The following is a 124,998-nucleotide window of genomic DNA, read 5'->3' on the forward strand; positions in this document are numbered from 1 at the left end:
CTACCTGTCAATGAATACTTCAGCTTCAACCATAACAACACAAGAGCACACAATAGATACAAACTCAAAGTTAACCGCACCAAACTTGATTGCAGGAAATACGACTTCAGCAATAGAGTGGTCAATGTCTGGAATACTCTACCCGACTCTGTAGTTTCTTCCCCAAACCCCAAAAACTTTAACCTTAGACTGTCTACTATTGACCTCACCCCTTTCCTAAGAGGCCTGTAGGGGGCGTGCATAAGCGCACCAACGTGCCTACCGTCCCTGTCCTATTGTTTCTCTTATTCTTTTATTTTTCTTATATGTACCCATTTCATGTATTCACAACTATGTATACATTTATACTTATTATCTTGTAAACAATTGGCAAATCAAAATAAATAAAATAAAAAATAAATAAATAAAGCTTAGGAGAAGAAAAGGCATTGTGTGATTGGGGGGGAGGGCTCTCACTCAAATTGGAAATGAACCAGTTCCAAACATCTATGAAAATCCTTTTGGAGGTCAGAAGAGGGAGTGATCTCTGCCTTTAATTGACAACAATTCTTCTCAACTTTTCACTGAATGGTGGTTAGTACTACATGGTGTAAGCAGACAGATGTGAGACCAGTGAATCCTCCAGCACAGCTCTTTGGCTGAACAGAAAATAGAAGAGTTCTGTTCTAGCCCCTGCATGTTCTGTCTCTCAATGATTCTACTCTCTCCACCTTCCCCCGCTGTTCATCTTGTCCCTACTGTCAGATTTTACTTGACGCAACAATCATGAATCATCCATGCAAATGTTAACCTGGAATTGAAACATCGTGCTGCACAAATTGCATAACTTGTAATTATCCAATGCAAGTCTGAAAATGCAGGGCAATAAGTTCTTCTTTCAGGAAAGAGGAAACAGCTTGATTTGAAAAACAGTGATGTACACAAGATCTACATTCAATTAAAGAGTCCAAAGGGGGATCCCGTTGCAATATTACTTTGCAGTCTTTTGCTGCAAGCAAACTGCTGCCTGTTTCTTTATTTTTAAGTCTCAAGCAATACAACAATAGGCCCCCTGATCAAATACTCAGGGTCTTGAAATAGAAGACAGTGCGATGATACATTTCATAATATCTAGCATTGTTGTGAATGCTAAGATGAACGCTTAAAGTTAAAATGTATGGATCAATGCATACATAAAATGAAATGGCGAAGGTCCTTTTGCAACCTACTGCCCTCCTCCTCCCCACCCCAATGCTCAGAATCTCCTTAGGCTTTTGTGTGTCAAATTATGGGTCCTGATAGAGCAATGTGGGCCCAGCCGTATACGGAGCTTCCACTAAGCATTGTTCTTATATCAGAGGTGATATTCAGCAGGTTTTGACCAGTTCTGGAGAGCCAGTAGCAGAAATTTTGAGTAGTTCAGGGAACCAGCAAATACCACCTCTGATTGGCCACACCCCTATCTATTCCCTGCCTCCTGAGTCCCAGCTGATTGGCTGGGTCTTTTTTTGTTGCCCTGCAAAGGAGAACGGAGCTGGAAAGCAGGTTAGTGGGGCGGGGAGGGAATGGGGTTTTGCAGTAACCTTCCCCCAGGAGTGGGGAGGGAATGGGGATTTAACAATATCCTTCCCCTATCATGCCCACCAAGCCATGCCATGCCCACCAAGCCACACCTACAGAACCAGTTGTAAAAAAAATTGAATCCCACCACTGTCTTATATGACTTCAAGTGCCAATTCAGAATGGCTGGAATTGCATTTCTGTATATGAAAAAAATGAAATGAGTTCTAATTTAATGAAATAGTTTAAAGTACCATATACACAGGAGTATTCACATCTGTCTGTGTTTGTGTTTCTAACTCTGACTCTGTTTGTGTCTACAAAGCAAAGCTAGACTTATTTCAAAACATGTGTTCAGTACTTTTGGGAGAGGTGACTAGACTTCTCTTTTGAGAAATCTCTTTCAAAACCAGAAGGAAGGAGGAAGAGTGCAAGATTGTTATGAAGATTGACAGCAAATCCACAACGATATACACCGCTGTGCCATTGTGTGCAGTCAGAACAGAAGTAGACACTGAACCCTTCATAGTGATTTTTCTGTTGATCCTTGTAGCAATCTGTCAAAATATGGCACATGGCTTTGGAAGCAAAGTGGGATAGTGCTCAACTGATATTTTCCCAATGTTTCCTCTTACATCATCCCATTGCTGTGTGTCCCTCATCTATAAATAATATTTCAGGATAGCATGTGTTTATTGCTCTCCCAAAATAATGTCAGACAGGTGTTTAGTGACAGACCACTAAACAATAACACACTGTCACTTGGGCAACTTGAACACTTGTTTTAATTTCAGAATTATTGTTAAATTGTCAACATGGCTATAGCCTATGCTAAATAAACACTGTCGAGTTTCTGATTCACAGGCTCCTGTCAAGCAAATCCAATCTACTACACTGTTAACGGCTGATTTATAGTTATTTTTCCTACTAAGTAGATAGAAGTTGTAATAATGGTGGAAGAAGAAATGGAGCCACCAACAGTTGCCTATATTTTGTCGCACATGAAAATTATTAGATCAATTCCACTTGTCAATCTCATTACTGAGGAACAATAGAAATCAACTGTTGGGAGAGAACAATTTTGTACCTCAAAGCAGCCAACTGGATGAGCGCTGAGAGCCAAGAGTTTCATTTGTTCATAAACAAAGTTATCTAATATGCGACACAGCAGTGAGAAAAAATAATCACCTCTTTTACATCACTAATGGGTTGCATCATCTTCAGTTGCAATAACAAATAAATGTTTCCTACAACTGGTGATCAACCTCTCAAATCACTGCGCAAGAATTTTGCTCATCGTACCTTGCATGCTACTTCAACTAAGTAACATTTGAGAGTTTTCTACCATTTCAAGGCACGCCACATTTCTAAGGAGTTTAAGCCTGGACTTTGAGATGGCTACTTCATGGCCATTTACACTGTGTTTCTAGACCAGGGGTGTCAAACTCAAGGCCTGGGGGCCAGATCCAGCCTGGGGGGTGCTTAGATCTGGCCCACGGGGCCACCCTGGAAACAGCAAAGGACTGACCTGTGGTGCCTCTGCCAGTGCAAATGGAGCTCATGAGGGCCGCGGGCAGGGCCCCCAAGCTCCATTTTCACTGGCAGAGGGTTGCAGGAAGCCACTGCAGCCCAAAACAGAGCTCGAGAGGGTCATGGGCAGCCATCCCGAGTGCCGTTTCACTGGCAGAGGGTTGCAGGAAGCTGTCACAGCTGAAAATGGAGCTTGGGAGCCCGTTTTGCTGGCAGAGTGCTTGGGCCACCACAGATGCCCTTGACATGAGTGAAGTCAAGCTGGCCATGCCTACCCTGGCCCCCCAAGGTCAAACACAACCCTGATGCAGCCCTCTAATGAAATCAAGTCTGACATGTTCTAGACCATGCTAGTTAGTCATAGTATCTGTTCTTTTTCCAGCTAATAGCACTTAGACTTATACACTGCTTCATAGTGCTTTATAGCCCTAAGCAGTTTACAGAGTCAGCATATTTCCCCCAACAATCTGGGACCTCATTTTACCGACCTCAGAAGGATGGAAGGCTGAGTCAACCTTGAGCCAGTGAGAATCGAACTGCTGGCAGATGGCAGAACTAGCCTGCAAAATTGCATTCTAACCACTGTGCCACCACAGCCCGTTTTAGCTAAGCCCAACTAAAATTTACAAAATATATCACATTATATTTTTCTAGGGTGATGGTGGTTCCAATGGTTGGAGACTTTGCGGTTCAGATCCCTACAAGGGCATGCCTATTTGATACTTTGGATTTCAGATTGTCTTCCATTAGGAGAACTGCTTGACCATTTTTGAAGCTTCTTTTATACCTATAGTTATCAAACAACAGCATCAGTAGTCACTCATAGGAAGCTGGGAGAGGAAGTACACAAAGCTGCTGTGGGGGTGGGGGAAGAAGGGGCAGCAAATGATGAACATGCCTTGCCACAGCATGTTGCAAACTCTCCCCCTTCCCATGTTGTGCTAAAACATCATATACAGAAGTAGAGGTTGTATCATGATATTGCAACACGTATTTTGTCCTTCGGATGAAATCTCTATTGGGAAATTACTGTGGATGATTTTCATTTTAATTTGTACTCATAGGCTTCTAGTCAATCCCTATATATTTACAGACCCCTCACATCCTGGCCATAAACTGTTTCAACTCCTTCCCTCAACACGACGCTATAGAGCACTGCACACCAGAACAACTAGACACAAGGACAGTTTTTCCCCAAACACCATCACTCTGCTAAATAAATAATTCCTTCAACACTGTCCAACTATTTACAAAGTCTGTACTACTATTACTATTAATCTTCTCATTACTCCTTATCACCCATCCCCTCCCACTTGTGACTGTATGACTGTAACTTTGTTGCTTGTATTCTTACAATTCATACTGACTGTTTCCTAGTATGATTTGATTGCTTATTGTACCCTATGACTATCATTAAGTGTTGTATCTTATGATTCTTGACTCTTGATGAATGTATCTTTTCTTTCATGTACACTGAGACCATTTGCACCAAGACAAATTCCTTGTGTGTCCAATCACACTTGGCCAATAAAGAATTCAATTCAATTCAATTCAATTCAGTTCAGTTCTGTTCTGTTCTGTTCTGTTCTATCCTATCCTATCCTATCCTATCCTATTCTATTCTATATCAAGATCAGAGGGAACACTGCACTCAGTGTGGCTGACCAAAATGTAGTTTTTATTTATTAAACATTAGCAAATAAACAACAGGAACAATTTACATTCATTATACCTCCTTCTTGAGTTACTAGAAACAGAACTGTGGGTCTCATGAGAAGGGACAGTCCCAAAGAAGAGCCTTTAGTTATACCAGCCTTAAGCCTTTTTTATGCAAAACAGTAGCAGAATATAAATGGAAAGTAGGACACCAGGTAATCCTTCCTGGATTCTGTACAAAGAATCTGGTGGATTGTCAATCACAGCTCATTGCAAAAGTCCCTGTTTCCACAGTTTAAAATTTTTGCTCTGAGTCATCCACTTACACACAATCAGATAGCAGTAAACAGTATAGCTGTTTGTGCTGGGGTGAATGTCTAACCAACCCCAAACATAAATGCACATGTTAAATCTGCTTTTGCATTAAGACCTTGCAAAGAAAGGGTAGAATTTGAACAGAGGAGATTTTAAAGTTGAATTCAGTTTAATTGTGTTCCCAAGTGCACTTTTAACTTAATGTAGATCTGCCTTTCAGATTCAAAGTTCCCATAAAGCTTCAGTCACAAGTGTCAAAGAGAAGATTATGCCTCAAGATTTATTCCTACATTTTCATCAACAATGATTTGTTTGTTCTTGAACTTCAAAAAATGCTAATCAGAGCATTTCAGGAAGATAAAAACATGACTTCACTTCCTTTGGACCTCCCATTGAACTCTATGCCTTCTCTCATGATCCTCAGGAAGCCAAGAAATCAAAGGTGTTTCAGATCCCTTTTGCAAAGCAACAATCAACTCATTAAATGTATGAGTAATTTAAATCAAGGCATTTCACATGTCAAAATAAAATGAATCACTCTACATGAAAATAGCTCCAGGGTACTTCCAATATAAAGACTACATTGTAAGCCTATAACAACACAAACTTCATATTTTTAGGTGTTACACATATAAAGAAAAAATCAAAAATCTGGAAGTTAATAATTTGGAAAAATAAAAATAGTTTCAAAGCAACATCACACAAGTTCCATAATGTGTAAAATATATGTTAACAGTACCAAATAAATTCATGGGAACCACAAAGCAATAGGAAAGATCATTAGATGTTTAGGATTTAATCAACTGCTACCAGTTACATTATTATATAATAGAGGTTGTTTTATCATTCATATTAAAATTACATGTATACATTTGCTAACAATAATTAGGGTACAAAATCTTAGTTGACTTTGTTACAGCATGATTTTGTTGAATTTAGCATCTTAAAATAATTTTGTATGATTCAATTCCTGTCAGATGGAAATTTGATTTATTCTTTGGAAGAACAGATTCTCACACACTAGAAGAAAGAGCAAGCCACAAAACCTAGTTAGATTCATGAAGGTTTTGGAACTCTTCTTCTGAAATACAAGGGACAGACTAATGAGAACTCATAAATTACAGAGCAGCAGATGGAATAGCTAAGGGCTATGGATCTTAATATGGAAAGCGGCTTTTTAACAACTCCATGTTTATTTTATTGTTTGCAGTTCACAGTTCCCTCAATTTACACCATGGTGTTAAATAATAGCAGGACCGGAAAAAATAAACTTCAGCTAGAGCACTGATTATCAGGTTTTATATTCTGAGAAGTAAATTTTTCTCCGAGTACTAGTCAAGGGTTAGAAATAAATGTTCTTTTTTAAAGCTTGGTCAGGCTATATAATATAATTAGTACTACAAGCAAGAAATTATCTCATAATTAAGTGTTAGGAATTTTAATAGGAACCCATTTTTATGGAAATGAAAATGAAAAAATATATTTTTCAATCTTCTAAGAAATCCACCTACATTGGCAAGTGAGTTTTGCTTTATTGTTAAAGCAAGAAGGTAATAGCAAGTTTTACTCTGAATATATATGATATCTTATCTATTATTGGGGACCTATTTCTATAAATCAGCAGGGCATTAATAGTCTAAACCACTGTTTCTCTTCCTTGACAACTTTAAGGTATGTAGACTTCAACTTCCAGAATTCCCCAGCCAGCATGCAAAATTCAGTTATGCAATCTCTAGATTAGAGCTGTCAAACTCGTGGCCCACAGGCTGCATGCATCACATGTTGGCCACACCCACACCCGGTTTAGCAAAGGGGGGAAAAGTCCCAATATGTCACATAACACCACTATGATGACACAAAGTTTGACACCCCTGCTCTAGATAGTTGCCTACTTTGACCAGCAGTTGAGAACAACAAGTGAACAAGACTTATCCTTGTTCTGTATATTTTCTTGTCATTGGATTCTTTCAGAGACAGGAAACCAGTTGATTCAGAAAGAGGTGGACTGTTAGTTCATGCCTTTTATTTCAATTCTAAATTGGGAGCGGAGTACATGTGAGAAGTAATATTTCACCCCTTACTTTGAAAGCTGTGTTAAATTGTACCAAATAAGAATGATCTTCCCTCTCCATTGTGAACTATTTTGTTTGGATTCTCCTCACTGAATACAATGAGAATGAAGAAAACAATCCTAGAATCTCAGATGGAAAACAAATAGTCTTGGATTTGATGAGCCTACCTTTTGGAACATACCCCTGAGAATGTTACTGGAGATGGTTGGGGAAAACTCAGAGTGCACGTTGATGTATGTCCCCTGAGGAGTTTTTTTTTCCAAGCATAGCTAAGGTGGATGGGTGTGGGGCAGATCTGTCTTCCTGCCCCTGGATTCAGATGATCTTAATTTCCTTGTGAGCCAACGAATCTGAGGGATTTCTATTTCACTTAAGAAATTTCCTCCATTCAATTAGTTAGCTATTATTGGAAATAAACCTTTAGGCCAATTCAACATAAAGTAGATGTTCACGCTTCCCCTGATTTATGACCAAAATTCAGATTCTGCTGCACTCATCAGAATAGTTCTCTTCTCCAATGTTACTTATAGTTATCTGGTTTTTCTGAACTTTATTATTACTTAGAGGAACTGGTAACAAATCATAAAAGGAAGAAAGCTGGTTCTTTGCTATCAATGCAGAAAACATAATGTAGAACAAATATTTATTTAATGCTTGAAATACAACACTATTGTGATACCTGCTTATTGGCAAGTATCCCTTACAGGAAATTCTTGAAGTTGAATAGAAATACTGTTCATTAGCCAATGTACAACATTTTAAGATCAGGACTTTAATATTATCAGTATTTCCAACATTTTCAGCTCTAGTCATAGAACTATCAGATTTGAGTTTTAAAAAATCTGAATTGCCACTAGGAAATAACAACAATAGATCTCTTGGCTGATGACTCAAATCTGATAACTCAAATGTCTCAAATCTGATAATGCTAATCTCAGGGTTAATCATGTGTGTTTGGAAAGATAGACAATCTGAAAAGATTTCTAATATAATTTAGAAAGAAATCTGTTAATGTTTCCCAGGACTCCAAGCACTATTTGCATTCCTCAAATATTCCAAGTTTCACAACTACTTTTATATACTTGTGTAATACTAGCTTCTTATTTGCTGGCAATATTCATGAAGAGTGTCATGTTAGCCAAGAAAAGGATTTGAAAAAAAAAAACTTGGTGCTTTTATGTTGATGTGCTGTTCTAACTAGCAAATAGTTGGCCTTTCCCTGCTTTGACATGCTTGCATTAAATTGAAATCAGTCTGTCTTGTATAAATAAAAGATGATAAATTATCAGTTGTTTCATTGGTCATTTCAGGGATTTACCCAGCACAATTTCTGTGTGAATTTTGGATTTCGTAATAACTTTCTTGGCGTGTTTGATTGAATTTGCTGCTAGACCACCGAATAAAAAGAACTCACTGAACAATGTGTAATCAATTTTTTTTTTTAAAGAAAAAAGAAAAATGATTCAAAACTGTAAAGTAATAAAAAAACCTATGCCAGTAACTGTAAAACTGGTTGAATTAAAAACACCAGGGAAATATCACACCTGAAAGGTCATAATGCAGGTGAATCGCTTTAATATGCTTTGTTATATTTTATATTACACTTTATACATGAATGTTATAAACATTTCTTATGTGATATCCTATTTCTAATAGCATTTCCACATATACACATTGTTTAAACTTAATTTTCTACTGCAGACAAGTTAGCAGAGAGCCTTTTGTCATTGGTCAAAACAATTTGGAGCAGCAAGAAGGGGAATGGTGAAAGTTCAGGCAATCCACTAAGCCTAAGCACAATATAGCTTAGTTTGATGTGTTAAAATATCACACAAGCCCAGTTGGTAGAGATGTGATAACAATTCTTCCTGTTTTATTGAATTACAGGGAAAGAATGACTAATTGCATCATCCAAAATCCCTAAGAAAACCTCCATATGTATAAAAAGTATGCAATAGAAAATTGTTTTATTCTAATTTTCTAAGTGCTCAAAACAATCATCTGACATCACTTGTTACAAACATTTCTATTTTAAAATGCCAAATCTGCATCTAGAAGATGATGAACCAGATGTTGCTAGAACCTTTCTGCCTGTTCTTTTATGGTTGTATATTGTTGTGTACAACTTTCAAGTCTTCTGTGTCCTGTAAATATTTGATATTGTAGAGGTTGTTTCACCTGGAGAAATATTGTAACAGAAATCTATTCCCCTCAGTTCATCAATTTGCTGCTCTATTCTGACACACTGAGAATATAAAGAATGAACTGAGAAAAGAAAATAGGGAATACTATCTAAATGTGATTTTCTTCATAATTTGATATGTTTCCGGTTGTCTTGATTTCTGGCATATCCATTTGCAAGAATCCATTTTTTTTACAATGACTTTTCCTGTGATAAATCCATGTGTATATATTTGTGTGCAATTACAGATCATCAAATATTTTTATTTCAGCTAAAACTAAATGTCACCATTCAAATCACTATACTAATTTATTCAAATCCACAAATGATAGAACAGGTGAATAGCTTTTTGCAAGCAAGGAAAATGCTTGGAAAGGCCCAACTTCAGATCCAAATTTCATTTCATTTCACTTTCTTCAAAATTAATTCAAGGTGATGGGATTCCTCTTTGGTCATGTATTTTAATACTTTTCATCTCCCTTGATATTAAAAAATCCAATGTTGGTGGTCTCTAGAGATCAAACCCAAGGCACTCAGGAGCAAACAGAGTGATAGGGCTTCAGGTTATGCATCTCTGGACTGTAACACCAAAAAAGGAAGAACAAAACTCTGAATCTCAGTCCACCCAGAAGACACTAGAAACAGAAGCCAAACCTATGAAAGTTTTGATAGTTTGCCTCAGAGCCTCTGAAATTAAACTTCGTAATTGGAATGTCTTGCTTAGCTTGTCCGTAGTTCAATTAACCTGCTAGTTTACATTGGGTTGTTTCAAAAGCACAGCTTGAATGAATCTACTATAAAAAAAAATAACAATAATCAAAGATCTGATTGAGTCAAAATACAGGTAGTCCTTGGCTTCATTCAACCATTTATTTAATGACCATTCAAGGTTACAATGTTACAGTTGTTTTTTTTTACTTATGGCCAGTTCTTTTACTTGTGACTGTTGCGGCATCCCCACAGTTATACGATCAAATTTCGGGTGCTTGGCAGCCAGCATGTATTTTCAATGGTTGTAGCATTCCTGGGTTCTGATTTTTTCGTTTGCAACCTTTCCTAGGAAGCGTCTGATGAGCAAAATCAACGGGGAAGCTGGATTTGCTTAATGACTGCATGATTTACTTAACAGCTGTTGGGATTTGCTTAAGAACCATGGTAAAAAGGTTGTAAGATGGGGGCATGACTCATTGAACAACTGCTTTGCTTAGCAATGGACATGTTGGCTCAATTGTGATTGTAAGTTGATCTATAAGAATGCAATGTACAATCAGGAAAACTTTCAAGCTTTTAAAAGAATGAAATACACAGAGATTATATCAGAGCCAGCTGATTTTTTTTTTTTTAGATTTACATCTATAAAAGATGAAATTATTATCCACCTGCTCCCTAAGCCCTTTAGATATATAGTCACACCTAAAATAGCATTTGGTTCCTATACATGTGTGTTTATACACAGATGTATTGCTTCTGTACAACGTTTATGTATCAAGGTAGCAATAGCTTCAATATTAGCTGTAGCAAGTGACTAGCAAGCACACAACTTTCATGAAGCTAAACAAGAGCATTTTAAGCCTAGATTATTTTAGTTTGTGTCCACAATCATACTTGTTTACATTTACAATTGTCTGTCATAAGTAGAAGGGCACAGTTGGCCATAGAGTCTAATGGACCAGAGTGCCTGAAGTAACAGACAAACCTATTGATTTCCCTGTGTATCTTCATAATGATGCTCTGTCATATCATCAATATAATGAACTCCAAAGTACCATTCTTTGATTGTGGTAGGCTGTTATGGTTTATGGTTGACTTTTCTCTAACAAGGCATGAGAATTATTGCTAAAATACGTATAACATCTCTGGCTTGCTCTAAATAGGTTGTTTGAGGTATTACACTCAAAATGTGTAGGCAGGAAAGTGAATGTTACCTTTAACGGAAAGATGAAATGACAAGATGATCCGTACCCATTTATCCGCAACTGGTCCACTGCATTTCTAATCCATGCATTCCTGGATGTTCGGTAACTAAATTGCAGGAAGAGACTTCTTCCCAATCACAGGATTCATAAACCAGGGATTATGTTTGTTGACTCACTTCCTGATTTCTCAAAATCCGTGTCACTGAATTATCCTTCCTATCTGCTACTTGTATAGTTCCATAAACGTTGTTATAGAGTTTTTCCTTGCACATGTGCTTGTATCCTTGATTACAGTTCATAAGAATGTCAAATTATATGTTTGAAGTGCACGGCCTTAAATCTGATCTCTATTCCCTCACTGGAAGTCACAGCTCTAAATTAAATGGTGCTTTAGAGCACCCAAAATAATATCTACATGAACATGATTTAAAGCAGTTGTTCCCTATTTTTGTCTTCATGTAAACCACTATAAAAGGCAACTAAAATTTGGATGACCTAAGTCAAGGTTATTACAGTTTATAGAAACATAGGAAGCTACTATTATGAAGCCAATACTGCCAATATAGACTAGTAGTTTATTTACAGTGCTTTAGGTAGATTTTTTTCCACCCTCGTGGGAAGATGCCAGAGATCTTTAGACATTGTATTATACCATGGGAGCTTTTGTCTTCCTGCTACTCATTTAATTAATCAAAATCTATACCCTATATTTCAATCTATCTGCCAACATGGGAAGTAGATAATAATTAGGGCCCCCTGAAACTAGTTTGAAAAAAGAGCTTTAGACCTTTTTGATTCAGATTTCTATGCAAGCTTTGAAAAAAGATGGCTACCTTGCTGCCTCCCAGCAATTTGCCTCCTTGCACCAAACAACAAACAACCTGGTCAACTTCAGCACAGCCTGATTTAGCACAAGCAGCTGATTGGCGGTTGGATCGGCCTCCTGGAATACTGCCCATCAGCTGTCCCAGGCTGAGGGGATCACTGCCACCCATCACCACCATTGCCGCCCATCACTGCCACCGCCTATCGCCGCTTCCTCACGCCCCATTTTTGGCCTCCGCATGTCCCATTTTTGGCCACTGTGCATCCCGTTTTTGGCCCGTTCCAATCAATGGGGATCGCTGCCACTGCTGCCTATCACCGCTGATCGTTGCTGCGGTGGTGATCCCTGCAGCCTGGAACAATTCTGGGAGGCAGATCCAACCGCCAATCAGCTCTTCATGCTAAATCAGGCTGTGCTGAAGCTGACCAGGTTGTTTGCTGTTTGCTGCAAGGAAGCAAATTGCTGGGAGGTAAAGGCAGATTTTTTCTTCTTCTTTTCCTCCTCTAAAGCTAATGTGTCTTATAGTCCAGAGCGTCTTATAGTCTGAAAAATACGGTATTTTACATCTCTCTCTCTCTCTCTCTCTCTCTCTTTCTCTCACCTGTACTGTACAGATAGCAGTCTGTCTATCCAACTGACAGACTTCAGAAAGAAAGAAACTTCTTGGTAAATTCCTATCAATATGTTTAAGGGAAAATATTGTAAGAATAAGATTCTAGGAGAATTATTCAAAAAGCTTATGTGTTATCTCGAAATCAAGTGAAAAGAAAATGAGTTCTTGGCTCTGAAAAGGAGGCGGCGGAGGAGACGAAGAGGAAGAAGAAGAGGAAGAGGAGGAGAATGAGGAGGAGTACATACATATAAACATATGTACACACACACACACACACACAAACATACATATTCTTATACACTATCTGCCAATATTTTGAATACTAAGTTGACTAATCACTTTAATGTTTTCATATTATCAAACATCTCTCCTAATTTAGCAATTAAGTTATACTTCAAGACAACATTTAGACAGCCTCTAAATTTTTCACCAATATTCCTCAAATGTTGTAAGTCACACATCCTTTCTCTATTCCCAAATGTTCGTTCAAAAAGAAAGCAAAAATATTTATGATGAAAAGGATTGTTTTTAAGGAAGAATAAGGGAATAGGGCTACAAATCTTACAACAAATGAAAAAGCAAGTTCTCTTTGGGATTTTTAAGAAAATAAAAAGTCAATAGCTTTTAAAATGAATTTTGTGAACAGGACAGAAGCCCAGATTGTGTTTGTTCAATTTCCTTGTCTAAAATGTAAATGGAAGTTTTTGTATTAATTGGCCATTAGTTGTGGTCAGATCTTATACTCTATAACAGTGATGGCTAACGTTTTCAGCACTGAGTGCCCAAAGCATGTGCATGCATGTGAATGTGCGCATGTGCACAACCCCCCAAAATGCAATGTGTGCGCATGCCACACAGGCGTGCCCATGCATGCACACACATCCCCGCACATGTACCACACCCTCTGTGCATGCACGCACAGTCACCCACATGCACGTGTGGCCCCATGAATGCACCCCGCTCCCACACATGCACGTGCAACCCTCACACATGCGCGGCAGAGACCTGAAGACCAACTCGCCAGTGGGAGGCGCATGCGCATGCATGGCAGAGCTGAGCTGGGGTGACGGCTCATGTGCCCACAGAGAGGGCTCTGCGTGCCACCTCTGGCACGCATGCCATACGTTCGCTACCACTGCTCTATAAGCAGGATGCTTTTCATATTTGAGAGACATTTTGGTCTAGTGGTAAGACACCAGACTAAAAGCAGGAGATGTGAGTTCAAATCCTGCCTTAGCCATGAAAGTTGGATGACTCTCTCAGCCCAATCCACTTCAGAGGGTTGTTTTTGTGGGGAAAGGAGGAGAAAGCAGGGGTGGGATTCAATTTTTTAAACAACTGGTTCTGTGGGCGTGGCTTAGTTGGTGAGCGTGGCTTGGTGGTCATGTGACTGGGTGGATGTAGCTTGGTGGTCATGTTATTGGCTGGGCGTGGCCAACTCAATATCACTCACATCGAGGCACGCATCTCCTCACCTGGCCTCTCATGACTGTGGGGATGCTGCAACAGTCGTAAGTGTGAAAAATGGTCATAAGTCACTTTTTTTAGTGCCATTGTAACTTTGAATGGTCACTCCACACAAGCAAAGTACCAGCAAAGGAGGGGAAAAGAACTCCAGAGACGTTCTTGAGACAGGAAGTCTAGTCCTGCCAAGATTGTAATAAGGGGTAATGGAGAGGCAGTTTGTGTAAGCAACACCAGAATGTTTCCTTCCTGCCTTCCTTACAGGATTAGGCCAGTAATTTCTTCTAACAACCGGTTCTCTGAACTGCTTAGAATGTTAACAACCAGTTCTAGTGAATAGGTGCGAACTGGTAGAATCCCACCCCTGGGAGGAAGGTATACTGTATATGTTTGCCACTTTGAGTTATTTGTAAAAATAATAAAGGCATGAAATAAATAAATATTCCCTTATTAAAATAAGCTTCAGATATACAATGTATATTAAGAAAATTTCAGCAACTGAAGATTTCCCAGTTTAGAACCAATTTGTCTGGAGGCAATTGTTTACATAACTGTCTCTGAATCCTTAATGAGCCCATGAACAATCATTATATTGCCTCTAATTTATCAACACTTATTCTGAGTCTTCTCTTGATAGCTCTTGATTAGCTCTTGATAGTTCTATCCAATGCAGAGTCTATTCATCTTTCTTGATATACCAATGGAAACTCCACTTTCCTCAGCCTTCTACCCTTCCAACTTTTTATGTGCATTCACGATTACCCATTTCACAGGCCCTATGCTTGCCTGATTTCTTTCCAAACAATGAAGCAAAATTAAACATTTTACTTTTAAAAAAAGATTTCTTGCTCTAAAGCCTTAATTATCTTCTTTACCAGCGGGTTGGCTACTGTATTTCATTAAATCTCTTTATGCACATTTTAATTCTGCTAGCAAAGGTGGTGCCTTAAATGACTCACTATGGAGGGAGACAAACAATGCATTTTAAAGATGATGAAACTTCTATAAGGCATCCCTGGGCCTTATTTTATACATATTTTTTTAAATCCTCATAATACGTTCAGTACAATGAAAGTGAAAAGTTCTCAACAACCAATGCACCTGAATTCTTTTCAACTCTCAAGTTGCAAGAAGTGCAATCCCAACAGATCACATGTGTTTGTGTGTTTGTGTGTCTGTGAATCTTTGTGTCCCTGATCCATTGGTTGTAAATATCCATCCATTCCTTCTTCTATCCTGTCAGACTTGGAGTTTTTAGAAGCTTTTGAAGTAATTCTTTGGGTATTCAAAAGTGAGTTTCTTTTTCCTCCATTCCCCACTACTTAATTTGCTTAAGGGCTAGTTAAAACCTTATCTTATCTCTAGTTTCTTTATCCTATTTTCATTATTTAACCAAATGTTTTAACTTTTTCCTGACTTGCATCACCTATAGTGAAACTGACTATACATGGACGATACAAAAAATGAATGATAAAAAACTTATAAAAAGCTTGAATTACAATTATGGATATGCTAGAATTTAAAAAAAATACCATTGAGAAATTAGATGAAGCAAAATCATTCCCATCTACATGTAGTGTGATAACAAAATAGTTTCCCATTAATCCACACAACCTTAATTCATAATTAGTTCTCCAAATATATATTTTTGTGAACAAATTCTCAGAAAAATGCATTTTAATAGTTGTATCTGCAGAAGGCTAGTTTGAAAGAGGAAACAATGGAAAAATCATGGTGTTGACATGTAGATTTAATCTGAACTTCCCCCAAGGACCTGGCAGGCATGGAGACCTTTAAAATATCAAATGTATGTTTTATTTTTCTTGCATATTTACCTTTACCATTGTACACAAAAGAAGTTCCATTCCCTTTTTGATTGTGTAAGTTATAGAATACAAGCACCAATTCTACATAAGTTTACAGAGACTCTATTGGAAAATACTGGGTAATTAAAATGGAAAGCTACCCAGCACCAAAGTAACACAGTAATCATACACAGCAAAATCTTCGAAATGTAAAGTACTTCTTTCCCTACTGGGATCTTTGCTAGAAATGATGCTGCAATTCCCTGAATGTGAATTTAAAATAATCAGTGACTATCGCTTTAATATGGGAGGAAAATGGATGTTTACTTAGGAAAGTATAGATTGCAATTGGGACTGGAATTACCATGACTAGACAATGCAGTCCTTAAGTGAGTCACATTTGATTTTACAATCTTTTTGCCATGGTCATTAAACAAATCATTCAGACATTAAAAAATCTTGTTTCTCACATTGATTTTGCTTGTCAGAAGGTGGCTGGGAAGGCCACAAATAAAAATCAGGTGACTTTATTATAAAGTCATCCTGGTTGCCAAGTGCCCAAATTTTGATCATGTGCCTTTTTCATTATAACAAACAATCATTATATGAATGGTTGTAAGTCAAGGACTACCTGTGGTCACAAAAATGAGCAACTTATTGATCCAAAAATAATGTTCCTGCTATTCTCTTTTCATTTCACCCCAGCCTAGAAAGGTGACTTGTTTCTTGTTAAGCTCAGCTGTTTGGCTACTGGCCATTAGGTAAACATAAAGACTTGATCTCATAGGCCTTATGACTGGGGGACAAGCCCAGTGGTGGGATTCACAGATTTTCACTGTTCTTTGGGCATGGCTTGGAGGGCATCATGTGACTTGGTGGGCAAGGCAGGGGAAGGATACTGCAAAATCCCATTCCCTCCCCACCCCACTAACCTGCTTTCCAGCTCTGTTCTCCTGTGCAGGGCAACAAAAGAAGACCCAGCCAATCAGCTGGGACTCGGGAGGCAGAGAAGAGATGATGGTGGGGCCAGTCAGAGGTGGTAGTTTCCGGTTCTCCGAACTACTCAAAATTTCCGTTACCGGTTCTCCAGAACTGGCCGGAATCTGCTGAATACCACTTCTGGACAAGCCCTAGGACGCTTATGGAGTTCCATCTCCTTTGACTAATCATGGAAACTACATGGATTATCATGTCCACAAAGACAACCAAAAAGTGCAAAAAAAGGTTGCAAAATTGGGTGTTATGGTAACCTGCTGAGTGACCACAAAAACTGCATTTCCGGGCTCAGTTACAGTGATATGTTGAAAACTACTGTAGTCACAGCTCAGAAGGATGCTTTTCATTCATGAATCTCAAATGTTGTTCCTAGTCTATTTAATTGCTATGCCATCCTTCAGCTATATGCCTTCTCCAATGACTGTCAGGTGTCGAAGATCAGGTCTACATACGAAGGTCCAATTAAACTGATTTATTGCTAATCATGCCTATGATGTACTCAAATAACTGTTAGATAAGGTTCATTGGAATTCATGGGAGATTGGACTTAGATTATTTGTGGCTACATAGAAGTTCTAGGCAGATCCCTCTTTTGACTCTACATCCAGATTCTGCTGACTCCTCTTACAATGACAGAAGAAATGTCTGTAAACCCTTTTAACTACTAGATGGACTTCATAACTATAAACTAAAGTGATGAATAAAAGAAATAAAATTTAAAAAACCATATGTGTGCTACTTCTGTTGAAACAAAAGAGAACATTTTTGGTTCTCTTTGATTGGTGTTAATGAACGTTTGCACAAGGTTGTTCATGATCCCACCAGAAGCTTGGCTCAATTCTGTTATTTTGTTAGCTTCTCATAAGGGGTCATTGATATAGAATCTTATTTTCAGCAGTGTTCTGCTGGCTCCACTTGTTGCCTTCATTTATAAACTTTTTACAAGAAAAAATTATTGGGATTTATGGTGATGCATTTTAGCGATTGCAAGTGGACTTCAATATTTGGGGCCTGGAAAATTTAAATATGATCTTACATTCGTTTTTTATTACAATTTTATTCCGCAGAATTCCACTACAGTTGACATTTGTTTAGGATGTTGCCTTAAGAAGACCTTACCTGTAAAAATGGCAAATACAGCCTTTTGTTATAAGTTTCATTTATTTATTCAACTACCAGGCTGCCCAATTGGCAAACAACTGAGGCAGCTTACAAGGACAGTTAAAAAGCACTATGACTAACCAAAATAATAAAAGAACTGTGCCAGAGGAAGACAAAAATCAACATGTGTAATACCCCCTATGGTCAATCACTCTGGTCCAGCATCTGCAGGAAAAATAGATTCTGAAGGTCTCCCTAAAATACAACAGAATCAGGGCCATAAGAAATAAAGGGGCAATGCTGTTCCAAACAACAGGCATGATGATTATGGTTATCTATATGCTCTCATGATCTTTAAGTGGCAGAAATGCTGCATCAGAGGGCAACAGTTTTGAACCAAGGTACCTCAAATGGACTAATTTACAGAATGCACCCCAAATCTGGGACCTGTGACTCCCAAAGGAATGAAATTTGGGGAAATTGTGGCTAATCCAGCGCTACTGGCTGATGCTATGCTGTTGGGCTGCTGCTGTGGGTCACGTGATCCTCCTTTTCAATGTTTCATGACAGTTTCCCAGCCAGCCTCACAATCCCTTACTCCCTCCATCATGTGGACGGGGGTTTCAAACTGGCGACCTGTAGGCCAGATACGTCACACACAGGCCACGGCCACTCCAACTTCGTAAATGGGGAAAATATTGCAAAATGTCATGTGATGCAGCGAGTTCACCCATAACCTAGAAACAGCCACTAAGTAGGGAGGGGAGGGGAGGGGAAGGAGGGGGAGAGAGACAGACGGACAGACGGACAGACAGAGAGACAGACATTTGGTAGGGAAACTGGAAGATATTCACAGCTCAGAAGGATGCTTTTCATTCATGAATCTGCCCTTGGTCATTCTGTTTCTCTCTTTAGGTAAGGAAATACTTCTTAAACAATGACTGAACATGACATGTTGCCTAGTAAATACAGTATATAAATACAACACTTTTCTCTCTCAGAATCCAGATATACAATAAATGCCTGGAATCATGAAGAAGGGCGATTTTAAATTCAGAAAATAAGAAGGAAAAGGTTTAAAGACCAAACCCTCAAAATTATTCCATACACATTCAGACAGTGCTGGATCCAGGGAGTATTATTTTGAGTTATGTAAGCCTGATATAAAACCAGCTCTAAGCTACTTGGATATCACACACATCAACTTTCAATGGAATACTCTAGCTTTCTGTACTGCTGCCTGTTTCACAGAATTGTGTGGTCAATGATTATAGAGAAAAATATGTTTTCTCTTGGGTGGGCTGAAACTCTCAACATATATAACAGAAAACCACCTAGCATTTCCATATGAATCTGACATATTTAGCTGAGTCTGGGCAACATGGGTGGGAAATACCATGTGTGAATAAATCAGGGTTTTCTTTTTTTAAGAAATGTTAATGCATTTACTCCCATCTGGAATCATTCTTAAATTTATATAATTACACTATACAATTATACTATTAAAGTTGTACAATGATCCTAAAAATGCCAGAGAGCTATTCATTTATATATAATTCATCTGTCAATTATATTCACACTTCTTTGCTTCTGAAATTGCATTCCCACAATATGTGCAATATTTATAACCTTGCTTCTGAGACATGTGTTCTAAAATATTTCTGGCTTCCTTTGAACAAATTTCTGGTTACTTTAAAAACTCCTGAAGATATTTAAATGAAATTGGCAAAAAGCCTGCAGTGTTGACAATGGTGAAAATCCATTTAGGATAGTTTTAAAATCTGTTGTAAGAATAATTGCTCAAAACAGCTGTGCTGCATTTTTAATTTGGAATAAATCCAAGCCACCTCCCACATTATTTTGTTTTCATGTAAAATACCCTAGAGTGGAATATAATGAAATTTCACTGAAAAAATACGATCGAAAATAGACTTCATTCCTAACAAAAAAGCAATGTTTAGTTTCAAATCTCTCTAGAAATATATTTTACTTTGAAACTCTTCTCTCAAAATTCTCAAAACTCTACTTCATATGAAAGCAGATGCCAAAATCGAAAAATGGATGAAACTCTTGTAAAAAATGACCTTCGAGACACAGCCCTCCTCCTCCTCCTTTTCAGTCCAGCTTCATCATCAGAATGCCTCTAAATCCAAACTGAACATGTATAAGCCATGTTACAATTTTTGCCTAAAAATGTCATTTTTATATGTCTTCCGTTATGCTATCAGTGCATTTTAATATATCTTACAAGCTGAGATATATTAAATATGTTGAAACAATACTCTGATGCTACAGAGAGTCACAAAAGAATAAAACTGAGCAGAAGGAAGTTGCATGGAGACAATACTAATTTAACACCAAAATGTCACTGTAAGAGAGTAAGTCAGCAACCCATTGAATAAAATCTTTGTGGTTGGAATTCACAAATAAGAAGGGTGTTCAAAGGAAAATCAACCAATGTTTCCACAGAATAGAGCGGATGATTAAAAGGGACATTTAGATAATTCCTGAATGCAGGAATCCAAATTATAGCACCCCTGACTAAGATTGTCCAATCTTTGCTTGAATATATTTAGTGAAAGGAAATGTAACGTTTTTATCAGTAATCGGTTCTTTTTTCAATTGGTTGTTCTTACTCTGATGAGATTTTCCTAACATTTAATCTGATCTCCCTTTTACAAGCTGAAAGGACATTATTTTGTGTCCTAACCCTGCAGGTATTTTAAAAGAACTTCCTTTCCAGCTTTTAAATGCATCCTATCCAAATTGCATTGTAGCACGTAAATGTAATTAACAGGCTGAGATAATTTTCACCATGCACCTCTTGCCTCTTTAAGTAAAACCATATCAGACAAATACAGTACAAAGAAGATGAGGTTCCCCCTACCTTAAATGGAATAATTCCCTGGGTTAAGATGAAATTTAATCTATTCTTCCTGTAATCTGTTAGAAAGTCTGAAAATCAAATCCTGCACTAATTTCCTGATGCTCAGTGTGCTGGACTGGCTGACTGGAATATGTAAAATCTTGAGTAGAATGTAGCAATAATAATGTATCATGATGGCAGACACAAATTAAATACATATGTACATACATACACATACAAATTTTTATTGAAAGTTTTAACAATAATTAGACTATTAAAAACTAAAGTACAACTAAAAAGAAAGAAAAAGAGTTAAGAGTGCAGAAAAAGCAGACACAAAGAAAATAGAAAAAGAATATATAAAATATATAAAGAATTGGCTTCCTATCTTCACAGAAGCTATAGGTACAATTATATTTAAACCTCTCTGTCTAAAGTTATACCCTGACTCTCTTCTTTCTATAATCTACCCCAGGGGTATCAAACTTGTGGCAACACATTGTCATCATGTGATGTATTCAGACTGTTTCCCCATTTGCTAAATCAAGATGGGCATGGCCAGTATATGATGCATCCGGCCCGTGGGCCATGAGTTTGACACCCCTGATCTATCCTATCTAATCATCAAAAACAAGAATTATAAATTCATTCTTTATTTTTTTTCCCCAAAAAGTCCATAAGGGATTTCTGGTCACCAATAAATGCAAATTAAATCCTTCTGAGATAAGCACTTGTCATTCACTGACAGAGGTCAGTGCTGTTTTGAGATCTTTGGGCATCTTCCAAGTGTGATGGATTGTTGTTTGGAAGGTGATAGGCAATAAGTGACCTGCTGTGTGATCTCTTTGAAATACTGCAGCACTAAAGCCTTTAAACACAATTGCATTTCAATTATCTGTTGAGTGCAATTTCCAAGTGTCAGAATTTAAGAAATTCAGTGTCAGTATAACCATGTACTATTGAAGCCTTATATGAATCATCTGAATATGGAGGACAGTTAGGCAGGTTATTCCAGGAAAGCTTTTTCTGATGATTTGTTTCAAGTAAATGCAACTGCTGAGCTACTGAGAGAGAAATGAAATGCAGGAAGCAGGAAGGCCCAACCCCGTTTTCTGTAGGCTATTTTGTTGTAAAAAATTCTTCAATGTGATTTCATTTCAGGTAAAGAACACATTTCCTTAAAAATTTAAACACAGTTTTCCTGGATACAGGAGGAAACAAAACCCTATACTATAGCCAACATATTTCCTTTCCTTCCTAGGATGACCAATGAAGGGGAATTATATAAAAGGATCTGGTGACTTTAGAAGAAAGGATGAAGTCCAATCCTATCTATCTGTTATTGAAAAAGTAAGAATTTTATCAAGTATTCATACTATCATAGGATGGGTTAACGCCATTTCAAACTTGGCTTGAAGAATCTGTCTTGTTTTGATGAATACCGTACCTCTATTTGTAGTCATTCGTTTTAACCCTATTGTCAGGGACAGATCACTGACTGGTCAGCTTTAAATTGGCATTGGCTACAAATCTCTGCAGGGATAGAAAACCTACCGTAATATCCTGACAAAGTTCTTGGATGGCCCTGAGTGATTTTTCTACAAAGTGCTTAGGAAATCACCCATCTTGTTTGTCAATGTTATTGTTGAAGTTTGGTCAAGCAATGGAAGACACAGATGGCCTAAGCTGTTGACACAATTGTTCCTAAGTATCCTCTCCCCTCCTGCAGATTAAATTGGCACTTTGGTTTCCCATAGTACTGAGCACAGTGAAACAGATACTTAGAGGGATAGAGCACAATGCAAATGAAGGTACATTTGAGAAGGATCAGATAAAAACCAAGTCAAGGTTTCTATTCTGTGGCGATCCATGCAAAGAAGAGCGGTGTGTTCTATGGCATCTCTCCCACAAAATATTGGAGGAGAACACATTATTTGGGAATAACTGGGAGCAATTTTCATAGATTGATTGGATTTATTCCAACTGTGACTTTAAAGTTGAACCAGACTCTTATCCTTACATATAGGTCCTTATTCCTTATAAAATGTATCAACCACCACAGTAGCCATCTGGACTAATTATTAATATAAATTTAGTTGGGTTTTCACAAAAACATAATACAAATAAAACATATTTTTTTGAGAATCGCATGATCCCGGGTTATCACTTCTTCATACAGACACAAACTCAATTTCATATTCATCTTTGTGTTCTGTTCCATATCTTATTACTATTTTAACATTTTCTCCATAATTTTTCCCCTCCCTTAGTTTTCTCAACTTTATTTTAATTATCTCATATCTAAGTTCAATTATATATCTTTTTCTAAGTTTCAATGTCTTTCCAATCATTATATTTATACTTTTGTCTGTCCTGTTTCAATTTCATATTATCTTTTCTCATTAAACAAATTTTCCCTGTAGTTACTAATTGGAGTATGACACCTTTATATCTTTTAATTTTATCCATTCAACTTTTATTTAAACTTCAATTTATGCCTTTAAAATTATAACATTCAATATAGTACATAACTTCCAATCGAATTCTGCTTGGTACATTCTTAAAATACACACTATGTTCTCTCTCTCTCTCTCTCTCTCTCATATATATATATATATATATATATATATATATATATATATATATATATATATATATATATATATATATATATATATACACATACATACATACACACACACACACACACACATGCATATGTATGTATGTATATATGTGTGTGTGTGTGTGTGTGTGTGTGTGTATGTATGTATGTATGTATGTATGGCCTTCAGCTTTGTTCGGGTATTTTCCCACGTCATAGTAGTGGTGCTTTTAAAGTTGTAGCAACGTTTCAGCAGAATCTCATCTGCCATCATCAGGCTTTTGTATTGTGTTCGTCTGTGAGTTAGACTTTTACAGTGGTTTCAGATTTAAATTTGGGGCAGCCTATTGCTGTGCCAGAATGGTTTTTTCTTCATCCTGATTGGTTGAGAGTCTTGGTCTGTGTTTATTGGTCTTGGAGTTTGCTGTGTTCTGCTTCTAATATCTTCTGTCTGTTTTTTGGCTCTTTTTGTATCTTGATTGGCTGGCAACATTGTGTTACTTTATTGGAGGCCTTTAGTGCAGCTTGGCTTCGGGTAAATGGACGGCTATCATTAGTTAGGAAGCTGGGTTTCATCTGGGTGCCTGGTTGGGGTGTGTTTGAGCTGGAGATATCAGGGGGATCTGTTTGTGCCCAGGTGTTTGCCTGGCTTGTGGTGTGGAGATTTTTGTTTGTGAGTGCAGGCTTCAAATGATTGACAGCCTGGTGGAATCATCTCTTCTGTTCATGCTTTCTGGTCTTTTTTCAATCTCTATGGCTCTCTGACGATTCTGTGGCTGGGATTTTCAGAATCTCATCTGCCATCATCAGGTTTTCTGTATTGTGTCCATGTGTTGGACTGTGAAGTTCCAGGACCCCACAGTTGTTTACATACCATATATATATATATATATATATATATACATATATATATATATATATATATATATATATATATATAAAACAATAGTAAATAAAACACTCATTCCATTCAAATTCAATTCTATCATTAATATTAGTTAGAATCTTAACATCTTTAACATTTCTTTCCAATTGAATATCATACTTCCTTGTGAACACTTATAAACTTTCCATAATTAATTCTTTTTTTCCCATATTTCTCTTCACTTATATTTTTATAAATCATTAATAATAATTAAAATGTTCCCATCCTTTCCTAATTTCATTCTCTCATTTATTTCATTTATTTATTAACAAACATTCCACTGCATTACAATAAGCATTTTATCCATCATTTTAATCATACATTGTTTCATATTTTCTAAAATTATTTCTATTTCTAATATAACAATACTATCTTATGTACCTTTGCAGAATCCCTTTTTCAATTAAATTTTCACCCATTATCTCTAAATAAGCTTATACTTTCAATCCTTATACATTTTCCCTATATCTTGTTTCTGTCTTTTATAACTTCTTTTCATTTCCTTCTTCCCCCTCTTCTTCTCCCTCCTCTGGTCTCTCTACTTCTAATTCTCTCTTCTGTTGCTTCCTAATATTGTAATTATTTTTCAAACTATTATTTTTTTGGTTCTTTTTTCAAATCTTAAACTTTTCACTCTCTTTTCCTCCTTTCCTTTTTTTCCCCACATAAAATTACTTGATCATTAAAGATAGCTTCTTCTTTGTCCCAACCTTCTTGTTCTACAAGCGTTTCTTGTTGTTTCTCATAGTTCCAGATCTCCATTTCTAAAAATTGAAATATGAAGCCAAAAGAAACTCTTCCTTCTTGTGCATCTTCTTTCTGTTTTTTAAGTTCCATTTTCAGTTCTTCCAAAAGTGATGCCATTTTAAACACTTTTAAACAACCATCCAATTGATTTTAGTCATTTAAGTCCAATAGCCAAAAATCCAAAAATCACCAAGTAATCCAAATAATCCAAAGCCATTTCTTCTTGCTTCTTTTTTCCACTTTCTCTTCCTGGGGGTTCTATTATTTTGTTACAAAGTTTCAATTAGAATTTATCTTTTAGGAATCTTGTAAGTTCCTTTTAGTTCCAGGCAGTCTCCTCCATTTTTTCCAGATCCCACCCTTTTATTCTTTCCTTTTCTCTCCTTTCCTGCTTTTAAAGGTTTTTGAGTATCCAAAAGTCTTTATTATCCCTTTGACATTTTATTTTCAGCTTAAATGCCTATTGATGTCAAAGTGGATTTTTGTCAATTTCTTACTTAAATCTCTTAGCTGTCAGTATAGGGAAGGGAAGAAAAAAAAAGCCAAATCCTTTCCCTTCCCTCTCTCCTTCACTGCTTCAAAGTCTTCTTTGGGAATAATGTTATTTTTTATAGTTCAAATTCCTGGGTACCTTACAATTGTTGGTTTTTCAGTTTAACCCAGTCAACCAAAACTTTCTCTTCTTATCTTCCTCCTGCACATTCTTTTCCAGTCGAGTTCTTCTTTGAGCTGGCCATTTCTGACCACCGCTGAAACCGCCTTTGGGAAAGGGAGTAATGGCCAGTTGAGGAGGAGAGCTGCAGCTCTCCTCAACCCTGCTGGCAGTCTCCCCCCTCTTCACCACCTCTACGGGATGGCTTAGCCCCGAATCCAGCTGGCTCAGAGCGCTCCGGTGGTGAGCACGGATCAAAACCATGCATGATCGCAGATTTCGGTCCGTTGCCGAAGAAGCTCAAATCGGAACTCACCATCTGGACTAATTGAGCATTCAGTGCACTATATTGCAATGGCTCTATGCCTTCTTGTCAAATGTGTCCAGAGGAAAATCCTAAAGAATCAGAGTCATTGACTTGTTATGCCTCACAAAGTTCCATTTTGTCCCCTTTATGAAAACAGCAAGGGGGACTATTTGGAATCTTAAAGTGGGATGCCAACCATGTGTAGATAATATAGAGTTCTAATGATCCTTATCATTTAACTCCAAAGTATTCAATTCTTTTTATTATGATGATGATGGTGATTAATCTTAATAATGGACTGAAGGATAGAAAGCATGGAGATGATGGTAAAACTCAACAAGTATTGAGATTAAAGTTCTTGAGATGTCACTGCACTCAAAGAAATATTAGATAAAACAAATAAAAGAAATAATAGACAGTTTGGGAGTGTTTCTTTATTTCCAGGCATTGTGGTGATGACTTTGTTTGCACAATTATGAGTAGACCACCAGATACAATCCTTCGTGACTTGGTCAGATTTGCCAACAATTTAAGCATGTCTTGGTCACAGCCTGTCTTAACTACAGAAGTGCAATGCTTTTCATGTGAATTTACCCTCAAAAGTATCCAGAAACTGTAATTGTTGCAACATATGGTGACCAGGATGCTAATGGGTACAAGGAATGGTGATCACATGATATCTGTTCGGAAAACCTTGCACTAGTTGTCAGCTTTCTAGTGGGCACAGCTGAAAGTGTTGGTGTTGCCTAATGATTGAAATCAGCAAGTGAGGCATATCTGAAGATCTCCTGAGCCTGTTTGAAGATGCCTTCTTCTGCACAGCTCCCAGGACATGGAAGATACTCTCTAAAAGACTTGTGTCTGACTCCCACTCTCCAGGACTGAAGGAAATGGTCAAAATTTCACAGAACTTTTAATTGATCTTAACTTTATCAACGTTAACGTCATACTTTGTAATTTGTCCTTTGGTTTTTAGGTATAAATTGCCTTGAACCTTACATAAGCAGAAAAGGAGAGTATATATTTTAATGTCAAACCAACAAAAAAAAGGAGAGAAATGCTAGTATTTTTCTAGAAAATGGTTAAATGTACTTTAACTATTCTGCATTTAGGGTAAATATATGATTTCTCAAACCTAAATTATTGCTGCAATACTGGACACAAAATTACAGAGGGGAACCATAACCCTTTGAGCTTTCACAGGTACTTTTAGGAAGCAGTACTGTCTCCCTTGTGAATGGATATGTTTCACCACCATTGCAAAAGCAGGAAGCAGCAACAGAGTGACCCATATTTCACACAAGGCAACAAGCACCTGCCTCTATTAGTCACTCAGCCTTCCAGAATTTTTGATTTATTTATTTATGAAGATCTCATGATCTTGGAAATTCCCCCTCTGTGTCTTTCTCTTTTGGTGAGGACGGGAAAAATTGGTCTATCAGTACAGCACAGTCCTTAGCTTCTCTCTGTTTTGCCTGATCTCTTAAATAAAAGCCAAGATTAATTTTCCCGATTTTCCTCAGCATTTGAGGTGATTTACGTAAAGGATATGTGTTATGGAGAGTACAAATTACACACCTCTGATAAATGTCACATATATTGATTCAATGTAACATCTCTGCACTGCGGTAATTACTTTAGTTAAAAAGCGATTTAACCATTCACAGCTTCCTTATTCTGCCAAATTCAAGCCACGTGCCAAGAATGTTGTACTTCTGCTTTTGAATATGCTTTAATGGGCCACTTTTCTAAAGAAGGTGAGGATCTAATGAGCGTTTACAAAGTGAAAAGTGCAGTACAGAATGAAAAGATTGTCCCAGTGTACTTAGAGGGGACAGAAATAAGAAGAAAATACATCTGTCAGCAATAGAGATACCTGTACTACAGTCGGCCTAGCATCCCAGAAACTGGACCAATTGCCCCATTGAAGCCCACATCTAAGTCCTTCTATCTTCCAAGCTCTCTGGCCATGTCACTGATACTAGCTAAAGGTACAGTGTTGCTTCTGGCATATGAAAAACAGCCCTAAGACAGCTAAACATCTCTTTTCTGTACAATATTTGAAAACACGGAAGGTCTGTGATAAGAGCAGTTCCTTTTAAAAAGTTTTTGCTTAAGTAGCGTGCTAAAAACAGGACTGCAGAAACAGAGAGCTGAAAAAGCTAAAATGTTGCAATTACCTCAGAAAAAAAGTGTGTATGTATATATGTATATGTATATATGTATGTATGTGTGTTTTCTTAAGTTTTCGCGGGTACTTACATGTATGGCATTCAGCTTTGTTCGGGTATTTTCCCACGTCATAGTAGTTGTGCTTTTAAAGTTGTAGCGACGTTTCGGCAGAATCTCATCTGCCATCATCAGGCTTCTGTATAGGCTTCTGTATACACACACACACATACACACAGGGAAGACAAGGAGGAATGTGAAAAGTGGTAATTTAAAGTAGCCTAAATGAAAGTGGTTTCCACCAAAGCAAAATCACCATTGGAGATAACTCTGTATTTATTCTGCAGTTACTGCATATATAAGGAATACAAAACAGTTTCCAGGGAGTATTTACTATGTGAACAAATACAAAAAATTAATAGAGTTTGACTGAATTTTAACAGATGAACCAGATAAGAAATACAGGAGGAATGGTAGGTTTTTCCAAGTTTGTTGTCAGGTTCCCAGACTGGAATTTGGCTGTAAATCTCTAGTCCTCCATTCTGCACAGTTTAACTTGATTGCTCAACAGAAATTTCTCAGAAGCTTGATACAGGCAGGTAGATTGGGATCTTTCCTGGAAACAAAACTGAAGCTACATTGGTTGATTACCATCTCTCAGCTTGAGGGTGCAATCCCCTCTTACAGTTTAGATCAGGGCTGTGAAACTCCTGGCCCATGGGCCAGATGCATCATGCACTGGCCACACCCATGCCTGGTTTAGCGAAAGGGGGAAAAAGTCTCGATACATCACACAATGCCACCATGACGACGTGAATTTGATACCCCTGATTTAGACCCAATGGTGTTTCTTCTCATATTTTCTAGGTTTTGAAAGACTCTGCTTTCTCTTTCATAGCCTAAAGTTGAACAGTTGTTGATTGTTGGCAGGAATGACATCTCTGCCCTGAGAACTTCTGGCTCTTGGTTTTTCTCTTACAATTATGTGTTCAGTTTTGGCAGGTGAAAAGGTTATCTCCTTAATAGTTGCTGATTGCAAGGTATACGTCCAGAAAGAGGCCGATTGTTCACTGGTTGAGCAATTGCTTCCTGCTGAAGTAGCAGAGACTGTAGGATGGATGGGGCAGCTAACTTACTGAGCAAGTGAAGAGGGAGAGAGCCAACCGTTGCTGAGGCAAAAAAGTGGGGAACAGAAAAAGAATGTATGTTTCCAAGAAATTTTCTTTTTAAGTCAGCAATATGCACTCAGGTAACCCATGCAGAGAACAAATAAACACTTTCTATGGCAGTGTGTTAAGAAACCAGACTGAAGATCTATGTGCAGAATTCTACAGCTGTAACTTACAGTGCTTGTAGCAGATGGCTTGGTAGAATCTGGTACATATTTACAGCAAGTGCCAAATTGTTGTGGGGCTTGATAGAAAAAAAAAATCAGAGGATTGTAAAAGCAAATAGTCAGACTTCAGCTGATGAGAGTGTATAAAGATTTATCAGGTCAAACAAACAAGGTTACAAAAAGGTACTATTACAGAAAACAACTCTCCCAAAAAGGTTGGTAAAACAAATTATAGTGATTTATAAATGTAACAACCAGAAGCAAGAGATATGTACGGAATACTGTGTACTAACAGAAGTCAGAAACAGCTTTTAGGATCTTTAGGATCTTAGAAATCATTGTGGATCAAAGGACAGGATGGTGATCTCCAAAGGATAGAAGAGCTGTGGTTGTGTCTTTCAAGATGACAGAGACATTTTATGATAATTTGTGGCTGCAATGAATGTTATTGCTATGGACTCTGAAAATCTAAAAAATTCTTCTCCCCCAGATGAAAACTGGAACACGAAAAAATGACTAGCTACACAAATGATGGTGGGAAGAATGATTTAATTTCAGATCATCCTAAATTTTAAATTGTAATACTACCAGAACAGGGTGAGTAGCATTTTATGGTAAAAAACAAAACAAAACATTTGGCCAAACCCTGATAAACGAGATTAAAAGGTTTTAAACTGAGTTGTGTGGGGGGTAACAGACAAAAAACTCTGAAGTCAGAACCTCGGATAAAGAGTTGTGATTTATAAAAGGAAGTAGAAATGTTGCTGCATTAGGGATCATTGATATCTGAATGTATGAAGATTAACAAAATACATTTGACTCATAGTACAGGAGTTGAGTAGGCATATTAAATGATTTAATGAGTATATCAAAGACTATATGGGGTTGATTGATGTAATGGTGTGCAGGCATGTCCTTGGGAAATGGAGGGATGGAGGGATGATCGGTTGGGAATCCCCCAGTTGCATAACAAGCAGAGAAAGAAATTCAGAAAGTATCTTCCCTAACTAATCAGGCTGTAAAAAGAGATGCTGGGGTATTTCTACTTTTAGACTGGCAAGATTCTGTTAGTGTAACCTTACAACAAGGTAGAATTAGCTCATCTGCTCTGTTTCCTACCTGACCTACTTGGGAAGGCCACCATCAATGACTGAAATAATCGTGGTAATACACCATTTGTTAAACCAATCAGAAAGAATCTGGCAACACTTTTCCTTACTCACTTCATCAGATGTATAGAATGGATTAACTGATATAGAATTTCCTACTTTGCATACATTTCATGAATTGAAGTCACACACACAAAATCTCTGGCTATTTCAAAAGGGGTCAACAAAACAAGAGTTGTCGACATATTATAGTTCTTAATTGATAAGGTAATCTCTTTCCCATGTAATCTGTACCTGCATAACCAGTCTGTTCCCCCTTCTGTCCACTCCCCACTTCATCCATATTTAAATATGGTATCAATCAAGCCATCTATGGATCTGATGGAGTGAGTTGCATCCTATGAAAGCTTATGCTGATGTTACACTTAGTAGAAACACAAATGAAATACAAATGACATTGTAAATTTCAGCAAGACATACAATGGTAGGGATTGGGGAGAGTCATGACTTTTGACTTCTCTTGGGAGACAAACTTTGTCAAGTATGTTCCTTCAGGGAAATTCCTGATTTATTCTGCTGACAACTTTCTCCTTCTGAGGATGGAGGAAACCACCAGAGAAGCAGCTATGTATCTTTGATTTGATATAGAACAATAGGGATAACTTAGCAGAGGAAGTAAAACTATCTTCGAAGGAAAGTGATCATATATTGCTACAATTCTAAAGGGAAATGAGTAGAATGAATTTTTGAACTGCAGGGAAATGTTTTAAAATAAACTCAGAGCAACAATTCTGAGGTTCCATAGCATCAGCAGCTAATGAAAAAAGGAGCTCAAGATGGATGATGATTCTTAAAAAAGGAGATATTGAAAGCACAATTGCAAACAATTCCAGTATAGTATGGGGGGAAATAGAAGACAGCAAAAGAAACCAATTTTGCTGCACAAAAAGCTTAGTGAAAACGCAAAATGTTACATATAAGATATATAAACAGACTGGAACAGTGGTGGTATTCAATTTTTTTTACTACCGGTTCCGTGGGCTTGGCTTGGTGGGCGTGGCAGGGGAAGGATACTGCAAAATCTCGTCAGAGGTGGTATTTGCTGGTTCTCCGAACTACTCAAAATTTCTGCTACCGGTTCTCCAGAACTGATCAGAACCTCCTGAATACCACCTCTGGACTGGAACCACCAAAGACTGTATATAGATAGCTTATAATTGTAAAGCAAGTGTCAGGAAAACTAAAACTCAGAAGGTTGAAGGATGATAAAAACAACAGCTGGTATACTAGCTGCTTAATGAAGATGATGAAATGTTAATAGATAACGAAGAAGAACAGAGCTATTCAGCTCCAAATTTAGCTTGATCCTTTTGCAGCAAGTAGTTAGGTGATCTACCATTCAATTGTGCATAACAAAATCTAGAGGTAAGACTAAAGTTTGAAACTGACACAAATAAAGAATGTGCAAAAAATACACATTTATTCTGAATTACTTTAAATTTCTAAAGTGAGAATAAAAATGAATTTAGGACTGCTACATTTATGACAGTCATAAATTCTGGGCTCCATTATGGTGATAAGACATAAATCAAGATCTGTAATCAGTTTGCAGATAGCACAGCATTGGACAGAATAGCTAATAATTTAAAATAAGGAAAGTACTTATGAAGATTTTGGTCAAACTGTTTTAGAGAAGGCTGACATGGAAAAATCATGGAAGCTATAAATTATTCTTTATGAAAACAGACTGGAGGAATTTGGACTCTTTAAGAACCATGGCGGCATAGTGGTTAGAATGCACTATTGCAGGCTAATTCTGCTGACTGCCAGCTGCCTGCAGTTCGGCTTTGATCCACACCAATTCAAGGTTGACTCAATCTTCCATCCTTCTAAGGTCAGTAAAATGAGGGCCCAGATTGTTGGGCGCCATATGATGACTGTAAACAGTTTAAAGAGGGTTGCAAAGCACTGTGAGTCCAAGTTCTATTGCCATTTATTCTTGAGAAAATGAGGAAAGACTTGATACCAGTCTTCAAATATCTGGAAGAATATCAAATCAAAAACAGATCCATCCAAGTGTGCAGGGTATGGAATTTAAGGAACGGAAAGATAGATTTTTCTTGATTGTTTAAAAAAAACATTTCTAATTGTAAGAGCAGTTTGAAAATAAAAACAATTACCCAGAAAAAATAATGGCTTGTGTTTAAGCAGAATCTAGGCAACAATCAGCTAGGGATACTATCTAAATGATTGCATACAATTCTATGGTTTATTTTATTCAAATAAAATATGTGTACAGAATACAGAATGCTTCTCCTAACCACACTGGAATGTGTGAAAATAAAAGTGGAACCGACAAATTTTCCATTCTCTGGGGCACAGATGAACAGATACATAATTGAATATAGTAAGAAGGTGAACAATAAAAAATAGATCCTACTAAGAAAATAAAAAACCTCAATATTTTTAGGAAGAAAAGCAGTGGCTTTGATGAGGAATATTTGTATGAATTCAAGCAAGGATATTATCAACAGAATGTTATTAGCTGTTTAATGAAGTGTTCATTTTCTCACTAACAGGAAAGTGAAAGATTTATTGCTATTTCCTGTTAAAATCCACAAGCTCTTCATGATGACAAAATAAAAATAGCGCAAAGAGCTGGGTTTCCCCCAGTCCCTAAGACAACCTTGTAGCATATGTAATTGATATCTGGCAGATGGACAAGCAAAAGTTCAAAAGTTCTTATGGATTTCCAACTACAGTAGGTTAATTTTCAGGATCAGTTAATCAGACACTTTATTTAATGAAGTTATGATTGCTATTCATTTTGTATAACTCAGTGTACCAATCAGGACTTACCCTAATGGGATAATTGAAATCAGCTTAATCTTACTACTAAATAATTTCAGAACAACAACAAAAACAGAAACATGAATATTGTGTTATGACAGTAAAGTGATATCCCAAACTTTTGGAAGCAAATAAAAGGGAAAATAAGTTTCCAAACATTTGTGGGCAGATGGTGGCCATATGAGAATTCCTATAGATACAGTTAATCCAAGTAGGAAGAAACCATTACTCCTGTCAGAAAAAGACATCAAAAATTTGTGGTTTAATGTTGATATGCTAAAAGAACAACCACATTTAAGCAATTTATAAAACAGCAAAAGGTATGAAACATTGTTACAAAAAGAGATGCACAATCATATTAAGCTACAGTGGTGGGAAAAGGCTGAAAGGGATGGACTAGACTTCTTAAATAAAACTTTAAGGGAAAACATCTAGGAATTAATTTTCCATCTTTTTCTGACACAGTTTTGGCCATGACTATATTCTTGCCTGCTTTATCAACAATGTAGTTGCTGATGTGGTCAAAGATAGGATTTACCCAGTTCTCATTAAACACTTTAGGCTGCTGAAGACATGTCCTCTTCTCTTTGGTCCCTGGAAGTTGTCTTCCACAACCATTTGGGTTAAATGGTGCAGAAACTGAAACAGGTTTCTGTAGAATCATGGACCTGGCCCAGTGGTTCCCAAAGTGCTTGTTGGATTGTGTGACCTGGGTTGAAAAACAGGATTGGTAATCTAAGAAAGTAGTAGTCTTGTACTGCATAGAAAGATAGATTTAAGCAAGAAAAGAGATCCAGCTTCTGCGAGATGTACTGTACATTGCTGATTCTGTGGTACAGGTTTTCTCCTGGCAAATGGGTTTTTTGAGAAAAGCTTTTATTACTTTGGAGGGAATATAATTCCATATTTTAACATAGTTGTTGAAACAACATACAGTTCACATTAGTCAATGTAACCCACATAAATTTATCCTTATTCTCAATTTTGAAATCAGTCTTTTTCATCAAAGTTGCTTGGTCTCCTGCAGTCTTAGTCTTAACCAATATCATGGTTTTTTGATTATTTGCTTTAAAACTGGTTAATGCACCAAAGTCCTTCAAGTTCTTCATTTTGGTGACACTATTAGCTCTTATATTAGATCATCAGCAGAAATCCTCAATTTATGCCTCTTTTTAAATTTTCCAACCCAATATTTCTAATGTCTAATAACTCAAGAGAAGCCCATGGTTTCTTGCATCCTTTTCTGACGGCTGGGGGATTTTAAAGCAAATACTTGGTTATACGCATGGTTGTTACAAGGCATATCTCACTTTTGGCAATATACATTGGATGCAGCTAATTCTATGCAGAGGTATAGAACAAGAAGTTCAACTAAGTACAATGAAGCATGGTTCCACAAAAGTGTGTAAGAGAGTGGTGGAGCTGAATCAGACAATGAATTGATTTATTTTACATTGGGAACACTAATGTGTGAGATTGTCTGTAAAGATTTCCATCCTTTGTCCTACCAAAGTTGGTCTTTTACAAACAAATAGAAGCAATTAAAAGAAATATATGGGGAGGAAAATTTTTGATAGCATCTTCCCCAGGCCTGTGAACAATCGTCTAATTTAATCTTTCTAGTTAGTTGTAGAGAAAAAGTCTTGTGGGAAAGTGTTCTATTTTATCCTGAGCAAAATAGATTTGCAGCCTTCCATGGGCCAACAAGCATCCCAATTTATTGTCTTCTTTTATCTGAAAAGCATGACGGATAAAAGTATTTGGCTCCATGGCATTCACACACACACACACACACACACACACACACCCCAAAATGAATAAGGAGAAAGTTTTTGGGCTCTACTATATGTTTCCAGAGTTTCATCTCTGTGCCAATAGAGAACTGGAAAGTGCATAAAAGGATTTTTCAGAGTATTCAAAATGGTGTTTAATTTGGGGTAGTACAGAATTGTGAATGGGATTTGGACAGAGGTCAACAAAGATTTGAGATTTCTTATTCTGTAACATAACTGTCTCTCACTTACTTTGGCCATGTCACATGGGGAAATTCACTGGAAAAAAGCAATTATGTTGGGAAGAGTTAGGAAATCAGGCCCCCAAAGAACACAATGGCTGGACATCATCAAAATTGACACCAGCCAGAGCATAGAAAATCTCAAAGAAATAGTGCAAGATCGGAAGATGTGGACAGACCTGGCCCATAGAATCACCAAGAGTCAGATACGACTGAGTGGATAACATCATCATCATCATCATAATCATGTAACAATAACAGTAATAAAATGATTTTCCCCCTTTAAGTTATAAACTGAAATGAAGGAAGCTTGACACAATAGTGCAGAGATTTTTTGTGTGGCAGATATGTGGTTATGTTTAATGTACTTGGTGGTTTTTTTTAAAATTCAAAACACTTGGTAAGCCAGGAATTCTTTCCTAGTATATTGTTGCTCAGACTTTGAGTTCATGCATCTCAGTGTTCTATTATGAAACAAAGTAGACTCCACGGTGCAGAAATAGACGTGAATGACTTTCAAGCCAGAATCTCTAATCCACTGTGCTTCAACTTGGCCTTTTCTAGCACTGGATTCATTTCAGACCTGGCCTGAGTATGGTAGCAGCTGTAGCTCCAATATGCAAAGGGACAACTTGGGGAAGGCTGAGTGAGAAGGGGAAAGGCAAGGCGCACAACCAGAGCTCTGGAGAAGTGTTTGTGAAGCTGACAGAACTAGAAGACAGGGAAGTCCAAGGAGTTGCCCTCCTGTTCACTCTTATTGTGGCTGCTATCCTGGGAATATCACTAGACAAATATACCATCCTTTGGTAGCTTGAGAATTCTTGAGCAGGAGAAATGTAGTAAACTCATGTTGATCTTGTACAAGAAACCCATTTGGATAATGGAACTGAGAAAGTCCTGAATATGTTGAGACTATGGTTTTTGAGAGAAGGGAAAGGCCTTTGCACATTGCACTTTGAAGTTCCTATGATGTTATTTTGGTTAAGATCAAGAATGGCGTATTTTGATTTATCATTTTGATTGATGGATTGTGTGTGTGTGCGCCATCAAGTTATTTTCAACTTCTAGATACTATATAGACAGATTTTTCTCCATGACAATCTATGATTGTAACTTTGTCACTTGTATCCTTACGATTTATATTGACTGTTTCCTAGTATGATTTGATTGCTTATCATACCCTATGAATATTAAGTGTCATACCTTATGATTCTTGACTCTTGATGAATGTATCTTTTCTTTTATGTACACTGAGAGCATTTGCACCAAGGCAAATTCCTTGTGTGTCCAATCACACTTGGCTAATAAAGAATTCTCTTCTCTTCTCTTCTCTTCTCTTCTCTTCTCTTCTCTTCTCTTCTCTTCTATCCCTAACCTGTTCTTTCAAGTCTCCCAAGGATGCATTCATTGCCATTATAACAGACCATCCACCTTGCTGCTGGCTCTTCTCTTCTCTTTCCTTCCATCTTTGCCAACATTAAAAAGGAGCTTCTTTCTTCTTCTTCCTCCTCCTCCTCCTTTTATTATTCTCTCAGGAAACCATCTATGAGTACAGCAGGGGATAAATGTGCCTAAGAAACGAAGAGCAAGTGTCATCCACGGGCTGAGCCTTGAAGGATCTGGTCCTCGTAAAAGCTTTGCAACAGGATGCATCAGATGCTCCGAACATTCCTGCAGCAACTGTAATGGTTTTATCAATAGTTCTGCTCCCTTCGTCGAACCACGTCCCTCACATCTTCAAATTCAGCTTTTTTTTTGGGGGGTGTATGTGTGTGTGAGAGAGAGAAAAAATACGGCGGTCCTTCCAGCTCGCTTTGTTGCTTCGGTTTGCTGCAGCCCTGGGGAGCAATAGACAGGGCGAGTCAGAGACAGCCCAGCACCCGGCGTCTTTCTCCCCTCGGCGGTACCGAGATGGCTCTCCTGGACGCCCGACCAGCCGGTATCTCCCCCCCCCCACCCCCCTTCCGCAAGCCCATCGCCTCGGGCGCTTCGGGCTCATTTCGCTTGCCCCCATCCCTTGCCCTGCTTTCTGCTCGAACACTCCGGCTCTCTAGGGCTCCGCATCCTCCCTCTGGAAGTCGCCCAGTCAACCTCTCTCTCTCTCTCTCCGCCTCTCCGGCCGCGCCGAATCACCTCAGGAGAGCCCGCCCGGAAACGCGACCGCGTCCAAGCGAGCCTCGTTTTCCTCAGTCGAGGAAGGCTCTTTCTGGGGTTGCGCAGCAGCCCGGGCGATGCGGATAGGGGGGTGCCGAGGATGTTTTAAGCGGGAGGTTGGGAGGACAAGAAGTCAAGGCAAGGCAAGGCTAGGCGGGAGAGGCTACTGGTGCAGAAGCAGGCTCAGCACAATGAAGGTGTGAGGGAGAAGCCGCCTGAGCAGAGGCTGCGCTGCCTCTCTGGTCCTCCTCCTCTTCCTCCTCCCCCACCCTCCTCCTCCTCCTCCTCCTCGTCGTCGGTCTTCAGCCGCCGTCTCCAGGAGAGGTATGGAGGGAAACGGATGTCCGACTCGCTAAGCAAGCCCTGCTTTGGATCTATCCCCGTGGTCGCCTCTCTCTCGAGGAAAATGGTCAATAGAGACATGAACGGCTTTCCTGTCAAGAAGTGCTCCGCTTTTCAGTTTTTTAAGAAGAGGGTAAGAAGAATGTTTTCAACCCAGGGCTTGTTGGTGATGCTAAAGCCTATTTGACTGAGCGCTCTCTCTCTCTCTCGCTCTCTTTCTCGCTCTCTCTGAATGGTCTCCTTTGGAATGGTTTTACAAGTGCAATTGAGTGACATCAGGACTCTTGATTTGTTTTAAACAGAAAGTGGAGGACCAAGCAGGAGTGCATGGCAGTACATAAGTATCAGTTTTAATTTTGCGATCAGGATGAGCTTGGATGGTGGGATGATGCCCGAATAAATTCTGTAGACAGAGTGGTTCTGTATAAACCGAACTCAGGAGGTTACATTCTGTTTTCTACAGAATTCGGCAATAGTGGTTAGATGGAGCTTCCATGCTCAGAGGCAGTGTATCTTTGAATATCCAATGGCAAAGACAGAGGATGGAGAGGTTTGTTGCCTTTGCATCTTGTGTTGTGATCTCTCCAGAGGCATCTGGAGTTCGCTGAATTCAATAGATCTTTGATTCAATCCATCGCAACTTTGTTTACGGCTTGATAGTCTGCATTTGGTTGTATGCTCTCTTGTTGGGGGAGGAGGTTTGTTCATTTTTCTGTCCTTCCTCACAGTTCCTCATCTGAAAATGGGAATGCACCCTGACCTACTTTGCTTCCCCACTAAAATGGTCATTGGTCATTGATTTGGTCATTGGACAGATGGAAAGGACAAATGTTGGAAAGAACTGTGCATGAAAATAGAAGGCAGAATATTGAGGAACAGCAAAATGATGTTTGTTAGCCCTGTTATAGCCCTGTTATAGCCTCTCCCATTGTGTGGCTCTTGGCTTTTTTTGAATGCTAGATTTTAGCATTCAAGCCGTTGGTGACCCTTTCATTCATAATCTCCCAAAGTGCTGCATTATTTCTCCTCCATTCATCTCTGGATGCTGAGCTATTTGCAGGTTCAGCAGAACTGTGTCACAGTCTATAATCTACCCAGTAACCACGGTTTGTTCCATGCAAGGTTTGTTCCATGCAATCGCGATCCTATGTGCTAAGGCAGGAAAGAAGAACTGGCAACAATTGTTTGCACTGGAAGACTAATACAGAGCTTAATTTCGCTAAATTCTCTGGCTCCTTCTTAGCTTGTTGCACGATGTGATATAACAGATGAAATCCAGTTTGCTTTTGAGGTGGGGAAAATTGTGCCCATGATGTAATGCTTAGCTGATGATGCCCCCTTGTCTGGGTACAAGCTCACAGCTGCCTACAAAGTCTTCCTTGTTAGTCCTGCTAACTGCACCCTCTCATTCAGCAGTTCTGGATTTCATGAGAATAAGCTAATCAACCAGGCAACATTTTCCCTCTTAGAATGGCAATACAGAGATCGAGAACAGATGATTAAGAAACAGGAGCGAAGAGATTTCCAGCCCAGTTTCTACCTAAATCCTTTCTACAAGGATAATATATGTGTGTGTTTGTTTATATTAGAACCATATATTTAGTGTGAAGTACAATAGTAAGAGTAGGCAGATTGTGCTGTTCCTTCATTCACCAATTTCCATTCACCCTCCCTCTGCCTTATATGGAGGAGACTGTCACTTCCATTTAGCCCAGTGGTTAAATGCAGAACAGAGATTCCAATCCGGAAGCTCCATCTCTCTTAACTCGCCACAGCAGAAAGCGTGACCCAGTTGGGCACCGCAAGGAACTCATTTTGATGCATGAAGTGGAAAATTGGAAACAATTCCCACAGCTGCGCATTTGGTGTAACCGTACATGGTCTTCCTCCTTTCCGTACCAGGCTGCTTTCCTCAGGGTCTGCTTAACTTGCAATCTTACAGACATCTACAGAAGGGTAAAACCATTGAGTTTAATAATGTTTACTCCTTGTTATAAATGAGGGTCACAGCCCTAGTCTTAAGTAAGACCACAATTAGTCTTTGGCAGGTGGGCCTTCTACAATATCATTGGCATTATTGTGGATAAAGATTCATTGTATAGTATTCTATTCAAATTCACATTTGTTTAGTTTGTTTTCTGTACAGGTAGACCTCAACTTACAACCATTTGTTTAGTGACAGTTACGACGGCACTGAAAAAAGTGACTTATGACCATGTTTCGCACTTACGACAGTAGCAGCATCCAATAGTCATGTGGTCAAAATTCAGACAACTGGCATGCATTTATAATGTTCCACTGCCCCAGAGTCATGATCAGCTTTTGAGACCTTCTGACAAGCAAAGTCAATGGGGAAGCCAGATTCACTTTAAAATTGTGTAATTAACTTATACAACTGTGGCAAGAAACATCGTAAAATACAAAGGGCAAAACCCAACAATGGCTCAATTGGGGTCGTAAGTCAAGGACTACCTGTCACTGAATTGTAACTGTATATGAGAGTAGGTCTTTGAAGTTTTGTCAGGGATAATCACTGCAGCATGCCAAAACCTCTTCCCGCTTCCAGTGCTATTTGATATGGCATCCCTGGTGGACACATGTCTCATATAAAAAATATCAATGCTACTTCAGCTGGCGCCTTTTCTTTTTCTCTCACGTGCTCATCAAACTCTACATTCTGACCGAACTGTGGAATGTGAGAAATGTACGCCATAATAATTGTTGGTTTGTATAAACACCCATGCCTTGTGTTAGGTTCACTTGAGGTGAAATTCCATTTGAAGAGACTTCTGGCTTTTATTCACTCAGCGCTCCAGGCCAAAGCAAATTCTCATTTCTCCATCTGCATAGTCCCAATCAGAGACATTAGAGGTCAGGGCACCTATTTATTTCTTTAGAAAAATGTTTCTGCTCATCTTGACCCATCACTATTTCCCTGTCAGTAGATAAACCAACTTTCTCAGTAGAGACTACAATGCTGATGTGGGTGAATGGGTTTTGTCCCACTGATGGCTAGTTAGTCACTGGAATAATATTTGGGATACCTAGCAGCTCAAAACTCACTGTATGGAACGTGTGGCTTAGGGCAGGGATCCCCAACCTTTTCGACGCCACGGCCCGGTTCCGACATCAGCTGGGCGCCGCGACCGGTACACCGGCTTCAACTAGGCGCCGCCATCTTTTATGACGAAAGGCGCTTCCGGTGGCGTCACCGGAAGCGCTGTTGTCATAAAAGATGGCGGCGCTAGCGCTTCTGGTGAGCTTTTTCGGGTAGAAATGGCTTTCTACCGGAAAAGCTCACCGAGCGCTGGCGCCGCTCATCTTTTTATGATGAAACAGCGCTCCGTGAGCTTTCTACCGGAAAAGCTCACCAGAAGCGCTTTTTACCAAAAAGATGGCGGCGCCCAGCAACCAGCGGCCCGGTAAGGCTTGTTCCGCTGCCCGGTACCGGTCCGCGGACCGGCGGTTGGGGACCCCTGGCTTAGGGTATTCTATAGATACCTGAGGAAAATATATATTTAAAGTTATGGGAAATTGGATATTACATGGGAATGCACAAGAGTTTAATATTGGTTTTAAGTTCAACCACATATTCTAAATTTCACTTATCCTGATTTCTTCCATATGTTTACCTTGTCTGTGCATAGTATTCAATGACTGAAAGATAAGTGTGATATTGTTATAAAATATCTGCTGAGTTCTGCTGAAATTCCTATTAATAGATCATGCAAATGTAAACTATACAATCTAACCAACAGTAGTGGATCTCAGGGCAAAATAAACTTGCTATTGACATTAGAAGTAAAATGGTTTGCATATATGTGGATGTGTGCGTGTATATAAATTCAATATCAGAATAGTTTCATAAACTTATATTTCAGAAAATAAAAGTGGCAAAATCAATACAATAACCAGTTAGAAGGGGATATCCTACAAGAAAGATCATATGTATTATTCAACGAAACATGAAGCCAGTCCACTGTTCATTTCTGCAAAAGTTTTGGTAAGGCCTGCTAGCAAGGAGTGTTGATCAAAAGGGAACTTTTGAGCCAGACTGATGGTACAGCAACACAAAATGATGAATTACAGTAGTGTCCTTTGGCAGAGTTTTCCCAGTGATAGTGCATTTGACCTTGGAAAATGCACCCCATCACAATTCTGCTGCAAACATCCCATGCAAACCCTGTAAGGTGTGAAGGACTATTATTTCACAGGGGCATTGGGAGGAGTGTCAAAATCTACAAAATAAATAAATAAAATAGAATAGAAAAAATAAGTAGGTGTGACACTCCAATCAAAAACCTACAACTTTTTGTACAGGGATGGAAATCCCATCCCAATTGCTTCACCTTCCAATGAAATTAGCAACATGTTTTGCCTAAACTCAACAAGCATTTCTCCCAAAGACTGGAAGCCCACAGATCTTACGATTCTGACTGTGTATTGTCAGATTTTTGTTAAAAGTGTGGGATGTGTGTGTGGAGGGCAGATTGCCTATGCTGTTGAGTTTGGCTAAGTCACGGGTTTTCAGACTTTTTTAGGCTATGGATTTAAACAAAGTCCCAGAATCAAGAGGCAAAGCTATAGATAAAAACTGGACTGTGCTGGAGTGAACTTTGATTCTTTTGCCCTTAGCCTCTCAGATAACGCAGGTTGTTTCAGAACACTGAAACACATATTTAAAGACCCTCACTAACCAAGTCATGCTAGAGACAAAAGAGAGAGGGAAGGCTTTTGATTGAGGAGGTAGGAGGACCAGGGAGTTGCTTGCATGGTCCTAACAGGTACACCCCATTGAAAATCATATGCAGATTAATGTTACAAGACCAATTGTTAATATAAAGCTATATCATTCACTGTGGAATAAGGTTACATATTCTATACAAATTCTTGCTTTTTCTGGTGCTGATTAAGAGTCGAGTGAACAATAGAAACCATTGACAAGGTAAATCCAAAAATAATTTGGATGCAATTCCGCATTATCATTCTTTGCTTAACACAAACCTGCATATTTCTCATTTCTATTTTACCTGTGTACATCATTGTTGGCATCCCTAACATACAAATTCAAATTTGTATTGAGCTGGAATCCCAAATATCCTGCTACTGACAGTATATACTGAGTAATATGAATGGCTTTTATTGTAACCTAGAGTTAGAATCAATTTCCAGTAAGCTTTTTTTGGAGGAAAGATCTATTATATTATTTGCTTCCATGGAGATCTGTGGTTCAAATTATTCTCACATCAGTGCTGTATTCCCACAGCCTATGCCCAAGCTAGAATTCAAGACCCATTACTTTGCAGAGATTGGTTGGCAAGCTACACCAGGCCAGCAATATCCAGTTAGATCCCTAACATACTAAAATAGTAGAAATAGGGGCAAGCAAGCTGATTCAGATATGATATTAGTTATATCCAATAATATCAGGCATCTAAAGAATCCCTTTTCACTTTGTCCTTATAATTTATAAAAAGTTTTCAGTTACAGTGGAAATGAATTAAATATTCAAGCTATGAGCAATGAAACTGACTTTCAATAAACAGGAAATAAATGCATTCTTGTCCTTGTCTCCGCAACTCTATAGTCATAAGAGCACAAAAGCAATAATGTACAATTCATAATTGATATGCACCCTGAAGCAATATCCTGGAATGCATTCTGTATGCATTCCTGCAGTCTGAGCTTGTTTCTTTTCCCTGAAGTTCATGTCATTAGCTTAAAATATGGTACAAGCAGAGTCTCTGTATTACATGATTTACCAGTATCAACACACAAATAAGTTATACACACAGCCACCCACACACTGTTAGGGCTGCTAACTGTAAGCAGAAGGTCAAAAAGAAATAAAATGCAGACTATATAGATTATTTCATTCATGTGACTCATTTTACATCAGTATGTAAGATTTTTAAAAAACTAGGAAAATCACTTTAAATTCAGTTACATCCATTAACAGATCTTACCGTTTTTTCTTGGCATGATATGGAAATAGTCTGTCTTTATTTTTTGTGGGATGTTTGTTTGTTTATACTTCTCCATCAAGAAATTTGTGGGAAATATTAATTCAATTCAGAAAATAACTTTAAAAGTATCTTTAAAAAGAGCAAAGTTAAAGACAGAATCCTTTAATTTTTCAGGCGCTCTCAGATATGTCTCCCTATTTCCCCAAAAGAAGCACCGTTGCCTTATTTCAAATAGAATCTTTAATTTATTTATTTATTTATTTTTTTAAACAAGTTTTATTAAAAGTTTCAACAACAAACAAATCATTACATATTAAATCTTTCCCTGTCTTTCTACAATAATTTCCCCAATATTCTCATAAAACACAAACAAACACAAACAAACATAAAAAAATCTTTTAGTAAAGTACCTTGGCCCCAGTTACCTCTCTTTGCATGGGCTAAAATAATAGCACATATCACTCTTCACGTTTCTATCTTATTTAATCCATCTTAATTAAATCATTAAATTTGTATCTTTTGCCCATTCATTATCCCTCTATCTCTTCTTATAATAAAAAGAATTTCTCCTGAAATCACTAATCAGAGTATGATGCCTTTCTATCCTCCCCTAAGTTAGTAAAATTAACATTCAGCATAACAAATACCCAATTTGGTTCTGCTTGGTACATTCTATCCACCAAAAATGTTTAAATACATTGTATCCTCCTTTCCTTCAATATTTTATTACATTTTAAAAATCAATCATTATTAAAAACTTCAACATTTTAATTTCTTATTAAATCTTAAACCATTCTAATTTACTATTTCAAATATAAATGTTACAATACCATCTTCTGTACCTTAGCAGAATCTTTCTTACAGAAATTTACATTTCATCCTTTGTCTCTAAAAAAATCCCTCTTCTCCCATCAATTTTAAAGCTTTGAGGCTTTTCTCCGCCTTTCCCCTTTCTTTTCTTCCCCACCAAATCTTCCTACCCCCTTCTTCTTCTAACCTCTGCCTTGCTGGGATCCCTTCTCTGTTGTGTTCCCTTTTTCTCTTGTTTGTTATCATTATATTTACTTTGCATCATATTTTCTCTTTCTCAAATGTTTTTTAGATCTTAAGTCCTTCATTTTCCTTGCTCTCTTCCTTCCTTCTTCCTTAGATAAGTTTTGGGATTCAATGAAGATGGCGTCTTCGTCTCTTCCTTGTTGTTCTTCTTCCGTTTCCATCTGTTCCATTGTCTGTTGGTAATTGACCAGCGCCATTTCTAGAAATAGAAAAGCTTTTTCCATGCCATCTTTGCAGGCTGCTTTTGTTTGCTCATATTCATCCCTCAGGTCTTCAAAAAGGAAAGCCATTATAAATAAATCTTTTCTTTTCTTTATTCCTCTTTCTTCTTACACCAACCAAATATTCCGAGAGAAAGGCAAAACAATCCCAAAATCCACAATCCTCAATAAATCCAAGCAAGCCAAAATTCCCCCTTCCTCTTCCAGGGGTGGTATCAAACAAATAAAAAAAAGAATCCAAATCTATATTTTAAAGCCTTATTAAGATTATATTTCTGTCCTCAAGTCTTCAAGGCATCTCCTCCAACAAGATCCAAATTTATATATTTTCTTTATCCTCTCCTTCCGGCTTAATTCCGTCGGGAGGAGAGTAAACTTTCCTTCAGCACCTCAAAATAGCCGCTTTTTTTTTCTCTTGTGGAAGAAATCATCAGAAAACCATCTTTTCCAGGAATTAAATTAGATAAATCTCAAAGCCCTGGGTCGACCAAGAAGAACTTTCACTTTCAATAACTTTCTCTTCTTCCTCCTCGCATACTTGCCCGGCTGTCAACTTCTTTGTGGCGGCCATTGCGGCCGCCGCTGCACCGTCCTGGTAACAGGGGTTCTGCCGGCCAGGGAGGGGGTCTGCAACACCCCAAACCCTTCCTCCAGATCCCCTTACCTTCAGCTACCCTGCAGGGCAGCCTTGCTCCGCACCCGTCCGGGTCGGAGCCCCAAAACGGCTAGCGCGGCAGGGATCGCGCAGCCGCGAATCCCTACCGCTCGCGGCCGACAAACCGGAAACCCTTTAATTTATTTATTTATTAAATTTATATCCTGCTCATCTCTGTCTGCAAAGTGACATCATCTTTAATTAGAGGGCAACAGATCAGTCATCTATCAACTCAGTTCCATGAACAAACTCACTAAATTAAAAAGCACACAACTCCAGTCCATATAATGACAGTGATACTTTGGTACTCAACTGCTTTGAAATTCATCAAATTTGGTATTGAACACATTTTGACATGAAAATGTTGTCCCAGTACTCCTCATTTATTTGGTACTCAATGCACAAGCTAGAACTTCTTGGTGTCAGCTACCTTGTAACCCACTATATTATTCCATATGGAAAAAAATCATTTGGTACTCATCACACCTCCTGGAACCAATTAACCATCAGTACCAAGGTACCACTGTATACTTTATGTTAAGTTTGTCATGTTAAAACAAATGTCTTCTGTTCAAAAACCTTATGCCTTACCATTTGAACTGAAATTGATTTCTTTCTCTCTTTCTTCTTTCTTTCTTTCGATTTATTTTATTTATTTTACTTTATTTTATTTCTAAACTGTCCCATCTCCCTTGTTCTATTTAACTTCTACATTTCTACTGGCTAAATACTAAAATTTGGTGATTTTAGAATTACTCCATTCAAAAAAACTCCATCTTTTGCCACTCCTTTCATTCATGTATTATTTCTTGTAACATTTGCAGAAGATTTTACATGTACATTCAGCTACCGGGGCGGGGGGGAGATTTGTGGAAGGATTTTTAGTCAGCACTTTCATGAAAACTCCATTTGTTTTAGTGAATTATCATTGTTAGGTAGGTTTTTCTATATTCTTCAAATTTAATTTTCCTTAAAAGTTAAGGAAAATATTGCCTTTTTAAAAAAACTAGAACAATATTCTGCAAAATGAAGTTCTGGCAGTAAGCATATCCATTCGTTTTTGAATCCAAGTCAGATCTGATTATGGAGAGAATATATTTAAAATACATTTGCTATGTTATCTAACCTAAACAGTTTACACCTTTTTTGTAGGTCTAAATTGTCTCCAGATGGTTTTAATAAGAGCTCTTTTGAAGTGCAAGTTTTTATTCTTTCACTTATCTTGGCTTTTCATTGTGTAAAGGAAGGCTAATTGCTCAGCCTGTTATGATAGATCAGCTCCAAATTTCATGAAATCATGTGGTGCTGTACATCAAATTGTACAGTGTGGGAGAAAGAGAGAAGAAAGGGGGAAATGGTTGCAGTTTCACAACTTCTGAAATGATGCTCTGCTTAAGCCCTGTGACAGATAAAAGCAGTAAACTCAACTATCTCCAATTTTACTAAAAGAAAGCTTATTTATCTGCTGGATAAAGGCTAAAAAAACAAATAGATGATGAATGGGAACAAGAATGTAGCCTTCTGCACGAGATGGGAATTAATTTTCTTTGCTTTTGAAAAGCTGAAGTTAGGATTTATGAATCACAGGGCTGATAATGGATCTGGTTCACTTTTTAAAAATAGATAGTGATTATTCTATCAACCTTGAGCTGGGGAAAGAAGACATGGAAGCTGGAAGAGAAAATTGTTTTCCTTTCATTATAATTTTAAATAAAAGTAGAGTTTATTTTCAGGATAGTTTTGAAAAAATAATATAACTTCATAGTAGAACTGGAATGCTATCTTTCTGATTGACAAAAATCCTTCTGTTCAGGTAATAAAGTATCTTTCTGTGACTCTTGCAAGCTTCCCCCCCACCGACCCCAACTTGTATGTCTTTCCCTGTCTCAGTTTTGACTCTACCTTCCTCCTGGCATGGTCCAGTGTTGAAGTTCTAAAAATATTTCTGAGTGGATTATACATAACTGGGCATAATTTTCATCCTAATCAAAATACATTGAATTTGTTCTCACAATACAATCTCTCTGTCCAAATTCAGATTCTCTCTTCTTTGTGTTGCTGAACCTGGTACCATTTCTATTTCAAAGATCAACCTACTAGATGCCTCCTCCAGCTGTTTACAGAGATGGTATACCTATGATGGCCTTTTACTGCTGTTTGTTTCTAGTATCTAGAATATAAAGCTACTCAGATATTGAAGAGAACAATTCCATTGAACTTATCAGGCTAACAATTTATTTATCATTAGTGAATGTTTGTACTTTCAAAAACATTTCTATCTCACCCTGTGTCATAGATCTTATGTGAGATACAAGAAGTATAACAATAGACATTAAAATATAAGCACACTTGCAACATTATGAAGTCAGTACTTGCAAACAAGGCAAATCTCACTGGCCTGATAATTAAGATAGAAAAGCTTATATTGGATAACGAATTCAAAGAGCTTTAACCAAGTAACAAATAAAGTCAAGTTTAGCTACAATATCAGGGTATGTTTGAATATTTTCTTCAACCGTCTTCCAAATGCTGTGCTTGGTAGCTAAACAGATTTGGGTCTCAGTAGCACTAAATTGGGAAATTTCCAAAAAAATTACAGGACTGGAGGTTGGATGAAACATGAAAAAAAAAAAAATCTGGAAGAAGTCAATAATTTATTTCCACATAGTTGCCAGTTAACAGATAATCAGAGTTGGAAGGGACCTTGTATGTTATCTAGTCCAACCCCCTGCCCAAGCGGGAGACCCTACACCATTTCTGACAAATGGCAGTCCAATCTCTTCTTGAAAGTCTCAAGTAATGGTGCTCCCACAACTTCTGAGGGCAAGCTGTTCCATTGGTTGATTGTTCTCACTGTCAGAAAGTTGAGTGTCCCTATGAAATAACTAGGATTCAAGCTTGACTTGAACAACCTCCCCACCCCCGATTTAATTTGGAAAATCAACAAGAGGGGTAAAAGAGGCCATTTACATTGAGCAGCCATCTCTCAACAGAGGGGGAGGGATGAGACACCACAGATCCAGAGGTGGTATTCAGCAGGTTCTGACTAGTTCTGGAGATCCAGTAGTGGAAATTTTGCGTAGTTCGGAGAACTGGCAAATACCACCTCTGACTGGAGATTTTTCAGTATCCTTCCCCTACCATGCCAACCAAGCCACACCCACAGAACTGATAGTAAAAAAAAAAATTGAATCCCACCACTGCGTGACATATCCCCTGTCTACAATGCAGTCCTTTCAGCAGTTTCCACACACATTTGCACTCAGGTGACTATAAGAGAAAAAATAATCCCCAAGTGGCCTTAAGAGCTCTCAGAGAGAGTGCTAATGACCAGATGACTGCAAACAAATACAATCCTTCCACCACCACCACCCCATCCTGTCAGAACCTATCCTTCCACCCCCCATCATCCGGTCTCAACTCGCAGCACCTGTTCTTCTACCCCCCCTCCCCCCACTCTGGCTATCACAACTGAGGGAGTTTCTTGAATGAGAAATAAAATGTCCTGTTCTTTTCCTCGAGGAAAAAAACCAGTCCTGTTGCCTTTTGAAAAAGTACCATTGAGACAACTATGACCTGGATACCTGAGAATCTCCACAGACAAAACATCAATACATTTTTTTTTTCATTCAGAGTGCCACAAATGAGAAGGTTTTCTCATTAGTCTTGCCTCCTGGGATAGGCTAGGATAAATCATGAAGGAGTCAGGCCATTATTTCTGGCCCTTTCCACCCTTACACCTGGCAAGAAGAGATACTACAGCATCTCCAACAGAAGGCTACCAATCTCTGTTTGAGCTCATCCAGCAAAGGGAAGCCTTCCATCTCCCTACATAATTGGTTCTGTGGTAAAACTGCTCTTATTGTTGGAAATGTTCTTCAACGGCAATCCGCTTTCTTGTAATGTAAGACCTTCACTTTGAATCCGGAACTCTTTGTTGACTAGAAAAACATGGCCTTCTTCCTCATGAGATCCCTTCAGATATTTGAAGGCAGTTCTCGTAATTCATCTTCTCTTCCTAAATGCACTACCTTCCTTCTTTCCTTCCTTGCTCCCCCCTTCCCTTGTATGACTAACTATTCGATCTTCTTGTTATCTTATTCTTCCCTGAAGGTATTCCAAATATTTGTCCAAATTCTTCTTGGTGCAATGAGCAGAACAGATAGGTTTCAGTCTATTCTTTTAGGCAACAACTTTCAGAATTGATTTCTTGCAATGAATTTTTTTTTTCTAGGATGGACTCTTTTCTCTAATTATAGTTTGCAGGCAAAGAGGAGGGGATAAATTGCAAATAGGTGCAGGCTGCATGGAACCGTGTGTTGAGCCTGATGGCTTGCTCCTGGGAAAATGGCAGGTTGCAGAATTATTTGCCTGTAACTATATTTAAGTTCATCTGGAGTTGCCTGGCTCTGGTAAATTGCATTTCCACTTTAATGCATATGAAAGATTCCTTATGCTTTGTTTACTTGCAATACTGCCATTAGAAAACCAGGAAAAGTTCCAAGAAAGGGCTGCAAACTAGACTCTTTAGAATGATAATGATTTTTCCTATGGGGAATATCAAAAATGCCAGCTAGATCTGGGCTAGCTGCCTATATTTTAACAGAGCCCTACAGCTATAAAAATAAGTGGAAGCAATTTCTCTCTCTCTCTCTCATTTCCCCTATTCTCAATTTGGTTATAGTAAATAGCATTTTGAAGATTTTTTTTTAAAATAGGCGATGCAAATGTTGTTCCCATCATGCTTTACTCTGAAGACTAGTCAACTGAATCACTGAAATTCAATTATTTTTAGTAAAAATAATGCAAATGCTTAGCATCTTTTTGGCTGAATCTTAGTGTTCTTTTATTATCAGGGAAGGCAGATTTCTCTTGGCACTCCATGTGTGCTACACAGATGGAGAAGAAGACATGCTTCTGAGAAGCTGATACTTGTTTGAAATGTATAAATTTAGTTTATACATTTAGATTTAGTTTGAAAGGTATAAATAAGCCGATACTAAGGCCAGACAATTGTTTAGCCTCAGTCCAGTTTAGGCATATGAAACACTGAATGACCTGACTCTTCGAATTCTTAATGTTATAAAGGGGATAAATAATGAGGACTAGTGTAGAGCTTGTTTTTCTTTGTACTATGGATTGATTGGGTCAAAAGTCCATGAAGGGTTGAATGTTCTGGCTCCAAAGCGTAACCATTTTCTTTGGTCTATGGATCTTAGATATAAGCACGTGTCAAATTAAAAATATTATTAAACATTACATTGGATTAGGTAAGTAGGAGGCAACATCATTTGCTTAGGCCCCTCCCGTAGCAAAATTTGTGGGGCTTCCCTTTGATCTCTAGCTTAAGAGCAAGACTAACATCACAAGGTAGATTGCTTTGAAACTCCTGAGCAATGATTATGTAAACATGAAAGGAGTAGTAGGGGAAACCTGGCAGAAGGCTTTAAAAAAGGGAATTAGGACAAACGAAATATCCATTTTTCTGCTCTTAGTTCCCATCTGAGGGAATCATGTTCTGTTTTTATATCTTTTATTTTTCTTAAACCTTTGTTTCTTTGGGTTTGTAATTGCATGAAGGTGATGTGGGACCAGGAGAAGAAAAGCAGAAAATCTATGGAAAGAAAGGAAGGAGGGAAGGAAAGAGAGAGAGAGAGAAAGAAGGAAGAAAGAAAGAAAAGAGAGAGAGAAATCAAGAGAAAGAAAGAAAAAGAAAGGAAGGAAAAAAGAAGAAAGAAAGAAAGAAAGAAAGAAAGAAAGAAAGAAAGAAAGAAAGAAAGAAAGAAAGAAAGAAAGAAAGAAAGAAAGAAAAGGGTAATTTTAGGCTGGTCTTTCTTTCACTTTATTAGGGGACTGAGGCAAAGAAAAAGATGATACTTGGTTCTTATTTTTCAAATAAAAGCTGAATGGATTTGCAGGCTCCAGCATGTGTCGAATAGACTGAGAAGAATTGTGAAAGCCTCATTTTAACATGTTTTACTGTATATCAGCTATATCTGCCTCCAGAAGAAGAAATAGGACCTATTATTCAGATTCCTAGGGTAGCTTGTCTGATGATCATGATTGCAGCTTTGTCCTCATAAATCATCTGAACAATCTTGGTATTCTTCCTTGGTATATCTTATCTAGCTAGCAAGGCTGGGGCCAGGAAGGAATTACCTTTCCACTAAAATACTAGTATATCAGATTGGGCTATGAATGCTGGAGAATAGATGCTTTCTTCTTGCCACTGCTGAATGCTGTCAACATTTCAAGAACTGTATTTCCCAGACAGCTTCCCTAACGATCTGATAATTGTGCCAAAGAAAGAAGTCTGTGAGTGTGCTTTTCCCTCCCTGCCAAATTTATTCAGGAGCCCTAAATATGTGATTGATTTGCAAATATTCCTCTCTTATGTAAAGAAGGTATGACTTCATATATCCGATAAAGTAGAGTTTTGGCTTTTCTGTAATCTTCCTGAAGGATACTAAGAAGTTATTGTTTCTGCTGCTATAATCCAGTGCAAGTAAAACTTTGAACACTTCTTTCACATTCTCCAAATACAGGTAGTCCTCAACTTATGGCTACAATTGACCCCAAAATTTATGTTGCTAAGTGAAAAATTTGTAAGTGAGTTCCCCTCATTTTATGACTTTTCTTGCCCCAATTGTTAACTGAATCACTGCAGTTGTTAAATTAAAGATACAGTTGTTAAGTGAATCTAGTTTCCCCATTGACTTTGCTTGTCAGAAGGTTGCAAAAGGTGATTTCATAACCCTGGGACACTGCCACCGTCATAAATGTGAACCAGTTGCCAAGCATCCAATTTTTAACCATATGACCATGGGGATGTTGCAACAGTCATAAGTGTGAAAAACAGGCATAGGTCACTTTTTTCAGTGCAACTTCGAACAATCACTAAGCAAACTGTTGGAAGTCAAGGACTACCTGTAGTAGATAATTTGAGAGAGAAATGACATCCTAGATTTAACAACTCCCGGCTCTCCTTCAGCTAAAAAATTGTTCTACTTTGTGTAGACTCCTTAATCAGAGTCAAGATGGCAGATGCATCTTTTTGACTAGATCAGATCAATATTTATCCTCTTTATTAGTGTAGTTTCCCTATATTAGTAGGGCAACTTCCACTGTCAAGATTTTTTTTTAGTTCTGTCATTTTCAGTGAAATGATGTCAGTACAAGCTTATCATAAATCAGCCAGACCACAAAGTGTTTTAAATTTGGCCAGGCATAATGAATGCTTACTCAACACTTCTGTTGAATGTGCTCACCTTAAGAATTTCTGCATAGAGTGTTACCACTACCTTTGGAAATGTGCTGTGTGTATTGTTGCAGTTAATCACACTGTTGGCTGAAATGTAGCCAGTTTTTCGGCATGAAAAATGTTAACATAGCTTTTTAAACATCACTTCACCATTGGTGAAGTTATTTTTCCATTATTCTGTCCAAAATTCCATAAACATAAACCATTTTGTTATGAGACCAACCGCTTCTCTGAATCTCAGGCAAAGGAAAGGGTAATTCATCATCATTAGCTCTGCCAACATTATTAAGTCCCAGACTGTCGAAGAAGTCCATCTTTTACTTCCCCACTAAATGTTATTGTATTTTATTCCTAGAATATAGTGCTGGTAAGGCAGTAAATGCAAAATAGCGTAAGAAGTTGCAATTATTTATCAGTCCTTCCTTCAGCCTTAGCTGACTCCTGGCTCCATGCGGTTGAAACTTGGCAGTTTCTTTCTAAAAAAAAAAAAAAATTAGCAGTACTGAGTTGCTACAGCTTCTAATGGAAGCTTTTAAAAAGATGTAGTACAGACGGTCTTTGTTTAGCAACTACAATTGGGTCCAGCAATACTATCATTAATCAAAGCAGTCACTTAAGTCACAATCCGTTTTTCTTGGCTTTACACACCTGAGAAGGTCATAAAGACATGGATTGATCACAAAATTACTTTTTCATCATTGTCTTAACTGCGAACAGTCACTTTCTGAGGGAATTGGTAAACCAAGACTACCTGAATACCCAAAATAAAAAATAAAATAAAAACAAATTCCTGAACTGTTCCCCAGAAAGGAGGAACTGCCCTTTCCCAATTCTATTATAAATTTTGCAGCCCTGGTAAAAAGGAGACCTACAAGATGATATGTCCCTAATGCCAAATTGCCAATCTTCCACCTCAACTTCCATCAGCCTCTACTAAAAGAGTTAATCACAACACAGTTATACAATACAAATTTTACATGCTCAAGATCATTTACTACTAAAAGAGTTAATCACAATACAGTTATACAATACAAATTTTACATGCTCAAGATCATTTACTACTAAAAGAGTTAATCACAACACAGTTATACAATACGAATTTTACATGCTCAAGATCATTTCCATGCATGCAATTCCATAACTGGGTTGAGAATAGCCAGTTGTGGAGTTTGGTTCCATCTAAGCCTAAGTATACCATCAGAGCCACTTTGGTGTAGTGGTTAAAGACCATGAGTTCTAATCCAGCCTTAGGCACAAAACCAGCTGGAGATGTAGGGCCAGTCATTCTCTCTCAGCCACAAGGAAAGGACAGGGCCAAATCACTTCCAAAAAAACCTTGCCAAGAAAGTTGCAGGAAGTAGCCCAGACAGTTGTCAAGAGTCAAATACTAACTTGAAGGCAACCTTCCCCCCTCCCTAAAAAAAAGAGTATATACCAACAACAACAGCACTGGTATAAATAACCTAGATTGTACTGCTGGGTAAATGCTCTTTACTTTTAAGTAATTAAAGAAGCTATACATTTTTGCCAGGGGAAAGCCAGTAATAACAAATTGGATTTGAATGTAGACCGGGAAGGGAATTACCTTATCCAATAGATAGGCTGAATGCCACACATTTTGGGAAAGAACATAAACTCTGACACTTTAATGCCCTATCTCATTAGCATGAAATGGGATATGCTTATACATCTTAGTTCTTGCCTAGGGACAAATTGCAAAGGGGAAAAATTGTTATCCTTGCCCTGCCCAGAGGGAAAATTAGTTATTGGTTTCATCTGCAGGGAATAAGGTTGCTGAACAAACACACAAACTTCCTTGTCAGTAGCCTTCTCTAGTAAAAGCATATATCATTTAAACACACACACACACACACACACACACACACACCTGGAGAGCAAATTGACTCTTAAGAAAGTAAAGTGCACCACAATCTTGAAAGTGAATTTGGAGCTGAGGTGGTATTCAGCAGGTTCTGACCAATTCTGGAGAACCAATAGCGGAAATTTTGAGTAGTTTGGAGAACCGGCAAGTACCACCTCTGATTGGCCCATCCATTCTTTGCCTCCCAAGTCCCAGCTGATCAGCTGGATCTTCTTATGTTGTCCTGCACAGGAGAATGGAGCTGGAAAGCAGGTTAGTGGAGTGGGGAGATGGAATGGGATTTTGCAATAACTTTCCCCCAGGAATGAGGAGGGAATGGAGATTTTACAGTATCCTTCCCCTGCCACTCCCACCAAACCACACCCACCAAGCCACACAAGCCATGCCCACAGAACAGGTAGTAAATTTTTTGAATCCCACCACTGATTTGGAGGCTGTATATTTTGTCACAATTTCATAACCTGGGAGAAGCAAGGGGAAGCAAGGATTTTTATAAGCTGTTTTTTCCTTTTATGCTAGGTTCAAGTGTGCATGGTCAGATGAAAGAGGGCACTTGTGCAAATTTATTCAGATTAATAATCATAAAGGGGATATAATTCTAGGAAGAAAAAACTTTTTCAGTGGAAATTGTGTATGGGGGAGGGTGGGAATGGCATGCTTTTTAGATGCTTACAAAAAGATAAAGAGCCATCAGAATTCCTGCATCTAGGATCAAAGTTGCTCATCTCTTCCTGAAATGATTCATTAGGAAATCCTTGCCTTCTAGCAGGTTTGCCTCTTGTTCTCTCTCTCAACATTCTCAACCTCCAGGCACTAATTGCCATTCATGAGATGCTCTTTTTGAATTTCCTTTGAGCTTTTTCAGCATGAAAGGCAAGCAAATATAACAGAATATTTATTTGTGATGCACATCTCCAATAAAGATAAGAGCAATCTGTCTCCCCCAAACTCTGTCTAACAAAACAAGGGCACAATCCAGCCAAAACTGAACACTTGAAGACCTTGCTAATTTCCCTTGGAATAATAGGCCACTGAAATTGAAAAAACTGAAGAAAAGGAGACCCACTAGAAGTTGCTAATCCTTCAACCTGGTTAGAAGAAAGTAGCTAGGATTCAGGGTTCATTGAAGACAATACACAGCTGGTGTGACTTTGAAGTGATTTCTATGTTTGGCTTAGAATTGACATATATTAGAGATTAAGCATTCAGGAAGATTTTACTTATCCCTATGGGAGTGTTTTTAAAGCAATACCTTTTATAGCCAATAAGTGATTCCAATAAGAACAGAGTTGCTGTCTTTGGAAAGCCACTGTTTAAATATTACTAGACAACCCGTGTCCCATTGAGTCATCGTTTCAGAAATATTTCCTTACCTAACAAGAAAACTGAATGTCCAAGGGTAGGCAAAAAAAGCAGTGGGAGAAGTGACTTCTGATTTCCTGCAGGCTTCCCCATTGGGTTTCCTTGTGAGAATCTGGCTTGGAACATCAGAAATCTTCCTTTCCCAGCAGGTAAGTAAGTGGCTGCTGCTGGGTGGGAGCAGGAGCAAAGGATTGCAAGACTGACTGAGAAATTGTCACACAACACTAAAAGTAAAGATTAGGTGACCACAGCAAGCAGCCAGTAGCACTGAAGGAGCCACAACTTCCCCAAATTTCATTCCCTTGGGAGTCATGGGTCCTGAATTTTGTAAGCATTTTGTAGGTTAGCACATTAGAGATACTTTTGTTCAAAACTGTTACCCTGCAGTGTTTTACCCAACAAGAGTTTTAGTAGTATACAAATAGAAGACAACTATGGAATCATCAGGATGACTAGAGGAATCTCATTCCTTCTGTTGAACCTGCTGTTTAACTTGCACCTGTAAATTTCACTCTGAGTGGCTCGCTGATGAGCATCATGAGATTATCTTTTGAGTAAGATGGTTACACTTTTAATAAGTGGGTTTGCAACTTTGATTTATTGTGTTGCTGAATATTTCCTTTAATACTTTCAGTGCTGATTCCTCTTTGAGTCTCTCATTTATACTCTCCATCCTTCCTTTAATCCACTCAAGGAGGAAATATTTTTCATTTTGGCTTTCTAACTGGCAGCTGTTTTTTGAATTGTTCCCTAACCAGGTTAAGCAAAAATCACTTTGAGAATGCCATTGACTGATTGACTTTAGAACCGGCTGTGGATTGTAAAGTGTTATTATCTTGTGGCTTGGCCCTCCATTTGGGCAACTTGCCTGAGGCAGTTGGAGGCCAGCATGCATAAGGCTTACCAACAAAATATGTAATGACAACCATGTCCAGAGTGTAGATTACTTTGTCATTTTCAAGAAACAAATAACGTCGGAGCTTGTTTATACAGTAGTTTCATAAAAATAAGATTGAATTGAATTTAAATGATTGTGTAGCAATTGCTACCAAGCAGCATGCCATTAAACTTCAGCCCTTTGTGAAACAATGCTTAGATATTAAATGAGGTCCTTATATAAATGGGTTTGGCTATCTTTTGACAGAGTACCAGACGTATATTTTAAAAACAGGACTAGCTTTCTATGTTCAAGCCAGGATTTGCCAGCTGTGTTGTTGGCGGTTCTATCCAAAAGAATGCTTCCCCACCACCACTATTAGAAACCAGAAGCATCATATGGCATCTGCATTTGCCATTTCTATATTTGTGGTAAGGGACATTGTTTTGCTTATTCCTTTACCATTCTGCATATTCCATTGGCTATTTTCAGTTGCTGCTGGCCACAAAACCAGAACTGGATTACTTAGTCACTTACAGCAAACAAAACAATAATTCAATTACACATTCAGTTGTATGTAGACACTCCTATGAGGAATGAATTTATGTCTGTACTCCAGTCTCATTAACAGGTCACAATACAAAAAGGGTAGCAACTCCAGTGTTTCATGCAATTCATTCTCCATGGCTGTGGTCTATCAGTCAGGCTATTTTTACATATGAGTTTAGCAGGGCTAGCTTAGCTGATTGACAGATCCTGGAGGCAAGTAGCAGGAAGTACCTAGTGTCAAGCATGGGGAAATCAGGAAGCGCAAGCAGTTCAAAAAATATATAAACGTTTATTGCAAACTTGTGCTCTCTACAAGAATCTGAACTACTATCAGTCAAAGCCAATATGTGGTAGATAAGAGTCAATGGATTTCAAGATGGGCTGGACTTAGATCTCTTGTGGACGCAAAGGAATCTGAGACTGATGATACGTTTGACCCCTCTCTCAGGTTCAACCTGGCCATCTTCTACAGTGCTTCTAATAACCCCACTACCATATTTGTCAGTTATGAGTGTGGAGTACTTCCATGCCTGCCATCCATCATAGACAACTTGCAAAATGGCTAAAGTTAAACCCTCCATTCTAGGCACCCACCCAATCTTGCTAAGAGCACTCCACCACATATTAAGGCCATATTACTGCCTGTTTTTGCAACCAATATATACTGTTAAGTGAGAAAACAAAATTGAGGGAAAGTACCAATTACTTCTTATATTAAGTCTGAATACCAGTTTCTGGCTTCATCTAAGACAAAACAATGCTTGGTGATTAGGGATGAGAGATTTATGCTACCATGCTGTTTTGTTGATTTAAGGACTGGAAGAATGTCCATTAATGTATCTATGAGAAAGAGCCCACTGGCTCTGTAAATAGTTTTGTATGGATACACAGAAATCCGCAAATGGAAATCCAACATGCAAAACAAGAACAATTGCAAATGCTTTGAACAGAGAATTTAGGACCAGTCTGCTAGCTGCTTTTCATTATTAGGACAGTGGCTTCAAGTAAGCCATCATAATTGACAATGATTCCATACCTCAGGAAGGCTCATTGCTGCTGCACCAGGGAGTCTACACACAATTGTTGTAATCACTTTGGAGCCAAACACCCAACTATGCTAGCATTACCAACATGCTGGTCCCACTCCATTCACTCACATATTCCCTCATCCAAAAGAAAGTTATTAATGATCATCAACCATGGCTGAGCTGGTGCACTTCAACAGGCAGTGCTCTGTATGCCACCATTTGCTCCTAGAGAAAAGGCAAGATATATTGGTCTATACAATATTCCATGTTTAAATGATAGCTACCTAAGGCCACAACATCTACATTGTCTATGTATGCATATGTGTGTGTAATAAAATTAATATCCTAGTAATATTACCAGCATCAAAGTAATATAATTCTTTGAGTTATACTATAGCTATTGATAATTATTTTTATATGTTCAGATAATATGCCAACAAAATTACCTGCAGCCAATATTGAAATAACAGGCAATATATACAATTCCTATAATTAAATGAAAATTGCTGATAGTACAGGTTATTCCTACCTGGGCCTTCCACACTTCCCATAAATGATTATATATTTTGAATATACTTCTGGGAATAGAGAAATGCAAATAAATATTTAAAAATTCAGGAAGTTATTTTTGAAAGAATATCTCCACTTTGTTAGATAATCACAACAGACTTGGTCAGGAGTGGGATTCTACCAGTTCATACCTATTCACTAGAACTGGTTGTTAACATTCTAAGCAGTTCGGAGAACTGGTTGTTAGAAGAAATTACTGGCCTAATCCTGTAAGGAAGGCAGGAAGGAAACATTCTGGTGTTGCTTACAGAAACTGCCTCTCCGTACATTCTTGGCAGTACTAGACTTCCTATCTCAGGAACTTCTCTGGAGTTTTTCCCCCCTCCTTTACTGGTAGTTTGCTTGTGTGGAGTGACCATTCAAAGTTACAATGGCACTGAAAAAAGTGACTTATGACCATTTTTCACACTTACGACTGTTGCAGCATCCCCACACTCATGAGAGGCCAGGCGAGGAGATGCGTGCCTCGATGTGAGTGATATTGAGTTGGCCACACCCAGCCAGTCACATGACCACCAAGCCATGTCCACCCAGTGACATGACCATAAAGCCATGCCCACCACCTAAGCCACGCCCACAGAACCGGTTGTCAAAAATTTGAATCCCACCCCTGGACTTGGTGTACCCATGAACATACTATCATATACTTATCATCTCTTCCTTGGATAGGTTAATTTAAATGTGAAGGAAACTTGAGCCATTTTATTTTGAAACATTGACCCAGAAGAATAACATGAAGCTGTATGGGGGCCAAAATGAAATCTTAAACAACTTCCTATTTGGTCTCAATTATATAATGTACCATTCAGTCTCCTGTATACTGTACAGCTTGTCATCATACTGTGGAGGTTATTCACCAAAACAAACTTTTGAAACTAAACTAGCTAGACACACATTCATAGCAGGAAAAACAATACAGGTTATGTGTATAGCAGGGCAATTTTTAAAAAAGCTACCTTAGATATAGGCTTCACCAGAGCTAAGACTAAAGATGGACACAGTAACTTGCAGTCCAGAATGGATGTTGAGAACAACATGGGATGTGCTTATTTTGCCTTCATTTTATCTAGGACAAATGTTTGTCTGTTAAATAGATTTATATAGCTGCCCAACACACATATAGGTGACCACCATTTAAGTTAGTATAGGCTGAAAAAAATTAATGGACCATGACTAACCAGTGAGCTTCATAACACAATAAAGGCTTCCACAGGGGGCTCCTTAAACCTAGTTATACCATCTAAATCGTATACCATAGCAGCTCTTTGGAGAAAATAGAGCTCCCAACTTTCATTAGCAAGATTATGTGCAATATTATCAGTGCACTTTTACTTAGAACAGTATTCAATGAATTAATTGTATTTAAAAACAGTGTATGAAAGAAATTCAAAATCTGTACCCCCATATTTCACCTGTATGGTGTGTGTTGCTGCTAGTATTGGTTGATCAGGTGCCTCCGCATATGGAACCTAGGTATATGACCATTTCAATTTGCACAGTTTGAGTCATAGCAAATTCAAAGATGAGACTGTGGCCTCTGTACAGTATTTGATTAGACTGGTAACTGAATCATACAGCAACACCTGTGATGAAACTTCATCATGTAGCAATAGCAATAACACTTTGACTTATATACCACTTCACAGTGCTTTTCAGCCCTCTCTAAGCAGTTTTACAGAGTCAACATATTGCCCCCAACAATCTGGCTCCTCATTTTAGCGACCTCGGAAGGATGGAAGGCTGAGTCAACCTTGAGCCAGTGAGACTCGAACTGCTGGCACTCGGCAGTCAGCAGAATTAGCCTGCAATACTGCATTCTAACCACTGTGCCAGCACGGCTCTTACCACGGTGTATGTAGGTGTTTGTGTTAGGATTGGTAGAGGATCATTGTTCTTCTATAGATGAATAATGATTCTTCTACCTGGGTTTTATGGTTTAAAACTGAGTTTAAAAGAAGGATGCTATGGTAAAATGATTGTTTTGTATTCAGGTGATTTATCAGAGATTTATTCATAATATTTACGTCCCATTTTTTTTCTTCTGGAAGTTGCTCAGGGTGCCTTATCTGTTTATTCACTCAGCAACCTTAACAGACTGGCACAAAATCATTCTTTGAAATTCAGAAATTGGGGTTGAGAACTGGATCTAGCTACAGGTAGTCCTTGACATACAACCACAGCTGAGCCCAAAAGTTCTGTTGCTAAGTGAGACATTTGTTAAGTGAGTTTTGCCCCATTTTACAACCTTTCTTGCCACAGATGTTAAGTGAATCACTGCAGTTGATAAGTTAGTAATGTGGATGTTAAGTATATCTGGCTTCCCCCATTGTCAGAAGGTCATAAAAGAGGATCACATGACCCTGGGGCACAGCAACGGTCATAAATAGGAGTCAGCTGCCAGGCATCTAAATGTTGATCAGGTGAACATGGGACTGCTAACATGGGCATTAAGTGTGAAAAATGGTCATGAGACACATTTTTCACTGCCATTGTAACTTTGAACGGTCACTAAATTTAAGTCAGGGGTGTCCAACCTTGGCAACTTTAAGACTTGTGGACTTCAACTCCCAGAATTCCTCAGCCAGCAAAGCTGGCTGAGGAATTCTGGGAGTTGAAGTCCACAAGTCTTAAAGTTGCCAAGGTTGGACACCCCTGATTTAAGCGTTGTAAGTCGAGGGCTACCTGGTATTTCTATCACTTTCCCTGCAGCAGGAAGTTCACCTATAAAACTGCACAGTTGCAAATAAGCTTCTCTTCTCTGACCCCTGTGGAACAGTGGTGGTATTCAAATTTGTTTACTACCAGTTCTGGGTGTGGCATGGCTTGGTGGGCGTGGCAGGGGAAGGACACTGTAAAATCCCCATTCCCTCCCCACCCCACTAACCTGCTTTTCAGCTCTGTTCTCCTGTGCAGGGCCACAAAAGAAGACTCAGTCGATCAGCTGGGACTCAGGAGGCAGAGAATAGATGGGAGTGGGGCTAGTCAAGGGTGGTATTGGATGATTCTCCGAACTACTCAAAAATTCTGCTACTGGTTCTCCAGAACTGGTCAGAACTGGCTGTGGAGCACTGAGCTAATACTGGCTTGGAGGGAGAGGGAGATAGTCAGACAAAACATGCTGAGAAACATTGCATTAATTCTCTTTCACTGCCTAAACAGGCATGGTAACTTCTATTATTTAGTCTTAGAAAACCTGAGATTGCTCACCCCTAGATTAATTCTAAATGAAGAACTCTTCTGTTTGTTCATTTTCACTTCAAATGAATACGTGGTGACTATTAGGAAAATGATAAGTTTTACGGTTTAAAATGAAATACTAGTTTGTTGTTTCCCAAATTTTGTTTTGTTATGCTCTACTGGAAAAGTGAAAAAAAACCGACTTGGTTCCTCAACTATTCCATTGGGGCATAACAGAGCAAGTCAATCCAAAGATGAAATAAATTAGTATGCAGGCATTACAGATAGTCCTCAACTTACAACGGTTTGTTTAGTGACTGTTCAAAGTTACAACTGCACTGAAATAAATAGCTTATGACCATTTTTCAGATTTACTACCATTACGACATCCCCACGGTCATGTGATCAAAATCCTGACGCTTGGCAACTAACTCATATTGATGATGTTTGCAGTGTCTCAGAGCCAATCTTTAGGCAGGAAGAAACAAATCAGTTTGATGGAAGTGCTGCATTGTGCTGTTGATATATAAGCTCTATCCCTTTTGTATCTGCATTGTGATGTTAATCAAATGCCAAGGGGAGGAGTTAATAGGACAATGTGTCATGCAACTTTTATCATTTTAAACCTCCATGAGATGGAATTACAGTTTGATATCTTCTGCTTTTTTTTTTCCTGTGTCAAACAAAGATTGCTTCACAGAATATATATAGTATGTCTCATCAAATTCAACATACACATTTTCCCCTGATAAAGGTAATGCATTAAGTAGCAGGAAAATGCTCTCAAATGTGGCTGGGGCAGTCTGTTCCTTTGGTATGTTCAACTGACTAATCAATAAAGTATACAATACTATACTGATAGTCTGCTGATAGTACTGACGCAACAGAAAGAGAAAAGACCTATCAGAACCTCTTTCTCTGCAGCTCTATGTCTACATTGCAAATGTTTTTGGATAACTGTCAGTGATAAGTTATCCCTTTTTTCCATTGCATGTTCCAATGATAATAGGCATGTGTTTTGCTAAATTGTTTAACATAGCCTTAATACAAGATAGATTTCATGTCTGCCAACTGACAGAACGGCTAAGAGGTTTGCTGAGTGCAGATGATTGTAAATGCAAGAGTTTTTGAACGTCTGCTCAGTTTCCAGGAGCTTTTGGCAAAATTCAGCTTTGGCTTAAATGACCTTAAAAACTTTCTTTGGGTTGTGGGGTTCATTTGGAGCAGCTCTCAGAATTGAAACTTAAACTACTTCTGCTAAACTAACAAACCACATAAGTCTTGGCTGAACACTGAACTTAAACTATGCCTAACCAAACACTATCAAGTCAGGTTTCTTTGATTCCAGCAGTAGAGTAGGCAAATCTACATCAGCTGGAGGACAGAAATATTTCTTCAGAGTTTGGAACTAACAGGAAAGCTTTTGCGCTCGTGTCTAAAAAAAACCCCAACTTTTCCATTCATGTAGACCTTCTTATACTACCCAGTTGCAATGAAAGAAGGAATGATTGTCGCCTGGTGCAGATGAGAAGATGATGTTTGTAGCACATCAAGAGTTAGGACTGCAAGTTATTTAGTGGTAGTATCTCAAGAGAGTTACACAGGGGTAAGTGTTGGTCCTAGTAGTTACTCAGCTGTGTTAGATGCTGATAGCAAGAAGAAGAAATGCATGTTTTTACTAACTTACAAAAGCGTTCTCTTTCAACTGCTAATTTGTTTCCAATGAGTTGTTGCTTTTACCTATTAGATTATTCATATTCCATTTTTCAGTAATCATATTCCAGTTTTCCTTATGCTTATAATGGGAACTTCTTGGTTTGTTTCTCATATTCATTTAAATTAAATTTCTGGGTAGTTTTATAATAAGCCAGCCAGGAACAGAGTTAAGACTTAACTGGAAATAATTGTCCTGGAGCAAAAAGCATCCTCATGCCTATATTGTTTTTGGCTTGACATGGCTTCTTAAGCTACATCTGAGAAGTTTTAATTCCAAATAAAGCATATCTTTAGAATATAAAAGCAAAGGAACAGAGGTAGTAAATATTTCATATCATGTTCATTGCTCATATGCCACACATTCCTGAAAAAGGCTCAAGGGGAAGTTAACACCGTCAATGTAAAACAAAATAGCAACCCGAACTCCCAGGTACCAATAAAATGACAAAATCAAAAAAGGATTTAAAAATTGAAAAATTCAAATGTTATGTGCCACAAGCCCCACCTTCATTCATAGCAAACCCTCTTCCTATGCCAGGCAGAAGAGGTAGGACTTCAACAGCGAAGAGGAACAAAGCTGGGAGATCCCTGTTGGTTCCAGAGAGTTGGGGCAGCTACTAAAATTTCCATTTTCAAAGCCCATCGGATGGCACTCCCTAAGTATGATAAAATGCATAAAAGATTTTGGGGATTCAGAGGAGGAGCAAAATGGAACCCACATTACATATCTGATATTAGCACAATTGAGAAAGTCCAGAAATATTTCACAAGAAGAGTTCTCACTCCTCTACTCGTTGTAGAATACCTTATGCCACCAGACTTGAAATTCTAGAACTAGAAAACCTTGAATTACGCCGTCTTCGGTCTGACTTAAGCATGGTATATAAAATCATACATTGCAATGTCCTACCTGTCAGTGAATACTTCAGCTTCAACCATAACAACACAAGAGCACACAATAGATACAAACTCAAAGTTAACACACCAAACTTGATTGCAGGAAATACGACTTCAGCAACAGAATGGTCAATGTCTGGAATACTCTACCCGACTCTGTAGTCTCTTCCCCAAACCCCAAAAACTTTAACCTTAGTCTGTCTACTATTGACCTCACCCTTTCCTAAGAGGTCTGTAGGGTCTGCACCAATGTGCCTACCGTCCCTGTCCTATTGTTTCTCTTATTCTTCTTTTATTTTTCTTATATGTACCCATTTCATGTATTCACAACTATGTATACACTTATACTTATTATCTTGTAAACAATTGGCAAATCAAATAAATAAAATAAAATAAAAATAGTCAACTTGGAAAAAGGGACCATTTACAGAAGTGTCCAGGGAGGGAAAGCAGGAGGACCAGAGTAACTGTGCCTCAATTATACTAGGTACAAGCTGTTCAAAGAAAAGTACTTTGGGAAGTTTTTTTTTTTCAAACTAATGTCAAGCCCTGAGAGGCTGGTAAACTCGAGAAACAAGAAGTCTTGGAAAGGACTTTTATAACCAGAGAGTAATATAACAGAATGTAACGTTCCTCTCACAGCCAGTTTCAATTGATTGTGGTTGAGTGTGGATCAGACCGACTGACCCGGCATTTAATAGCAGCAGCCAAAATCCCTGGGGTTGAAGGATGTGGATCTCTGGCTCCTGGTGTGAGAACTGAAAGCAAGAAAAAGCAATGAGTCCAACGTACTAAACCTTCCTTCCATGGGTACATCCACTCTCAGGGCCTCTTGCCTGTCACCAAAACCCCATTCCTCTGCAACCCTCTCTTCTTATCGGCCGGCACATCCCTTCAGCCAAGGAATTCCTCAGATATCTAGCACAGAAACCTTTCTCTGGGCGAGATGGACAGATAAGAAGTAAGGGGGGAGGAGGGAGGGAGGAGAGAAAGAAAGAAAGAAAGAAAGAAAGAAAGAAAGAAAGAAAGAAAGAAAGAAAGAAAGAAAGAAAGAAAGAAAGAAGAAGGAAGGAAGGAAGGAAGGAAGGAAGGAAGGAAGGAAGGAAGAAAGAAAGAAAGAAAGAAAGAAAGAAAGAAAGAAAGAAAGAAAGAAAGAAAGAAAGAAAGAAAGAAAGAAAGAAAGAAAGAAAGAAAGAAAGAAAGAGGAAAATTGCCATTCAAGTCTTGCTAAGTGTACACGATTCAGTCAAACCACTAGCCTGGCCCTGTTGCCAACTTACCATAACCTGGACCAAATTTTTGAAATTGGCTTAAGAAATAGATGAAAGCAACAAGAGGGATAAGAAGTTTAGGCTGCAATGCAGAATTGCCCCGAATCAGCCCCTCAAGCTGCTGTCTATACTACATCTCTGTTCCTCTCGTGCATTCCTGCTTTGCTTTCATCTGAGACAGAAAAGCCCTCACCAAATTGGGAAGTCTGAAGCCCAGTCCCAGGTCTCAGCCTTTGAATAGCCCAAAAATCCAGCCCCCTCTCCTCCAAGATCTGAACCTGGCAATGTCCCTTGAATTGGGGAGACCAGCTCCTAGGAGACTGGGACTGATATAATCCAGCAGTCATTCTCTTTCCCAACCAATAAGAAAAGGACCAGGCAGCTGGGAAGCATACTTTTCCAAATCAGTGTGTAGAATCCTTCAGGTCCCATCAGGGTGTGATATAAATTAGTCAGATTTAGATTTATTAATCACTGCAACACCAAATAGGGTCCGATATGCATAACTCAACAATACACTTTATTTTCCAGTTTGAATGTATGTTCATCCAAGAGGGTTTTTTTTTTTTTTTTAATGTCAAGCTACCAAGCTTTGGTAAATAGGTCAAAGCACAATGTTATGATTTCACTCCTAAGAATGTACTTAGCAATCATTTTTCTTTGGCAAAAGAAATGCCACACAAACTTGCCAATTTTTCTTTAATCAAGTTGTTGTGCTTGAAACAAAGGAGACAAATAGCACACAGGAGTTTTAAAGAAATGGAGTAATAAAAGAACAGTTCTCGTGTCCTATGAAGGAATGAAGGAATTGTAAATGTATTAAAAGTTAGATCAAAAGCATATTTGTATTTTGCCTCTTGGAAAACTAATTTGCTTTCTGTTTTGTCCTGGATATATGTGAGTGTGAGAAAGGAAGAATTACATTGACATTAGTATATTCTGGCTCTGTAACACTTAGCAACAATCAATCCAAGGAAGGAAGGAAAGAAGGAAGGAAGGAAGGAAGGAAGGAAGGAAAGAAGGAAAGAAGGAAAAGAAAAAAGGAAAAAAGAAAGGGAAAGAAAGAAAAGAAAGAAAGGGAATGAAAGAAAGGGAAAGAAAGAATAAAAGAAAGGGAAAGAGAAAAGGAAAAAAGAAAGACATTTCTGTGCTCTATTGGAAAACATAGACAAGATCTGAATCATGTACCCATCTGCAAATGCTCTGAGATTCTGAAGCATTGAGAAGAACAGAGGTCTCAAAGAAACATCAAAGGTACCCAGTTTTAAACTAATCAACAGACACTGGGGACTCCAGAGGGGGAAATACAAACATAGAAAGCATGGGGAAATGACAGGCATGCTCTTTATTTGTTTTGTGTCCATAGAGAAGTTTATTTATGTGATTAAAAAACCCCATAGCCCTATAAATGTGATTGAGTAACTCATCAGTCACCATTTGAGTCTGTACTTTATGGTAGCTGTTTACCATGCATCCTTGACAACCAAGTGCCAGGTTTACTCTCAGGCTTTGTACAATACACAGGATGATTCATGAAATGGTTAATTGCTTCATTCAGAGCACAAGCCTGGCTGTACTCCAGTAGGTATAAACAAAAGCCATCCCAATTGCTCTGCTGAGTGACACTTTGTGTGGTACAGGAAGTTGCATGGGGAATTGGTCAAACCATCTTGTGTTACTGTAATTAGTTAGTCATCAAGTGCTTTCCTCCTCATCTTAGCAATCCAGTAATACAGTTTAAGATCCATCCCCATGTACAGATACATCCAACTGCACATTTGTCTTCTGGGAGAACAGCAATAAATATTTAACTTCGCTGCAACAAGAGAAGGGTTTAACCCCTGCTCCCCAGAGCATGCTTTTGTTGTCCTCTTCCTTTATCCCCACCCCCCAATGGCTGCAATTTTGAAAACCTGCACAAATACTAATGCACATTTAATAAAGCATTCAGCTTGGCTATGCACATCACCTCAGTGTCTTGAGAATGAATCATTGGCTGTCTTTACTTTTCTATGGAAAAATAAAACACTTAGTAGACTGGAACCAGGTCATGGGATGAACATTGATTAAGGAGTGTGTAGGGCACAAAGACACACACACACACACACACACACACACACAGACACACACACACAAATACACAGAGATAAAAGAGAAGATATCTTTCTGATGTGGTATTGTTTAAAAAATTAAAGAATAGCATTCCAGACTATCTTCAAGCCAGAAACTGTTGGAGATAAAAGGGGGAAAGATAAAGAGCTGAAAACATTTTTTTTTTTACAATGTGCTTGTGTCTGAAGCTAACACAAGTTTCTACTATCCCCAGCCACCTTGGATGGTGATCATGCTGGCTGGGAATTATGAGACTTCAAGCCTCACAGATATGAATGGGGATGCTTCACTAGAAACTCAGAACTGACTCCTTCAAATCCCGCCAACATATTTCCATTATGCTCCATTCCATATAACAGAAAGTAATGAGAAGGTAAATCAGCATGACAGTCCAGCTAAGAGCAGAATAAAATAAAATCCACTGAGCCGAAAAATGAGCAGGTACTTCCAAAATGTATCACCCCTGAATCTATAAAGCTGTTATTATTTTCTTTGAAGGTTACATCCAGTGGTGGGATTCAATTTTTTTTAACTACCAGTTCTGTAGGCGTTGTTTGGTGGGCATGGTGTGGCTTGGTGGGCATGGCAGGGGAAGAGTACTGCAAAATCCCATTCCTTCCCCACTCCACTAACCTGCTTTCCAGCTCTGTTCTCCTGTGCAGGGCAACAAAAGAAGACCCAGCCAATCAGCTGGGACTCGGGAGGCAGAGAATAGATGGGGGTGGGGCCAGTCAGAGGTGGTATTTGCCAGTTCTCTGAACTACTCAAAATGTCCGCTACCGGTTCTCCAGAACTGGCCAGAACCTGCGGAATACCACCTCTGGTTACATCCCAATCTTGTTCTTTGTGACTGTTAGATTTCCGTGAGGAAAAAGGCAATAATAGAAAATGTCCAAGAAAGCTTTTATCTTTACAGTCTTTATATGTACAGGTTTATTTTATATTTACAGGTACGAAGATGGATCAAGAGCCCAATGGTTAGCATGGAAAAACATCAGGCAAGCAGCCTCAAATATCCGGGCGCCACTGTGATGCACATACCTCATGGGGAGCCTGACATTGAAGTCCCGTTTTGCCAGATGTGCTTCAGTGATCACACGTTTCCAAAAGGGATCACCCCTCAGGACTCTGAACCCTGTTCCTGGGAAGGACCCCGAAGCTGCAATGTAAGCAGGCCTCTTTCTTGCATATTTATGTGATTAAAAAAACCCGCATAGCCCTATCGACGTGATTTGAGTAACTCATCAGTCACCATTGGTGGCTGTACTAAGAAACGCTCACATATTTGTCTGCTTTAATTATTTGGTTTATATACTCTATCTTTCTATTCAGCCAGACACGTGTCGAGGCTAAGTATAGTACAACTAAGAGCTCCAAAATACATACTAAAAACCAGTGCTAAAATAATTAGCAATTAAAGCCTGGCAAAAGAGACACGGCATTGCTCCTTTTTGAAAGGAAGTGTGAATGAGGAAAAAGCCTAATGTACCTGGTGCATTTCATAATTTAGGAACAAGGCAGGAAAGGGCCCTTGCTCAAAAATCCCCCAAAGAGCATCTGAAACAGATACTTCTTCAGAAAGGCTTGACTCCTACATTTTATAGTCAGAGAATGTGATCATAAAGGAACATAGTAAACTTTGCGGGGATGGGAATGGAGCCGCAGCTCACTGATTCAAGAGTGAGGTAGATCTTTCAAAAGCAGTTGAGCTTGTCACGAAATCCTCAGTCCAGTCTTTGTTGTCTGTGTTGACTCTGCATTGAGAGACAATGCCGGGTGGAAGAACATGTTCTTTCAGCTTCCCCATACCATCTCTTGACCCAATCAGTTAGCACCTTTCTGTTTGTATTGTGTGAAAGGGCTCCTTGCAGTTCATGTGAAACATTCTGCTGGGGATTCTGGAGATATGTTAAGAGGCAGGGGAGACAACAGTACTGCTTAATAAAAACAATGAATACAGTAAAACACACTGTGATCCAGTTTAAAGCATTGTCTGTGGTTTTATATAGGAACATGGAAAGTTAAAGCAAATGAATTCCTTTCCCCCTCCTCTTCCATATATATGTTCATACTTTGCACTAATGCAGATAGTTGTTTTGGCTAAATCTGTTTGTATTTAAACCAACAATTGTAGTCAATAAACCAGGATAACTAATTGAACTTTATATTAAACTAGGCCAACTGTAAGTTATTCATCCAAGCATGATTAAGTAAACTATTATTTGGTACATTGTATTGTCAGAAGAATAATTTATATCCAGCTTTTGTGGTATCTGAGATTCATTCTCCAGGCAATTTTAATGATATGTCATAGGGCCTAATAGCATTACTCCATTCCAAGAAGTTGTAGACAATTTGCCTTCCAGCTTTGATGACTTCAAAGTTGATTGGGGAAATTCAAGGGAGTATAGAGGTATCAAGATTCTTATTTTTGAAGATTTAATGTAACTCCAGGTCATGAGGCCCATTGCTTCCAAAGACCAGTTACAAGGGATTAATGGCGAGAGAGGGATACAGTTTTAATTATGTTTACAACTCCCCAAAGGAATAAGGTTGGCGTTGGCCACTGTGAGAAACAAATTATGGAAACAAATAGCCCTTGGCCTGATTCAGCAGCATTATGCTGATATTCATCTTCAGCATGAAAATGGAACTATTCTGTTTGTTCTTGAGTTCATGCTGGTCTGTGCATTCATAAAATAGGGAGTATAGTCATTGTAACATTGTAAATGGTGAAACTGGTATAGTGAATTTGCTAGAAAACAAGTGATTATATATTCCTGGGGCCTCAAGGAAGAGCTTTGCAACAAAAGTCCAGGTCTCCCTGAGCAAAATAAATGTCTCCAAACCTTAGCTGACTGGCCTAGGACTATTTGAATGGTATGGAATAATACACATTTCCACTGAAAATTAAGAAGGAGCTTGTGCACCTTAAATCCAGAACTTGAAATTATCTAATTGCACTACTGTCCATGTCACAAAAAAACTTAATGTGATGTGTAAGCCTAATGTTGGCCTAGCTAGAATCTATTGGAAGTCCTGGGGTAAATTTTTGATAGATGTGTCGTTCAAACAGGGTAGGATGATAGTCATGGCTGGTAAATAGCCCCGGAAAGCTCCAACCTATTCGATGCCAACTCGAAAAACATGCCTGTTTCAGAGTTGCCATAAGCGGGGGAGGGAGGGAACCAGAAGTACATTCCACACTTATTTTACAAAGATTGTAGCTAGGCTACTGGATCTTCTGCCCATGAAGACCCTTCATTGGAGAGTGTGATTGATGACAGCCCGTGAACGTGCTTTGTTGGAGAATCTGATGTATGACATGCCCGGGGGGGGCGGGGGAGAGTCACGGGTGGCCATGAATTACGTGTGTCAGAGTTGGCTTCAACTGGGATAATGCCGACATGTTGCTCCTAATAAATCTTTTGGATTCTTTTGAAGCTTGGCTCGATGCTCATGATTTAATTAGGGCAATCACCGGAATCCTGACATTCGGAATGAATAGAGTAGAAACTGTGAGAATGTTTCACTTTAGGTAAAGAAAAAAATATCTTTGCACAGAATTTCAGGAACTGGAGCATGGAGGGTTGTTTTTTTAATGTGTTTGAGTAAAAATAAAAGGAGAGAGAAACTAATATGATGCCATTGTGGGAGTTTATTATGCACGGCAGAAGAAATTAATAAATCCTTTCTGCATTCCCACTATTGAAACAGTGATAATGAGTTAGAGAGCCGACAAATGTTTGCCCTTTCTTGCTGATAACTTTGTCTATCAGAAAGTAAAAGAAAGAAAAGAGAGTCTGCTATCCTGGATTAAATCCTTATCAAATGGAAGGAATTTGTTCAAGAAAGGAAGGTGAATGAGTACCTTGGGGAAAAACAATAATCATCACTGAATTAATGATATCCAGAGGGAGGAATTGAAAAGAATCAGGCCTATATATTGGATTCCAGAAGGGTAAATTTTGGTAAAATCCAAGGGAAGATCAGATCTAATGATTCTAAAGGAGAAAAGTGTCTGGGAGTGATGGAAAATTTTGTGAAACAAGATACTGAAAGCACAATCACAATTTCTGAAAGAATGGCAAATTTGAGAAAATTTCAAGAAGCCATCATTGGATAGACACAGAGCTTTCTAAAATACTCAGCAGAAATAAAGACATATACAGGAAATAGAAGGGAGGACCACATAAGCAAAGATGAAACAAGATAGTCTCTAGAAACATAGGAACTGCAGTAGGGAAGTTAAAACTCAGAATGAGTTGAGGCTACCAAGAGATACAAAACAGCAAAAAAGAGTTATACGGGCACATGAGAAAGAAATGTTAAATGAAAGAAGTGGTGAATTGGCAATGGGGAATGGTGAAAAGGCAGAACTTGCATTTTACATTTGTCTTCTCTTAGAAGGGTGATGGAAATCTACCTGGTCATTATCTCCTGCTATACACTCCTGGAAGAAAGAGGAGGCTGCAGCTTAGGATAGAAAAAGAAAGACTGCAAAAGTATTTGAGAGCCAGTTTGGTGTAGAATGTTAAAGACACCCAGCTAAAAAACTGGGAAGCTATGAGTTCTAGTCCTGCCTTAGGCAGAAAATCAGCTGGGTGACATCAGCTCTCTCTCAGCCTGAGGAAGAAGTCAAGGACAAGCTACTTCTGAAAATGTTTCCAAGAAAATTCCAGGGTCATGTCCAGGCAGTCTGCAGTAGCCAAGATTGACTCGAAGGCATACATATACAAATAAGCTTAGCTAATTTCAATAAATTCAAGGATCCATGGCCAGGGTACACCTAAAGAATGCTCATTAATGGCCCCAGTTCAGAGACGTAGGACTCTTGTCCCTTACTGTCCAATTTTTGTACATGAGCCAACAACATAATACAGCTGCTGAAAAAAACAAATGCTCTTTTGGCTGTATTAATAGGAACGTAGAATCCAGTTCACAAATTATAATAATACTACATTTATATGTCCTGATCAGATCTCACTTATAATACTGATTCCCCACAGTTCTGGGCCCCACAGTTTTAAAAATTAAATGACAAATTGGAGTAAGTTCATAGGATGGCTGTTGAGATGGTGAGAGAGCTGGAAATCAAACCTTCTGAGGAACAATCAAAGAGCCTGGTTATTTAACAGAAGACACAACATAAATGCAAGTTTCAAACAATTGAAAAGTTGTCACATGGGAGAGAGACTGTAGTCCCAAAGGCAAAACCCAAAAATTATTCAAACTAGGAAGTGATTTATGCTAGACTTCAGAAGGAATATCTTGACTGTATGAGGTGTCAGTCAGTGGAGCAGGTTGCCTCATGAAATAATGAGTATTGAGTAATGAGATTTCCTTTCCTTATATAGGGGTTTGATGGCTCAGCGGCTAAAGACATTGAGCTTGTCAGCCAGGGTTTGAGACCCAAGTGCCCCGTCTCCCATTACTTTCCCCAACTCCTGCCTACCAACCAGTTCGAAAGCATGCAAATGCAAGTTGATAAGCAGGTACCACTTTAGTGGGAAGGTAACAGCATTACATGTGCTTTTGGCATATAGTCGTGCTGGCCACATGACCATGGAAGTGTGGACATGGCAGTCCTGAAGACCACAGAATAGAAAAGAAGGAACTGGAGAAGATAACAAAATACTAAAACGTGCAAATAGAAATAGAGCAATTGTCGCAAAAGAAACCAAGGATAGTACCAATAATAACAGGTGCAATCCCAAAATAATTGGAGCATCATTTGAATACAATTGGCATTGACAAATTCATCATCAGTAATCATCATCAGAAGACAGCTTTACTCAGAACAACTTACATCCTGCAACAATAACACAATCAAACTTCAACATCTGCCTATCCCAGGTCTTTGGAAAGAACTTGATAGATGGATAAAAATGCCACACCCAGTCTGAACCTCTGGCTATCTGTGTGGTGGACCATAACAATAATAACAGCAACATGATTTCCAAAGAGAGGATATTCCATAACATAGGCATTGTCTGTGAAAAGCAGTACTTATGAACCAACTTTGGGGAAGTGAGTGATCACCGGCAACTTCTCCCAGGATACAAAGGCCAGGAAGGTTGACTGGAGAAGGTAATCTTTGGGAGTACCTGAATGCCAAACCATAAAGGCTTGTGACCTCCTGCAGATGTCCATGGGCCTATGCACTTTTCAGGGGTCTCTGAACATTAACCAAGGTGTACTAGGAATGCTCTTTTTTTGGTCAAATATCTGAATCTTTATTGCTACATTGTGTCCTAAAACAGGATGTACATTTGAAATGAAGACATAAGAGAAAATGTCAGGACAGTGTTGCAAAGGTCCTACCTAGGCTATCAATTCCTGGGCCATCTTAGTCTTCTAACAAAGCCCCAAACCCCCCCCCCGGGAATCCGACCAAGCCACAAAAAAAATTTTTCCCACCAAATTGTTGGCCCCCCCCCCATTTTTATTGGTGAAAAAAGTCCCCTACCCCCCCCCCAAAACCCCCAAAAAAAAAAAAAAAAAAAAACAAAATAAAAAAATTTTCCCGAAAAACCCAAAAAAAACAAACCCCCCCCAAAACACACCCCCCCCCACAATAAAAAAAAAACCCCCACACACCCCCCCCCCCCAAAAAAAAAAAAAAAACAAACCACCCCCCCCCCCACCCCCCCCCCCCCCCCCCCACCCACCCCCAAACCCCACCACCAAAACCCGATTAGACAACTGCTATATCATCTTGATTTTTGTTAGTTTAGCCCTAAAATTCCAGCATGGGAGCATGAGATTGATTTGGGGGATAGATGGACAGACAGACAGACACGTTGCACAGAATTCTGGACGACAAAACAGCCAGTTGTGAGTCAGGAAATGAGTTGTAAGTGAGTAGGGAAATACTGATTCACAGTCTACCAAGAATTTTTGGCCAAGCTAAGGATTATTACATGATTTTGTTTATCCATTCGACTTCTGACTTTACATAAACTTCATCAATGAAGGTTGTACTTAATTCTGCACTTTGTTTTGGCGTATTTCAAAACAAAGGAAATTGTGCATTATTATATAATAGAGCCTACTGTGAGTAATCTAGCTTTGAAAGAGCTAACAAAACAAGTTTGAAGACCAGTTTTCATTTAACTTAATATGGGTGGTGTTTTTCTTCTCTAACAACAGGTTATAGAACTCTTAGATTAGCATGGGAATGCCTAATCCCTTCAGGAAGATTTTCTCGGCCAAAATTAACTTGTTTGTTTGTTTGTTTACTTACCTTAGGAGTGTGATTAGCTAAATTATAACTGTGTGACATGCTTATATCAAAAGAGAGAGAGAAAAAGACAAACTCCTGATTTTACTGTTTCAGGAGAAAAAAAAATCAGCTCCAAATATTTTTTTCGTAGATTCAAAGTTATTTTATTAACTGATGCAGAAACCTGTTTTAATAGCTTATTCATGTACACAGTTGCAAGAAAGTAGGCCCCAAGTCATCTAAATGAATCCATTACTTAGAGTCATCTTGGGTGGGGAAGTTGGACTAGATGACCTACAAGGTCCCTTCCAACTCTGTTAATCTTTTTTTTAAGCCCACCCCTGCATACAGCCCCTAAAGCACTTCTGAATATCATAAAATATCACACAGCCCCCACCCCCATAGTCACATGATCACATTTAGGTGTTTGGCAACCAGCTCGCATTGACAAGTGGTTGTAGCATCCCGTAGTCACAAATCGCAACTAGTGACCTTTTTTTTTTTTTTACATTTTCTGTGCAGAAAACAGTCCTTGGATATGCTGGATTCATTGAATGACCACAAGGTTTGCTTCACGACTGTGATGCCTCCAACTGTTGTAAAAACAATGGCAAAATCAAGTCGGGTCACATAATGACCAGCTTATCAACTGCCCTGACTTAGGACCAAAATTCCAATTCTAATTGTGGCTGTAATTCAAGGGCAACTCCTACGTGAATATTCTGAAGTAAGTGGGAGACGTGCATAGTTCCAAATTGGATGCTATCAATCTGTCCTTCCCATTTAGCTATGCCATTTGTGTCTCCACAACCAAGTTCTTCTTTGCCTGCCAAAGAGAACTAAGACTGGGAACAAACATTTATTTATTTATTTTCATTCTTATCTCAAGTATGAGTACAGGTAGTCCTTGACTTACAACAGTTTGTTTAGTGACTGTCCGAAGTTACAACGGCACTGAAAAAAAGTGACCATTGACCATTTTCCACACTAATGACCATTGTAGCATCTCTCTCACCTCACAATCAGGAGGCTGTGAGTTTGATCCTAGGTAGAGGCAGATGTTTCTCTCCCTGGGCACATTGAGGATATATCTGCTGAACAAAACTTCACATTGGTGACAGGAAGGGCATCTGGCAAGTAAGCACTCAGCTCCATTCAATTGCCTACACTCTACCCCACAAGGGATTATAGGGTTGTTAAAAGATTATGATGACCGTTGCAGCATCCCCATCAGTGGTGGGATTCCAAATTGCGTGCTACCGGTTCTGCGCGCTTCGCAGAGGGTTTCTTCTGAAGCTCTTTCCACACCCCCCTCTTTTGGACTCACATGTTATTGGACCATTGTCTAGATTGCAGCTCTTCCTCCTGTCTCCCAAGGTCATTCCCACATGCCATTATAAACATAGACCCACATTAACTATGGCTAATCTGTACCTCACAGTCCAAGTTACCTAATCCATCTGGTGTTATGAGAAATAAAAATAAGGACATTGCTCTTCTGTGTACTATTTTGAGTTTTTAATACTGGGGACTATGGGAAAGTTGAGGGAACACTTTTTTTTAAAGCTGCAGTTATTTAAAAAAAATGACATAACATCATATTAGTTGAAGTCACTTTTGTAGGCTGTTGTTAAGTTAGAATGTTTTAAGACTATTATTTCAATAGTCTTCCCTCCCCTGCAAAAAATTGGTGGCAAATTATGCCATTACCATTTGATACTGTAAATTTTGGAGTTTCTGATCTGGGAATACTCCAGGAGGATGGACAAATGGGATTTAAAATTGACAGAGATTCCACTGCCTTCGGATCATTCCTTTCTGTCCTAAAAGAGTAGCACGATATACCATATTTTTTGGACTATAAGACGCACCTCTGTGCGTCTTATACAGCGAATGTTGCCAAAGCCCCGCCCACCCACCGGCCCCCACCCTTCGGCCTTTGCCTCCCAGCAATTTGCCTCCTGATCAGCTTCAGCACAGCCTGATTTAGCACGAGCAGCTGATGGGCAGTTGGACCTGCCTCCCAGAATACCACCGATTAGCTGTTCCAGGCTGCGAGGATCGCCGCCACCCATCGCTGCTGCCAGCTATCAACCACCTCCATATGCCCCATTTTCGGCCTCCATGTGTCCTGTTTTTGGCCCGTTCCAGGCAGCGGGGATAGGCGGCAGCAGCTGTTTGCTGCAAGGAGGCAAAATTGCTGGGAGGCAGAGGCCGAAGGTTTTTTTTTTTTTTCTTGTTTTCCTCCCCAAAAGCTGGGTGCATTTATAGTCTGAAAAATACAGTACATGGGGAAAAATAAGTACATCAATGAAACTTAACGCCAGAGTTTTTCCTGAGAAAAGCAGGAGGATAATTTTGGCTAGGCTTGGCAAATTTGTGAGACTGATATTGCGACTTAAGATACAGATACCTCCAAGCATTAGAAAATCTGGCAGCTCTTTGCAATTTTTCTTTCTTCCTTTTCCCTTCCGCCCTAGAAAAAGGGTTGCATTTTAGCTCATTTGCTCAGCTGCAGAGCTTAGCTCTTTCATCTGAAAAGTTAACATGCTATGGGAGAAGCAATTAGAGTTTGCCATTTTCAGTGTTCTTCACTGTTAAGTCCAATAGCAGCTGGCGTCCAAAGTGTTATGTTTATCTGACTTGGCAAAAGCCTCGGAGTCATCGTTTTACTTGACAGACCAACACTCTGAAATGGAAAATACCGTTTTTGCAGTCACCGTTTCAAGTTATTTCCTAAATGGTCCCTTTTCAACAACTAGGCTGACAGTTGATATAAACATTGTGCTAATGTGATTTCAACGGAATCAAGAGTGATCAAGTCTTTGACCCTGGGGAGGTATAATGGGGGAGAAATATATCTATATAATGTTTTGTTTGTTTTGTTTGGACATAGAATGTAATATAGTCTTGCCTCCTCTTACGGCAGTCTTCCCTAGTGCAGGATTCTGCTCTCAAGTTAAGTCTTAAAAGCAGAATTCATTGTTCTGTCCTCTTGGCTTGCATTCGTCTCAGTCTCTGATCCAATAGGTTGAAAAAGAGGCTGAGAGTCAGAATAATTGCTAGAAAAATCAAGAGCTTTTGCTTACTTGTTTACAAAAACCTTCATGAATGTATGTTTGCATCCCATATCTGCACTAGATTACACATAGACTCAGTTCACTAGTAGCACCAAATGAGTGGTACTTACAGCCAGTTTTTACAGCCAGTTTCAAGTCGTGGCTGTCACAGCAGTTATATGATCTTGATATAAGCACTTATGATGGTCCCATGGTTATGTGATCACCATTCGCAACCTTCCCTGGTGACTTCCCACAAGCAAAGTCAATGGGGAAGCCAACAGGCTAGGTTGCAAGTCAATCCTTTTTCTCCTGAGGAACCCTGCCACAGGATTTCATACTCAGCAGTGCAGCATCCCTCGGCCCATGCTCCGTAATGCATATATGCACACATGACCTAATTGTGCCATCTCACACAGTGGTGGGATTCAATATTTTTTTACTACTGGTTCCGTGGGTGTGGCTTGGTGGGTGTGGTAGGGGAAGGATACTGTAAATTCTCGATTTCCCTCTCCACTCCTGGGGGAAGGTTACTGAAAAATCCCCATTCCCTCCCCACCCCACTAACCTGATTTCCAACTCCGTTCTCCTGTGCAAGGCAACAAAAGAAGACCCAGCCAATCAGCTGGGACTCGGGAGGCAGAGAATAGGTGGGGGCGGAGCCAGTCAGAGGTGGTATCTGACAGTTCTCCAAACTACTCAAAATTTCTGCGACCAGTTTTTCTCCAGAACTGGTCAGAACCTGCTGAATACCACCTCTGATCTCACAGCACCCTTGCAGCTGCACTTGCACTGGATCACAGCACCCATCCCACCTGCAATTGGGCCTTGCTACAGCATCCTCTTCCACAGTCATGCTTGCATCCATCCCTAGCACCCACCTCCCCTGCCTCTCCAGACTAAATAGCACTCATCTGTCCACCAGCCTGCTTGTGCGCTGCCTAAGGAAAGGCTTATCATGAATTGGGCTTTGCAATTTTCTGAAGTCTTCCCCATTGACTTTGCTTATTGGAAGCCGGCAGGAAGTTGCAAGCCCCAGCCATGTGAGATCTTCACTTAATGACCCACAATCCTCAGTTAACAACAGCAACAGAGGCTCCCAGGATTGTTGTCATTAAGCAATACGATTGTGCGATATTGCACTTTGCAGTCACATTGCTAAACAATGGAAATTAGTCACAATTACTGTGGTTAAGTGAGTTCTACCTGTCATTTTTTTCATCTTTATTTTGAACATTACTATTGCTCTTTTTCAAATAGCTGAGATAAAATTAAAATACTTTTAAAACGAATCCTTAAAACATTCAGATTAAACCCACAACTGAAACTGTCTCAAGTCTAAAGCTCATGCTTCCTAGAAGTGCACTAAAGACCTTCCAGAAGAAAATGGGCTCTATAGAGGCATGTCAAGATAGGCCTATCGTTTTGGGGGGATTTTGTAAAAACAGAGAAAGGAGGTCTTCTTGGCATTCATAATTTAGATGATAAATTAAAATAAAGTCTGAATAAAAACCTTGATACAAACCCAAATAAGGAGGAGTCCTTGATACCAGGCTGTGAGATCCTTTACCTCCAGGATTCAACATCAATTTTTTGTTATCAAGTCGTTGTGCTTTACAAGTCATTGTACCAGCAGCAATCAATCCTGGATGTAACACCGTTTAAATAACTGTTGAATTTAAATGAAAGCTGGGCGGGGGGGAATGGCCCAAATTGAAAAGGAAAAGATGATTTTTTATTTTCTTGATTTGCATAGTTGGAGCAATTGACAGCCAGAAGGATCAGCTGGGGGAGCAAAGTGTGCATTTTGAGGTTTAATTTTAAATTACAAGTAGTTGGCCTTCATGGCTTTATAATGGACTGACAGGTTATTAAGAATAATATTTATCTGTCCAAACTGTAGAGCACAAAAGAGTACTTCCATGGGGAAGGGCAAAGGGGGGCAACCTGCAAACTGGTAAGGATAAAATTATGTGAGAGTCTGATTAACAACATAAAGCTCTATAGTACACAGCTGCTGCTCCTCTTCTCTGCAAGTAGTAAATAGCAGAACAAATGACACGCTAAGGGGAATCTATAAATCTGTTGCATGACTCAAACTGGACAAATGGCACATCAGTTGTTTATTACATAAATAAACTGACTTGAACCCCACCATCTGTAAGCCAGTTTTGTACTGGATAAGTTGTACAGAATCATCCTGCATCCAGTGGATCAGCTGTGAAAGGAGTATATTTAGTTTAGTTTAGTTTAGTTTAGTTTAGTTTAGTTCAGGGGTCGCCAACCTTTTGGGCCTCAGGGACCACCAGACTCATGATTTTAAATCCTGGGGACCACTAATATGAATTTTGACTGACGATGGCTTGCTGATGTTGGTGGGAGAGAGAGAGATCTGATCTAACCTCGGAGGGCTGGTGGTGATCCCCCCCTCTCTCTCTCACACACACACACACGTCCCTCACATAGCCCACCCCCTCCATGGCAGCCACATTCCTAACTTGCTTTTCAGCTCCGTTCTCAGGGGGAGGGAGAGAGAGAGACGGTATTCTGCGATCGGTAGGAAAATAGGGTGGGAGATTTTCCTGCAGACTTTTTTGGGGGGATTTTCCCAGGGTCTCTGTCTGCAGAGACCCTGGGAAAATTCCAAAAAATGTCTGTAGGAAAATTCCCGACCCTGTTTTTCTACCGATCGATCGTTCTTTATTTGGGATCGCAGGATACCATTTCCAGCTCTGTTTTCAGGGGGAGAGACTTTTGGCTTCCTGCAAGGAAAGTAGCAGAAACAGCAGAAGTCTTTCTTTCTCCCACACCCCAAACTCCTCCAGAAATGAGTCTTTGCCAGCGTAGCCTCTTGGAGCAGTATGCCCTGCAGGGTCCCAAAGACTCATTTCTGGCGGAGTTTGGGGGAGAGAAAGACTTTTGCTGCTTTCCTTGCATGCAGCCAAAAGCAGAAGAAGAAAGAAGTGGAAAGAAGCAGCCTGGTGGCCAGGCAAGTTCCCCGCCCTCTGTCCTTTCCCTCCTCCCCTCACTACCTAGTGTTGTTCCAACGCAAACCTTGTGTTCCCACGAACCATGTGGGCAGCGCAGCCTTGTGTTCCCATGCAGCCTGGATTAATTGCTTTAGGGGGTGCTCTGGGGGTGACATTTCTCTGCGGACCACCAAAATTTTCTCACATTCCACTCTGTTGAATTCTACTGTATAGTGCAATATTAATGCAATATCAGGGTTTTCAATAGAATGTGAAGGATGTGTGCTTGTGTTTATTTTCATAGTCATAATGTACACTGAAGATGGTGCAATGACAATAAAGTAAACTATACCATCTTCAGTGTACATTATGACTATGAAAATAAACACAAGCACACATCCTTCACATTCTATTGAAAACCCCTGATATTGCATTAATATTGCACTATACAGTAGAATTCAACAGAGTTACTGCCCTGGGATAAAAGCTGTTTTTCAGCCTATTTGTCCTTGTTTTTATTATCCTGTACCGTCTGCCAGATGGTAATAGTTCAAAAAATGGGTTCCCAGGATGAGATGGATCTTTGAGAATGTTTTGAACTTTCTTAAGGCAGCAGGAGCTATAAAGCTCTTCCAAAGAGGGAAGAGGGCAACCAATGATCTTCTGAGCAATGACATTAACCCTCTGGAGTGCTGTCCTATCTGCCACTGTGCAATTGGCAAAACCATGTTCTGAGATTGGCCATCCAAAATGAAGCAGAGATGGACAAGCAAAATTCTAAATCATAACTCAGACATTCCAAATGAATTACTCTGAATAGTGTAGGGGAAAAAACAGCGAGTGGCCTGTTTGCTTACATTTCCGTTGTTCTAATCTTGACCAGTGTGATTCCCAAGACCATCAAGGCAAATTCCATGACTACAGAAAGATTAAAATGGAAAACAGTTTTATCCAGGAGTTGGCCAGAGTTGGTGTGCAGCATTTATATAGCCGTGATGGCAATCCTATGACTTCAAAATATTGCCAGTACTTAATTTCAACTGTTGTAAGCAACACCAAATAAATTAGTGTCATTTTTTTCCTGAGGTAGAAGAAACAATGCTGTGAAAAAGAGGAAAGGATAACTATAGATGAAAAGAGAAACAAGCAGTGATTGATTTTGAGTGAAAGATGCATAAAATGTTGAAAGAAAATTGTTCAAAATTCCATAGTGCATTGTTTAAATTGCCAGAAGGATGATGAACTTTTTTTGTTGCAAGTTCAACTTGTGATTAAGCAACTTTATGGAGGTTAAATAGACTTTGTGTTGGATGACAAATAGTAGCTGGGGAATATGACAGAGAAATAAACTGTGCTAAATTTTTTTTAAAAAATTGGTTCACAGTGGCTGAATATTGATTCCCTCTATGTAAAAATGATTAAAATATATAAATGAAGGTATTGGAAAAGGCAGTAGCTGGAATTAAAATTGGACCAAAAACCAGAGGTGAACCAGTAGCAGAATTTTTGAGTAGTTCAGAGAACTGGCAAATACCACCCCTGACTGGAGATTTTACACTATCCTTCCCCTGTCATGCCCACCAAGCATGACAGAACTGGTAGTAAAAAATTTGAATCCCACCACTGACCAAAACAGTAATAGTTTGAATATAGAGATGATGACACCACTTTGTTAGCCAAAGTAGTTAATATTTCTTTAAAGTATATTTTTAATATTTATTTTTTAATTTCATATCCTTCATTTCTTTTACTTTCTACAGTAAAACTTCAATGTAACAGATTACTTCCAGGAATGGGCATCCATTAAATGCAAATCTCCTTATACACAAATTTACCTCATTTGATTTTGTTTCTGTAATAATGTAATTTTTATGTCATTTGTGCAAGCTATGCAAGTTGGTGCAAATGATGTAAAATATAATTAACATTTTTACATAAACTACATATTTAATAGTTGTTGAAAGCCACCCAAGTTAGCTTTGTACAGTAAGATTGGTGGAATGTAAGTTAAATAATTAAATGCATAAATAAATGTATAAATGCATAAATCAATAAAAAATAAAAAATGGCTGTCAGTTACATTGATTTTCCAGACTGGACAATGGATTTTATTGTTTGGGGGAAGGGGAAATCTTAAATAAAATGTTGTCCATTGCATCTGAATGGAAGCCCAAAAGATAAAGATACTGTTGTCCCTTATTCCTTTTCTGCAATTGATATAACATTGCTTGTCCCCAGTGAGAACAGCATTTGGGGTATATATTATTAATCTTATTATTCTTCAACTATTATTATTCTTTATGACCTGGAAAAGAACAATTACCATCGTGCAGATTACATGGGTAGCTGAAATAAATCTTTGTACATATGCAATGAAAAATATTAGTCAAATATGGGGTGAGAACAGGGGTGGGATTCTACCAGTTTGGACTGGTTCTGACGAATCGGATGTTAAAGTTACATCTGGTTCATCGAACCGGTATTTCAACCAACCGGCTGGCCCCACCGTTCCACCCCTCCCCTCCCTGGAGTCTCCACACAATGCAGGTAAGTGCAGGGTCCACATGGAGGCTCTGGGGGCGGGGGGAATGAGCCTTCCGGAAGTCTGGAAACAGGTCTGTTTCCAGCTTTAGAGGGCCTCCAGAGCCAGGGGGAGGCCATTTTCACCCTCCCAGTGGCCCAGGGGAGGTCTCTGGATCCTTGGGAGGGCAAAAAATGGCCCTCCCAGAAGTACTAGAAGTCTGGAAACAACCCTGTTTCCGGCTTCCGGTCGGCCTCCAGAGCCCGGAGGAGGCTGTTTTCGCCCTCCCAGAGGCCTGGGGGAAGTTTCCAGACCCTTGGGAGGGTGAAAATGACCTTCCCTGGGCTCTGAAGGCCCACCAGGAGCCGGAAACAAGAAGCCCCAGTAAGCCATGCCCACCATGGCCACGCCCACACAGCAACCAGGCAGCGAAACGGTTGCTGAGATTTTTGAATCCCACCCCTGGGTGAGAAATATAGTACCTATTTGCTGTATCTCAGATTAATAGTTCTGCTATCTGCCAGGACTAGTATAAGGCATCTTAAGAAACTTCTGAAGTTCCCCACTGTCTTTGTAATTGCCCAACCAGTATTGTACTAGCTCAAGTTAATCATGCTAACTGAAGCATAGAGGTCGAAAGTTCTTGGGCATAATTTGTACTTCTCCTTTTAAGTTACTTTGATCATCATGCTTATGCAGAGAGAATGGAAAACACCTGATTTTATATATTCTTTTGACCAAAGTAGAATGCCCATAGGCAGAAATTCTGAGAAACAATAAGTGAGAATTGATTGCATTTTCTGTTCTTTTTCTAGCAGGAAATCTTTCTTGGTTATCATAACCAAGAGTAAGCTAAGGGCCAGGCCCAAGGCTTTCAATGGCATTTCATTGCCTGACAATAGTCATATTATTCCTACAAGTCATTTGTTCAAAACAGCTGGCTTTTAAGCATGACTGGGCCTTTGCCATGATGCTCTGTTTTTTTTTTTTAATTACATTTTTATTCTGACTTTCCAGTGAAAAGATATAGATACTCCTTTTCTTAATAGGTTTTTTTGGGGGGGCAGGAGAATTACTGTACAGTAATTCTTTATGGGGTTTGCTGATGGAGTCTTTAATTGTGAAGATTGTGGTTAGCTGTCTTTATGACTTATTGTTATCTGATTTTGTGAAATAAAACACTTGGCATCTTTTTGGAAATTGCTTTAAGGAAATTTCCAAAACAAAAGCCACTTGTAAGTTAAAAGACTCTACTATTCTGTACTTTCTTGTACAGTATTATAATGTACCAATCATGGTAATGAATTCATAAAAAGTTTCCACTAAGGAATGCATTCCACTACCTCAATAATCATTGGAGTCTTATTCCATAAATAAGAATCATTTGGGTAGATCATTCCCAGCTTGTATTTCTATTGTACTTATGTTGGTCAAAGGAGAATGAACCTAGAAAATTGGAGGTTCTGTTTGCAATGTATAACATAATAGACTGCACAGAGTTTTGGAATTCTGATCAACCTGTCTTGCTAGCACTTTAAAGTATCTGACCAGCTTTAGTTATAATCTGCCAGAGCTTAAGTGTACCAGACAATCACATAGGAGAAAACCCATCTTGTTATCCAGACTAACTTAACCTAATCTAAACATTGTATCTCTATCTCTACCGCTATTTTTTTATGACCATGTTAAAAAAAATTAGAACATACCTTTGAGAAGCATCAAAAAAGCATACAAGAATTCTATTTGCTAGAGCAAATCTGTTTTAAATGAAAAAAACTGAAGAGGACAAGATACATTCCCTCTGTTTTGAAGGAGGCGGTAGTCCAACTGATCTTCAAGAAGCCATTTTTGGATCCAACAATCCTGGATAATTTTTCTCCAGTTTAAAATCTTCCCTATTTTGGTAATGTTGTTCAGAGGATGATAGGTTAACATTTTCAAAGGTCCCTGGAGGAAGTGGGAGAAGCCTAGCTCTAGAACCCTGAAGTGTACTGTATATCCCAGAGCTCAACTCTCTTCCCACTCCTACTTTACATCTACATGAAGCTGTTGGGTGAGATCATTAACTGGCACAGGATGAGGTATCACCTTTGGCCTGGGCTGCATAAGTATGCCATCAAGGTTCTTTCCCAGTAGCTGGACAATGAAGAATGTAATATATCTCAATTTTAGCAAGATTGATTCATTGTGGTATTTGGGACTTCCTGAAATTGAAGATATTCCATCCATCATTAAATCTATTTCTGCTCCACTAAACAGCTGATATAAGATCTGGGCTCCTGGATTGGATCGGGTTTCTGGATTGAGAGGCCTGTTTATAGTCCCTAATGCATTAGTCATTTCCTGAATGGATTACTGTATTGCAATAAGTTCTACATGATACCACTCTTGAAAAACGTGGGAGGGCTTTAGCAGGTCCAAATTACACCAACATATGTACTGTTGGATCAGTGGTGGGATTCAAATTTTTTTTACTACTGGTTCGGTGGGTGTGGCTTGGTGGGCATAGCAGGGGAAGGATACTGTAAAATCTCCAGTCAGGGGTGGTATTTGCCGGTTCTCCGAACTACTCAAAATTTCTGCTACCAGTTCTCCAGAACTGGTCAGAACCTGCTGAATACCACCTCTGTGTTGGATGCATCAAGGGTGTGCCCATATGATGCTAGAGTTGCATGAGCTGCACTGGCTCCCAGTATATTTCCAGGTGCAATTCAAGGCTATCATCATTAGAGCCCTGCATTGTGTACTTGTGGATCCATCTGTCTTCAGTGGTTTCTGAGTGTGTGAGCTCCAGGTCTCTTCTGTAAAACAATGTCTGGTGAGACCCAGGAGATGAGCCTTCTCTGTTGTGGTGCTTAAGCTATAAGACAGACTTTCTCCTAAGATCCAGATGGTCCAAACACTTGTAGCTCTCTGGAAGGCCATGCACACCCAGCTTTCCTCAGGTGTTAGGGACAGATTGGTAGAGTTTGATATGTGTGTTTTGATGTATGAGTTAGTTCTGAGATGCCGTGGTTATTGTGCCTTGGTTATCATCGAACTACAGTATTTTTGGTCTTCATTTTACTGTATGATTTTTCATGTGTATTGTTTCTTCTTTATCAAGATTTTTTTGTTTAAGATAGGTGGTCATATAAACTGCAGTTAGATACAATGTGATGAGATGAGATGGGAGGCGAAAGGATGAATCAAGTAATTACTAGGAACTAAGTTTGGGTTCTGTTATATATAAAAATACCACTATCATCAAAGCAAAATAAAATGTGGCTACATCTCACCATTCATTAGGTAATCCTATCCTTATTCAAACAAGAGTGCCCAATATAGTTCACTGAAATACACAAGATCAAACATCCATTCTCAGTAACATGCAGGAAGTATGTTGTGGCAACTAACAAAGCCTTCCTCCTTCTTTCAGCTTAGTCGATTATCTGCAACATCACATAAGAATGTTTTGAACCGAAAAGTTGCTGGGAGGCATAACTTGATTATGGATTCACTCGTAAGATTATGGTTAGTGCTAGCATCCACTAGCTAGCAGGATGTGACATTTGTTCAGGATGCATACTTTACATTAATATTTATAAACATCATATATGCTAAAATAGCCTTTTTAATCTGCTGTTCTCTGGGGGGTGGTGCATCATCCCCAGCTAGAAAGTTGAGGGATGCTGTATTAGAGGAATTCCTACATAATCTATAATTGGAGTTTCCTACATGTAAGGCATCGATTATTAGTTAATAATGTGGATTTCCCCTTCCCCTTTGGGATACCAGGATTCAACCTTCCAACTCTGGTGATTAGGCTGAATCGTAGAAGAAATTAAATAAAGATCTCCACTATCGTGTTTATTTTAACACTGTAATCCATGCTGTATGGAAGAAAAGAGGATGGACACAATCTAACTTCTCTCTTAAACCACACAGAGAGTTTTAATTTGCCAAAGGGACTCCAGTTAGGCATGTGCAAACAGCCTGACTGGTACGATTGAAATAAGATTCTTTTCTAATGCTGTAAACTTTAAATCAACCAAAGAAGGAAATGTAGGGAAAAATTCTTCCATACTGATTAGATTTATATTTCATGCAGGTCTTATTTCTTCCTATGGTTTTTTTTTCTTTAAAAGACTTCCTTGTTTCATAGAAAGGATTTCTAATGTTTTCAGGCCTCAGTACTCGACAATAAGTTCTATCTTCTTCTTTCTGGTTTATAGATAAAAGAACTCTATGGCAAAGAAGATTTGCTGACTCAATCTGATCAGAGAACTTTCTGGAATACTGATGATCCTGGTAAGTATAGAAAAGTTATTGCCTTTAATAAGAAAGCAAAAACATAAGCTTCAGAACACTATCTCCTTCCAGAAATGTATAGTTGTATAGACTATTACTCCCCAACCCAAGCAAAGTTAAAAGGCAAACCTGTGAATGATGGCTTAGTATTTTTGGTATTTAAGGTTTTATTGCGGGCTTATATCAAAGCACAGCACATGATTGATTCCTCTCCTTTGCCACAACCACAACTTTGTGAGGTATGCTATGCTAAGAGAGGCTGACCCAAAGTTAGCCAGAGAACTTCCATGACTGAGTTCTCCAACTCTATCCTAACATTTTAACCAATGATTGTCAGGGTTCTAGAAAAGAACAGAAGAAAGGTCATATTGGGATGAATAGAGATTTAACTTATTAGAAGTCTACTCTTCTTGCTTTCCTAAGTTTCTTCTTCCCCAGTGATGGTGGCAGTATATAACCAATATCTAGTATTCATTTATTTTTCTAACCTCTCTTCATATTCAGTGAGTTGGTGATCAACTCATAGCATGTTGCTTGTACTTTAGAAACCATGATAAGTTCTGATTTTGGAGATTATCTTCCATTCCAGCTCCCATCCCCAACAGTTGGTCTCACTTGCTGCCCACGCCTTGGGCTTTGAACCTAAGAAGCAGGGGTGGAATTCTACAGGTTCACACCTATTTGCTAGAACCGGTTGTTAACATTCTAAACAGTTCGGAGAACCGGTTGTTAGAAGAAATTACTGGCCTAATCCTGTAAGGAAGGCAAGAAGGAAACATTCTGGTGTTGCTTACAGAAACTGCCTCTCTGTTAATCCTTATTACATTCTTGGCAGGACTAGACTTCCTGTCTCTGGAACTTCTCTGAAGGTTTTTTTTCCTCCTTTGCTGGTACTTTGCTTGTGTCGATGACCATTCAAAGTTACAATGGCACTGAAAAAAGTGACTTATGACCATTTTTCACACTTACGACTGTTGCAGCACCCCCACAGTCATGAGAAGCCAGGCAAGGAGATGCGTGCCTCAATGTGAGTGATGTTGAGTTGGCCACGCCCAGCCAGACACATGACCACCAAGCCATGCCCACAGAACCGGTTGTTAAAAAATTTGAATCCCACCCCTGCTAAGAAGTGATGGGGCTGCTACATACTTAGATGGGAGATTCCCCAAGAATAACATATCCCAAGGTATGAGCTAGATGGGGATGTCATTAAAATACTCTGTTAAGAAGGAAGGGTAAAATGCCAGCATGATTCAAGTTTAACATGACGGGGGAACCTGACCTTTCATTCAACTTCTAGAAATGTATCTCTGTTAATCTTTTGCAACATAGGTGACAATGGCCCATTTAGTTTTTCAAGGGACAAGCAGGTATAAAAGTATAAATAGGCAAACACTGACCTTGGAAATCAAAGGGTTGCCCACTTGGTGGGAGAATATTTTAGTTCCTCAGGCTGCTTTGCCTGTAATCTCAAAATGATGATACTTGAGAATCTGAATGACAAAAGTTAAATCCACTGAAATTGTGATTCAGAATTTCTTAGAATGCCCTATATCACTAATTAAACACACCTTTTTCCCCATCACACTGCTTATATTATTATTAACAGTTATTCAAAACAAGATTATCCAAGTCATTCTTAAGTACCACTTAAAATTTGCTCCCTCCTCAAAGCAATTCTGTCTCTCACTTTTTCTGTCTTTATTGTTCCTTTTCTTCACCTCCTCTAACAGTAATCCTCTCAAAGGTTTATACTGGATTGTGATCTCAGAAGTTTATGTAAAAACAAATAGATTTGTCTTTAAAATGCCTGGCTCTTTTCTTTCCATTGGATTTTTATTTTATGAATTTTATATTGTTAGTCACCTGGTGTATCTTGTGGGAAGAAAAGCAAAATGATACAGTATTTGTATAAAAATGCAGCTTGAAGAATTATACACGTTGGCTTATGAAACTTGGATACAGAGAATTTTGGCAAACCTGATGGCAGAGGGAATCATATGTCTAATTGGCAAGGAATATTAAATTCTTAGGAATGTTTGCAATAGTTTGTTTTGGGAGATCTGGAAGCAAAAACAACCATGGAAAGAGATGGAGAAAATTGAAGAGAAATCTTCTTAGGCTAAAAAAGTACAATAATACTAAAAATAAATTTGGGCAATCTGAGAAAAGATTTATGTAATTGTCCATTTAGTTTATTGGGTGCTTCTAATTCCATTGTGTTTTTTTCTTTCAAAAGTGTAGCAATTGTTTCAAGGAATCTAGTGTTGGATGATAGGAGCTGAAGGGGATGTGTTCCTGTGATTTGTATCTTAATGAAAAAGCTAATCTTTCTTTACATTTTTAAGGCTTTGTTGATAACAAACCCTTAGGTATTTGATGCAGATTTTTTTTTTATTTGTCCCCAGGGAGACTGTCTTTCACAGGGCAGATAATTCCCTTTAAAAATGAATTAAATTACAGTCAGAACAGTAAATGGATCTGAAGTGACCCATACACCTAGGCTAGTAGGATTTTTTCCGTATGATGACAGATATTTCTGCACGTTATTTAAAATAAATTAAGGATATCTTTATTTTTGCATGTTATTAGTTTTAGCAGCTTGATAATTTGCACAGGAGGGTACTATAGTAATTGATTAATTCAGGAAAAATATATGTAGCTCAGGGTTCAACTTTACAGTTTCTGGTGCTCTCTGATCTTGGTTATTTGCTTGCAGATGATGTTACTCAGTTGGGTAATGAAACTTCAAGCAAACAACCAAGCTCACAGAGCACCAAGAACACTATTAATTAATTGAAATTAAGTATTATGTCAATTGTCTAATCCCCTGATACATGAAAAAAATTATTTGTTTGTTGTTTATCAAATTGATTGGTCGTCCATCTTACCAAAGGGTAACTTACAGTCATATAAGAACAAGCAGTTTTGTGGTGCAATGTCAATGCTTAAATGCCAGGTGCAAAACAGATACAGTAATTTGTAGTATTATTTTTTTTATCAAATGCAATGTTGATAACAAAGTTTTAAGTTTGCATGTCTTCATTTTTGTTCTTGGAAAGCAGATCTTCTGTCCAGATGAAAATGAGGATTTAAGGACTCTAGGGTTCAGAATCAACTTTCAATCAGTTTTATAGATATGGAAATTGATTGTCATGATCCATATAATTCTAATATCTTAAAAAAATGACCCCATGACATATTTTAGTAATATTTGTGCATCTTATGGTATGTATTTAAAATATGTAGATAGTCAAGTAAAAATATATTTGAATTGCATAGCTGAATTCTTTTGATGTCATGTATAATTGAAGTAACATATATCTACACAGTGCCTCACTAGCCTTGGCTGATCTCAAAAACCAGAATAAGATCTGAATATGACTTTGATGAGATATCACCAAGAAATCCTGGAGTTACAAACCAGCTGGAAAATTTAAAAACAGAATCCCATAAAAACATCCCATATTGTTAACAAGACAACAACTTAAAACTTTCCATGTAATCACCAAGGGTTATGCTCAACTTGAAAGAAATTCTACTGTGACTGTATAAATCAACAGATTACACATTCAGATTCTGTTTTTCTGGGCTCCAGAAGAATGTGCTTTCTTAGATTACTTGCTAAAGTGTTGTTTATAATTCTTCTAACCCAACATTGAAAATAAATATTGCCTGAATCCATCAGTGGACTGATCCTCTTGCTATTGATCGACAGTTTCACTCCAAATTATATTTTCCCCCCACTGGCATGGCTGGAATGTGCCTTTTATGTTAAGAATGTTTAGATTTGTTGAAGCACAGTAAACAATTGGAGACTGGTACAAGGAGAGAGAATCTTTATAGTTCTGATACCTATAGCTTTCCATAGTTATATGCTATGTTTTATATACATCTATCATTTGAATTGGCTGAGTTTCAGTTGCAGATCAACTATCCCACTGAAGACTGGCAGAAATGAAAGTTTTTGCTCATTGACCATTTTAACTTTTCCCCAACCACAGCTTTCAATTGGGAAACCATAACATTTGGAAGGATACTAGCTGAGTTATAAAATCCTCTTCCAAGATCAGTCTATGGCATCACCATGTAAGATATGAAGACTATTATGTCAGAAAATGATGGCTAATTACTGTACGAATTGTGCTATGGTAGATCAGAGGAGAAGTGATCATTTAAGCTAGCATCTAAACGGACATGATCAGCAAATATTTTTGGGCTCCTGGAATGCAAAAACTAATACAGCAGCTATTGTCCTTTTATCTGAATGAAATAAGAGTCATTACCTTGGGCTTATTGTTCCTACATTTTTGTTTTCTTCATCAAAGAATTCACCCTAGTATAGGCAAAGATCTAATAAAACAGACTTCCTTTTTCTTTAGACCTATTAGGTATGTTTCTGGACATTCAGCTCTTTAATAAATCCATGTCCAACTTGAACTATTACAAGAGGCCACCCAATACTTTTCATATTTTCTTTGGCTATCCCAATATTCAAGCAATTCTCTACTCCAGGTTAACCGTTTTTTATAATTTATCAGACTCACATGGCTCAAGAATAATGTTTTTAAGACAAAGAAGGAAAATATTATTTTCTGGCCTTGATTTCAGTGTATTTAGCTCTCTCTTTTTAATAGAGATTCAGAGCCAAACTTGTTGAGAGGGTAATCTATATGCTCTTTAGTTATGTAAACAGCCTGTGTAAGGAAGCCTCAATAACTTTGGACCCTAGGGTTGGAAGAAAGTATTACCTTTTTCTCTACTGAAAAACATTACTTTTCATTTTATATTTGTTTTAAAATATGGGATATTAATTACTGGGATACTAGTTGGAAGACAAATTCAGCAAAGTGATCCTCCTAAAATGCTGGATTTGTCTTGTTGATAACTTCCTCCTTCAATAAAGAGAGAGCAAAAGATCAATTATCCTTGAAAAGCAGAAGTAGCAGAAACATTGGTGATAGTGATCTTATGTTAGAGTTCTAGATTTTTGTTAGAGTTCTAGATTTTAAGAAGACTGAAGCTGACTAAGGTCAAAAATCCTGGACTTGAAATAATTGTATTTTAATAAACAATGGTGAGCTGGATTCCTTCACAGAATAAGCTGAAGCAAAAAGGAAATCAAGATAACCCATCCTAAAAAACAATACTAAAGGTTCCATTGGAAATAGAAAAATAGATTTATGTAAAAAAGAGAGGGCTATAGAGGCTTTCTGTATGTGTATATATATATATATATAGTTTTAGTTTACTTTATTGTCATTGCACCACGTACAATGAAATTAAATGCCATCTTCAGTGTACATTATAAATATAAAAATAAAACACAAACACAAATCCTTCACATTCTATACAATTGAATTGAAAACCCGATATTGCATTAATATTGCACTATACGTAGATATAAGGGTACATTTAGGTAGCCTGGAATTGAAAGGTAGTCTTAGGTAAAAACTTAAAACTGAGAATACTGAATGATAATAAAAAGGGTTCCAATACAGGTAGTTCTCAACTTACAAAAGTTCATTTAGTGACTGTTCAAAGTTACAATGGCACTGAAAAAAGTGACATATCTGTTTTTCAATCTTTGCAGCAGCCCCATGTGACCATGTGATCGAAATTTAGATGCTTGGCAACCGACTTGTATTTATGATGGTTGCAATGTCCCAGGGTCTTATGTGATCACCTTTTGTGACCTTCTGACAAGCAAAGTCAATGGGGAAGCCAGATTCACTTAACAACCATGTTGCTAACTTATCAACTGAGGTATTTCACTTAAAAACTGAGACAAGAAAAATGGTAAAACGAGGCAAAACTCACTGAACAAATATCTCACTTAACAACAGAAATCTTGGGCTCAATTGTAGTTGTAAGTCAAGTCACTATACTACTTGTATATCCAAAATGAAAAGAAAAGAGTCAATGTATTCAAAAGCTCAGAAGACTAAATCTCTGGTCCCGGTGACTGACTCAGATTGGATCCTACAAACACAGTTTTTCTAAGACACTCATATTTAAAATGCAATCTCTTGAAGTCAACTTAGTATTGATCTCTTGTTTGGCTCAAGCCTAGCAGTAAAACATCTTCTAAGTCTGTAGAGAATCCAGAAATAATTTCAAAAAGAGAAGATAAATCATCTTTGGAAGCAAGATGTTAAAATAACCCTAGAGTCGTGATGGCGAACCTATGGCACGCATGCTACAGGTGGCACGCAGAGCCATTTGTGCCGGCATGCAAGTTGCAGGCAAACTTACCTCACTGGGCATGCATGTGCCTCACAGCTGATTTTCAGCCGGTTTGGGGCCTTTTTCAGCCTCCCAAAGGTTTGACGAAGGCTTCTGCAGGCTTTGCAGGATGAAAACTAGCCCCGTTTCATCACTTCCTGTTTTTCCGAAAATACCGGAAGTGATGAAACGGGGCTAGTTTTCGGCTAGTTTTAATCTTTAAAGAATGGAATATGTATAACTACAGCACAATCAGGAAAAATAATGAAAAAAGGAATCTAAAGACTACATATAGATTAAAATAAACACAGTAAAAGGAAGAAAAACTAAACAAAGAAAAATGAAAGAAAAGAGATCTATATACTATCCATATTAGGAATACATATGGCCTAAATTTAGTTATAAGCTTCAGGACTGAATTGTATTATTATACACCGCTCAGAGTCTCCTTTGGGGGAGATGAGCTGCTGTATAAATTAATTATTATATATTGGTACATGGATCCTATGCTCAAATACATGTGACATATAAACAGTAGACTCTGATAATTCACTCTGCAAGGGTTTTTTCAATGAGCAACCAAAAAGTGGAAGTATCTAAATAGGAAATCATGGTTTTTCAAAGCCATTTTAAGCATAGAACAAACTAAGAGAAACCATGATTTTCCATATAGGGAAATTACTCTGTCCAGAAACACTCTTCATCCTGCCTCTATAATCCCAGAATATTAAAGTTTTTAATTGATTATTGCATATGATTGGCACTGGGGTAAAATCAAACAGACAGTGGATTTATGTTTGTCTGGGTAGTGTTGTTTGTCTGGATGGTGACACTCAAAGCAGCTTAGTGGAACTCTTTCAGTCAATTCTGTTTGAGGTTTCTGGCAATCTTTTGACAAGCTCAGCAAGTCTTATATCAGTAAAAACGTTTCTGTACATTCCTTAGTCATTATCCATTGGTCTATTGCTGACTTGTAATCCTGTTAGCAAGGCAAATGGAATTAACTATCCCAGAATACTAAATGACTATCCTATAACAATAACCCTTATGTAGGCAAAGTTATCATCACGTCCTTGAATATTTCAAGCAGAAGATGTTTCAAAAATGTAGGAGATGGTATATTAATGAAAAAAATTTACTAACGTTTTGAATAATCATCTGCTGTTGTTGTTAGTTGCAAAGTCATGTCCAACCCATTGTGACCCCATGGACAACATTCCTTCAGGCCTTCCTGTCCTCTACCATCTTCTGGAGTCCATTTAAGCTCATGCCTACTGCTTCAGTGACTCCACCCAGCCACCTCATTCTCTTTTGTCCCATTCTATTGCCCTCAATCGTTCCCAGCATTAAGCTCTTCTCCAGTGAGTCCTTCCTTCTTGTTAGGTGGCCAAAGTAATAATTACCCAGTATTAAATATTTTACTCAGTGATTTTTGGTCAGTGGGATAACTAAACATATAATAAGTATATAAACAAACTAGAAGTCCAGTGGGGCTTAGATCTGAGCAAATATACTAAGAACAGACTGTATAGGACTATAGGTAGTCCTCAACATACAATTGTAATTGAGCCTGGACATAAATTGAGGCATCACGTGATTGGTTTCAAAATTACAACTTGTTTGACAATGGTTGTTAAGCTAACAGTGGTCATTAAGCAAACCCAGAAGTCATTAAGTTAATCCATTTTTCCCAATGGGTGTTTTTTTTGCCAGAAACCAGAAGCAAATACTGAAAACTGACAAAAAAAATATGTCACAAATTGTGATCATATGACTGAGGGAAGCTACAAGAGGCCATAAAGGTGAGCCTGTCACCAAACACACAAAAACCTATAATGTAATTGGGTTATTTGTGCATCTGTTGTAACTTTGCAAATGGGTCATAAATAGTTCTGGGAGATGCATTGTAACTTTGAATAGTAGTAAATAACCAGTTGTAAGTCAAGGACTACCCGTATAATATTTAGATATTAATAAATGAAAGCCCCTGGATTGGCATTGTTTTCTTTTATTCAAATCTGGGAGAAGCAGAGTCTTAAATAAGACTAAAAAACTTATATAATGGTGGTTTAAATGTTTAACGAATACTTTCTTATTCTTTGCAAACTAATAAGCCCATTTCTTTGCCTTTACCATCTTTTCTTGTTGGTATGAATGCTGCTAAATGGGTACTTTTCAACTAGAAAATATGGTGGACAGCAATTTCCAATCTAGCGTTCTCAAGATATATTGGACTATAATTCTCATCACCTTCAACCATTGGCTGCTGGTGATGGGAATTGCCAAAAGTCCTGATACACTAATTGCAGATATCTGTTGAAAGATCCTATACATATGTCTCTTAGAGAAGATTACTAAATGACTAAAGTCCCTGCACAGTAAGAAATGCAGAGCCTCACATATCTGAGAGATAGAAGTGGTGTTTTTTTTTTAAATCTTGTGTGTGTTTATTTCCAACAGAGTATGGATAGTCATTTGATAAGCTTTAATTTGGATATGGCACTAAGAATGGGTTGGACCTAAGTGGCCCCTTCCAACTCTATGATTTTTTTTTTTGTAGATAGAGGGTATAATTTTATGTAATTCCCAGTTATTTGCAGTAGCTTGTTTGCTTGCAGTGCTGATGTTTGCTTGCAATGCTGATCTTTGCAGTAGTAACAACTACTTTTGCAATTTTTTTAAAAAAGATATCTCATTAATGCAGCAATCAGTACATCCAGTAAACTGCAGCCTAAGCATTTATTTCCTAATTTGGGGTGGTGGGGGAGAGAATTGGCCACAGGTACATTTAAAGGAACATTTAGACAGTCAGAATCTAACAAATATAGTATGGGCAGGAAATGAGGAGTACTTTGCAGATAAGATAAAAGTTAGAAAAATACTAGCACAATTTCCTATATTATTTGGAATTTCCACTGAACTGTATTAGAGAAACAAAGAACAAAATGTTATTATAAGCTATTTGAGAGATGGTTGCAAATCACTTTAATGCAGGTCTACTTCATTTCTAGAGTAGAGGGTTCATTCATAGTCCAGAGACCATATACACCACACTCTGGTAGCCTTGCACTAAGACTCCAGCTTCAGTACAGTACCTGTATTAAGACTGTTGTAACTTACTGTTGTAACCTCTCTTAGTATCACCCACTCACACTTCCACCACAATAATTTGTAAGAAACTTCCCTAAGCTTGCATACAAATACAGTACAGGATTGTATGTGGGGCTTTCCTTTTATGCCAGGCAACTTATTAGCAATATGAAAGTAATAAAAATAAGTTGTTGCAAGTTGCAAGTCAAAAATCGTTCAGCTTCAATCTCAGTTCCATGATATCCACAAAAATCCCAGATCACCCTTTCCCAAATCAATACCAGTAATATTGTGCATTTTAACTGTTTCACTTTAGTGGAGAGCCTTCAAGGCTGTGTGTGTGTATATGTGTCCACCATACAAATTCTCAATTTTGAAACAGGACTTTAGGAGAGAAGGACGAAGTAAGGACATTTCTATTTCAGTGGTGGCAAGAAGGTATAAGGCAAAGTTACACTGCTGTATGCTTATGATGGTTACCAATGTACTGGATAGCCCTTGACTTACGACCATAATTGGAACCAGAATTTCCGTTGTAAAGCAAGGCAGTTGTTTAATGAGTCGCACATGATTTTACAATTTTTTTTGGCCAGTTTTTAATTGAATTGCAGTTGTTAAGTGAATCATATAATTGTTACGCAAACCTGGCTCCCTCCCCCCATTCACCTGGCTTGTCGGAAAGCTCCCAAATGGCAATATAATCTCGTGGGGCACAACCATCCTAAATACATGCTGGGTACCAAGTGCCCAGATTTTGATCACGTGACCATGGAGATGCTGTGATGGTCTGAAGCATGAGGACTGGTTGTAACTTTTTTCAGTGTTGTTATAACTTTTGAATGTTGCTAAATGAATGGTTGTAAGTTGAGGACTACCTATACCTATTTTTTTTATTCCAAAATAGAGAGTAATATGTTCAACATAACCTTTTTTTCCCCTAGTAAAATCTATGTTAGAATATTACTATTAGACAGTTGAGACTTATAATGTGCAAGTTTTCAGATTCTCTAGAATCTCTCATCATACAGAATGATTGATAAAACAAAGGGGAGGAAGAGAGCTGGCTACTACTTAGCTGTAATGCACTTATTTCCAGTTTGGATATATGCAGTTTTTTCATATTTTCCACCTGAAGTCCAGTATAAGTAGATTCTATTGTTTGAATATTCCAGAATGGTTATCCTTTCACTCTCCTTCCTTTGTTCAGTATTTTATCTAATTAATATTCTGGAAAATCTGAAAGGTGTTTGGTGATCTTGGTTTAGCCTATGTTACCTATTGTCCAGTCTGGGTTTTAGAATTTTTTTTAGCAATAACTCAGCTAGTTTGGATTTGGGGGCAGGGGTTTTTCTCTAGAACAGGAGTTTCCAACCTTGGCCACTTTAAGACTTGTGGACTCCAATTCCAAAGCTGGCTGAGGAATTCTGGGAATTAGAGTCTACAAGTCTTAAAGTGGCCAAGGTTGGAAACCCTTGGACTAGATGGTACCAACCAAGCTTGGCTAACTTCTGAAAGCTGTGCATGGGTGAGGCCTTGAGAGAATTTGGATGGGGCACCACCAGGTCAGCCCAGGACCAGAAGCCATATTCTAGAACAAGGGTCTTCCCACATGGCAAGTTTAAGACTTGTGGACTTCAACTCCCAGGATTCCTGAGCTAACATGACTGGAGGAGGAATTCTGGGAATTGAAGTCCACAAGTCTTAAAGTGGCCAAGGTTGGAGACCCCTGCTCTAGAAAGTATTAAGGAAGGGAGGGAGGGAGGGAAGGGAGGGAGGAAGATTAGAGATGAACCGGTTTGATTCCAAAAAAATGCTTTCGATGCACAGAAGTGCAAACATAGCACCTGTCTGTACGGAGTCACTTTCTTTCCCCAAATGATGCAATCTCCATTCATAGCCCTATGCACTACAAGGTATCTTTTGGAAATCAAGTCCAAAGTGCTGCAGAGCCTTTAATAGCAAAGAACCAATGTGTGGAAAAGGATTTGTCCAACGTGGAGGCTGTAACACTAATGAAAGTGACAGATTCGGGAGATTTTACTTAATCATCAAGGCCTGAAATCCACACAGGGAATTCCTCAAGTCTTGTTAGGGTGAGGGGTGGAGATTTGCGGCTGGAAGTCACCCGCCTCAGCTTCGCGAGTTGTGTTGCAGACTTCATCCTCCACCTCAAGAGCACCCTGCCAAACTGAGCCTCCTTTTTCAAAGCCCATCGCTTCCTAGAACAGATGGCAAAGTTTCAGCGGGCCTCTTTTGATCTACCGGCCCTAGTTTCTACTCAGCATAAGGCGCAATTGTCACAGGGCTGCGGGTGATCTTGAAAGCGAGGATCTCCATGAGATCGCAAAGCCGGCCTTGCCCCCCCTCCCCCCGCCTTCAGAAGGTGAACTCGAGCGCCCCCGGCGTTCCCGTTCAAAGTTGCTGCGAGAAGTCGGCACTTCGCCGTCTGTCTTCCTTCCCCCTGCGAGGAGAGCGAGAGGAGCAGAGGAGTTCAGCGGACGCAGGCTGGGTTTCGGACTCCGGAGGCGGGAAAGCCCTTGTGCCGTGTGTCTCTTACTTTCCTGTTCGGAAGTGCTTGGTGCCAGGCCTGGAAAAGGGACGCCTGCTCCAGCCTCCACCCCTGGGCCGGCAGGAAAGCCTGGTCTCAACAACTTCTCTTTCCTTTGAAACGACACATGTTCGGGAGCCCAGATGTCTCCCTCCGCTGCTAAAAAGAGAAAGGGGAAGTGGCGTGGGAGGCTGGCTGGGTGGAGAAGGAGAAACGGGACGACACCGGCGGCAGCCGTCCTCTCGCGCAGTTTTGACGCAGAAACATTATCACACACACACACCCCACCTCAGCAGCAGGGGAACATCTGCCCCCCATCTTTCGGCGGCGATGAGTCAAAGGCAATAAGACGGAGCCCTAAGGAGTCACATCTGTCTTGTGTAGATACTCCAGATTAACCGATTTGGGAATCGGCTGCTGGATGCTTGCTGCAGCGAATCGCGCGATGAAACAAGCAGCGCTACAAAATCGTACCCCGAAACTCTAGCCTAGCGATCCCAATCCGCAAATCACACCCACTGAAATAGTCGCATGAACGGTATACCCCCAAAGCATTTCGGGATCGCCTTCCCCGGCCCCTGATGCCTCTTGGGTTTTCTATCGATCTATCTGTAACACTCTTCTTCAGTTGTGTTTTGATTCAAGTCTTGCTGGGCTTAATTATAGGCGACCTGCATTTCTAGTTGCACACCGGGTGTGCGCGTGGGCATGTGTACACAATAAGCAACATTTCAGGGTTATGTTGCAACAACGTGGTTAACGTTGAACTTTAGTTCTCTGTGTGTAAATCGCCCTTAATGCAAGGTTCATAAAGTGGGCAGCAAGATCAGCTGGTTTCTTTCCTCCATCGCCCGCCTCCTGTCAACCTGATTGGGAGCCGGACAGCCGTCCAAAGGAGACGTATTGTTGGGAATTACAACAAGCTAAAGGATTTAAAAGTACAGAACGGCACTTCTGTTGTGGGATCTTGAGGAAGAGGGGAAGCGAGAGCCATGAGAGAGAAAGAAGAAAAGTCTTCACTAAAAGGTTAGTTCAGTATTGTTTTGCTAACCATTCTTTTGTTTGAATATTGATAAAGAGGGGGGGGGGGTCTTTTTCAACAACTTCTCTGGAGGAACAATGATTGAAACTTTGAAAGGGATGCTTACAAATTGTAATTACTTTTACCAACTAAGCCATACAAAGATTGGGACTCTTTTTCTTTCTTTCTTTGGTGCTGTGGAAATGATGGAAACCCCCTTTTAAAAAACAAACTGAAGGAGTGAAATGGAGGAAGTTGTAGTGGAACTTAATTTTTTCAGAGAATCCTAGTGGGGGTGGAAGCTATAGCTGCTTTGAACTCAGCTTGTTGTGCAGACTTTAGTTTCCTTTCAGGGCTTTTAAAGAGAAAAGACTCTGTGGAAAAGGATGAAGTAGCACTAGGACCATGGGTCTGTAAGTTCAGTTAAGGAGTTCTCTTTGGCTTGAGCAAGTAGACAAAGTCTTTGGACTAGATTTGTTCACTCAGACTGTTGTGTGTGTGAAACCTGTCATATATTGAGGTAGACTGGCTAGCACTCTGAATACAACTGCAAATAGCTCTTCAGGCTTTAGACAAGCCCCAAATAGAGATGTGGGATTGCACATCTTTTAAGGCTCCCCTCACTTGCTGTCCTCATTCTGTAAGCATTGGCTTCCTCCAGTGTTTTATGGGTGCTTTCCATTATCCTTTGCATCAATGTTACCACAGATTGTTGATTGGAACTAATGGACATGATCCTGGGCTTTCCTTCCTTTTGTTAAGAATAGGGTCCAGGGTCATCTCTAAACTGTTCCAGGGGCATTTACTCTGAGTGGCACCCATTGAGTGCCATTGAGACTTGGAATACCTAATTCCATAGTTCGACAACCTTGAGAAGAACAAACAGACCAAGAAAGAAAGGAACTCAAATTAGAAATGAATGGCCTTGTTGTGCACCTTACAAAACACTTCTGGTGATTGCTGTTGCTGCTGCTAGGAATTGTAGCTCAGCATTACTTGGAGGACCCAATGTTTCCTGCCTCAGATTTGGGAACTAATGGAGGACCGGCACAGTATAGTTTCACGGTTTCCGTGCCTTGATGAAATTCCTTGTGTTGGCTGAAACGGAAAAAAACCTTGAGACGGAGCATGCGCGTTGTCGGCAATGGAATGTATAAGAGGCGTTACAGTCGTCTACAGGGGGCGCTCTGCCTTCCTTCGCTAAAGCAACCATATCCAGAAACAGGATTAGCAGTGGGTTAGTCCTGGGTCCAGCTCAGCCTCCAACGCGCGCTCTTCCCCTTTAGCCGAGTTCTTCTTGCGGCGTAACCTGCACTACAAAGCATCCGTTCCGCTTCTCGGTTGCGAAAAATGTTTTCGGGCGCGCGCGCGCAGATTTACGTTGGAAGCGGGGTGGGGCAGTTTGTAAAAAAAAAAAAAAAAAGGAGGGGGGGGGTGAAGGGAAGAACTCCAATTGGCCGTATTTCCTCCAAAATCTCGTCTAGGAGTCGTAGGTAGTCTGAGAAAGAAACGCGTGAAAAAGACACATTTCGGGTCATTCAATAGCATTCCTTCTCATAACTGATCCCAAGCGCAGGGTTGCAAGAACGGTTAAAGATGCAAGGGGATGAACTCTGAAGCTTTCACCCATTCAACGCCCTCCTCCATATCGGTGGCCTCCAGAGTTCCCATATCCCACCCATCCTTATGAAGTGTGCTTACCATAGAATAAGAGTTGGAAGGGACCTTGGAGGTCATCTAGTCCAACCCCCCCCTGCTCGAGCAGGAGAGTCTATTCCAAATATTATCCTCTACCTAGGATCGAACTCGCAGCCCCCTGATTGTGAGGCGAGAGCTCCACCTCTATCTGCGAGGGAAGGTGACAACAGAGGCAGTACCTGGCGGCAGTTACACTCAACAAGAGAAAGCTCTATTCTGTGGAGAAGGCTGCTATCTCCTCCCCCTTATATGTTGTGTAATATTATTTAATGCAATCTTATCAATAAGCGGTCAAGGCCTCCACCAGGAGGGGCATCCGTTCACGTTCCCTCAAAAGGTCTATAGGTGCCCCTTGAAGAAGAAAAAAAGGGGGGGGCTGGGGATTCCACTAGTGCCCTGTTTCCGGGGTAATGGGTGTCGGAGCACCCCTTCCTCATCCATTCGCGCCCATCACTTATCTGCAAGTCTGGGCCTTGCCTGCCACCTGCGCTTTGGATCACCGGCCGGCGATATCTGGGCCTCATCCATTCATAAACAATAACCCATCAACATGGGTTCCGCCGTACTGCAGCGGCCGTATAAATACATCGTCTTTCAAAGGGACGCACCGTTCTTCTGGGATCCCACGGCGATGATAATAGGGTAAAGCAATCAACTTTTTCCCCCCCCGTTTCCTTCCACGACTTTTGCAAACACTGTATGGAAATTTCCATTGCCTTCCTTCGGCTCGGGAAGCTCGTGCGGGTTTTTTTCTCCTTCCCCCTCCACTTATTATTTATTTATCTATCGACTTGTATTGGAATGTTTTGGCTCCAAGCGTTGTCGGGAACAGCCCAAGGCAGCCGCGTGAACTCCAAGATCTTGCTTCCAAAGGGGCTCTTGTTTGTTGAACTGAGAAAGCCGGGCAGGAAATCGCCGTTTCCCTGAGTCCCTCCCTGAGGTTCCTTGACTTGAAAATGCCATTCCTGACCAGCCTCCGGCTCTCGCTGCTGCGGTCGCTTCTGCTGAGGGACAAAATTTGAACCGCGCCAGCCGGGCTTCTCCGCTCCCCCTTTCTTCGTAACGGAGGTGAAAGGCTGTATTAAAAAGACCTGATACGGAAGAAGGGCTTATTGAGGCTCAAAGAAGAAGGGGGGGAAAAGTGCACTTATTTCTGGTGAGGCTTTTGGTAAGAAATGGATGGATAGACGATTGTTACGCTTTCTTTCTTGGGGGCTACTTGACTGCCTTGCCTCTGGAAAACCACGAGCTTCCCTCCCCCTCCCCCGGATCCCGACTTTGATGAGTTTGAGTGGCAGCAGACTTAATCCCCCCCCTCGCCCCCGGATGCCTCCTTTAGGTTAAGGATTCCTTTTAAAGGGGGCTGTTTGCGGCCTTGAGGTGGTACCAGCTATTGTAGCCAAGGGACAGCTCTTGGTACGCTTTTGGGTCATTAATAAATACCATCTGATAAGCCCAGGCTTTGCTTAGGGCTCCAGCGGTTATTGTTTCACTGCCGGAATTTGCTCTGAGGTGGATTTTTTTTTTTTTTTTGGAAAGAGAAAGGGAAGGGGCAGTCTGGTTTGGTTTGCAAAGAGGCTGCCAGTTTTAAATACCAGTCAATTACTGGAGAGGGGACTCTAAAGACAGTTTGGAACTATAGGTTGCCAAAATGCTTTGCGGATTGCGGATTGCGATGCTTTGAAATAGAAGCGAGAATGTCCACACTGACCGTGTTTACTGCATTAATTCATACGGACTTTAATGAGATGTTATTCCTATATATGTGTGCTGCAAGAGTAACTGAATTAGGAACCCGTGTGTATTAGGAACTCGTGAATGCGAGCGCAGGTAGGAAAAGAGGAATTCTTGGCAAACCACTTTGAATGCAGTTTACTGGCACTTTGGAGTTTAACGTTTCGTATATTCTATAACTAAGCTGGCACACTTAAACGGTTTACAGGATTAAGCAAACAGGCAGACTAGTTTCCCAACCAGGCGCCCTTCGGGAACCGGCCTGCAACGGCTGGCTGGGAATCCTGACATTGCAAGCCCACCATTTGCGCGCGGGGGTGGGGGTGGGGAACACACCAGATTGCAGGCTGACGAAGACAAAAAAAGGGCACTCCGTAACGCTCAATCCCTCATGGGAGGGAGAATATCGTTCGGGGGCCGAGCTCAGCAGATGCCGGGGTGGGGGTAGCAAAAGCGAGCTGCCAGCGTCACGCTCCGTTTTGCGAGTTTTCTCGGGGCCAAAAGTTGCGAACTACCCGGAATGTCGCAAGGATCATTCTTATCTGTAGTACAAGCTGATCTTGCAATAAGGTCTCCCTTAGGGGCATTTCCGACAATCAAAATGCCACAGTGCTGTAAGTAGATAAAGAGATAGGTTTCTCTGGGGACTGTGGGCAAAGGAAACGGGAAAAAGAGACGGATGCACGGGGGAGGGGGAAACAAACACACAAACGCAAAGACACTCCTTTGGTCTAAAACCTTTCTCGAGAGTATTTAAGCGACACCAAGCATCCGATTCAGGAACGGGGGGGGGGGGGCACATTTCCCGTCGCTACAGAGATGGCAGGGTGTGGCCCAAGGCATTCAATTGTTCCACTAGTGAAAGTCTTAAAGGAAAGCTACAAAATACTTAAGACAGACCCGAACCCAACCCCGCGTCTCACACCGGGCTGCGCCGCCTTGGAATCGCGCTGCGTTTGGAAAGAAGCAATCCGTCCTAGTGGCCGATTTGCCCAACTTGTAAACCGCGCCATGCCCTCTTAAGGCCAAGGTCGCCTTAAGTCTCAAAAGGCGGGGTGGGGGGTGGGGGGGAAAGAGAATTAATCCCTTATTGCTTTCGCGCCCTCTCCCTCCTTCCTCCCCCCCAGCCCCGCTTCCAGTTATTTTTGTTACCCACAAAAATACCCTCTAACCTTCCTAGATTCCGACCCCAACGTTGCACTGCTTCTTCCTAGCCTCTTGAAAAGAAAAAAGAAAAAGGGCTTCTGGGTTGCCTCTCCCCCTTCCCGCCCGCAGGCCCGCCTGGCCTGACTCTTGGAAACGTCAAAGTGAAAGGAGGAAGGAAGGGAAGGGCGGTCTGCGCGCTGCCTGCGGCTGGGCGCCAGGCTTTGCGTATCTTCTGGCGGCTCCCGGGCGCCCGGAACGGCGACTCAGACTCTTCCTCATTGTTCCCGCGGGCTCCTCCCCTTTTTCCTCTCCTCCTCCCACTCCTAGGGCCGGGCCCTCGTTTATATAAAGCCTTTGGCGAGCGCCGGAGACGGGAGTTTCCTTTGCAGCCCGGGAACGGCGAAGCTTTGCTAAGCGTCCTTTGCGCTTTTTTCCCCCCTTGGCTGGCGGACGGGCTGGCCGGCTAGCTAGCTGACTCCCTCACCATTCGCTTAACTCGGTCGTAGATCGATCTGGGTTTTTTCCACCCCTCGGCTTGGATTATTGCTATCGTCTTTTTTCTTTTTTCTTTTACTCGCTCTGCGATGACAGTCAAAACTGAAGCTTCTGGATCCACCCTAACTTATTCAAAGATGAGGGGCATGGTGGCGATTTTGATCGGTGAGTAGCGGGGTCGAGCGAGGACCACCGAGCCGCGTCACCTCCTCAGCCGTTCACAAAAAGATTTCCCTTTGAAATTTATTTTCGGAATGCCGGATGAATGAGCGCCTAAATAAATACATTTACGTTTAATTTTAATTTTTAAAAAATTTAAATACATTTAAAGAGCATCCAAATAAACCACTTTAAACGTGTTTTTAAAAAAAAAAAACATGAAGAAAACGAACTTGTCGATTGATCAGGATTCATTTTCTGTGTTTTCTTATTTGCAGCTTTTATGAAACAGAGAAGAATGGGGCTGAACGACTTCATTCAAAAAATAGCCACCAACTCCTATGCATGCAAACAGTAAGTATGTTTTGCTTTTCTGCCTGGTGGATACCACGGAAGTTAACTTAATTACAGCCTTGTGCATGTTACCTAACTTCTTCCCCAGGGAGGAGTTGAAACTGGATCTGTTCGTAAATTGAAACAGGATCTGTTTGTAAATTGAACTTTCTAGTCTAAGGATAACTACACAGAGTCAGGTTCCACAGAGTTCAGCATATTTAGGAAGTTGTTTAAGAATGTGAGTTTGGGTGCTTTAATAATTTGTTCAGAATTTCACTATAGAAGTATGTGTTATAGTGACTGCAATCCTATACTACTTACCTGCAAGCAAACCTCATTGAACTCACTGGGAGTTGTTTTTGAGAAGGGCCAGGGCATATGCTGGCTTTAGAAAATAGTATGTGTTTCTGTTGCTCCAATAGGGGCTAAAACTGTCCAGAGAAATCACATCTTGTTTGGGTTTTTTTTTTTTAATCTCTGCCATTCCTTTTCATTCTGACTTATAATTACTGAAAAAACCTGAGTCTGTTTTCCATCTTACCTTTGAAACCTAATAAGCTGTTTCAATTGCCTTTTCTAAGTTTGCCAGCCTGAATTTTGCTCAATTAGAGTTAGCCTGCCACCTTGCGGTGAGATAATTTCCATGTTCCAGGCATGCTGTAATTGGACTAATTCCCTTCTGTCTAATCCTTGCAGTCCTGAAGTACAATCAATTCTGAAGATCTCCCAGCCCCAAGAACCAGAACTGATGAATGCCAATCCTTCTCCTCCAGTAAGTGGCCTGGGTTCCATGTATATTTAACTTGGAAAGAGATGTTTTAAAATAAAAATCCAGCATGCTTATTTAAAAAGGGAAGATTTTTTAAAAAGTTACTTCTCTGTCTCATTTAAAGCAGGAAATTTGGCAACGTTTTTAAATAAGCTTTATAATAAATTTTATTTCCCTGAAGCTAAATGTTTTCTGACGCCCCATCACAAAATAGCTGACAATTGTATTTGTTGATTTTAAAGTCTGTATCCAACTATTTCAGTACAAAAATCTAACACTTTTTGATTTGTTTTTCATTGCAGCCAAGTCCATCTCAGCAAATCAATCTTGGCCCATCATCTAACCCTCATGCTAAACCATCAGATTTCCATTTCCTGAAAGTTATTGGGAAAGGTAGTTTTGGAAAGGTAAGCTATGTCTTGATTTTGCTTATTGCTATTTAAGGATAAACATTCATTGCTTTTATAGCCAGATGGATCCTCTGTTCTGAAGGCTTATTTTAAAATGCTCTCCCATGGCTTTGGGAAAGTCAGTCTCATCCAAGACATTTGTCTTAGTATGAAGTAGAGAAAATAAATTGAATTAAGTGCAGTTAAATTGATATTCTTGAGAAAGAACAATTAAAGACTGAGAATTTGGATTATATTCAAGAAGAGTTTGATGGCTTCATTGCCTAACTCTGTCTCTAAAATATTGCCTTTCAGATACAAAACCTTAAGCCTATAATTATACTGAACTGTATTTTTTCAACTATCAAAAAGGAAATTGTAGTTTTAACTTGTTTTTTTGGAATCACCCTTAAACTTACAAAAACTTTGGTTTCTTTCAGGTTCTTCTTGCAAGGCACAAGGCAGAAGAACAATTCTATGCAGTAAAAGTACTCCAGAAAAAAGCAATCCTGAAAAAGAAGGAGGTAAATATTGACTTTATCTTGTTCCAAAGAAATACCAAACAAGAAAATAATTCTATCTTACGGCAGTTCATAAATTACAATATAATGAACAAGCTTTCAGCTTATCAGAATTCCTCCTAAAGTGAAATGGTAAACAAAAAGTAGGCAGGAAGCAGAAAAGACATCACAAAGCCTACAGAATGTCTATTTTTAAGGACATCACTTTGAAGTAGAATGTGGAAAATTAATCCAAAAATTCTTAGTTGCTGTTTTATGCCCTATTGAGTTGGTGTTTCTTGTGGTCTTGGTTTTGCTTTATAACAATTCAGTTGTGTTGTTCTGGCAAATACTAACAAATGATTCCATACTTCTTATTTTCTAGGAGAAACATATTATGTCTGAACGCAATGTCCTCCTTAAGAATGTGAAGCATCCTTTCCTGGTGGGACTTCACTTTTCCTTCCAGACAGCTGACAAGTTGTATTTTGTCCTAGACTACATCAACGGTGGAGAGGTGAGCAAAAAAGGACACCTGGGCCCTCCAAAGGGAAGGGTGGTTGAACGGAGTTGGGTTCTTGCTAGAAAGTAGAAGTCAGTCCACAGTAACACACACTTTAAGTGCCCTTGTTTGTTATATAAAAAAAGGGACTCTAGAAGTAAAGGTGCTAGATTCAGTCTCCTGCTTGCCAGCCTCTAATAGCAGGAAATAGCCAGAAGATTACTAGGCCATTTCTGTCAATTATCCTCTCTAACTTAGTGTGTTGTGCTTAAATTAAATTTATTGTTAAAAGGTTTGGGGATCAGTAATAGATTTCTCTCCCCTCCTCCTTATCTTGCAGTTGTTCTACCATCTCCAAAGGGAACGTTGCTTCCTGGAGCCAAGAGCTCGTTTTTATGCTGCTGAAATAGCTAGTGCACTGGGTTACCTGCATTCTTTGAACATTGTATACCGGTAAGCACCGTACTTAATGTGTGCATATTAAATTAGAACATAGTTCTAATTTATAAGCTGTTTTGCCAAAATGCTAAACTATGGGCTTTGGGATCAGTAATGTTATACTCCTAAATAATTAGGGGTCAGGGGTTGCTGTTTCTGGATATGGGTAAAAATGGTCTAGAAAACTATACGTGCCACTGGCTTATTTGCTTGTAAATTGGACAAATGTGAATTAGAGTTTCAGACAGGTAAGATTTGAAGCTGACCCGTCTTTCATATTCTTTGCCACAGGGACTTGAAGCCAGAGAACATTTTGCTTGATTCTCAGGGCCACATTGTTTTGACTGATTTTGGACTCTGCAAAGAGAACATTGAACAAAACGGCACAACTTCCACATTTTGTGGCACTCCTGAAGTAAGTCTGAGTTCTGCTTTCTCCCATGACGGTATTGTAGTGTACAACTGCATGACCATGGCAGGAGTTTCCCTGATAAGACGATAGGACGTTATGTGCCAGTCTTGTGAAAGTGAATGGTCTTGTTTGATGGATATGCCACTAGAGAGTTTTTTTAAAAAACCTATTGGGAGTTCCTGTGGAAAATGCTCAAGGTGTAGAAACTGGTTGGACTGTCCAGATTAACCTGGCCCCTAGTTCATATATGTGAGCCCCAGGCATTTTGCTGAGGAATCTGTGGTCTGCTGTATCCAATCCATCTTAGTTGACAAGATAGTGGCCAAGAGAATTGAACTGTAGGGCTGCAGGTGCCCCATACTGGTGCCCCATCCCTGCCTTCAGCAAAATGCCTAAAGAAGGGTAGGTTTATCTTAGATTTTCCATTAGCTTTCAGGTTTTTTTTTTCTAATCAGATGTTCCCATTCTTTCATTTGTGTCCAATAGTACCTTGCCCCTGAAGTCCTTCACAAGCAACCTTATGACCGGACTGTGGACTGGTGGTGCCTTGGGGCAGTCTTGTACGAGATGCTTTATGGATTGGTAAGTAAAAACAGAAATGACATATTTAATCTGCTTGCTGGGAATGTTTGCCACTTCAGTAATTATAGTAGAGGAAATAAATACAAACTTTTTGGTGCTACTGAAATTCGCTTGGAGTTTATGGAGCGATGTCAGGGATGCCCATATTTGCTGGTGAGGTTCCTCAGCAGCTCTCCTAATGGGTTTGATAATTCATGTAAAAAAATTATTTTAAATCCTTGCCTTATTTTTATAAATAAGTCAAGGTAGCAAACATACCCAATACATTTCCTTCCCTTATTTCCCCACAACAACCTTGTAAGATAAGTTGGGCTGAGAGAGACTGGCCAAAAATCATCCAGCCAGCTTTCTCATACCTAAAGTCGGACTAGAACTCATTTTCCTGGTTTCTAGCCTGGTGCTATAACCATTAGACCAAACTGGCTATTTAATGGATATTACATTAAAGCAGGGGTCCCCAAACTTGGCAACTTTAAGACTTGTGGAGTTTAACTCCCAGAATTCCTCAGCCAGCTATACTGGTGAGGAATTCTGGGAGTTGAAGTCTACAAGTCTTAAAGTAAGTTTTGCATCAAAGCTCAGAGACTGTATGGTGGGGTGGTTAAAATATTTGAGTAGGATTGCAATCTAGGTTACATCACAAGTGGTTGTGGACAAAATTGGAGAAAAGAGTGGTGGGCATGATACAGAGGAAAGACGATGCACAAATCAAATCAATAAATAAAAATAGTAAGGTTAGACAATGGATAGTAAATATCCCTTCTCTTCTTGCAGCCCCCTTTCTATAGCAGAAACACAGCAGAAATGTATGACAACATCTTGAACAAACCTCTACAACTGAAGCCAAATATCACCAACTCTGCTAGACACCTTTTGGAAGGACTTTTGCAGAAGGACAGAACCAAGAGGCTAGGAGCAAAGGAAGACTTTGTAAGTATAACTTTGGAAAGAGGTGAAAGCATTTGAGCATTTGTCTAGACTGTTTCAGTTCTTTGCATTTAAACTAATGTAATTTCCATTATTTCAACAGATGGAGATTAAGAATCACATTTTCTTCTCTCCAATTAACTGGGATGATCTTATAAATAAGAAGATTACACCACCTTTTAACCCAAATGTGGTAAGCGCTCTTCTAATTGCATAATGGCCAGGGAAGAGTTATTTTATTGGGGATGCCGGAAGTATATGTGTGCATAAATCAAGAGCAAGTGTCAGGATTCCACAGGAAATTTCAGTTCTCCAGATACTTAATACCCATTACCAAAAACAAAAAAAAACAAAAACAAAACCAACCTCACCTGTATTTAACAGAAGACTTAAACATGTCTCTGCTAGATTAGAAGCTTTATAGCTTACAAGCCTTATAGCTACAACAAAACTTGTGGATCCAACATGTCTGCCTAGGCTACTGAATGAGGGTGCCTTTTGGATGTTAGTTATGAGAGCCACCAAATAACCTGGAACTACAACTTCCAGAATTATTTGGCTACATTAGCTGGGAATTCTGGCAGCTGCAGTTTTAGCACCTTTGAGGGCTCCAGAATGCAGAAAGTTGGCTTGGACCTTATTTGACCTCAGGAGTGGTGAACAGTGAGAAGAAACCTGAGAATTGGTTTCCAATTACACTTAGGGAAAATGTGGCTTCATTAGATCCTTGAGTGCTCACTTTGAATTGGAAGACAGTGTAGTGTATTAAGTGTCCTTACAGCCTATCATTTAACAACCAAATACCTCTGGTTTTTTTTGCAGAGTGGGCCCAATGATCTGCGACACTTTGACCCCGAGTTTACAGAGGAACCTGTCCCAAACTCCATTGGCCAGTCTTCAGACAGCATCCTCATCACTGCCAGCGTCAAAGAGGCTGCCGAAGCATTTCTGGGCTTTTCCTATGCTCCCCCCATGGATTCTTTCCTTTGAATTTTGTGGTTTCTTTTTTTTAAAAAAAATAATAATTGTCGTTCTTTTTGGCATTCTGATCAAGCTGCCAGTTGCCTGGTCATCTTGAAAGATAAAAAAAAATTTTGCACATCTTCCCACTGTGTGGCAGCATTGCAGCCTTAATTTCAAACTCTTGTTTGCTGAAAGCTTTTTTTTTTTTCTTTTTTGGGGAGGGAGGGGTGTTCTTGTCCAACTGGAAGAGCACATTTAACTTCTTTTGAGTGAACTCATGACATTTCACTACTGGTTCTTCCCACTCACCAACCCAAGTGGTGCTATATCACGGTTGCAAAGTACTAAAAGGAGAAGGGAAAAAAAGCAGCTGCTGCCATAGATTGCTCTAGAGAGTATAAGCCTCGGAACAAAACTCTTTGTGTCCTTGATTGATTGGTGAGCATAGCTCCAACTTTGAGATATTTCTGGATGTGAAGAGAACTTTATGAAGACGTGCCTTTTCCCCCCCTCCAGACATTGAGATCTTTGTGAACTCTGAAGTTTTTTTTATCACAGAATGCTTTTGGATTCATGTGTGAGTGAGTGTGTAATGTGGACAAATGGCAGGAGTGTGGTTTGTAAATTTCCACAGATGGACTTGGCTCAGAGGTGTCTGTGTGACACTTGGAGGACAGTGTGGGGCATTGTTTGTTCCTTCCATATTTGGAAGACAATAAATTAATGTAGATAGTGATTTTTTTAAAAGAAAAATATGTAAAAAAATATATAGTTCAAATGGGCTTCAACTACTTGTATCCCAAATGCTTGAAGAAAGCATTGCTGCTATGGAAATATATATATACAGATATATATGTATATAAATATTTCTATTTTTAGAAATGGTTTCTATGGACCAAAATGCCCCAGCTGTTGTCTGCTAATCTGTTGGTTTAGTTCAATTTTTTTGTTCATAATCTGTAAACTTGGGCATTATTTATGGGTATTGTTTGCTTGCATTCCTTGTTGTATGTATTTGTAAAAAGATGTGTACAGTTGATTGCAATGCTAAATGAAATATTTAAAAGAAAATGAACTGTAAAGGCTCATAATGTATGCCATCATTGTAATGTACTTAACATGGTTATAATATGTACCATTTTTGTGACCAAACCCATTGGTTTGCAGTAAAATCTTGGACAATATTTCTATTCATTGTTTCAGTGTCTTTATAAATTCAGGTTATTTCTCCATCTTTATTCAGAATGCACTTTAGGGTCAAAACCTGCCACTAATGATTCAGAATACTGTTTGCAGTATTGGACAACAATACTAAAGATACACAGCAGTGACTTTTGGGTAGGAAAAAAAATCACACTCTGAAGGTGTTTTTTATTTACAATTTCCAGTGGTCTAATATAATTAGAACATCAGAAAAATTATAGTCATGGAGTATTGTTATGTGGCTACTATAGGGCATGGAACATAGATCTGAAAGTTATCTCTGCCATTATTTCTCCCTTCCTGCCAGCCATAATGATGTTTAGCCTCCAAATGTCCTATCCCAATGCAATACAAAATAGAAAAGTTGAAGAGGTGACTGATCTGATCAATGACCTCCTCTTATCAAGTTTATTTCATTACAAAAATCTTCCTCAATTGTGTTGCGAATGCTGCTTGTTAAATGAAAGAAATGCAATATTGTAAAGCAACATTTGTGGCATACCTGGCTATATCTTCCAACAGTGGCAAGAATATTCTTTTTAACTAACACTTTTAACCAAGACATCTCATAAGTAGGCACTTCTTCAATGTTTAACTGAAATCTCTTGAAACGTGGACCCAGTGTTCTAGTCTGCAGAGCAGCAAAATAAGTCTAGCCTCCCTATAACACCTTTAGCATATTTTCTCCAGGCCTTAGCAACCAAGATTTTTTGGTCAGCTTATTTTCAGAACTATAATGACCCTTGCCCTTCTATACATATTACAATTTGTCAGTGTTTTTAGAAACTAGTTATAACAATATGATAGCCCAGTCAGCTTGATCAAATGAAGAGCATGAAAAGAACTAGGGATCTAACCGGATGCTAAAGCTGTGGTGGCACAGTGATTAGAATGCAGTTTTATTGGCTAATTCTGACTGCCAGGAGTTTGATCCTGACTGGTTCAAGGTTGACTCAGCTTTCCATTCTTCCGAGGTCAGTAAAATGAGGACCCAGATTGTTAGGGGCAATATGCTGACTCTGTAAACTGCTTAAAGAAGGTTGTAAAGCACTGTGAAGCGGTACATAAGTCTAAGTGCTATTGCTAAAGAAAATGCTACAAAGGAAAGGAATTCTCAAGATGCATCACTCATTAGCCAGTCAAGGGGCCTAACTACCATAGTAGCTATGGGAGCATAGCATCACACTAACATGGTTCAAAAGCCATAAGTTAGGGAATACAGAATCCTCACTCACTTTTTCCAAGAAATGCATGGTGGTTTTCACGAACACTTCATTATCATTATTACTAAATTTTTACCCAATTCGTATCTTTGCATGTATGAACATACCTAATATTGCCTCCCCCTATTTTCCCCACAGCAATCGTCTCATGAGAAGGGTTGGTCTGAGAGAATAATGGCCCAAAATCACCTACCATCTTTTCATCCCTAAGGGAAGGCCCAGAGATCACTGTCTCTTGGTTACTAGGCCAGAACCTTCACTACTACAACAAACCTGTCCTGATTGTGAGAGGGCTGGCAAACTTTATTATATCATCAACTGATTTAGGGAGGTTATAATGTTATGTTTCAGTAGTGAGCCTGCTTTTTTATTTGCTCTTTTTCTCACTAGGTTCCTTCCCCCCGCCACCCCCCTCCCAGTTCCTACAACATAACAAGCTGGGTGGTGTAGTTTTAAGTACAGTGCAAGAATTAGATGTCTTTCGAGTAAATCTAAATTAATTGCATGAGAGAATTTGCTCCTTGTATTCCCATGAGATACCACCACCAATGACTCAAATAATTGTGTTGTGCAAATAGTATATACTTGCTTGTGCCTGAATCAGGCAAAACAGGGGTTTAGACATGTTTTATGCTGTGTCACAGTTACAACAGAAGATCAGACATATGGAAATTTAATGTGGATGAATCTTCAGTATCATGTACCTCACCGGCCACCTGGTCCAACACTGCTTGTTTTCCACATACCCTTCTAACACAGCCCCAAACATGTCCAAAGCTAAGCTTAGTAGGCTTAGCAGAAGAGATATTTTCAGATGGCACCTGATGATTCAAACATTTGAGTCATCCCACCTACCATGGGGGCAAAGTATGCAAGTACTTTCATCCTCCCTCTCAAAACATTAGCCAGCTGGGTTTAAGAGAAAGTGCAGACACAAACACAATAATGAGCCAGGCCCTTACATGTATGTACATATACCAAGAGATAATTTGCTGTTAAAGCTAGATGGTTTACAAAGGAATCAGAAAGAAAGGGGAACAGGCAGAAGAATGCATTATACACATAAACCCTACTCAAATATTTCCTCATGGCCTCTGAAAATTTCTTTCAGATCACCATTCCTCATTTTTGAAGCTTATTTCATAATTATGAGAGACTCCTCTGTTTTGGACAAATGGTTTATGTGGCAATATAGAATGTGCGTGTCTTTGCTTATGTTGTATGTTTTCGTTACTAGCAAACACACTGTTCGTAGAAGGTAAAATTCATTTAGCCTGTTACATGGTCCAGAAGTGATTCCCCAGATGCTGTTGAACTAACACCCCAAATATGTCACTGGTTATGCTGAATAGGGCTATTGGATGTTATAGTTCAGCAACATTGGGAGTGCTGCAGGTTCTTATTTGGCTTCCCAATCAGTGGCTTTTCTGCAATAGGAAAAAAAAAAAGAGAAAAACAATACGAAAACACTGGAAGGTTAAGACATGAAAAGTGACTGCACTTGTATCCCCAACAAATCTCTGTAAATGGGTCATTTCACAATGAAGCCTTGTTAAGAATCAATCATGAAGTCAGCAGGAGATTTCAAGTTTACAGTGCACATTTTCCCTTGGAGTATTCTGCAGCACAGTGAAATGTAGATAAAATGTGACACCATGTGGTTTGCTACAGATTTGCAGATCAGTGCCCTGTTCCACAAAATGGACCAAATTGCTTTTTAATCCTTCAAATGGCTAATGCAACACCAGGAAAAATAAGGTACTAATATTATCCGGGGGGAATTCTGGAGGTCTATGTTTCAAATTGTGTGCAGATTTTAAATTTTAAAGTATAATAACAAGAAATAATTTTATTTATTTATTAAATTTGTGTGACACTCATCTTGTCTAGAGGTGACTCTGGGCGGCTTGCAAACATCTTACCTAAAAAGGTAGAAAGATGTCAAAATGTTGGAGATGGAATTTTGAGGAAGCGTTTCAGTCCAGTTCCTAGGCAACAACTGATAAGATCACCAAAATGGATATCTTAAAGCAGTGGTTGGCAACCAGTGGGCCTGGGACCATTGGTGGTCCGTGAGAAAATTTTGGTGGTCCGCAGATAAATGTCACCCCCAAAGCACCCCCCAAAGCAATTAATCCAGGCTGCGCGGGAACACAAGGCTGAACTGAACACATGGCCCATGGGAACACAAGGCTTGCGTCATTTGCATTGCAAACAACATGAGGTAGTGAGGGAAGTGGGGAAAGGGTGGAGGGGGGAACTTGCCCCACTCGCCCCACACACCTGGCCTGGCCACCGGACTGCTTCTTTCCACTTCTTTCTTCTTCTGCTTTTGGCTGCACGCAAGGAAAGCAGCAAAAGTCTTTCTTTCTCTCCCCCAAACTCTGCCAGAAACGAGTCTTTGGGACCCTACAAGGCATCCTGCTCCAAGAGGCTGCACCGGTGTGACAAGTCTCACAAAGACTCATTTCTGGTGGAGTCTGGGGGAGAGAAAAAAAGACTTCTGCTCCTTCTGCACCTTTCCTTGCATGAAGCCAAAAGTCTCTCTCTCCCCCTGAGAACAGAGCTGGAGACGGTATCCTACAATCCCAAATAAGGAATGATCGATTGGTAGGAAAACAGGGTGGGGAATTTTCCTGCAGACTTTTTTGGGGATTTTCCCAGGGTCTCTGGTCCACGGGATTTAAAATTGTGAGTTTGGTGGTCTCTGAGGTCCAAAAGGTTGGCGACCCCTATCTTAAAGGCTTTGAGAATACTGGATCAGAACATTGGAAAAAATAAAAAAACAGAATACCTAGATATAAAATGGCTGCCATGGTGGAAGGGAGGGAGGGAGGGAGGAAGGAAGGAAGGAGTCAAAGCAAATTGATGAGGCTGTAGCTTCTTAACTCTTACAGCTTCTCTCTCTCAGTGGGAGGAGGGAAGATACATAGGCTCCGACATGAAATATAGACTATATCCATTTTTTATTTTGTAAGAGTGCCTAAGATGACTATAGGAAGCCTAGGGGAAATCCTGTAAAAACCAAATGGATAATGCCTGACACTTTATTTTGCAGCATACACGGTTTCCACTTAAAAATTAGAAGTTACCAGTGAAAGCATATTGATTTAATCAAATGAGAGGAGTCTGATAAGAACCAAGGGCATGACTTAGACACAATATATATGGGGACCACATTTCCTATTCCTGATTCAGATTGGTTGGTTTGTTTTTATTTATTTTTTCTAATTTCAGATGGGATTGATTTTAAAAACCCAGTTTATTAAAATAAACCAAATTGTACATATTATGTCACAACTATTATTATTTTTCCTTTCTCAGTTTAGGCGGGGTAAAAACATGCACAGCCCCCCCCAAGACACATTTTATTTTAATCAATCAAGAATCAATATGTCCAGGATAGGAGTTCAGCTTTTAGATAGATTGATCCTGACAATGTAAACAATGTCTTTGAGGAAATCCAGAATCAATTACATGCAGCCCTACAGGGATTCTCTTCCTTTTTGATGCTGCACAAAAATAAAAGAATACGGAATATGCAACAAATGTAGAATTACCTATTCTAGTTCACCAAACTCTCTTAGTTTGCCAGTGATTTCAAATGACGAAATGCTAATATTATCACAAAAACAGGATGATTTTGAATTTGGCTTAAATCACATCAGTCTTAATCACATTCAGTGCTAACACACTCTTTTTATTTTTACTGATAGGCATCCATTCCATATCAACCTTCTCTTTAACATTTCAATTTTTCATGGAAGCTTTTACTTGATAACACAACAAAGCAGGTGGGATTACATGTTGTAACCTATACTTTAGCCCCATCAATGCTCTAACCCAGTTCATGGGTATTTCTCTAGCAACCGTTCATCAACCATTTTTGAATTATAGGTTTCTTTGTTTTCCAGATAAGGAAATCACAATTACTTGACTTGGTCTGGACACTCCAATACAAAAAATGCTGAGGTCCTAAAAGAATGCAGAGAAGAGCAACAAAGATAATAAGGGGTCTGCAGGCTAAATGGTATCATGAACAGCTAAGGGAAACAGGTATGAACGAAGAGAAACTTAGGGGTGACATGATAACTGTCTTCCTATACTTGAAGGACCAGTCAAGAGACAAGGAGGTTGATTTATTCTCCATAGCACCTGCAGGCAGGAGAAGAAACAATGGGTCATTGCTCATTGGAAAGAGATTCAACCTGGAACTAAGAAGGAATATTTTTTGACAATGAGAACAATTAATCAAAGGAACAGCTTGCCTTCCAGTGTTGTGGGTTCTCCAACTGGAAGTTTTCAAGAAAAGATTGGACAACCATTTGTCAGGATAGTATAAGGATTCCTGCCTTGAGCAAGTCTAGAACGGGGGTCTTCAAACATGACAGCTTTAAGACTTGTGGACTTCAACTCCCAGAATTCCTCCTCCAGTCATGTTAGCTCAGGAATTCTAGGAGTTAAAGTTCACAAGCCTTAAACTTGCCAAGTTTGAAGACCCTTGGTCTAGAAGAGCTCTAAGGTCCTTTCTAACATTATGATACTATGACATTAATATAAAGACTGAATAAATAAGAGATTTTCAAACTGAATTTTCTCATTGAAGAAGAATCAACATTAAAGTTGGATGAGCTATAAGTATGATGTGAAATGACAGATTGACAAGAAGGAATTTGATTAGATCTGGATGGCTGAGACTGTTTTGATTAGACTTGATTAGATCTGGATTCAACAAGAGCGTTGTTATGAAATCAGAGTTAGTAGTTGTGAGTCCAGACTTGTTGGGATTAAGCAAACAAGCTGGTTCATAAAAGTCTAACAGTGTGATTGCCTCTTGGTGCTAGGAGTAGCTAATCAAAGCAAGAATTATTTAACCGTGGCTTTTTTAAGCCTTACAACTAAGTGGAATCACTGCTTTTCTCATAAAATATAATCTTAAACTGAGAATACAACAAATCTCTAGTTTCTAATTCAGGCTTGTTCAAAGAACAACAAAACAAGGATCTTGTTTTGACACAATGCTAAGCAAGATACGCATGGATCTAACAAATATACTGTGCTAATCATGCCCCCAGAAAGAGCCAAAATTGGCAAAATATACTGGTATTTTTTAACATCATAATAAAAATTCTGGCTTATTATAAAGTGTGACCAGCCTGCCAATGGGCAAATAGCTAAGCCTTGGCTCTTTCTTTCCAACATGGAAATATTATAAATAGTATATAATTAAATTTGTAATGTGCTTTGCATGTTTAAAATATTAAAAATGATAACATTTTGCAAATGGTTTAACCTGAGACTTGGTTGAACTATATTGCCTACTAGAAGAGCAAATAGACAAAAATGTTGTTTTGATGACCTCTAGTGGAAGAAACATGAATATATTTTATATTGTTCCTGTTCATCCCTAATGAAAAACACTGCTTGTTTCTTTCATATTATCATTTTTTGGTGCCAAGGATGAGTACAGGAACTGGTACCCAAGAACTCATAAACACACCGTTGCAAAAAAGGATCAAATAAAATCTCTGAAGAAATCCAAGAAGAAAACCCAACACTTTCCTGACAATGAGTTCCGATTCTATAAAACAAAATCACAGTAATCCTATTGAGATGTGTTATACAGAAGATATTTCTTTCCACCTGGGATAATGTTCAGGCCACAAACAATGCTCACGGATGTGCAGAATTATTCCCTTTGGAGAGGAATATATGCTCACTTGAAATATATGCAAGGAGGGGATAACTTCAAAAAATACAGGTTCCTGGTCTAAATATTTCCAAATTAATCCCCCCTCCATCAAATTATGTAACTCAGCCATGCAGTTCAGCCGAAGTGAGTATGAAAATCCACCCGAATTTACACTTCATTATATGGAATCTAATTATTCAGCACACATGAGCAGTTATTTATAGGGAAGATCAATCTCAAGTAATAAGATCAATCTCAAGTAATAACTAAGTTGATCTTTCCTTGATTTTTAACAAGCTTAGATCTCACACCATATGAAACACATTAAAGGAGGGAGAATTTGTTTTAATGGACAATGGTACTTAATTATAGTTATATTTCATTATAGCTGTTGTTCTTTAACTTCTGTTTGGAAATATCTATTGAAGGCAGGTTGCAATTTACTAAACCTTCAGTTGAAGCCTTCATCTGTTTTTTAGTCTGACAGAATACACAATATAGATTACAATGGTGATTTCCACTACAAAGTGCTATGAAGGACTCATACAGTAAACAACAAAAACCCAGCATTACTTCAAAGACTAAAATGTTCTCCTACATGAAAAGTCTGTGATTGGCAAATCGTTCTTTCATCAACAAAGAAGTTTCTAGATTTTGTGTTTTCTAGTTTTTGAACTAAATTAGAAAAAGAAAAAGGAGGGGGGAAGCTGACATCCTGGAATTCATATAAATCATACAGTTTAATTTATAAACTATGAGGCATGATCAAATCCTAAAAGTTGTTGCAGCTACCCATGTCACATGATAGTGATATGGGCTGCATATAAATTTAATAAATAATAATAATAACCAGAGATGTAAAAATTGTTGATAAGAAAGACAAAAAGGTGTGGATGTGTTAGTACTTAGACTATCAGCAGAACATAAGAGAAAGAACTGGAGAAAAATCACAAAATAAAAAGACCTGCAAACAGAAGTAGAACAAGTGTGACAAAAGAAAGCCAAGATAGGACCTGAAGTGAATATGAAAATCTACTTGAATTTACACTTCATTATATGGAGTCTAATTATGAAGCCGAAGTTGAACTTAATTTTTTAACAAGCTTAGATCTCACACCATGTGAAAGGAAATACATGAAAAGAGGGAGAATTTGTTCTGGTACAATCCCAAAACAATTGGAGCACCTGAACACATCAACATTGACAAAAATCATTATCAGTCAATTGCAAAAGGCAGCAAATACTTGGAACTGCTTATATCCTATGATTATACCTCTAACACCATCAAACAATAATGTTTGCTTATCCCAGGTCCTTGGGAATGACTTAGTAGGTGGATAAAAATGCCAAATCCAATCTAAACATGCAACAAACCACAGTTATATTTTTTTCTGGTCTGGTTTTGATCAGTGGTAGAATTCAAATAATTTAACAACCAGTTCTCTACCCTAATGATTTCTTCCAACACCCAGTTCACCAAACTGCTCAGAAACTTAACAATCGGTTCTCCCGAAGTAGTGTGAACTGACTGAATCCCACCACTGGTTTCGATCCTTGCAATATATTTCACGTTCAAGTGTCTTCACTGGATTTGGTTGTATTGCGCTGTTCTTGTTATCCTTTACAGTAGTTTGTTGCTGAATAGATTGTGCTGAATGCATTTGCAAAAGACAGCTCTATATTGTTTAGCTATCTGAAGACGCCAATATTACATTCCAACAAATTCTACATATATACTTGCACCTTTTGGGGCTACACCTAATCATAGTGAATATTTTGAAAATAATACACTTTTGTCAATATTTGCTGTAGAGAAAATCAATATAACCAGGCTAGACAGCGAGAGAGCAAAAGTTCTAGTCCTGCCTTAAGTACAAAGAAAGCTGAGTGGACTTGTACAGTCAGTCCTTCTCAACGTTAGGAAGAAGACAAGGGCAAGTCGTTTCTGAAATCTTGACAAGAAAAATGCAGGGACTAGTCCAGGCAGCCACCCAGAGTCAACAATGACTCAAAAACGTACAAAAAAAATGTCCATCAGCTGTAATAGGTATATGACATTGGTTTGGAGAGTACGGTATGAACTACGGTATATCAGGGTTTGTTTAGCAAGGGTCTGTCTTCTCATTGGAAATATATTGCTCATTGAGTTATATGCTTGTTTGTCCTGAATATATGTAGTCGCATCTTCCCTCATCCACCGTTTGGTTGACCGTAAGTACTCAGTGAATGTTTTGGGTTTAATGACATTTTCTAAGAATTTCTCAGTTGAAAAATTCAACATTGCATGCGTGTCCTCTCTTTATTTCCATTTGTTTTTTTGCCGCTTGAATAGCATGAATACTTTAAAGCCTTGATAACAAAGGAATAATACAGATAGTCCTTGACTCACATCCATTTGTTTAGCGACTGTTTCAAAGTTACAACAGCACTGAAAAAAGTGACTTACTGTATGACCAGGTGCTTATGAAAACCATACTTATGATTACTGCAATATCCCCATGGTCAAAATCAAAATGATCAAAATGATCAAAATCCAGGTCTTAGCAACTACCATGTATCTATGACAATTGCAATGTCTCACGGTTATGTAATTACCGGTGGTGGGTTTCAAAGTGGTTTACCACCAGTTTTGTGGCTGTGGCTTGGTGGGCATGCTTTGTGCATGTACATAGACTTTGCACACACGCACGTGCCAAACGCGTGCTTTGCGCACATGCAGAGGCTTTCAGACTCACCTCCTGCAATCCTGCACTTTCCCTGTGTCTTCAATAGCTGACCTGCAGCAATCTGCTGTGCCGCACAAAGCAGCTGCGCTTCAAAAGCAAGAAATAAAGGTCAGTATGGGAGCCTGGGTGGGCAGGTGGGCCCAACAGCTGATCATTGGAGCAAAACGGTTCAATCCCCACTGATCTTCGGAGCTATCGGCTCGGCAGAACTGGGTCGAACTGGTAGCATCCCGCCTTTGGTAATTACCATTTGCAACATCCCAGCCAACTTCTGAAAAACAGTGTCAAGGGGGGAAGCTAGTCATTCACTTAATTTCTACACTATTAACAACTGCAGTGATTCACTTAACAACTGAGTCAAGAAAGATCATAAAATTGAGCACAATTCATTTAACAATTGCTTTGCTTAGCAATGGAAATTCTGGTCCCAATTGTAGTTATGAATTGAAGAATGGAAGATGTAATGATGTCTTCATTTTTTTCATACAGTGCAACATTTGCCCTTCAGTAGTGACTTTTTTTCCTGTTCTACCCTGCAGTACAGAAAGTAGGGAAGGAAGTTGCATCTGAGTACAAATATTGATTTTAAAAAAATAATTACAGGTCCCATTGTTGAATTGGAAAAAATATTTTATAGACGAACCTTTCCTTTGAATTACTCTTTGAAAATAATGGGACCACATCGGAAGTACAATTAAAGTTCTTCTTGATGAACAGCTACTCATTTTTCTATAGAGGTTCCCTTTCATCTCGGTCACAATTGTCCCAAAGGCACTTTTATTTAAAGGCACTTGGACTTTCTGATTTTTTCTTTAAGATATTTCAGTTCTCATCCAAGAAGCTTCTTCAGTGCTTATTAAGATAGGCTTGAGATACAGAAGGATCTTGACAGACTTGAACACTGGGTGCTATCTAAAAGTAAGGCTCTACATTTAGGCAAGAAAAATCAAATGCACAGGTACAGTTTATGTGGCACCCTGCTCAACAGTAGTAACTGTGAGAGGGATCTTGGAGTCCTAGTGGACAATCATTTAAATATGAGCCAGCAGTCTGCTGCAACTGCCAAAAAAGCCAACATAGTTCTAGGCTGCATAAACAGAGCGACAGAATCAAGATCATGTGAAATGTTAATACCACTTTATAATGCCTTGCTAAGGCTACACTTGGAATACTGCATTCAGTTTTGGTTGCCATGATGTAAAAAAAGATGTTGAGACTCTAGAGTGCAGAGAAGAGCAACAAAGTTGGTTAGGGGACTGGAGACTAAAACATATAAAGAATGGTTGCTGAAACTGGGTATGTCTAGTTTGGTGAAAAGAAGGACTAGGGGAGACCTGATAGCAATGTTCCAATATCTCAGGGGTTGCCACAAAGAAGAGGGAGTCAAGCTATTCTCCTAAGCACCTGAGGGTAGGACAAGAAGCAAAGTGTGGAAACTAATCAAGGAGAGAAGCAACCCAGAACT

The 124,998-nt window shown here is 39.1% G+C and overlaps 1 protein-coding gene and 1 long non-coding RNA gene across 7 annotated transcripts; one reads left to right on the plus strand and one right to left on the minus strand.

The window, feature by feature from the left end:
• The first annotated feature begins 37,898 nt into the window (after positions 1-37,898).
• Positions 37,899-113,873, plus strand: SGK1 (serum/glucocorticoid regulated kinase 1). Of its 6 annotated transcripts, XM_087971334.1 has the most exons (14): positions 37,899-38,224; positions 69,642-69,857; positions 88,680-88,755; positions 107,150-107,225; positions 107,904-107,979; positions 108,279-108,383; positions 108,806-108,889; positions 109,251-109,382; positions 109,708-109,820; positions 110,097-110,220; positions 110,704-110,799; positions 111,574-111,729; positions 111,830-111,919; positions 112,549-113,873. In XM_087971334.1, the coding sequence occupies exons 1-14, from the start codon at positions 38,090-38,092 to the stop codon at positions 112,714-112,716; spliced, it is 1,647 nt and encodes a 548-aa protein (XP_087827460.1). In that variant the 5' UTR covers positions 37,899-38,089; the 3' UTR covers positions 112,717-113,873. The 6 variants fall into 6 exon arrangements, with proteins under 6 accessions (XP_087827460.1, XP_087827464.1, XP_026521923.1 ...); XM_087971338.1 differs by lacking the exon at positions 69,642-69,857 and having other exon boundaries at positions 38,020-38,224; XM_026666138.2 differs by lacking the exons at positions 37,899-38,224; positions 69,642-69,857; positions 88,680-88,755 and adding an exon at positions 101,477-101,644.
• LOC148132910 (uncharacterized) lies at positions 105,204-106,444 on the minus strand. Its single transcript, XR_015750597.1, has 2 exons — positions 106,244-106,444; positions 105,204-105,683 (listed from the first exon to the last, which is right to left on the minus strand). It is a non-coding gene; the product is annotated as an uncharacterized LOC148132910 (long non-coding RNA).
• Positions 113,874-124,998: the final 11,125 nt, after the last annotated feature.

The sequence above is a fragment of the Notechis scutatus genome, chromosome 1, assembly GCF_049901735.1.
Source record: "Notechis scutatus isolate UNSWTSFEM ecotype Mainland chromosome 1, rNotScu1.2, whole genome shotgun sequence".
Classification (NCBI taxonomy): domain Eukaryota; kingdom Metazoa; phylum Chordata; class Lepidosauria; order Squamata; family Elapidae; genus Notechis; species Notechis scutatus.

Coding starts and splice junctions, on each gene's coding strand:
- SGK1 (XM_087971334.1), top strand. CDS start 38,090: ATGTCCGACTCGCTAAGCAAGCCCTGCTTTGGATCTATCCCCGTGGTC. Junction 108,384..108,805: donor GGAAAGGTAGTTTTGGAAAG/GTAAGCTATGTC, acceptor GGTTTCTTTCAG/GTTCTTCTTGCAAGGCACAA. Junction 109,821..110,096: donor TCTTTGAACATTGTATACCG/GTAAGCACCGTA, acceptor TCTTTGCCACAG/GGACTTGAAGCCAGAGAACA.